This window comes from Lepisma saccharinum, unplaced genomic scaffold (genome assembly GCF_977018435.1).
Source record: "Lepisma saccharinum unplaced genomic scaffold, izLepSacc3.1 HAP1_SCAFFOLD_446, whole genome shotgun sequence".
Taxonomy (NCBI): domain Eukaryota; kingdom Metazoa; phylum Arthropoda; class Insecta; order Zygentoma; family Lepismatidae; genus Lepisma; species Lepisma saccharinum.
Window position 1 is genome coordinate 20,366 of NW_028143143.1, and position 144,179 is coordinate 164,544.

The 144,179-nt window shown below is 38.1% G+C and overlaps 1 protein-coding gene across 1 annotated transcript; it reads left to right on the forward strand.

The window, feature by feature from the left end:
• The first annotated feature begins 1,459 nt into the window (after positions 1–1,459).
• On the forward strand, positions 1,460–105,701 carry LOC145982836 (uncharacterized). The gene is made up of 13 exons (XM_083116199.1): positions 1,460–1,565; positions 22,705–24,669; positions 32,762–33,577; positions 76,639–76,861; positions 77,638–77,833; positions 79,228–79,359; positions 80,634–80,798; positions 82,411–82,650; positions 84,664–84,801; positions 85,648–85,776; positions 94,849–95,006; positions 102,212–102,371; positions 105,555–105,701. The coding sequence occupies exons 1-13, from the start codon at positions 1,526–1,528 to the stop codon at positions 105,606–105,608; spliced, it is 4,416 nt and encodes a 1,471-aa protein (XP_082972325.1). The 5' UTR covers positions 1,460–1,525; the 3' UTR covers positions 105,609–105,701.
• Positions 105,702–144,179: the final 38,478 nt, after the last annotated feature.

Consider the following 144,179-nt stretch of genomic DNA (forward strand, 5'->3'; position numbering starts at 1 on the left):
AGGGATCCCGGGTTCGATATCCGGTGGAGGCACATGGCATAGTGTTTCGGATCCAGTCCCGATTAGCCTTCCTGTGCATAAAATTGACTTAAATCATCAAATCAATCAATCAATAATGTACTGAATTGTCAAGGTCTCCTCCATATAGTGCACCCTGGGTTGAATTTTTGAAGGCTGCAAAAGTCTGGCGCCTGAATTCAGTCAGGATAATACACTATCTACCAAAAAGTAATTGGGCACCTATGATGGTGGTTAATTTAGTATCTAATTTGAATCATTTAGTATCATTTAGTGGGACCACTGGTGGTTGTTCGTGGCACAATGAACTTGCAGGCATACTGTACAATACTAGACAATGAAATGCTCCCAACCTTGTGGCGTTTTTACGGAATGGACCCCTGTTACTACCAGGATGACAATGTTAGGTGGCATGTTTCGGAGGCTACTATGCAGTGGTATGCCGACAACAATGTTCACCGATTGGTCTGGCTTGCACAGAGTCCTCATCTCAAACCCATAGAACACCTTTGGGAGGCATTGGGCAGGCGGGTGAGGTCTCGGGAGATGCGGCCAAATTCCATTGTCCAACTGAGTGAGATCTTGCAAGAGGAATGGCGACACATTCCAATGGACGTCCTCCACAAACTAGTCGAGAGCATGCTTGACAGAGTGGCTGCTGTTATAGCAGCAAGAGGTGTCTCCACGAGGTTCTAACAGGGTTCGCACCACCAGACAACCATTTTGTACACGTGCCCAATTACTTTTTGGTAGATAGTGTACTTTGTGGTGCTCGTGTGGATGTCGTCCGTATGTGTTTGTCTCTTCATCCATCTAATCTATTATCATTCATCCCTATCGTCGCTATTCGCCAAAAGTGGCAGAAAAGAGACGTAAAATAAACTAAAATCATATTACATTTGACATTTTCACCTGGTATGCAGTTCTTCAGAAGTCAATTTCAGAATTTTTTTCCCGGAAGGGTGTCAAAAATCCTATATCTTAAGTATATTTTTCGGGGCTCAAATAAAAAAAATCATTAAGATCGATTATTATTATTATAAGTAATCTACTTTGAGAAAAAATGTGCATTTAAGTTGTTGTCTTTTGTATTGTAGTGATTATTGTACTCAACCCAGTTACTTTAGGGAATGAGAAGTAACGACGTCTGTACACGGGCCTCGTTAACGGGAGACAGGCAGACTTGTCCCCTTATTAACCTAGAAGAAGAATCAAGAAACTCTGACACTGCACCACAGCGGCAATATGTCCAAACTTTCTAGATAACCCTCGTACTATTCATATGTAAAAAATATTGGGGTATTATAAAGTTTCCACCTTAATCAATGGTAACGATGCTTGCGCGCCGAGTATTCTATACCAGCTTATGAAATAAGACGTGTCTCTCAGCAGATGAAAAAAAATAATATTCACCTGTTTTCCTTGCTCTTTACAGTGTAACCTTGCCGCCAGTGGTTCAACCTCGTCCACGTGAGATGAATCGTCGTCCAATAAGAGCAGAGCACAGATGAAAACCTCAGCGCCACCTATTGAGGTCATCTTCCTCGGTGAGTACTTCGCTACACAACACATCTCGCGTGCCAAAGCTAACGACAATGTTGCCACACGAAGAGAAATTTTCCCGCGGTGCTGGGAAATTCTGGTAAAATTTTACGTGAGCGGGAAAAAAATCCTGAAAAATTATCAAATTTGCAGGGAAATTAAATGCATATCTCCTTTCATTCATCTTGTAAAGTGTTCTACCCCCCCAAAAAAAAAACGTAAATAAAAATTTAAATTTAGTTTGGAAGAACAATCAGTACCTTCATATTGTTTAAGCTTTAATATTTTTATTAAAGGTTGTTATTTTACAATAACACAAATAAAGAATTTGAATTTGATTTTGAACTTATATAGACGTAAGTATTAAGTGTTTTCATGACAATTTTTCATGTTTCGCATATTTTTTTCGCAAAGTTTACAGTTTGATATCATTAATCTTGTTTTTCTGTTATTACCACTTCATATTTTTACTCATTTAATCAATTCTAAGCCACAGTGAAATAGCCTTAACGCATCCTCATGCCCACCGAAATAGCCTACGCACACACACGTAAAAAAGAAAGAAAAGGAAAGCTAGAATGCATGTTACTTCTCTCTTCATAAACTTTTGTCTTCTTGTTTAATATCTAAGAAACTAAAAGTTAAAATATACAAAACAGTAATTTTGCCTGTAGTATTATATGGGTGTGAAACTTGGTCCCTTACATTGAAAGAGGAACATAAATTGAGAGTATTTGAAAATAAGATCCTTAGGAAAATATTTGGACTTAAAATGGATGAGGAGACAGGTGAGTGGAGAAGGTTACATAATTTAGAACTACATAATTTGTATTCATGTCCAGATATTATTAGAATAATTAAATCAAGAAGACTTAGGTGGGCAGGCCATGTGGCACGAATGGGAGAGGAAAGAGGAGTTTACGGGATTCTTGTTGGGAAACCTGATGGTAAGAGACCTGTAGGAAGGCTAAGACGAAGATGGAGGGACAACGTTGAGATGGACCTAAGGGAAATCGGTAGGGATGGAAAAGAGTATATAGATCTTGCTCAAGATAGGGATAGATGGAAGGCCTGTGTTGCTGCAGCCATGAACCTTCGGGTTTAAGAAGGCTAGAGAGTTAGTTAATCAATTCTAATATTTTTGTGGATTTGTTTCCTATGGGTCATACTTTATGATGTTTTGTCATAGTGATCTAAATTTTTCTAAGATAAATGGAAAATTCCCACACGAGAAAGGAAAATTGTGATCTATGGATGTGGAAACACTGATTCATTGAGCTTTTGCATCCAACTTCAGTCGCGGTAGGGATACTTCGGATGGGCTAAACTGTTCTTATGTGGGACAAGGTTACATGGTAGAGGACCGGAAGATAAAAAACGCATCCTGAGCTTTCATCAGTCTCATTTTTCTTCCCTTGGGTGTGATGTATTCACATTAATCACAGCGTTGAGCTTCCGTCGCCACCAGGTTGGCGAAAGGGAGGGCTCTAACCCACAGTGAAATAGCCTTAACGCATCCTCATGCCCACCGAAATAGCCTACGCGCACACACGTAAGAAAGAAAGAAAAAGAAAGCTAGACGAATAGGAGAAAGAGATAGAGAGAGAAAGAGCGAGAGAGAAACGGAAGATTAAAATAAACGAAGTAAGAGAGAAAAAGGGAAAAAGAGAGAGGTAGAAAGATTAAAAAGGAATAAATCGAGACGCTAAACAGAGAAACCACCGAGGCTGATGCCACCTGAAAATATTTCGTCCACCCTTGAACCTCCCATCCTCTGTTGATGCTACTGTTCTAGCATTGTCCGTTCTTGGTACAGTCATGGGTAAATTATCATTGCCATGAACTTATTGAAAAAAGCACTGAATTCCTGCAACTTAAACCCTCTTCTGAAAAACAGCTTTGCTTATAGAACTGTTTATTATTATTAATTGCAATAACCTGGCGTGTTTACCAAATATATAGTTTATAGGAATTTGCGTGTGCTTTTGAATGGTTTATTAAAAGCGGAAATTAGCTCTTGACTCGGCAGCAAGATAACGTAACGTGTTAATCGCTGTTTTAGTTCTTTATAATTCTGAAATCTGTGTTGTTTCAAGGAATGGAATTGTGCTGATGTTGTTTCAATTCATCACTCTCACAATACGGAAAACAGAATGAATGATCATGGATATGGATAATTCCATTACTTTTAGTGTTGTCATCTGTATATTTACGTCGCTTTTACATCGATCAACGTTAATCGCGACGATGAGGATGAAAGGGAGAGTTGTTGAAATAAACAAACGAACAAATCCAATAGAACGTTAGGTGTAGTTGTTTTGGATCTGCTGTACGAAATCATGTTTATATGTAAATTAGTCTGAACCACAGAGAAGGAAAATAAAGAGGGAGGAGAATCGAGAACCTTTGTGCTACGGAAGCTGGAATTCTTCTAATAGAGTGATTTTCGTTGGGTCCTGAAACACAATATATACGCCCCTGTTAAGTACCCATCAATACAATAAAACAGTGAGATGGAATGTGCTTTTTCTTTCTCCGACTGCACTGTCAACAGGTTTTCCCCCCTTAATGAGAGCGCCTGCGCACGCCTATGAAGCGAAGTGGGTGTGGTTAATTTTGGAGGGTTCACTCTCCTAAACTATTCGTCGCATGAAGATGGTGCTTGGTGCCTGTCACAAGCTTGAGTCCCTCTGCAACCCTGGCCGAATTATAGCACCCGAAATGGACTAGGTTCAAAATTTGAAGATGTTTTTGGTACAATTTTGAGCAGAAGTGATAAATTGTCAACGTGAATTTTGCATCAGCCTTCCAATTAGGCAACCTACACTGCACAAAGAATTGGCGTGTTCCGTACCACCCAAGAATGGCCTCCTCGATAGCATATCAGCATACAATGTGACCTTGTAACGAAGCTTTATTTTAAAGTTTTTGCCTTAAGTTCACTGTATGCACAGATAGGCTAATCGGGACTGGATCTACGGTTCAGGGTGCGACCTGAACCAATATGTGTCTTCACCGGGTATCGAACCTTGGACTCCTTGATTACGTTAACACTGCCGCCCTTTGTAGTCAAATGATCCCCTGTTCGAGTCCTACCGGTATCTGAGCATAAAGCTGACCTTAATTATAAAAAAAAAAAAAATGTCTGCGCAAGATCTATGTCGGGGTGGATAAAAGCAATAAGAAAGTACTCTTGCAAACTGCGAAATGAAATACTTTGATATAATTTACGCTGTATTTCACACACACAAAAGCTTCATTATTTGGTTTCATCACTTGTCTATGAATGAGTTACGTTATTTATTTTATCTCATCCAATATAATTTATACGGCCTATAATTATATGATTTAATTGAATTTATTTTACGTCGCTTTTCTTCCATTTTGGCCAATCACGACGATGGGAATGAATGGTCAGAAGATGAGATGGATTAACGGACAATCTCAAATACTCATGGACAAGACACAACACACGCAACATTCTGGCTGTGGACACAGGCGCCAGAACCTCGTCAGCCGGCAAGAAATGCAGCCAAAGATGAACTTCGTGAAAGTGAGGTTGACTTTGTGTGGGGAAGATTTCAGAATTGTTTAAAACATTGTTGCACATTCACGTGATATTTCATGTAGTATGCATTAAAAAACGACATGAGTTATCGTTCAATTAGGTGCATCACATTTATAGTCCGAAGATACAATGATGGATATTCAATGTATTGACATAGAAGCAGAGTATTAAAGAATTTCCTGAAAGACTGCCATGTTCATATCAACACATTTTAAAATTGTAGTGATTTTTATGTAAGGAATTTCAAGAAATGCATAAAATTCCTTGAAAGAACAAAACTAAAGAGCTTATTCGGAACTTGTTTGGAAGTTAATGAAGTGGAAACCTTCTTGCGCCATGCGTACCTTAGTTTTGATTGCGAGTTAAAGACATCAGACGTCAGAAAGAAGATTACTCCAAATTTATACTTCAGTACGGAGGGCTTCCTTGGCGGAGCGGTCAGTGCAACGCGCTACCAGTTCAGAGGCCTCAGGTTCAAGTCCTGGTCAAGCATGCATCATTGTATTTTTTCCATCAACCATTTCGTCCTCATCGTAGCAATTAACTCAAGAAGTAGAAAAGAGATGTAAAATAACCAAAACAGAAATACAAATACAGTAAAATCTCGTTAATCCGGACCCCGATAAGCCGGACTTCGCTTAATCCGGACAGGCAAAAGGAAAATAAAAAAACATAATGCAAGGTTTAGGTGCGTCGGGCAAATTATCATATTATGAGTATCGTGTGTGTACGTACTGCATTGTATTGCTTTACATTTTACTGTACTGTATGGTGAATTTAGGCGTATGCCCTTTAAATACACCATAATAAACGTGTTCTGTTGCTATAAACGGAGTTTTAATGCACTTTCTACTGTTCTTTTAGGTTATTTCAGATAATCTGGACTTTCTTTAAACCGGTCAACTTATCCCCCCATTAGTCCGGATTAACGAGGTTTTACTGTATAGTTAAAAAGGGTGTGAACATGAGGCCAATAACCTCTTTCGGAAAATAAAAACACTACAAGATTCCAAATTCGCGTGACCAGTACGACAATACTGAATTTGCTGCCCCTTCCAGACAATGTCTTGAGAATTAACAAAAGCCTGATGCCTACAAAAGGACTAATTGCACACCACAATGAATTCCACGGCGGAATTGTTGCGGTGAAAGTCTGAGTATGACTTAACAGTCGCCGTCCTTGTGTAACGTGTCCCGCCCATGCACTGGGTACATGTCATCGATCGCCATGCCCCGTCCTCGCGGGCAAGGTTAGGGTAGGCTGGCCACCGAGGCCGGATCTTGCATTGATCTGTGCCTGTGCACTGTGGAGGTTACGCCTGCTTAATTGGGAACGAAGGAATCTAAATATAACAAGCTCATGCGATTCATAACGTACAGTCAGTGGCAATAAGAATGAGATACCTAGATCCTGAAGTTGGTAGAAGTTTCCATCAAAAATTTGCTATTAATATCCACATATCGCCGTAAAGTTAGGCAACACACACAACGCCTTGCAGAGAAACGAGCATTTCAGGATCTAGGTGTCCCATTTTTATTGCCGCTGACTGTACTTTTTTCACCCCGTGTAGCATGACCATAGACAGAAAAAAAAAACTGTCCGGGGGATTTCACCCATAAGATTTTAGTGTTATTTCATGTTATTTATTATTGCAATTCGGTGTTATTTTTCGCGGTTGTCAAAATTCGGTGCTATTTTTACATGCGTTTTTACTGTATCTTCTATGCATAAGATTTTCACATTGTTTTAGTTCTGGAAAATTGAGTCAAAGTTTAGTCTTAATGACAAAAATCAGGCTTACCTTTGTGAGAAATGACCATATTTCTTCATATTTTTGCATTTGGCAAACTATTTTATCTCATCGGCCACTAAATATACAATAATACTAAACCACCAAACTGCAATAAATGACAATCTCTTTTGAACAGAACTTTCACCAGCTAGTCTATAGAAATAACAGAATTCAACGGCGTTTCACAGCTCTTTGTTATTAGACCAGTCAATAAGGGGGTCCAATAAGGAAAAAAATCGGGGAAAGCTGGAACAAATTTTATCTTTCTAAGAGGATTCTGAACGACATATTAATTTTGCACCCCTGTACCACCCCGGATTTGGTCGCCATCTTTGTTAAATGGCGCCCAAAATCAGTTTTTTTTACAATTATCTCGCTTGGAAAGCATTTTACGGCAAAGAAGGTTATGATAAAAAATAATCTACATAAAATTCTCTACAAAAAAATTATGTGCATTTTTCTTGTAGGATGCTTCGTTTGGGTGCTAGATGAGCGAGAAATTTTACGTTCTTTTTCCGTCCCGTTTTGCAAGGGCGGAACTCACGGAAGCACCTTTTACGTGATGTTTTGCAGTATATCTCTTCTATAAAAATAAATATATCTTCTATAAAACTGGACTTATTACATTTGTTTTTTGTTTAAGAATGTAATTTATGGTTCAATTGCTTTTATCATTGCATGCAGTACTTTATAGAAAATAGTTAATGTCACCTGTGTGCGGGAGATAATACGTCTGAAAGTCAAGATATCTATTAAAGGAACATGTCGACTTTATCCAATAGGGTTATTTAAGAATAAAACGCCAATCTAATCAAAAAGTCTCGGATTCGATACCAGGTGGAGGTACATTACACAGTGGTTTGGAGTCCATTTTAAACTGTAGGTCCAATCTTGATTAGCCTATTCGTGCATAAAGTAGACTTAAAACAACAATTCAAACCGCAATAACACAATCAGAAAAGTTTTGGTCTCTGATCTGGTCAGATATTACGATTGGTACGCTCCATGAAGAGTTGTGGTGGATGGCATAGAAGTGACTGACTCAATGCTAAGTGGATTTTTGGCATGCCTAATCAAGGGATAAGCAAAGGCTTTCAGTTCTTTTGCCAGTGATTCTCATCTCACCCACCATACCCTGATTTTGATGTTATAAAGTCAACAATTACAGGGAACAAGAAAACTAATCCTTCCGCTGCTCATGATGTTGGAATGTCTTCAATGTTGAGTATTTGGCAAATGACAAGTTTGAACGAAATAAGGGAGATAATCACTGGATCAGTCACTTCTGAAGTGAAAATCAGAGATGTATTGTATCCAGTTCATCCAGAGTTTGTATTTAAAATAATATTTTACTCAAAAATCACAAGACCTATTCAGAGTACAAACTTATTCCGTACCCGTTGTAGCTGATGAGTTAGGGATGTGGAAAACAAAAAATTCTTCTCTTTATGATCCTCTTTGTATCACTCTTTGAAAGTATCACAGAATGTGTCAACAGGCAAAGAAGTATCAGTGCCACAGCTTCTTTGCATTATAACCTGTAAACGCCTTCAAGTCTCCACAAGGGGCCTTGTAGCTGTAGGAAAATTGGGCTAAAGTGTTCAGTGATATGTAAGCATTGCAAAGATTAACTTGTTCAAAACCTGATACTGTTCTATACTCTGTCCAGGGAATCTCTGGAGCAAGACCGCGCAATTCTGTTCCGTCTCACGCGTCCATTGGTCGAGTATTCTCAAGTTACTACCTGCACAAGAGACCTGTATTCATTCGCTCTCTCCGGGGGGATTTCCGGGACAGAATGTAGAACAGGAAGGGAGCTTTCAGACGGAAGCAGCACTGGTCTCTTGGAAGCTAATTTTAAGAAATAAATGCAACTTTTCGATTTGAAACTACACGACAAGCTGCACGTGTCGCTCCAACTGGACCATGTTCTCAATAGCATGCATCTTAGAATTTTGATATTCGCACATACACGGTGAATGTTTCCCTTTAGACTAAAGGGGGTGCGTGTCATCACTTCGGTTTGAAATCCTTGTGTAGATTGTGGCCTGTAGCTTTCGCCTCGATCTGAAAGCTCAGGATAACTGTGATGATCTTGTTCATATGTATGTATTTACAATAATTCTTGCTGGTAGAAGGCAAGGGATGGCTTGGTTTCTAACAGTAGCAGAAATTTAAATATTGCAGAATTATTGTTTAATTAACATACATATATTACCACTTGAAATCACATTTTCAAGAAAAGTTGTTAGAACATTTCGAATAAAAAAAAAGTAAAAAAAAAAGATAAAGTGCTCCCTTGTGCTTTGCACCACGCCATAAAGACGTATAAGGGGTGTGGAGTTAGGGCTCCACACTTTATTGAGCACGGGCGAAGTTGAGGGTCATGTGATCAGCACCATGCTCCTGGCCGCCTTAACACCCCCAGAGTATCCTCCAGGTACCCACTTTATACGACGCTGGATGGGCGCCGGAACTGCTTGAACAGGTGGAAAAATTTCCGTTCTCCCCCGCCGAGAACGAAACCGGGTCTCCCGCATGATAGTCAGATGCCCAAACGACTTTTTTCTTTATTTAAAAATACCCCTACGCAATAGTGTTTCCCGTCATTCACCATTTTCTCAACTTTTACACATATCACTTTTTACTAATATTCTCGGTTTTTCTCATTACGGACATGCACAAACGTCCAGCCGGGATTCGAACCCGAGATCCCTGGCTTTGCGCAACTCAAATTTTATATTTATTTTAAGGGTTCACAACATAATAATTTTTTACATTTAAACAGAATTTAGAACATGCTTGCAACACTTACCTTTGTTTATTAATTCTACATTTTGTAATTTTGAATTGAAATCTATTACTGACAATAAATTATTCCAGTTTATTAGGACACGTAATGGTATTTTAATATCAGGTTCAGGTCAATTTATTGTTATTCAGAATTTGAATAATAATTTGAACACGCACAGATCAATTCAGCTTAACGAAGGGGAATCTCTATTTTTTAATTATCAGGATTTTTCGCAGATTATTGTGGATCAACAAATTTTACACACAAGAATTTTAGCTTTCGAACAAGTCAAAATGCAGGAAATTGAGTTATTACCTAATATTCCCAAGAATTTATCTGATTTCACTATTCCCCAATGGACTCCGCTTGAACTTGCTTTAAAACAACTTAATCAATCAATTAGTAAGAGCATTTCATTTAAAGAATTAGTTCTAAACCCTTTGCCCATGTCTATATTAGTATTTATTATTTGGAATTTATTACTAACATCAGCATTAGGATATTATTTGTATAAGCATCATCAGCTTTCTAAACAGGTTAATTTAGAGCAGAGCAGTAATAATTAATAGGTTAAGGCAACACATTAATCATGGACACTAATATTTTAATTACGGTTGGATATTTCATTTAAATTTTCCTTATTTATTTTCAAAGAGTTATGGCAATTATTTTATCAATTTATTTTAATCATATTTTATTTTGATGAGGCAAGTTAATTTAATTTTAAAGAAAAGGCAATGGAAATGAGTTGGGTTGGTGTACATGCATACTTGAATTATATATACCCATCCTATTGCAATTTCCTTTCTTTGTCATAATTTTTCCTTTTAACCTAACCTGTCTATACGGAGTACCATGGACAAGCAATGCCTACACCATCCATGGGCATTTTTCATGACGGACATCCGCAGGCAGTCTACTATTACCAGGCAGAAAGATTGATTACCATTCTGCGAGGGAGACATGCAGACATTTTAAGTACTATTTCAAGAAGAGACTCGTCACCACCAATTTGAGGGAGACATGCAGACATTTCCAATTATTATTCTACGGAGACTACCTTTTCCAGGAAGGATGTAGTCAACCATACATTTCCCAGGATAGCAGACTATACATTATCAACAACACCTAGTGATGGAGCTAGATAAAATTCCCCTCCACACTGTTTGCAGTTCAAACGACAACTTTTCCCCATCTCCCAAGTTCTACGGGTAATTTACCACATTTTATATATTGCCCAATGCAGTTAAGACGACAAGCAATCCAGAGAGAAGAAGAGGAAGCAGAGAAAACATACATTCTACAAACAGCAGTTCTGGTCACAAACAATAATTACAGAATTGTGCTACAGTGTTTTTACACATACACATGCGAGCTCCTATCATGTGTATCTATTTGGTTATTTAACATGCATTATGGGAAACAATACTTTTCCATAGCCCTTATATACATTTTTCAGTTTTGTGTCATGCATAAGAACTAGTTTTATATGCATGCAAGTGTACATCATACTACAAGGAAGCGACACGCACCAGTGGTGTCAATTGACCAGTGCGAGCATCAAGTAGTGCATAATTTTTTTAAGATGAAATTTTGCACTTTGAATAAATAAACAGACATGCAAGCAATAAATAACATAATTACAGCACTTTCGAACATTTTAGAAAGCATGCTTTAGTGACAATATTTTATGCATATGTTTATAGCATGCAGTTATTATTGTGATATATTTTTTCTTTCTTCTCACCAATATGGAATGTTAAAAGCGACACATTTGTTCGCAGAACTTTTTTTTATATTTATAACTCAAGCACATAGTTTTGTCACTTGCAAGATTAATAATTTTTGTGTGCAGTCATACAAAGGTAATCACCAAGCCAGATATATGTATACAGTGTACAGTTTAATGTAGAAAAGAAAATTGAACGCTATAATTAAGTTTTACCAGCGACAGTTTTCAGTGTAACTCACTATATGCATTTGAATATTGTATAATAATACATTGGAATGTGCAACACAGCCATGCAAGTTTATATATTTGGCGATGTTAGGAGTGCAGTGCTACGTAGTTCGTAAAACATACGCATTTTGATATGATCAGGTTTTTACACGGACAAAACAGTGAGAAGTGACAATGTTTTACATGCTTACTTACGTGTACTTACTTGTGCACCTTTTTTAGGTTTTTATCTATTTGAAGAGTCTATATTGAGTGGCAATATAAACAAACATTGTGAATTTCGTTCCATCTTGCAAGACGCTCCAGCCCAAAAGCCAGCCGTTGGCCTCGCGGGAGACACAGAGTCTTTACCGCGTGGCGAGGCATCACAGACTCTTGACTCGGAGCAAATGGATGAGCAATTATACATAATAAACAGTACGTACGCACAAAATGTGGTACATTAAGAGTTTTTTTCGTTTAACGACACGAACTTTTGTGATTTCTAGTCCTATAATAGTATATATTATTGTTTTTTACATCGTATAAACATACGAATTTGTTAGTATTAAGGGTATTATTCATTATAAAGTTTAGGGAATAAATTTTTTTTTTTTTTTCCTTCAGGATGCAGTAAACAAGAGTTCTGTTATGGTGGATTTCGTTTGTATATTTGGGTTTTTTAAGAAAATATATGGAATTGGCGAACCTGAGTCATGTCAAGCTTTGCGAATTTTAAATTTTCAAAGGAGAAAATTTTTCCTAGAAGGCGCGAACGTATCAATCCCTAAGATTGTATGTTTATTTTTATTAAAGTCTCTCTGAACGCTTCATGTTGACCAGGGCATTCACTTGTTGTTTTTCTCAGCTGTCTCAAGCCTCTTAGGCATGTTTACAATGCATTGTGTTGTGCCATGCAAACCTCCTGAGCATTCAGGAAACAGGTAACACTTCTGGGTTTGGTGTCAGCGGTTTGCATGGTAGCAATTATGATAATAAACACGATTCGGCGATTCGGCATCGAGGAAGAGCTCGATGGCCAGGGAATATAGAGGTGAGACAAGCTGGGAAGGGACTGGACTTTGGGAATTGAGTTGGTAGAGAGAGGAGGTCAGCAAGGCAGGAGGTCGATAGTGGAAGCACGCTTTGGTCAACAATTAGAGAGAAGCATACAGAGGACTTCGCTATTTTCATTCAGCTCAGAGACTTCAGTTAGACAGGTAATTATCCTACACCCAGCCATGATACAGGTTCAACGGTTCACAAAATCCAACGAGTGACCATTGTCTTTTCAGTAGTTTAATTCCTTTGTGTAATTTGTACCTTTCGCATGCCAAGCAATAACTCGTCATGTCAATGACGAGTGGTCTCATCAAGAGGATGAATGATGAGTAGTTTACATCACCCCATCAGTTAACTGGTTCAGATCCCCTCATTCTATAGAATGACACGATATTACCACTTGAAATCACATTTTCAAGAAAAGTTGTTAGAACATTTCGAATAAAAAAAAAGTAAAAAAAAAAGATAAAGTGCTCCCTTGTGCTTTGCACCACGCCATAAAGACGTATAAGGGGTGTGGAGTTAGGGCTCCACACTTTATTGAGCACGGGCGAAGTTGAGGGTCATGTGATCAGCACCATGCTCCTGGCCGCCTTAACACCCCCAGAGTATCCTCCAGGTACCCACTTTATACGACGCTGGATGGGCGCCGGAACTGCTTGAACAGGTGGAAAAATTTCCGTTCTCCCCCGCCGAGAACGAAACCGGGTCTCCCGCATGATAGTCAGATGCCCAAACGACTTTTTTCTTTATTTAAAAATACCCCTACGCAATAGTGTTTCCCGTCATTCACCATTTTCTCAACTTTTACACATATCACTTTTTACTAATATTCTCGGTTTTTCTCATTACGGACATGCACAAACGTCCAGCCGGGATTCGAACCCGAGATCCCTGGCATTTCAGCGATCTGTGCTAACCACTCCGCCACAGATGTCGACAGGACTAAGCTACCGCGGCTCATACATTTGGAATAGGTATTTTAATAAGAAATAAGCCCTCAAGTTACCTTCCAAAAATTTTCCTTGTTTCACTCTTGCAAAATCTAGCGGAAAAAAAGAAGTAAAATTTCTCGCTCCTCTAACGTCCTAACGGTGATTCCTAGAAGAAAAATGCACAGAACCTTTTTTGTAGAGAATGTCATTTAGATGATTTTCTGTCATAACCTCTTTTGCTATAAAGTGCTTTCCAATCGAGATATTTGCAAAAAAACTGATTTTGGGCGCCATTTTACAAAGATGACGACCAAATCCTGGGTAGTACAGGGGTGCAAAATTAATATATCATTAAGAACCCTTTTAGGAAGATAATAAAGTTTGCTCCAGCTTTCCCTGCTTTTTTTCCTTATTGGACCCCAAAATCATCCTTTGTTGATTGGCCTATATCCCCAGTTTATATTGCATATGTCGCTGCGTTTTTCGTGTTAAAGTACAAAATTCGGTGTTATTCTGAAGAAAAAAAATGGCATAAATTCCTGATTCCGAAACACCGACAATTTGCCTCCTTTGCCCAATTTCTTTTTAAACACTTTATTGTGCTTCCCTGAACTTTTCGGTGTTATAGTTAAAACGAAAACTTCGCATCCCTACCAATATGTGACTGCATTCTTACATTCCTACAGCCACTATACACACAAGTATGTGTTTTGTGGGACCGAATACAGGTTTGCTTTTAGCAGTGGCGGCGATTGGGTTCCAAATCGGGGGATGGGGCAACGACAGTTTACTTTCTCTTTATACATAAGGTTTAGCATGGTGCGGATGCAAAATTAGCTAAAGGTCGGGGGGCAACGACTACTTTTAGCTGTAGAGATTTAACCAAGAAGGCTCCGTGGTGGAATGGTTATAACAGATTGCTTCGACGACAGAGATTCCGAATTGGAATCCCAGGCTGGGTATGGTGTTATTTGTGAGTGTCCCTTCATCAATTTTATCATATTATCATTCATACTAATCTTCGCAATTAGCCAAAAGTGGCTGAAAAGCGAAGTAAAATCAACCAAATTAATCAATCATCCAACCAAGGAGGAATGGTACAGTCAATGGTAAAGGTAATAGTAGGCAAATAGTCCATCACTATTTCCATTACTCTTTATTCAACACCCTGTGTTGTTTTAAGGAATGATTTTTTGTTGATACCTAGCAGATGTTGTCCTCTACCTATTGGCGTTTTTACTTCAATTCATGATCATCACATCGTGGAAAACTGACTGAATGAAAATGTGATGGACAATTTGCCTACTATTTCTTTCGCCGTTGGGTGTACAGTACCTAACATTCCAATTTTGCTTCCACAAAATAATCATTTTATCATTTTTTAATTATTTTTTTTTTTCGCGGAGAAGGGCATTTCCCTTAGTGCGTCACTCCGTCACAAATTGTTCCTTCTCGGTGTTTATGCTTTGATTCACAAGGCAGGAAGTTGAATGACGCCAATCTGACTCACTCACATTTGTTGTTTACCTGAAACCACTCTTTACTTAGCAACTTGTTTGCTTGAAGGTCGAGAGCCTTCCGGATGACGTAGTGTAAACGCCGTCGCCTTGCAACCGAGCGTTCCCGGGTTCGATAACCGTTGGAGGCATTTTACGAAGTGATTCGGGCCCCAATATAAAGTCTAGGTCCAGTCCCGATTAACCCACCTGAGCATAAAGTGGACTTGAAACAATTTGTTGCTTTAAGATCAATATCGAACTCAGACCTTCCCAACAGCGTAGTGGTAACGACGTCGTCTTGAAATCAAAGGGAATCGGAGTCGATACCCAGTGTAGGTACATCACACACTGGTTCGGGTCTTTATCTGAGTGTAAAATGGACTTAGAAAAATTGGCAGAGTGTAAGGGGCGACTTTTTAATGAGGCACTCTTGGGCCTTCCCGATGGCGCAGTGGTAGCGTCGTCGTCCCTTTGTAAGGGGTCTCGGGTTCGATACTCGGTGGAGGCACATGTTGGTACGGATTCCACTTTAAAGTGTAGGTACAGTCCCGATGTTCTGTGCGTAAAGTAGACTTATAACAAAAACACACGAAGAAAACTCACATCAATTCAAGCTCAATGATAGTTACAAGGGTCAGCTTTTTTCCCCCTCTGTGTCAGCCATGGGCGTAAATATAGTTCACGTAAGGGGGGCGGGGGTTCAACTTTTGGTATGATTAGGGTTACTATATTTCATAAGTGAAAATCCGGGATACTTCTGAGCAGAAGCTTGTTGGGGAGTGTGTGTGTGCGGGGAGGGGGGGCGGGGGGTGCTGGACCCGACAAAGTTGTGTGTATGTATACCGCGTTTGTTAGAATCTGTCCCGTTTCCCGCGTTAGCGATCGCTCAACAGTTTCGGTGCCAATGAGAAATGAGGAAAAAATCGTCTGCTGGGCAGCGAGGAGCGAATGGAAGCCAGAAGAGAGGCGCTTACGTAGACGCTGTTGAGACGTTGCATATTTTAATTGGCTGCCTGGCTTTGACTTTCCCCAGCACAGAGAAAAGCCAGCGACCAGCTAGCGCGGGAATCGGGACAGGTTGTAACAAATGCAGTATAGAGTGGGATCCATGAGTATTACCGTGCAAATTGTCCATCACTATGTTCGTCCACTTTATTTGACCCAATATGAGCTTCAGGAATTAAAAGAAAACTCAAAGCAAGCTGTTGACAACTTCTACAGCAGCATACATAAAATTCCATCGCTTAAAAAGACATAGGATGTAAGAGAAATATTAAAAAATAGTCATGGATAATTTACACGGTAATACTCGTGGATCCAACTGTACATATCCATTGTCATATTCTTTCGACATTTTTAATCTCGCAATTCGTTTTCGGTGCCATAATGAACTAACCTGCTATCTCACAATGCCGAAACTTTATTTGAGAACTGCGAACGGAACAGTTCTTACACCCCAGCTTACTATGCAAGGAAGAGATTTGCAACTGAAATTCAGTACTGCTAACAGACGGCGGTGCTATCGTGAAGTCAAAAATCTTTTCAGCATCTTCTTGTAACTTGATGACTCTTGTATCATCTATTCGGGACACCAGGACATATTATATCATTTCGGGATTGTCCCGGAAAATCCGGGACGTATAATGGTCCTAACAATGATCAAGCTATCAAAATCCAATCTATCAACCAGGTCATCCAACATTTTGACACACTGTTCCAATAAATGAGGGATAGCCATTTTTGGAATAAGTTGTAATTTTGCAATGTGTTGACTGTGTTCAGAGAAACGTGAGTTCAGATCTACTACAAAATGGTCCAAAAAGGAGCAACAAAGGTTTGCCTTGTATTATTCTTTTGGGCTCTCAGCTGGTGTATTATTCCCTCAGATTTGACGGCTGGGTGTTCTAGGGGTCTTCATTTCTTCACCATAGTCTCTAAGTAGTTTCTCTGCTTTGGAATAAATTTCATTAAGTTCTCAGAACTCTTTCTTAGTTTTCTTTTAAATATATCTATTATAATACTGACATGTTCACAGTACTTGAACAGCTCACCTTTTGACGTGCGCAACATAATCTTGCAATGCATGATAACAATTTGGTTAGAACAAGTGGGGGATATTTCAAAGTTCCCACAGGTTACACAGTGAAGAAACTGAAGAGCTTGCTGAAATATTTCTCTTCTGCTAGTAAATTGTAAAGTCTGTAAACTTGATTTTTTTTGATTTGATTTAGTTTATTTTACTTCGCGTTTTGTGCCTCTTGGCTAATTTGCGAAGATGGGGATGAGTGATGAAATGATGAAATTGATGAATGGACATTCACAAACAACCAAGCCCGACCGGGATTCGAACCCGGGACCCTTGGCGTCGCAGCGCGATGTGCTAACCACTCGGCCACAGGGTCGGGCGTAAAGTCTGTAAACGTACTACAATTAGTGAATACAATTCCACAAGTCACGCTACTTAGTGTTGATATTTTTCTGTCCATATTGTGTCAAATAACTTGAGAATGTTACGGTGTTTCCCTGATTTTCTTGCACTCCCTATTTAAAAATCAAATTCCTTTAAGAAGACTCGAGGGGAGAAAATAACTGATTTGACAGTCCCAATGCAGTTTCTTATACAGAAATTCCGAAACTATCAGCAAATTGCAGATATTTGGTCTGCATACCCATCTGGTGTGTGGGATTACATAATTTCCTTCCCATTCATATCCCGTCCTATACGTCTCTAATTTAGGAGAATAAAATAAGTGCGAAGAAATTTTTATGCACAAGCTGATAGAACAGGTAATCTGGTAATTTTACTGGACCAAAGGAAGGGGGATGGGTTGGGACCGTTGAACACCCCCCCTTAAATACGCCCATGGTGTCAGCTATTTATTATGTAGTGATATGACCAAAAATATTACTTTTCCTTTCAAAAGATTCTCGGTCATAATCAGATAGGTTACACGTTGCGTTCTTGAAGTACACACGAACTGTATTAAATGTTTGTGTAACCAGATTTTTTTGTGTGAGTGTGTAACCAGAGGAAATACATTTTTGTGCAACCAGAGGAAATATTTTTTTTCTGTAACCAGAAAATTTAGTGCGGGTACTATTTTTAATTTTCGTCTTTTGCAATGGAAATCTCTTCAACATTGATAGAGAAGGGGTCCTAGGTTTGAACACTGGTCAGACAATGGTGTATCATTGTGTTTGTCCCATCATTAATTTTTCCAGTTTATTCTTCATCTTCATGTTTATCACAAATAGCAGAAAATTGATTTAAAATAACAATGGCCGTTTTGTATTTCTGCGTTCGAACGGGAACGAAACCAGCAAGTGTGCATTACCGCACCCCTCTGACTCGCCCTGACCGAAGAAAGAAGAAAATAAACTCCTTTTTTTTAATATGTATGTATGTATGTATGTATGTATGTATGTATGTATGTATGTATGTATGTATGTATGTATGTATGTATGTATGTATGTATGTATGTATGTATGTATGTATGTATGTATGTATGTATGTATGTATGTATGTATGTATGTATGTATGTATGTATGTATGTATGTATGTATGTATGTATGTATGTATGTATGTATGTATGTATGTATGTATGTATGTATGTATGTATGTATGTATGTATGTATGTATGTATGTATGTATGTATGTATGTATGTATGTATGTATGTATGTATGTATGTATGTATGTATGTATGTATGTATGTATGTATGTATGTATGTATGTATGTATGTATGTATGTATGTATGTATGTATGTATGTATGTATGTATGTATGTATGTATGTATGTATGTATGTATGTATGTATGTATGTATGTATGTATGTATGTATGTATGTATGTATGTATGTATGTATGTATGTATGTATGTATGTATGTATGTATGTATGTATGTATGTATGTATGTATGTATGTATGTATGTATGTATGTATGTATGTATGTATGTATGTATGTATGTATGTATGTATGTATGTATGTATGTATGTATGTATGTATGTATGTATGTATGTATGTATGTATGTATGTATGTATGTATGTATGTATGTATGTATGTATGTATGTATGTATGTATGTATGTATGTATGTATGTATGTATGTATGTATGTATGTATGTATGTATGTATGTATGTATGTATGTATGTATGTATGTATGTATGTATGTATGTATGTATGTGTGTGTGTGTGTGTGTGTGTGTGTGTGTGTGTGTGTGTGTGTGTCTGTCTGTATATCTCGCACTTTTTCACTTAAAACATAAATGTATGCATCCAAAGATTTACATGCTCTAAGCGCTCTTGCTGTGTAGGAAAAATTAAATATGTAGGCTACAAATATCGCCAGTGCAACGACGATCAGCAAATGGATCTCATCCTGGAATAATGCCGTATTACTTCCTAGTTGCTCATCCAATTGATATGTAAAGGCCTCTACTTTTCCCTGATATCTCTTCTCGTCGTCAAGTGCTTTTATATGATCCATTTCATCCGATATACAAAACGAGAAGAAAGGCCACAAATACGCGCTTCAATTACCCAGCCGCCGTGAACCGGAAGTTGTTGTGCTACAGTCCCACAATCGATTGTGCCGTTCGATATATTTTTGTTTACTCGTGGATAGCCCCTATAGACCGGAGGTAGACCGTCCATGTAGCGCGCCCCGCCGGCTCAGTACCGCCGTGTGTTGGCTAATGATCATAGATAAAATAACCAATGACGTAGTGATAAATCATTGTTCACCTTTTGTTTATCTGTAATACCAGAAATACACGAAGACACCCGGAATGACACGAGAGCGCATTCGAAGGTACAACGAAGGGGAAAGGTTATCTAGAAACGTCCGGACTTCTGGCATGGAAGTACCACAAGCCGCTTTCGCACGTTTCGGCGCGGCTTGCTGATTGCTTGCACCATTTTATTTCATTGAAAGCAACAATGGAAATTTCTTCTCAGCACAAGATTAAAAAAATATTTATTGCAAATATTTTTTATATAAATAGATAAAAATTAATATATTTTTAAATGAGATTTATGTATTTTATGCAGTTGGACAATTAAAATATTCGATTAGTTACAGATAACTTACCAAAGAAACAGATAGATCTGGGATTGGAATGTGAAAGCTACTGTATAGTATTCCCGCAAGTAGAAATACTGCTGACAACTCGCGAACTAATTGACCGCCATTTGTTTACTCATCTCGCGGTCACCGTAACGAAAATGTTCTCCTTCTCCTTTGTGGTGGCCGAGTGCCCCCGTGTTGCCATATTTATAACCTCTCTTATTCCCTTGTCAAGGAATTTATGAATGTTAAATATAATATCTGTGCCTTCGCTGTGTACGGTTTTGCTCTTCACGATGACACGAACGCTTGGAAGCGAATGAAGGCGATGACGATGTGTTGAAGAACGCCGCAGATTCTGGCAACGCAGGGGCAGGATTACGTGGCAAGCAGCTGATTGCATTTCTTCCGTCGCTCGCTGTGGGGTGAACATTCGCTAGAGGGTTTTTCTCTTGTTGGTAGAGATGTACAGTCAAATGCTAAGATTATACTGAGCAAATTGACCAGCACTATGCTTCTTAACTTTGTCTTACGCAATACGAGGTTCAATAAAATCGAGAAGAAAGCAACGAAACAGTTGACAGTCTTTGCATCAGTATCACTGCAGGTGAATTCCTTTTTAACACTAACTAACTCTCTAGCCGAAGGTTTATGGCTGCAGCAATATTAGCCTTCCATCTGTCCCTATCCTGGGCAAGATCAATCCAATCTTTTCCATCCTTACCGATTTCCTTTAAGTCCATCTCAACGTTATCCCTCCATCTTCGTCTTGGCCATTCTGCAGGTCTCTCACCATTAAGTTTTCCAACAAGAGTCGTGAAAACTCTTCTCTCCTCTCCCATTCGTGAGGAATTACTCTTAATTTATGTTCCTCTTTTAATGTAGTGGACCAAGTTTTGTATCCATAAAATATTACAGGCAAAATTACTGTTTCGTATTTTTAACTTTTAGTTTCTTAAAAAACACGTAGAATGTAAAAGAAAAACGAACTAAGAAAGCGTCTGGTATTATCAATACATTCTAACAAGCTTTTTTTCACAAACAAAACACATGATGTTTAGCTGATGTTGATAATGAGGTAAGAGCTATACATAAATTATGATGTTTGTAAAGTGCATCATGTCTCACGTGGAATTAAGAAGGAAAGTGGCTTGGCAATGGCTTTTCTGCTTTTTGTAAAGAGAATATTCTAGAGCCAGTTGTAAAAACCCACAAAAACTGGTCAGAGACGAGATCGGCTGCTGCAAGCTTTGCATGCCTCAAGTTGCTTTAACAAAAGAAGAGCTGGTTTAAATGTGAGCCTAGTTGCTGTAGATCAGTTGGAACGTATGAAGGAATTTCATGTCACTCGTTTGACTGTCTACTCTTTTTTGGTCGGCAAGGAGGAAAATACACTCGTTTGGTTTTATTATTATTATTATTATTATTGTAACAGATATATATTTCTTAGTCTATAATGAGTTAAGTAAAACTAAAGTGAATGTAAAAGAACAGTGGAATTTTAATGAAATTGATGTAAGTTGTTGGAAATACAGTTGTAAAAAGAAGAATCGTTGGATATGCATATCGAAATGTTGTGCTGTGAATTGATAGTTCATTTTTTGTTCATGATGGATTTCTTTTGGACAAATAACATTATATAGATTTCTTATGTTCCAGTGTGTATCACGTTGGTGTCCAACATAGATGACCTTACCCATAGTAATTGTCATTCACTTCCAGCTATTTCTTCTTACAGTGCAGAAAGGCAATCGTGCATATCGTGGAGTTCTTCCAAGTGATCTCGATTCTGTTCATGCCCAATAAATTTACAAAGGGAGTATAAGATCCCCCAAAGGGGTGATTATGGTATCTTTTTTTGTTTACTTCCATATTAAGACCTAAATTTATGTGAATAAGAAGGGAAAATAGGCTGACCACCACAAAAAACTTGGACACCAAATTGCCAGCTTCTTTAACGAGGCTCTGAGCACCTGGACTCAGTTTCTATTTAGCTTCAATTTTTGCAGTATAGTCAACATGACATAACTTTTTCTGGCTGTTCCATATTTGTACATGTTTTCACGCATCTAATATTCTTTCTTTTTTTGGGGGATGATTAATTGATAAAACCAAGTGCACGAGCGTCTAAAGCGGGGACAAAGGGGGATGTGCTCTCCCCACCAATAATTTCAACACCCTTGCCCAAGTTTGCTTATTCATATTTTCCCCTTAGAAGTCCTAGGTTTGAAACGGATAAGGCGTGGATATTTCATTGGGCATGTTTCCTCCCGTATTTAATAAATTTGTTATTTATCCCTGTGGTCGCTATTAACCTAGGAAAAAAGGCCTAAATACAAAGTCAAATGCATATGTGATATCAAAATAATTTTTTGAATGACTATTAATACCTAGGGTCATCATATTGGTATCTGGTTGAAATATTTAATTGTGATTTCTTTGCAATAAGAAAGTGCAATTATTTATTGTGAATCTTCCTTTTATTTCCAGGTGTCCTCTATGTTCTCCTGCTCTCGGTGGTGTCGGCCCACGAGCGGACAATTCGTAGGATCACCGCAGCTGACCTCCTGGCAGTTAGGAACTTCGAAGAGGCGAAATCTAGACCGACGAGATCCGGGCACCCACGCGGAAGTTCGAACTCAACCCTTTACAAAGTTCCTACGACGCTAGATAATAGCGTCGTCTTGCCGACAGACGTCAGCCGCGCGGAGTCACCTGCGAAGCCGCGAGATGGCACTCGCAGGCGCGCTTTCACGACGCGGCCGCCAGATGTCGTTACTTACCATCCGCGGTGGAACGTAAACGTAAGTAGTACGGCAGGCGCGACGACAGATGGCTCTGCACCTCAGCGAGGGGTGAAAACTTTGCAGGAATCTGGATACAGGACGAACGAAGTAGAATACACGGGGAACAGATATGCGGCAAATGTCGTCGATCAGTTGGAGAATAATATACAACAGGGTGTTTCGTCACGCTACGGAAATCGCGTGGAGGCTGCTCATTTGGGACCGACTACCGAGTTTCAAGTTGGGCAGTTTCAGCCCAATGTCCAGTCCGCTGGGTCGCGAATACGCGGGGTCACGGCCGCCCAGATAAAAAAGCAGGGGAGAAACTCGACCAGTTCATCTGCGGTTCAGCCGGAGCAGAAGAATGAGACCCAAACATCAGAAGAATCGAATCACATCCCGCCGTTCCCGTACGATGAACATCTACAGCGCTTCGACGACGACTTTGACCGGATATCGTCCGTGATCAGCAGAGATATCCAAGCCAGCAGGTCCAAAGCCATGGAGGAAATGTGGAAGACGCATTCCATGGTACGGGAGCGGGTCACGTCCACGGATAGGCTACCGTCCGAGTCATACATCGACGAGCACGAGATGGACGTGCCAAATGTTTATGTCGAACCCAGCTTCGCGGCTGCCGAAATTGGAACCATGGCGTCTCCCGGCTTCAAGAGCACGACTCGCTCCGAAGATACTTACAGATGGATGGCTGACTGGACCCCATCCGATTGGCCAAGGTTCACGACGCCAGTGTTCGCAACAATGCCATCGCATCCGTCATTGTCCGTCAACTATAAGGATTTCAAAACAATGCTCTACGCCAACAAGTCGGATCCAACTTCTTCCAAAATGGACATGTATATGGCTGCAGGAACCGTGGTGGACTTATCAACATCGTACATAAGCGTTGAGAGAATAACCCCCAACAGTACCGTTGACAGCAGTTCAAGCACAGACATTGTTAAAATAGTTCCCACTCCTGTTCTGCAGACCGCAAGATACTCCATAGAGAAGAGGGACGATCATGAGAAGAATGAAGTCAAAGTTAATGTAGAGCTGGTACCCTCGCAATCCCAAGACATAGCTATGACGAGTCTAAGAACTGTGGTCGTGTCGCCAACTGCGTCGATGCCGGATCAGAACTCCATGGCTGTGGAGGCGATGAGCATTACGGCGGCATTTCGTAGACCAGCTTGGGTTCCCGTACCGTCATCGGCAACGGAGACAGAAGAAGGTCGAGTTCACGCCAAAACAACGCCGTGGATCGCTAGAAGAACTTCGAACAGAAGTCGATCCACGACTCCCGCTCCTACGAAAAGGATATCTACGACGCAGGGTACGTTCACGACCGACGGTTTCAAACCGATCAGGAGGCAAACCGTAAGGTACGGTCAAAGATACGGTCAACCGACGGATCCAAAGCGGAATTACACGACGTGGGATGCGTGGGAAGCGACCAGATACACTAGACGTCCGCCGATGTCCACCACGGTGACTAATAAATCGAGACGGCCCGTGAATCGCCTGAAATTTCCCTCCACGACCATGATACCCACAACTGAAGCGACAACCAACGAGCCTCAACACAGGCAGGGTCCGAAAGACGACCAGTACATGACCACTCCAGCACCTCCACCCACAACTGGCACTCCTGTACCTAGGAGAAAAGGTAAGTTCACATTTCCACACCATTTTCATACATTTGCTGAATATTTTTTTTCTGCTATAGATTCCAAACATTAGATGTCAGGATTTGTTCTGCTAACGTATTTGCCTCCACAATTCTCCACATTGTCAATTTTTATTTGTTAACCAATTGCAGAAAATACAGAATATATCCTTTACTACTACTTGTTATATCTTCTTGAATCTTCCTGTTTATATTTTACGTATAATGAATGTATGTTTTGGGGTACATACATCTTATACATCTTATTTAGCCTTCTTCTAGTTATAAATAAGATACTTCTGCAAGGTGCATTATTCTCATATAGTAACAGATCAATCTGATCATGAATATCCCTTTCATTTATTTGAAATTCCACATGGCATATTCTTTGCGAACTTTTGCCAAAACATACTTTTACTTCCAAGGTGATAATTTTCTGTTGATTTTTACAGGGAGAATTGTACGCTCAGAATTAGTTATTGCTTCATTGTGCAAAATGTGGCTAAAAAATAATTTACAAAAATGTTCAATTGATGAAATATAAAAAAAAAAAATATTGTCGAAAGAGGTATATATATATATTTCTAATTTCTATAATTTACACTTGCACAGATGTAACCATACGAACTGAAATCATTCGACATAAGGGCAGAACATGTCCCACAGAAATATCAGAAAGTTTCATTATAAATGCATAATTCAGTTTTTGCAAAATGGAGTTTTTTAGGGGATAATTTTCCTTTCCAGCACGAGCTTTAAGGCATAAAAATGTTACCACAAACAAATTTTCTTTGTATATCATGTGTGTTTCGATTAATAGAAGAAACCACTAACAATCACACAGTAATATGGATTTTAAATAACAAATAGTTGAACGGACTTTGTAACGAAAATTTGTCCGTCTTTTAAGTACACGCTTGGCCGCCAGAGGTCAGCGGTTATGCTGTGTGATTCCTGACTTCACTCATCTTGCGTGGAAATGACCTACATTTTCTCCTTCAAACAGCATGACAGTTAAGAGCATTTGTCTGCAACAGGACACTTTAATAAAACCCTAAGATATGTTTTGAACATACAGTTGTTTTGGAGACAAAATGGCGGCATGGATGGAAGCATAGAGTCAAGTGCCTCAATCTACGCCTCCCACAATTCTACTCTTACCACGTCACTTATCAGTGCCATGATACCCAAGTTCCGTAACATCTTTAATGGACAACGAGAGCAGATTGTTACATTTTTGTATGTCAAGGCAGAGACATCATAAACTTTATTGCAATTTCTGTGCTCGTCATATTTTGCTTATTCAATGTTGTTAAACCTACTTCTCCTTTATTAGTGTGAAAGTTTGCTTTTCCGAAAACTTTAGACTGAATTCTCATGAGATCCTCTACTATATTAATCATCCTCATGTTATTGTTTTATTGCACTTACGTTAATTACGTACTAATGCAAGGAAGGTGGGTTTTAATTCAGCGGAAATACTGGATTGCATAATACAAAGAATACGATTAACAGTTTCATAGATCGGAGACACATGAAAATCGGATATTTTGTGTTTCGCATGGTTCGTACTTACCAATTGTGTATTGCGGAACATAGTTCAAGGTGCCATTATGCTTTTTACACGAAGAGAAACAAATTTTTCACATTCTGAGTGCTTTTTTTTATTCCTTTCTTTGCTTCCGTAACACACGTTATGGCGGGCACATCTTGACTCACGTTGTGGGTATGCAGTGTTTCAAACTTCTTCACCGAAAAATACCTACGGTTGTGTTCGTCACCGGTAGAAATTATACATTATACACGGGTAGCTGACGGATAGCCCCATAAACCATACACGGATAGCCCCAGGAACCATTATGCGTGGTAACTGACCGATAGCCCCACGAAACATTCACAGATAGCTCCACGAACCATTCACGAATAGCCCCACGAACCATTTCCGATAAGGTTAGGTTAGGTTAGGTTTGGTTACGTTAGGCAAGGATAGTAAAAAAAAAGGGGGAGTTGAAACACTGACGGGCTTACGTAAACAGCTTCCGGTTGTCGTAGGGCAAGCAAATGAAAGCAATGGCAATTGTGCGTCGGTGAGATATTTCTCTTTAAAAAAAAAACATGATTTCTCGGTCAAATATATTCCACGATGAAAGAAAAAACCTCGACGAACGTTGTAAACCTTGGAAAAACTCATTTCCGTAAGTAGTTTCTTGTGTAAAATTGAAGAAATGTGTCTCCGATGTATGAAACTGTTACCAGAATACTAGTATTTAAATTTTAAGACACGCTAAAAAGAAAACTAGATAGAACAAAACATTTTCTTAACTTAATTTCCAAGTATGTTCTTTATATCAGAACTAAATAACGTAAGGGGGCCATGGGGCGACATCAGCGTCGGCAGTTGGGAGGCACGAATTTCAGTTGGGTACCTGCCCTCACCTCACAGAGAGTCAATTCTAATGTACACTTGCACTGTTTTACATGAACAACATATAGTACTGTAAACAGAAAACAAGCTAACTTCCATGCTTTAGAGATTAGGATATTATTTTGCATAAATAGTGTCCAGAAATGAAATAGATTATTGTATTTCGTTTTCATGATTGCTTCCTTTTCGACGGTAAACTGAACGATCAGATATGAGGAGAAAAGTGAAAAAACAAAGAAAAAAACACCTATTCTCTCAAGGGGACTCGGGTTCGGTCATATTTTGAAGCATATTGCACGGTGATTGGGATCCAAATTTAAACTGTAGTTCCGTTTCCGATTTGCCTATCATGAGCATAAAGTGGGCTTAAATCAAACTTTAAAAATATATTCTAGAGACTGTTAAACTTGGTGATCAGACAGAACATTTGAGCCTTCAAAAATATTAGGTGTAATATTATATCGAGAAAAAAACTAGTCCTCCTTGTCGATCCGCGCCTGTGCGATATCCGTCTTTGGATAAAATATCAATTATGATCGATTGATTTGATCTATTTCGCTTTTCTGTCACTTTTGGCTAATCGCGAAGATGAGGACGAATAGTGATAAGGTGAATTGATGAAAGGACAAGCACAAACACACAAGGATAGCACACAACACAAGACCCACGGTGGATTATACTGGGTGTACGTTCAGACACCAGAGCCTCACTTGTCTGCAAAATGCAGTCCAGGATGTTCTACGTGGAAGGGAGGTTGACATTTGGGTGTCTTTGTAAAGGGTCACTTCTTACACCCCAAATACCAATTATGATGATGATATAGTAACATCATGTTCTGTATAAGTGAGGGAGAAGTTTACATTTCATTGTAATTTTGGGAAGAAATACTATTGGACTAGAATTTGAAATAAGTCATATCCACCACAAAAGGGGCAGGGCGGGTGGGGACGAACCAACCTTGGACCCTGTCCCTGTTCTCGTGTGACATCCTATGAGGCTATGTTGCAAGATTCATGTTAATGAGTTTAATTTGCCACTAATGATTTGCCATTAAAGATCTGCATATCAGTTAATTGTTTCGCTCTCTAGGTATGGCAGAACAAGTGTAATTAGAAGTAGCCGAACCTATACTTAATTTTACTAAAAATGTGGAAAAAATAAAACGGGGCAGAAATTAATTGCAGTGCAGTATTCGAAGCGTTAGTGTGTCACCTACTTAACAGAAAATTTGCAGAATATAATAAAGAACGTGGACTTGTATAAATTGAGTCGTTGAAGCGTTCACCATATGATACTGCCTGTTCATTCCATTTTTAGAACGAACTTTCTGCTACTGCGTCCATGGATGGTCTTTTATTCGGCAAGAATGACTAGGAAAAGGGATGACCGACCAGCTGCATACATTTGAACATTGATTATAATTATCTCAAATATAGACCCATCGTAAGCGATGGCATGAGACGAGTCCAAGTTCGTTTTCAGTTCGTTCCAGGTAGACTAATTGGCACTGGAATCACCATTTAAAGTGGGATCCGAACCATTATGTGAGCCCGTCTGTGATGCATTCCGAGACCACTCGATACAAGGTGATAAGACGAACTTTTCCATTCCTCCCACTTTTGGCTAATAGCGACGATCAGGACGAATTCACTTAGATAAAATTGATGAAGGGACACGCATTTATTCTCAGGCCACCACTCGAGCCATTGAGGTGACACATTTGTGAACGAATGCCTCAATTGACAATGGCTTAATCAATTTTTAGTTTTGTCTGCATCACTACATGGCCACTGTGTTTTACTTAAGGCAGTCAGTACATGGCGAGAAACTGAATACCGGCTGGGTATTGGCATATTAATTTGTGTCCAATTATGACAGTTCGTATGCCACGTGAAGCTGTTTGAGATGTTCTATAATCCGATGCAAAATACAGATGGATCTTTTTCTATTTAACACCAAAATATACTCAATAATTTGTGATAAGTTACCTTGTATGTTTGAGTTGTCTCCAATTTCAATTGTTATAGGGCCCACATATTTTACATCCGGGGGTCGAAGCCCGTCTCTACACCCAGTGGCGCGGCGAGTCTTAGATCCCAGAGCAGACAGTTCTATTTCTGTTTTGGTTATCTTGATTGATTGGTATTGTAAGTCCACTTTATGCACAGCAAGGCTAATCGGGACTGGACCTACAGTTTAAAGTGGGATCCGAACCACTATGTGCCGCCACCGGGTATCGAACACGGGATCCCTTGATTACAAGGCGACGATGATACAACTGCGCCATCGGGGAGATCCTTTTGGTTATTTTACGTCGCTTTACCTCTTGGCTATTTTTGACGATGAGGATGACACGGTGATGATACCATGTCCTGTCCATGGTTCGAACCCGGGACCTCTGGCTTTGCAGTGCATGAGGCTGATCACTCCACCACGAAAGTCCGCACTATAGACAGTTCTATCACCAGCCCATAGGAAAGTTGAGTGGCGCGGACATTTTTCCGTATGAAAAACTGTTAAAGCACGTGGAAGTATGTAGTCAATTATACAGAATGACGTTAACAAATAATTACTATTCTTCAGACAGTTTGTTATTGTGTTATCATGCAAGCATTTGTCTAAAAATCGAATTTCTAAATCAACGGCATCGATATTCATTTGAATAATTAGTATCGGCCTCGAGAATCCTCCTCCCCCTTAAGATAAATTCATTTTTTAATGTACTCTTCAACAAGAATCGAACAATGAATTATTGGTTGGTGTGTGGATTGGGGGCTCCTCGATGACGTAGTGGTAACGTCGTCGCCTTTCGATGCCCCATGGAGGCACATTGCACAGTGGTTCGGATCCCACTTCAAACTGTAGGTCCAGTCCCGATTAGCCTATATGTGTATAAAGTGGACTTAAAACAACAATTCTTTCTGATTGGTGAGTGTGTGTGTGTGTCAACCAAAGGCGCATTACGAGATGTGAGTCCAGCCCCTCGATATGAGACGTTTTCTTTCTTTTTTTTTTAATATTATAAGCAAACAAATTCACGGTATTTGTAAAATTCAAGAACCTACATAATGTGTTACAGAACCATCGAACTTTATTCTTAGTTATTGTACTAATTATTTAGTAAGTACACGGGAAAGACTAAATTGTTTGCACCGACAAAACACGATTAGTTATATCTTTTTCGTAACCATAAACGAAACACTTGGTAGCTTTTACTAAATTTTGTAACTTTCACAAAAATGTTTGGCAACACTAAAGAAATGTGCATACTTACTAAAAAGATTTCGTTATGGTGAAAAATCATTTGTTTGTCGCCTAATTTAACAAAGGTTTGGTTACCAGAATTTTTTTTTAGTTATACTAAACTAACTTTTTTCTATGTGTATGAACGTTGAATAGTTCTTACCGCTGACAAGGGAGATAAATATAAATACAGAAATATTACTGTAAACTCTGAACTATAAATATAAAACTTGGAAACTGAAAAACTTGCGAAATATCAACTTGAAGAGGAGCACATAATCTTGATTAACCATTTTAAAATCTTTGAAATCAACAATTGATCGATTGCTCAAAAAATATTAAAGACACCTAGACTTCGGTGATTGAAAGATCTTAAGAGTATGTAACGGAATGAGTGGTCTTCCCAAGGAGGGTTGAACCCCCCTCTGGCCCAGCATTCCTAAAAAAAAAATATTACGTCAAAGGCAGGAAAAGATGGCAAAATGAGGACTGACTACTTAAAAAGGGATACGTAACACCCCCTTTCGAAAATCCTGGGTACGCCACTGAACGAAATATAAAGGATCGTGATCTGAATGTGCGTCTTCTACAGGAGTCTGTCAATAGAACGTGGACAATTGATGTCGAGGAATGAAAGAAGAAATACATATGCAATTTCGTTGACAGCAGTAACGAAGTGTGGTTTCGCTGGAAGGGAAATTTGGTTACTTGGTTGTTAGGATGTTGATTATCTTTAAGAACCAGAACGATTCGAGAGCATAATGAGAAAGGGACGTGGTGATCAATTGGCAGGGCAACGCAGGGCCACGTGAAAGCAGAGTAGATAATATCGCGGCTTACCTTGCCCCTCTGGCGTAGTAGTTTAAACAGTCCAGGGATCTCTGGTATGAATCTCAACCAATCAATTTTATCGTATCATCATCACCCATACTCATTGTTGCTGTTAGTCAAAAAATTCCAAGCTACGTAAAATTTATCAATTCATCAATGGGTACCTGGGGATGGCCGTACGACGAAAAGGCTGTCGAGTCATGGTGCTGATTGCATCACCTTCACCTCCACTCGGGCTTGGGCTGTAAGAATAAACTTGCAACCTTTCTGTTTTCTCCCTTTCTTGCATTCATTTGTTTTTGATAATTTTCAGCGTTCTTGTCGGAAACAGCCTTGGAAAGACATCTGACCCCTGTTTTCGATTGGGGGTGTAAGGGGGGACCCTTTCTGCAGACACCCAAATGTCAACCTCCCGTCCACTTGTTACACCCTGGACTGCGTTTAGGAGACTAACAAGGCTATTGCGCCTGGACCTACGGCCAGGATAATCCACTGTGGGATTTGTGATTTGTGCTGTCCATGTGTGTTTGCGATTGTCCCTTTATCTTATCACCTTTCATTCTCATCTTCTCAATTAGTCAAAAGTGGTAGAAACGACAAGAAAAATAAATCATTCCTTCATTGTTTTCGCTTTAAACAGAAGCAACAAGACTATCTCGTGAAGATCCTCGGTCGCAAGATTATTTCAACGTATCCGGCCACTCGGAGACATGTGAATTGCACCATCACCAGTATCGCTAGGATGCATAACCTACAGGATAAATAGCCCTCGACATTTTTTACATCTGGAATTATTGATATCTCAGCCCTCACCTTATACTCCAAGCAGTGGCGTGGAGTGACATCTTTCGTTGGGGTAACAGATCCAGAAAAATTAAGAATACCAAGAAATCATCGTTTCTACATGCTACATCAAACTAAAATAGATAACACTTCACCTGAATACTGTTTCCTTAAGTTCTATATTCCCTCAAGATGGTCTTCAATCTCTTAACTGTTTGAAGGGAAAAGTTGAATATCCTGGCGCAGTTGTTAATTTATTCGAATTTCGAAAATCTCACGTGGAAGATCTTATCTTGCTCTGAACTCGGACAAAAAGCATTTCGCCCCTAGAATGTATTAAATCGCAATTTTTGGATTGATTGAATTTAAAATTTTGAGTGCGTCAGCACTTAGGCTATCTTGCACCCGTCATATGATACGAGGTCCAGCACCTTACCTTATATAAATTATAACTATTAACACAACTGTAATGTCGGGGACTAAAATATTCTGACTTCAGTTAAAAGCTGAGGCTCTAAAGGGACACTCAGCACAAACAAGGACAACACACACACAGTCCTACGAAGATTATACTGGCCGTAGGTTCAGACGCCGGTCTCTCGTTGGTCTGCAAAATGCAGCCATGGGTGTACTACGTGGAAATGAGATTAACAATTGGGTGTTCTATGTGGAAGGATCACACCTTGATAATTGGAATCTAACTCACTGTTTGTTGCCTTTGTTCCTGCCGATTGCAGAAATCTAGCTATATCATAGAACGAACTGGATCCTTTCGTTCCTTTTATTAAACTTACGACTTTTTTCTTTCAGAAACCACGACAGAGGAGAACTTCACGCCTCAAATTGCCAGATTAGAAAACGCAATCCCGCTTCAACCGTCTTTCATCCACGAGGTCACCCGAACGAAGACTTCAACCCAGAAACCCACGCTCCGAACGAGCACCAACGAGCCGCGAGAAGAAAACGACACCACGAAAGTGTCTCCGAATTCCGCCATGCAAGAAAACAAGGTGTACACCGTTCAGGTGCTGCCGGATCAAACGTGGCTGCCTTCGCCGACCGTCAGCATCGCGAGCGCTTCTGTCCAACCTCCCACGACCGCCGTGCTGACGGAGCCCTCTGTGAGCACGACCAGCATTAACGAAGAACCGTCCACCACCACCGAAGAGATTAGTACCCGTCCGCAAGATGTCTCTAGTGAGGCTCCCATCACGGAGGCTGCAGTGTCCGATCCTGATAATGCACTGGACGGAGTGACGACGGAATCCGAGGAGCGCGAATCCGTAAGCACCACGGGAGCGACTTCCCTGGCCACAACAACAACAACCACAACTTCAACAATACCCGTAACAACCAGACAATCGGTGCCAACGACAAGCAATAGCCTGACGACAACTGCGGAAACGACAAGTGCCGAATCATCCACAGTGTCATCATTGTCATCTACAACCCCTGCTGCACCGACAACCACCAATCCCCCTACCACCACGATTCGCGAAGTGACAGAAAAGGCGATGGTGGACGGCGATAGCTCGACGAAATCGAAATTGGAACCAACAGTCGAAAGTATCACAACAGAAGCCTCGATGAACACCACAACACGCCACTTCGTTACTTTTAAAACCAGTAAGTACCCACTGAGAAAGTGTTACATTGCATGACTATCTCTTGAAATGTGCATGTGATTTGTGCATGGTAGTATTTTCTTAGACATTCAAAGCGCTTGATTTTCTAATTATTCTACATGGAGTTAGCGTAAAGAAAAAGGTGTAGCACTATTAAACACTATTGGCTCTGTAGGAAGTTGTATCCTCTATCGTTATGCAAACTGCAATACGTACGCAATTTGAATTGTTCGTGCCTGTCAGTGGTGGAATAAGAATCTTCCCTCTTTGGAGCAGATGAACTGTTGTTAGTTGTCACCCACTATAGCGTCACTCAAGATTCATTGTTATACATCTCCGAAATGATAACCTAATTTTTACGCGATCGCTATTCGCTTTTATGTTAATATGTGAAATACTGTTATAAACTCCGACAAGCTAGAGCAACTGCATTCGCACTGCGTATATATCCAGAATGTTCAATGAGAAAAGGGGAGGGGGTTGTAGGCCCGTTTTATGGAATTGTAAATGTAAAATATTGGTCTTGAAGAAAATAAAGAAATAGATGTCGCGGAAAATTGGGAGTTGTTGAATATGTGGATAAATTACACCTACTGTACTGCACAAAAATAATAATTTTCACTTGCGTATTATTGGTCATCGTACAAAGAAGCCTGATATTATTAGCCATCGTATAGAGAAGCCTATTTGCGACGGAATATCATTGTATCCTTCTAAGTATACATTTGTTTTATCGTGTTTGAAAGTTAATTTGAGGATTTTGATCACAAAAATGCGAAATACGATGTACAGTACGTTCCAAGTCTCTCTCCTGGAGATTTGGTTTTAGAATTTTTCAAGTAATTTATTCACATGAACATGAAATTTAACCTCTTATTAACAATAAATTTTCATCAATTCTGACATTTGAATTACGAGTGGTGTGTTTTTCTTAACGCCAGTTTTAAACTCTTCGATACAATCAGGTTAGTCACACCGCGGAACCCGGTGCGATTCCTCTTTGTATTGGTTATGTAAGAAAGAAACAGAAGAATAGATTCCTAGATAGCTGAGCTTATGTCCCCTCCTCCATGTGTCATTCCTGGATCCGCCACTGTTGGGAGAAGTGATTTATTCACACGCTTCAACACCCCCAAACTTTCCTCATTACCTCTAAATTTTTCATACAGGCCCATTTTATGATCATTTCGGATGTAAATGTACCCTTACCCCACGTAAATACACCTTACACCCCCGAAATCAAAATTCTGGATAAAACTTTGGTAAACTGCGTACCGTACGCGACCAGATGACCACAGATATTATTCCCAAACTTTTGATTTCAATTTACACCATGGACATAATTTGCAGTTTTAACCTGTTTCTTAACCGTTTGCACAAGTTATCAACCCAAACAAGGAAAACCTTTATTTCTTCGGTCATGAAGCACATTTTTAATGGAGGAAAATTGTCGGGAAGTTGCCATCTTGATTAGACAATGTAAAAATAACCAGGAATGCACCGGTAGGGATATGGAAAGGAGGCATTGCACAATAGGTGTACTGGGATAGGGAGCAGTGTAATGGACTTCCCCTTGAGAGAGGGGAGTGGTTGCATTAAGTCAGATTTATTTTTATTTATTTTATTTTATTTGCTTTATTTTACTTCGCTTTTTGTGCCACTTTTGGCTAATTTGCGAAGATGGGGATGAGTGATGATATGAAGAAATTGATGAATGGACACTCACAAACATCCACGCCCAGGTCGGGATTCGAACCCGGGACCCCTGGTGTCGTAGCGCGATGTACTAACCACTCCGTCACGGGGGCATTAAGTTGGGGAAATGTTCTGTGTTCGTTATAGGGTACGAACTCGCAGCTTGGATTTCAACGACCGGCCATCTTGACACATCTTTTCCGCGGGTTTCCTGAGCAGCTGCAGGCGAATGAGGAGATGGTATATTTAAAAGAGGCCACAGACGATTCATCTACTTCCCTGTTTTTAGTAGTTTCTCCTCCGCACCACTGATAATCTAATGGTATAAATACTAAAACTCCATCCTCAACGCCTCTTTAAGGGCCAAGGATTGCCAGGCGACTTTTCGTTGGGTTGACGCGTGGTCGGTATATGCAATCCTGTCGCCGTTTCTTTCTGGCTTTCTAGACAAGATAGCTCCCCCATTTGTCCTCACGATGCTGCGTCAACACCGAAATTTTACTGCTTATAGAGAGAATCGAACCCAGGACCGCTCACACTAAAGGCCAGAACACTAACCGTTCGGCCACGGCTACGTTAACCAAATCAACTAGTCAGCTAACAGAGACATTCATAGGTAAAGGTGAAGCTATCCCCTGCATTTAGCTACATGCCGAGATGGCACATGGGGGGGATTTGGAGCACTGTCTCACATATTCACGATCTCTGACATTTGTGGGTCTAATGTGATCAACATCACGCCCCGGTCCCTTTTCCTTTACCACCCATGTAGCAATTTATTAGAGGCTGGATAAACCACAGAGTTCTTCCATGCAGGAACATGACTGGAAGAAATCCCACCTGAATTTACCTACCTCGGGTATAGAACCCGGATGTTCCTGTGGTAGCTTGACACCTTATCGACTGGACCACCGTGTCTCAACATGTAAATTGATGGTCTTCATGGGCAAGATAGATAGATAGAGAGAGAATGATTGATTTGATTTATTTTACTTCGCTTTCCTACAACTTTTGGCTAATCGTGAAAACGATTGATTGAATTGATTGATCGAATTGTTGTTTTGAAGTCCACTTTATGCACAGAAAGGCTAGTCGGAACTAGACATACAGTTTAAAGTGAGATCCGAACCACTATGTGTCTCCACCGGTTATCGAACCCGGGACCCCTTGACTACAAGGAGACGACGTGAAAATGAAGATGAGTGATGAACTGATGAAGAAACACTTGCAAAGAACACCCATGCCAGGACCGGAATTCGAAACCGGGATCCTTTGCGTGATTGTGAATGAGGGAGGGAGAGAGGGAGGTTAAGAGAGCGAGAGATCTCTCTCACTTCTCCTCTTTCTATTTTCTCTCTCTCTCTTGCTCCCCCCCCCCCCGAGATTTCTGGAAAGAGTTAATGTAATTCGAATGGTGAAATTATAGAGATATTTTACAACAAAAAATATTGTTTTCTGTGACTTACAGGTTGAAAGTTACAACCATTATTATTATTATTATTTGAAATAGGGTTACATTTAAGCTTACAGTGATTATTTAACTACAGAAAACAGCTTTTTCTCCTACATGAATTAATGTTAAGTATACAGTTATGCAAATTGTATATACGTAGATATACAGAATGTGGAAATTACAAATGTATATAATTTTAAAAAAACATAAGTAGTAGTAGTAGTAGTAATAGTAATAATAATAATAACAACAACAACAATAAAAAACAATAATAATAATAATAATAATAATATTAGTACAGAGCATTCCCTGACATTCGCAACGAGACTCGGCGGCAAGCGGCCCGGAGTCAGCGCTTGTCTTCCCCGGCGAACGGGTCCGCGATAGTCGCACGCTACAGTTTATTTTTATCGCTCTCCCTGCCTTCGCTCTCTTTCCCTTGCTGTTGACGTTGCAGACTGACGCCAGTATAATCCTCCCTCGGAAGTTGTGTTGTGTCGTGTCCGTGTGTTGGAAGATTGTGGATTAATATGGTACCACAAAATTTTACATTACAACATAGGATTTATCTTGTCGAGTGTTACTTCGGAAAGAGGAATTGTGGAGAAGTGCGACGACGTTTTGCAACGAAATTTCCTGGTGTTCCCGTTCCACATAGGACCACTATATTAAACCTCGTAAAAAAGTTTAGAGTAACAGGGTCAGTTTTGAATAAAAGTGGAAAGAAAAATGGGGAAATCTAAAAAATAAAGTATACAAAGACAATTCGCACACCATCCGTGAGTTAAAAGAGAGTATTGTACGAGAAATCGGGAGAATTACAGTAGACGAACTTGCACGTATAAATGCCAATGTCCTTCGGAGATGCCAGGAATCTGTTGCAGCAGATGGACATCATTTTCAACACCTTCTGTAGTCAATGTTAGTACACAATATGAAAACTGTAATTTTAATAGCCAACTCTAGCGACTGTCGCGGACCCGTTCACCGGGAAAGACAAGCGCTGATGCCGGGCAGCTTGCCGCCGTGTCTCGTAGCGAATGTCAGGGAATGCTCTGGTAGTAGTAGTAGTAATAATAGGTTTCTGTGACCCTGCCCCCTTTGAGAAAAAATCCTACGGGCGCCCTTGGCTGGTATGATATTATTTACCAGCCTAGGATGCTCAGCTTAACGCGCAACAAAGCCAGGGGTCCTAGCTTCGAACACTGGGTAAAGCATGAACGTATCATTTGACAGAAAAATAAATAAATGGCACTGGCAACTACGAATCTGTATCGCGAAGTTGCATACCTGCAGGACAGAATGAATGTAGTGTTTCGGCAACTTGTATCGTTGAAACTAGCTTGTAAACAGACTCTCCAGTCTAGAAAGCTATTAAAAATGGTGGTAGGATTCAGTGGACTCATCACGTGAACCAATGAAAATCCGTCTGGGAGGCCTTGCCTTTGAGCTGTTGTGGAACGTAGTTTAGTTTCATTTTGTTAAAAAAAGAAAACCTTCCATACTTCACGTTGTTTCTCCGTATTATGTATGTGAATTACAGGGAATCATTGAACCCTCTCACTCGGGAGGAACGAATTATTGCCCACGTTGCGTGGGTTCGGTTCCGCTCACGTTCATTTACGTTGGCCGAAGAACGATGATCGAAAGCATCCATTTTTGGAACACACACACTATGAATCTCGGGTTTCACAGCTCATTCGAAATCGCACGTTTAGGTTGAAATGGAAGGTTAAAGCTCTTTTATAAACACGCATGCACTTGGTGTAGGAGGTGAAAGGGAGTTCAAAGAACATGCAAGAACTGCTTCCTACTCTTTAGCTTGTCGAAAGCTGAATCATACATAAAGTAGGATACACCTATGTGAATCATGATCGTATGTAGCCAGGATAATACGCACAGTGTCTTATTACAATCCTTATAGCCGGCTCGGTGACCCCAATTTTCGATCTCGTCACACAAGTTCCTGGGTTCGAGTTTCGGCTTGGATATGGATCCATTTCATCATCGAGATTAGCCGGGAGTGGTAGAAAGAGTATAATTTATATTGTCTATTTCTATCGCCTTCTCTCTTTATTCTGTAATTCATTATACATATCTTCTTCCTCTGTGCGCTCTACTATAAATATAGGGACGTAGTTTGGAGGGGAACGGGGTCAAATAAGATTTTTCTATCAAATCAAAAAATTAACAACACGTATGCACATGTATGTATAGAGCTTGGTAATTTTAAATTGTTAATTGAATAATTAATAGTTGTAATTTGATTTTTAATAACCCCCATTTTGAATATTTTTTTTCTATTCAAATCCTCGTCAACAAGCTTATTTTACCTACTTCTAATCTCATATGTTTTACGTTTTCCTTTGTACTGTTCATTCCCATCATTACTTTCTCACACTCTGTGTCCACTTGTTTCAAGCAAGAACTTTGAGGGAAAAAATATTGACTGATGGACCTACTAAATAATAAGCTAATGCAACATAAATTCTACCAGTCGCATTCTCTTTCTTGCCCTGAGACAGTAAACAAATCAACATGTCAGTATGATATAAACTACTAACAATACACAGATAACGTTTAATGGATTTAAAAATTTCACGTAAATTAATAGAAATCAGTATAAAATATATCCATTTGTGTTTCTATCGAAAAAGATAGAAATTAACGAAATTTAGTGAACTGAAAGAACTGTGAAATTAAGAACGTATCGTTCACGCAGTGACTTCAATTAGCTCATTCGTTTGTGCGAGTTAACAATGGACCTATCGATTGCCAAACACTATTGTCGATATAAAGATTTTCATGGATTGCAAAATACAGCAGTTCTTGATAGATCCATTGTCTTGTCAGTGGGATGCAACAGTTGACCGTAATATTCGACATTATAAGGAGCCGTATTTCAGAAACATCTGGACTTAGGAATACGAAATTGTATTGGAGATAAAAAAAGGCATCAGATCAGATCAGAGATGTCCAATCCTCAGCCTCTGCCTCCAGGAGCCTTGCGAGGCTGAGGCCGTGTGAGGCCGAGTTGTGGAGTCCGGAGGCTGAGGCCGTGTGAGGCTGGAGACCGAGTTGGAGTTCGGAGGCTGAGGCCGTGTGAGGCCGGATGCCGAGATGGAGTTCGGAGGCTGAGGCCGACCTTCAACTCGGAGGCCGGGCCTCGCGAGGCCGAAGTCAAATGGCCATCTCTGGTTCAGATATAAAAATAGGGACATGCAGTTTAAGTTGTGGTTCTAACACTACGTTTATCAACGAGGCATCACTATGCACCCCCTGGTCTAGTTTGCTATTATAGGTCTTTTCAACTCTTACGACGGGCGCCCTACATGCTGGCAAGGGAAGTTGTGAGCGGGGAAGCAACCAATTCAGCACGATAAGAAACGCAGCAGCCTGTAGAACGAGATGGGGGCAGCACCCCCTTCCCTCGATGTCGCAACTCTCGGCGGCACCGCTGTTGTCTGGTTGGTCTGCAGCGTATTCACAGCTCCCCACTTCCCTTGCAAGCATGAGGGCCGCCCGCCGTAAGAGTAGAAAATAACTATATGATGGAAGTTACCGAAAAACAGGAATAGGCTAAATCATATTTTGATAGCTGTAGCTATATTTTGTGTGTAGTCTATATTTTGTGCAATTTTAAGGCAAGCTGGGGTAATAAGGGAATATAGCACCAATAAACCCTCTGCTAGATATCTCGTGGATGCAGTCTATATCAGAATCGAACCCGGAACCCTTTGGTATTTGGTGACCGTGATACCCACTGTGCCATCGCCGAAGCTCGAGTCTCTTTTTGCCTTAAGTACAGAATGTTGATTGATTGATTTGGTTTATTTTACTTCTCTTTTTCTGCCACTTTTGGCTAATCGCGAAGATGTAGATGAGTGATGATATGATGAAGTTGATGAAGGGGCACTCAGAAATAACACACATGCCCATGCCAGGCTTTGAACCTGGGACCCTTGGCTTCGTATCATACTGTGCTAACCACTCCGCCACGGGGGCCGTATTTGAAGAATGATTACGTTGGATAACAAATTTTATTGGCTTGAATTGAATTGTTGTTTTAAGTCCACTTTATGCACAGTAAGGCTAATGGGGACTGAACCTACACACAGGGCCGGATTAAGACGAAATTGGGCCTGATGCTTGAAATCTTCGGTGAACAATAAACACAACGACGTTATAGTTACGTCACAGCGCAAAGAATAATAGTAACTGTATAATAAGTAACGCTGTGTATAGGCGTCCAAAATTGGGGCTCCAGGTTAATATAACAAAAGAAAACTGTTCAGCTTTCGGAAAATTCTTGTCTGTTTTCATTTGGGCCTATTTCAGGAATGGGCCTAATGCTGCAGCATCAATAGCAGCCACCTTAATCCGGCTCTGCGGCTACACTGTGCCATGTGCCTCCACCGGGTATCGAACCCGGGACACCTTGATTACAAGGCAGCGACGTTATCACTACGCCATCGGTTAGGCCCTAAAATTCATTGGCGTTCCTAATGGAATGTATTGAAGTCAATCTTAGTTGGGGGTGCAAAACTGAATATTTGATGGCACAGCATATAACAGAGCTCTCATCTTTGATGCGTGTGGTTCGATCGCCGCTGGGAGCTCCAAAATGTCGTGGCTGACCAACGTCATGTGGACAAATGGAGAACTGCTTGAAAGCAAGAACTCCGGTCTCGAAAGCAGAGAACAGTGGTGATAGGGCCCGATGCGCCACCCAATGAAAACCGCGTAACCCTCAAAAGTCTGTTGCACCATAGAATTTAGTTTTAGTTGTGATAGATGTAACATCATAATAAGGCACTAACTTCGCATTCCAATGCGACCCGTTATTTACAAATTTGATGACAGCGTACTGTTTATATTATATACAAACACACGTATTCATATTCAGTACAATCTTAATAAATATGCATTATGTTTATGAATGGCGTGACTCAATTTAACAGAAGGCATTGATGTACAGTCACAGGCAATAAAAATGGGACACTTAGGTTCTGAAATGTTCGCTTCAATGCAATGCCTTAAGTGTACGGCGGTAACGATTTTTTTACTATTAAAAATCCACTCGGTGTTCTTTGTGAGTGTCCCTACATCCTATCATCACTCATCCTCATCTTCCCGATTAGCAAGAAGTAGCAGACAACCAAAGTAAAATAAACCAAACCAATCACATTTACTCATTATTTTTGGGCAAGTTTTGTTAGCGTACTTGAAATTTCTTCTTCTTTTCTTCTTTTTTTAAATACTTTGCTTTGAAAATTACGGATAAAATGAGCCGTACATGGGTTCTGATGTGCACTATGATATAGTTCTTCTCTTCGACCCACTTTTACAGTTTTTCCGGGTTCGATACCCGGTGTAGTTCGTATCCCACTTTAAAGTATGGGTTCAGTACCGATTAACCTTTCTGTGAATAAAGTGGACTCAAGAAACAAAGTCAAACTTTCACAGTTTTTCAAAGCGTCCTTTTCCAGTGATGTTCCCAGCATGGAATTTTCATAGGAAAGCGATATTTTTGTTCCCGAAATCAAAGGAATCGGAAAAGAGAAAAACATCTAAACATGTTCAAGAGACCGAGAAATTAGATGCCATGCATAAATGCACTGAACAAGTGTTTATTCCTGACTCACGTTTGCTTTTGTTTTTCCGCTCTTAGTGAAGTCTAAACACCAGAAATGACGTCATTCGCTTCACTTTGAAACCAGCTGCCCGTAAATGTTCAGTCATTTATCCATTTTTCATTTTTCTTTTTACAACATACCCTATAAAAATTCATACCGAGTGGATAACTACCTGATTATAGAGGTAGATTATTGTTTATTGTTATTGGAAATTAAATCTATTGGTGGCAAATGTGCTCCTGTGTATCGAAGTTGCATGTAAATAATAATAACCCGTGACGCAACAGCCCGTGAGGGCCAAGGCCTCTCTCCCACCTGCCGAGGTGGGAGATCATCCAACTAGTTACGGGATGACGTGTGGTCAGCACGACGAACCCCCAGTCGTTGTTGTAAGTTTTCATGACCGGGTTATACTATTCATTCTAGCTCCCCAATTCCTCACGATGGTGGGTGGCCACCGGTCCCATACACTGGCCGAAATCAAGAGAAAAGTTGTTACGCTTCCCCGAGGAGACTCGAACCTGAGCGCGTTCAGTAGCCGGGGCCCAAAGCATGACGCTTTAGACCTGTGCGGGGCATCGAGGGCGCATGTACTCAGGATAAACTTCAGCTTTACGCGTGTTGTTAGCGTCGAAACGAAGCGCAAATCATAAAAGCGTTAAGAAAAGTTGTTTGCCTTAATGACCAATGACGTATTTCGAGAGAGTCCAGGGTTCGGATCCCTAGATTGACTTGCTAAGTAGACTATTAAAGTAAAATAATCGATATGTATGTATATATATATATATATATGTATGTATGTTTAGCATTTGTTGTTTAATCGATGGTTATTTATTTCTGTCGAACTTTCACGAAAGCAAGGATTAAATTTGTATATTTATAGTTTGTGCTTTTATGGCGATTCTCAGCAACATACACAATATACACAACCATACATTTTTGAATCCTTGTTCCTAGGTTCAAAACTTGCAGTACCTGAAGTTCTGTGGATGCTAGTTTAGGCAATAGACACGTACTTCTTCAAATTATAGCTTAACGCCCATTTCCTTTTAGAGATATATAAAGGTTTATTCATATTATATTTACATAAGTTAATTCTTGGCCGTTATTCGCAAAATCTACATTTCGGTGTACCCTGTCCCCCCTTCCCGAAGAGAGTGTGTGAACTCGTGTAGCCACTGGCTCCACGAGTAAAAAAAAAATGACCCTTCAGTACCAAAAAAAAAGGTGGCTGAAGGTATGTGTACCTGTGTACCCGGTTTCCCACATGAAATGAACTATTGAAATAATGTGAAAAGAGCAAGTGTGTGTATTAAAAGAAAGAAAGTTAACATCCCCGTCGGTTTACATAGTAAGGAAAGAAAGCTCGCCCAGCCGCTCCCCTTAGAGAAGAAGATACCTCTTACATCGCTGTCAGTGTTGCCAACAGCACGAGAGGAAAACGGGCTAAATCGCACCCAAAATGGAGCTAAAATTCACATCCAAGGGGCTAGATTTACAAAGGTGCGGCTGCGCACTGAAAAAAAACCTGGTTCTTAATTCTTGGGTGTTTTGGTGCAAAATTTCTGAAACTCAAGAACAACAACTAATCAACTGTCAAGATGAGGGGCATACGCTCAACCAAATTAAATTTTCTTAACTTAAATAATTTATTTCCCCCTTAAATTGTGGTGCAGTAGATTACACAGAAGCATTACACATTTTAGGCATATTCCTCCTTCATATATATGCACACGTACACTCACCCCCACACACACACGGCCTCACGCATGAACTAGTCTCTGGGTGAGCATCACTGTTACGAACGATTCGTCGATTCCGCACCTCACTTCTGTGAACTTTCAAGGACCAGATGCAATGCAACTGAACGAAGATTCGCATTTTCTGGAATCGACGTTATACGTAATTTGCCTCGGGCTACACAACATATCAAAACCAGAAACAAGGGGATAAAGTGACAATGTGCACTTGCTACCTGCTCCCCAGGAGGGGTCGCAGGACGAGCTTGCAGGTGCAGAGGAGGGTCGGTTAAGTGAATTTTTCTTTGCAGTTTACTGAAATACCAAAAAAACATTTCATCACTGAAAGGGCTAGATTTGTAGCAAGATTTCTCTCTGTAGGGCTAAAAAGCCCCTTGGGGCTTTTGCTGAATTTTGGGGCTGAGTACGTACTCAAAAGGGCCAGTTCTGGCCCCAAAAGGGCCAACTTGGCAACACTGAATTCGCTGTACTCAGCCAAACATCTGAGAGCCACTGCTCCCTGCGCTTCCTATTTATAGGCCCCGCTAATGACTTAACCCGTTACTGGAAACTTACCGCTGGTCGGTTGTCCAGCGACACATCTACCTACCCCAACGGCCAAGAACTCAAACGCACAGGAATACATAGATACACAATTTATAACATAAAAAAGGATCCAGTAATGATCGCATCATTACTAATTGGAATCATACGGGTTTGAATTGACAGAACCTCAGAAGATGCATGCACTTTGCTACTTATAATTATATGCCCCTCCCAACTGTCAGGTTGTTGTATATATTATTGTGCCTAATGTTTTTGAAGACTCAAATGTTCTGTCTTTTTTCACCAAGTTTAATAGGCTCTAGAATATTTTTTAAAAGTTTAATTGAAGTCAACTTTATGTTCAGATAGGCTAATCTGAACTGGGCCTACAGTTTAAATTTTCATCCGAACCACTGTGCAATGTACCTCAAAAGGGACTCGAACCCGAAACCTCTTGAGAGAATAGGTCCAGTACCAATTAGCCTTACTGTGCACGAAGTGGACTTAAAACACCAACCAAACCAATTCGCCCCTGCCAACTGTAACTTCTGGACCCGCCACTGATACAGCCAGCTCGCGAATCGTCTGCTTCCCACAAGGGCGAAGTTCACTCGCGTATATGTTGCCTAATCTCCCACAAAACGACCGCGAATCGTTTTGGAAAACAACCTGACGGGAATCTGTGCGTGTCACGAAATCTTCCAAGCGGTGGCAAACAAGACGCGTCGACACGCGACGCACTACGCTTTGTGCGTTTGTGTGTCAAGTACCTCCCACCCGGTTACTGTGTCCTTTGTTATGGTTTCTAGACTTTTGTCTTGGAAGGAAGATATTAACTGCTTCTGCTTATGGCGCGACCTGCTTAACTGACCTTACATTTTGCTCCTCGCCCTGAACGATGATAAGCGAAACATGCTCCACGCAAAAGTTGTAGAAACGCAGTGGCGACGCTACGACAGGGGCCCGGATATTCGGCAGATCCCATTGTAATCAAATTAAGACAAGTCAAGGATTATTAGGTCCAAGCAGAGAAAACTTCCTTGAACACGCAACACTATCAAAACTCCTCTTGCCCTCCAATCAGCGCCGCTTGTTTGGCAAATTTGAACTAACTTATAGCATGGTACATAATTGTCAAAGGCAAAACTCGCTGAAGCTGTGCTACTTTCGTGTGCCTAGCACAAGACTCAATACATGCTGTAGCAATGGGGGTTATTCCTGAGTAAACAAAAAATAATCGATCAGACAATTCGATTATAGATGGCGGGGAAAGAACATCCGGTTTGGGGAATTTCCCAATGTAAACAAGTGGAATACAGATCGTCACCAAGCTTATTTTCTTATAAAAGATCGGATAGAAAATGGATCACTTGAAATTTTTGAATAATATAGGCTCTGTCCGAAAGGTACAAAGTACATACTTCAATCATGGTCTTAACGGAAGTGACGTCACGTAGTACAGTTCGAAAGCGTCAAGTTCACGAGGTATCGAGACCACAGGACATAGCACATGAACTTGGAGGCTTGGGCTCTGTCCGAAAGGTACAAAGTACAAACTTGAAGTATGGTCTTGGCGGAAGTGACGTCACCTAGTACAGTTCGAAAGGGCCAAGAACAGAAGTACGGAAGTACACAGCGTGCAGTACAGATGGTTGGTGACTAGGTCACGTGGTTTCCATACTCGTTGTTCATTTGTTTAAAATCACGGAGGTAGAAAGCGAGCAGCACAGGTAGATATACGTTATTGGCCAGCAAGTTGTTTGTTATAGTTCTTCTAATGTGTGGAAATGTATGTATACGAGCATTTGAAAATGCTATGTGATTTCTATTGTGAAAAACAAGTGTTTAAACGGCGAGGAAAACAACGAGTACTGAGTTTTATCTACTGGTCGTATTTGGCGCTGCAGTCGAAGTGCAATTCGAAAGACAGCACTTCCAGTCCACGACTTGAAGACCGCACTGCAAGACCATACTCGGAGGATGCTCGCTTCAAGTACGGTCTTGCACCTTTCGGACACAGCCTTGGTCACGTGACAAGTGGACTTGTTGTTCATTTGTTTGAAATCGCGGAGGTAGAAAGCCAGCAAGTTGTTTGTTGCAGTACTTCTAAGGTGTGGAAATGTATGTATTAGAACATTTACAAATGCTATGTGAAATCTGTGGTGAAAAACAAGGGTTTAAAACGTGGAAAACCAACGTGTCCTCAGTTATATCTACTGATCGTATTTGGCGCTGCAGTCGAAGTGCAGTTCGAAAGATCTTCACTTCCAGTCCACGACTTCAAGACCGCATTGCGAGACCATTCTCGAAGTATGCTCGCTTTATGTACGGTCTTGCACCTTTCGGACACGGCCATAGAGAAACAAAGGTACCTAGAAAAGATTGGCAATTTCCCGGATCCATTGGATGGAGATTTACGGAAAAATAGTTGCCTTTTCCAAGACAATGTTGATCTTCTACCAACAGTTTCGTGTTAAGACTTCTGCAGGTTGAAATAAAGCTTACGGCCTATATTATAAACATTCAAATTCTTCAATTTTACAACAGTAAAATGTATAATTTTCGACATTGTGTACTCAAACACAGCCCCTTTAATTTTATCATATGGCTTAGAGAGAACGTCGTCAGAAATTTTTGTGGGCGGTAAAGGCCAGTAATAAAAGTAGAATAGTAGAAATAATAATTACAACTGTTATAAATGTTATACAATAAATAATTACCAAATTAATGAAAACAAATTTTATTCGAAATTTGTTATTATAATTTATTTATTAATGCTATTCGAGTGCATATCCAGCACAACAGTTACAATACTGAAATGCACAGTTATTGTATTTTATTATTAACTTTTGCAAGTGTCGTTCAAGAAAATATTTTAGAAGTTAGTACAAGTTTTACTAATAAAGTTTACATTGATTACATTAAATTATAAAATTATAATTTTTGTAATTCTGGATGATTAAAAACAGTTTCAATTTTTAAATATAGTCAACACATGTGCGTTAGACAATTATTATTTTCGAAACACGTAAAATATTTTCATTTGAATTGCTCCGGTGATGTAGTGTCGACTATAGAGCCTATTTCCTCGTGTTCGTGTCCAGTCTTTTCGCTTTACTGCCCGAATCCACTGATTTTTTCCGTATCGGATGTGTCTGAAAACTATGTGTAGATACCCGAGAAAAAAATATTTGTTCCCAACCTCGTGTTGTAACCAAAAGCCACACAATGATTGCCGCCTTTTGTTAAGACACTGCCTTTACACCTTTGAACTGCATGTTATTCTATTGAATACCGGAAGTAAAGTTCCCGCCCGCGCCAAGGAAGCACAGAAATGTAAACATCCGGTGAATAGCCCCCATAGGCACATGGGGTGTATGGGGTGAACCTTTCTAAAGACACACAATGTCAACCTCTCTTCCACGTAGTGCACCCTGGACTGCATTTTGTAGGGTAACAGCCCGTGTGGAGCTCGTGTTGTATACTAGTCATGCATGCAGAGACCTGGGTGGATATACGTGATAAATCCCATCAAAATGCTGTTTGCGATTGTCCTTTCAACTGTTCCAATATATCACCTTTCATCCTCATCTTCGCGATTAGCCAGAAGTGGTAGACAAGCGAAATAAAATAACCAAGTCAAGTAAATCTACCAACAGGCAGAAACGACGACAGAAACATTTTAGAAAGAGTGGGGGGGGGGGAGTTCACACATAAAAAATTCAGAAGCATTGAAAGTTGATTCAGAATATTACATGCTACTAGTGGTCTCATTTATATATGGGGAGAAAGAGAATATTTTGCGGACCTTTGTGGCGGAGTGGTTAGCACAATGCGACCGGGTTCTAAAGTGGCAGAAAAGCGAAGTAAAATAAACCAAATCAATCGAAATATTTTTTTCCAGGACAGTCACTTTTTTGTGTGGCCTGGCTTACTCTAGCCCAGCCATGTCAAACTCAAATCGTAAGTAGGGCCGCAGAATGGCAATGAAAAAACTCCCCGGACCGCACACCTCGAACCCCTTTTACCTGTTTGTTTCAAGTATAAATTGGTTACAATTATGCAAACATTTTGACAAGAAACCCGTAATTAAGCATTTCTATTTTCGTTTCCCACTGATTTGACACCTTTTCTTTTTTTACAAACTAATTTCTCAATGTCCGCATTATACTTTTGTGGACAGAAAACTCTTAATGCAAACAACAAATTATTGTGTCATTCTTTAACTTATTTTTAGCCATTTTTGGCTAATCGCAACGATGAGGTTGAGTGATGATCTGATTAAATTGATGAAGGAACATTCACAAAGAACAGCTATGCCCAGGGATCGCTGGTGTCGAGCAAGCTGTGCTAATTATTCCGCCACGGAGGCCGGATGTCAGTCATTTTTTATCGTTGGGCAGTTTTATTAATCTTCATAATGGATAACAGCTGTTCACTAAGTTAAGTGCTGCCAAACGTTGCTAAAATTCCAGCAGCAAAATGGCTCATTCGAGGACTGCTCTGGGAGATGAGACCGATAGGAACACCTACCTCGTGCTATTTCTCTTTGAACACTGAGTCACATTGTAAGTCAATAAATTCCATCTGAAGATTGGCACATGCACAAAAGAAATGGGGAAACTTCACAAGAAAATTTCCCTTCGCACTCTTTTAAGTTTTGAAACCAGTTTTCTAAATCATAAAGTAGAATTTTTACTTTCGACCAATATTGGCTTAAAACAGGTTCACAGATTGACCGTTGGTATTCCAGAGAAGTTGGGAAATGCCTTTGCAAAATGGCCTCCACGGCCTTGAAAATATCTCCTCATGTACGAAGTTGTGTCACAGAGCGGATTCACGTCAAGCAGTTCTTCGGTCACATTGAGATGAAAATTTTATTCACGAATGAATACAGGTAACTGAGCTACCCCACAGACGTTCGTTCTTTCATCTATTACGAGCGAAAAGGCAACAAAACCAGCAACCTTTTGCTTTCAATTGTTCGTTGATATACCTTGCTAAGTCATCAAACTTCAACTGTATTTCTGATTCTTGATATTTTACATTGTATTGGTTTTTGTTATTTAGCGTCGCTGTTCTGCCACTTCTGGCAAATGGCGACGATGAGGATGAGTAATATAATGGAACTGATGAAGGGACCCTTGCCGTATAAGCACGGTGATAAACACTCCGCCACGGAAGTCGGCAAAGAAATAATACGAATGAATTTACTTTACTTTGTCAGGACACAAAATTTCCACGTATTTCAGTATTTACTTCACAACGAAAATGAGCAATTTCCTATTTCACTTGAAAAATGTTATATTACTCTTTTATAGTATTTTTCTTACTACATCAGGGCTTAGGCAGTGACATGGTTATCTGAAACTTTTGCCAGAAACTTACTTTTCCTCAAGGCAACCAACCCCTTTACAACCAAAAAGCGGGACGACTTCATATGTATAGGTGGTCCTACATGCATGAAATGTACGTAGGGCCCGCGGGCCGTGAGATTGACATGACTTCTCTAGCATCGCCATTGCAACAGGCCAAGAGTAGAAATTCATAAACGCTCTCTTATCTATAGACTTTTCACCTATTACAACTGCCTCTCTGCAACTTATGGATGTCTTTTCTGTCATCCATCAGAACACGTCAATATGAAAAAAATCCGATTTTGGATTTATATGTTGTTGTTATTATTTGTTTCGATTTAAGATTTCAATGTAAAATGCCCATACTGTATGCTGTATATGGATTTAAAAAAAATACCAATGAATCTCTAAATGTGCGACTCGTATATCTGTCTTTCTCGCTGTGTTTTTGTCTCTGCATGTCAGCCTGAGATGAACCTCCAATGAGCAACATAAAACATTTTAAACATTGCCCTTGACCAATGTCTGTCTTCCGTCTTGGCCGTACCATTGCGATTTTGTGTCCTCAACACGTGCTGAGGTTATAGAGTGTGCTTTTATCTCTGCATGCACGTATTCGACTCAATGGTGTACCATATACTTTCACTCAGTGGAGAAGCTATTACAACAAAGAACCGTGGCGCCATCCCATGAATTATGAATAGCCTATATTTTGTCAAGGACTGGGCACAGAGAGAAATGAACAAGATTGCATAGCATTTAGATTGTTTGTGTGTATCATATTTTTAACTGTGCGTACCTCGTAGATTGTTTAGGCTTATGAATAATAATAAATTATATTAAAAGAAGTAATACGTTTTATCTACACTTCTACACGTTGATGAACAATTTTTTCACCTCACGCTAACATATTAACTTGAGATAAATCATCACGACTAATTATTTCGTGAGTATAAGACGTAGCATAGAAATTGCAGAAGGATCCGGTATTGTAAATTCTTGCCTTAATGAATAATAGGGGTGTGCGGGACAGAATTTATTTTGTCGGGACGGGAATTTTTTTCAATCCCGACATTCGGGATGGGAAAAATTTGCTATTTCCCGACCAAGTCGGGAAATTTTCGGGATGGGAAATGCTCGAAATTTACCGAAGCTCTGGAAATCTCGAATTCTACAAGTCATTTTCACTTTAAGTGATTGTTTTTGCATTTCTAGAATAAAAACTTACAATTTCCGATAAGTTCCAGAAACTTACAATGTAGAAAACGTCGAGAATTAACGATTTTTGAAAGTGACCATTCGGTATTTCCCGACTGCTCGGGATCACGAAAAGTTGGGAAGTCATTTTACCGAAGTCGGGATCGGGATGGGAAATTTTTTTCCCGATCCCGGTCCTGACTTTTCGGGATACTGCACACCCCTAATGAATAACGTTGAGTCGTTTACTGTTGTTATTTGAAGTCATACATACATGCTGCTGCTGTGAAGAGATAGATGTTGGTTGGTGATGCTTTATTTCCTGCAGTCTTGAACAATTCTGGTCCTTTTTTTTTTTATCACTTAACATTGAAAATATTCTCTTTCCGTTTCCGCGTTAGAATGTGGCAATGTTAGCACTATTTTCGCGAGAGTGGAAATGTTTTCAAAAAATACTGGAAATACTGGAAACAGGAAAAAAAGAAAATGAAAATTATAGTGAAAAAAGTGTAGGAGTAGGTAAGTAACACTTTTTTCACCATAATTTTCATTTTCTTTTTTTCCTGTTTCCAGTATTTCCATGTCATAGACCATCACAAAACACACCTTTTGTTGCCTTCAAACATCAACAGTGTTGCCACTGTACCTCATAATTTTTTTAAAACACCCATTTGGACCGGTACGCCTTTACGAGGCATTTCAGGATTGGCTATACGCGAAAACGATCGGTTTTCTTCTCTGAACTATAGATGGCGAAATAGTCCAGCTACCCAAGGTGGAAATTGACATCCACATTTCCGTACGAATGTTTGACATGCAGTTTTCAATGCTCTGTGGAAAAATAAATTTACACTTTCACTTACATTTGGCAACACTGCATGAACAACACTGCACCCCGTTTGTTGTTTCTATGTTTAAAAATATCTACTTGGACAGGGCTAACATTTGGTGTATGACTTATGTATGTACAGGTTTCGGTTACAAAGCAACGCCACTCTTAATTCCCAGTTGCGCCGTTCGTGGGACACCCTGTATTTTATACCTAGCTACTCAATTGCTTCTCTTCACCTCAAAGTGCATATCACTCATTAAAATGATATGTATCTATAAAGCCCTGTGGATATTTGCTTTTTGAGACAAGTTTTAATTTTTAAAAGCTTTGCAAGTTTATCAATTACCAATTGTTTTTTATTGTTTTTTAGCCGGCCCCCGTGGCGAAGTGGTTAGCACATCGTGCTACAACGCCAGGGGTCCCGGGTTCGAATCCCGGCCTGGGCATGGATGTTCGTGAGTGTCCATTCATCAAATTCATGATTTCATCATTAGCCAAAAGTGGCACAAAAACGAAGTAAAATAAAGCAACTCGATCAATCAGTCAACCAACTGTTTGTTTTTCTCTAATGACAGACACACACTAAGCATGAATTGCTGATTGGAGAGGACGAATTGCTGATGGAAGGTCACGATAAACGGTAGCGTGCTTCAAATTAGACGAAATAAAAGTTGCAGGCCTTCCAATTTGAGTAATATTTCTCCTCTGTTTTTAACATAAACTGTCCACAAATCTAACAAAATAAGTCACTATTCTTCACACAGTGTCTAGGCATTATGTACGAAAGCAATACCTGATTGTACCTAGTGTATTTCACTAATATTACAGTTCGTTTTATGTACACAAGTATAGCGTGAACGTACTTCATACAACAATATTTTTCAACACAAAATGTCAATATGTATTTCTCAAGACACAGTGGCATAAAAAACACTTCTGCCGCATGTGGAAAAATGTTCAGAGTTGCCAACACATACTTGTAAAACAAAATGTTCCTATCCTTACCACAATTTCCTGACCAGTAAAACAAATGACTCATTTCTCAGAAACTGTGAGTGATGTATGCAAGTGTGGGCCATATCTGTTTCTATATTGTAGTAAGTATTCACCTATCACAAACACGAAATCCAGGAAGCAAAACCTTTTTTTGCACAGTGTTATTTCATGAGTGTCACACACATACTTTATCATTCACTCAATCTAAAATAATATATGAATTTTTCATCAATGCTTTTTTTATATGTACATTCTTACAACAACATTTTTTAGCAATACCAACCAATTGTACAGTCAATGGCAAGAGTGTCATGAATAACACACGTCCAAAGGGGGAGCCAAATACACCTGCCAAGTGGATTTTCCCCTCCTATGTACATTACATTTATATTTTTGTGAACAAAAGTAATACAGAAACATTGTGAACACCCCAGGAAACAATGTAATTTATTTTCAGTTTTTTGTAAAAATGTTCACAGTTCAAAAAATTGAAAAACAACGCCTGACAGCCCACCTCGGGTAAGCTAGGGAAAAACATGCATTTTTCTCACAAGTATGTCGTTACGAGAGGTACGTATCAACATATGTTCGACAATTCAATACATAATAATTTTGTATAATCGGACATAGAAAATCAGAAAAACACTTAATTAACTCTGTTAATTTATTATTAAAAAGTTTGTACGTATACCTCTGTTTTGTGGTATTTAATCTTCTCAAAAGATGGCAAGGGTTATCAGTTACTTATTATAAAACTATTATTGTACAGTGTCTCTCAAAAGTTTTAGGACAACGACATTTTAAACTAGGCAACCCAATTTACACAAGGTGTTGGTGGGTTGCGTGTAGAGTTAGGCTCAATTTCAGGGTTGCCACATGCACAATAAATATTTATAAAATACGCGAAACAAATAAAAACAAGTATTAGTGTATAAAAAGTATTAAAAATATCAATATTATATCGCAAGTGACAAAATTCTTTCTGAAAGAAAAATAATAGGTTTTCTAGCATTTCATCGCTGATGAGTCTACAGAAAGGAGAAGAGGTGAGAGAAAACGAGAGGTGACAAATGACAGGAGAAAGAGAAAGCGAGAGGAGAAGAGGAAAAGTAGAGGAGAGAAGAAAGAGAGGATAGACGAGGAGAGGAGATGTAGTGAGGAGAATGGAAAAATATTCTAGGAGAGATGAGGAAAATGGAGGAAAGAAGAGAAAAGAGAAGGAAAACGAGATGAGAGAAGAGTGGAGAGTAGAGTAAAGGAGAGAAAAAGAAAAGAACGAAAAGAAGAGGAGAAAAGTGCGTGGAGTCGGAAATCTAAGACAGGAAAGGAGATACGAGGAGTGGAGATGAGTGGGATGGAGATAAGATGCGAGAAAAGTAGGGAAGGCGATATGAGATAAAAGCAGAGCAGAAGGAGGGGGAGAAGAAGGAGAAGAGAAGAACAGAAGGGACTGAAGAGAAGAGGTAGTTGCAGAAAATATCGTCTCAGCGTCAAGAATTGATGCATTGGTCAAATTATCGACATGAAACATTCAATAACATTTTGAAATGTATTGGAGAATGTATTAAATCGGTGCGAAATGCCTTTTGACTTAGTTCAGAGCAAGGTAAAATCTTTCATGTAAGATCTTTGATTTTACCTGCGATTATAACACTAAAAACATGAATGTAATTTTAATATTTATAAGAATTATCCAATTTTTGTCCAATTCTCGGTTCGTTGAAATGGAGATTTTGTAATTCAATATTTCCCCTCCCCCATCGTTAATTCCAAACTGAATCATTCCGTCTCACAAGGGGTGAACAATGAACACAATGGGATAGGTCTAAAACTTACGAAAACTTTCTGCCACCGGAAGGGTTTGAACCTACGACCATCAGATTGACAGTCCTGAACGTTAAACACTACACTACAAGCTTTCGCTCCTGAAAGTAAGTAGAAGGAGCTGACCAATGTGAAATGTAGATGCAACTCTCCTCCTACATGTAATGTGCAAACAATACTTGTTTGTAACAAAGAAAACGAAGGTAGTACGACTCGGAGAAAATATTTAATGGAGAATTGCACATGATGAGAACTTTTCATTCGATATTTGCGGAGGTATCCTTGCATTGAACTCGAGTGGGAAAAGGGGTAAAATTAGTATGTCCTGAATTAACACAAATATAAATAGTTATTTCATTAATATTTGTCAATGTCTTTGAAACAGTACACAATTATCGTTAAAGTATTATAATTCACGATCTTATACATGAAAATATCCCTATGAACGTGTGTCAATTCATTTATTTGTTAATTTTTTTAGAAATTCCATTTGCAGAACAATGTAGCTACTATACACTACTATTACAATTAATGTTACCATGCTCTTGTTTGTAATAAAAGGAGAATTAAAAAAAGAACACCTCCTAAGGAGGATCGAACCTGGACCACAATCAATGCTTTCAAGAACTCTAACCACTACATCACGCCCTTACTTTCGATTGAAACAACAATTTTTAAGTATTCTATCTCTCCAATATTGTAAATAAAGTTGGGTATACATGTGGTTGAACTTTTACTTCAATTTTGGATTGCTTTCTTGTAGTATAGCAGATATCTTCGAGAAATAATTTTCGAAGTGATGAAGAAAAACGAGAATATTGGTAGTTGTGAAAATGCGAGTTATTTCTTCTAACTTATTATTGTGATTATACATTATTAATGAAAAATGTCTAGAGGCTTGAACATTACAGGACGATGTTCTTTTCCTGTGATACTGCAACAGACGAAATGCTTGTTTACTGACGCAAGTCTGGTGTTCAGAACAGTCTTCTGAAATGTATTTGCTGTTGCGTAAGGTAACACGAAATAATTACACCGTTTTCGAACTACCAAATCTGCGCAACGTTAGACGTAAACAGGCGGAAAATTTTATTCCTCACACTTGACAGTATTAGTCAAGAGAGACTCGTGGGACACTGTGTTAAGGTGCTGGAGTAAATCCTTCTTATTTTTCTTCCTCGAAGGACAACAATTTTTATAGTAGAGCAACAGTAGTTCCGCTCTTTCTTATTTCTTTTAAATTCTTCCACATTCCTTTCATTGGGTTAAATATAAATAAAAGTATTGTTTGCATTTCTGTCATTGACGTAGACCAGGCCAGTACGCAGGATTTATTTGAGGGAGTGGCCAGACCCTAATGTGTGTGTGTGTGTGTGTGTGTGTGTGTGTGTGTGTGTGTGTGTGTGTGTGTGTGTGTGTGTGTGTGTGTGTGTGTGTGTGTGTGTGTGTGTGTGTGTGTGTATAGATAAGAGAGAGAGAGATACAGATATTACAAAATAGTTCAAATAGTGCGAGCGCGATTCAAAAGTCATGATAATTCTATGTTTAGAAAATAATAATAATAATTACCCATAGCTCTACAGCCCGATGAGGGGGGCCTTGGCTTACCTACCGACTGCTGGTCTCCCTCCCACACTGTTCCTCCGTCACCTGTTGTAGCGTGGAGATCTTAGACCAGTATTGGGGTGACGGGGGATCAGCCCGACGAGCCCCCAGCCGTTGCAGGTCTTCTCGATCGGGTTACGCTCACTCACTCGGAGCTTCCCAATTTGTTTAGAAAATAATATATTTATAAATTAAATGTTGCGTACTAGGAATTATTATTACAATAAAAAACATGTCTAATTGTGAGTTAAGAAAACAACAATAACAAAGAGACATTCTCGCATCTCACGATTGCAGTTCGAAAAAGTCGGGTCAGGGATTGAAAGTAGCGCACTGTCCTGACTAAATCGGTGATTCGGACGTCTGCTAGCCTTGCATTATAAAACTAAAACCATCCAATATGCAGCCTGAAGACTTTTGCGCAAGAAACAGATTCATTTATGAAAGAACAAAATTGAAATGTTTACACATTTCTAAAATCGACGATGTTATTTTCGTAGGTATTGATAGAGGTTCACATTTAAATATTTCAGGGTTCGAGGGGGGCATGGCCCCCATGCCCCCCTGGATACTGGCCTGACGTTAGTGACGTAGACAGTGGGAGAGAAATTTTGGAGAATCTTTGTATTAAATTTATTATTTACATCCACCTTATGCTCAGATAGGTTTATTGACAATCGTAAACTTTTCGTTTAATAGATAATATTTGGTTTTAAACGACGGGAGAACATTGGTCTAATTTTCTTTCTTGCTCTTTTGTGAGAATATATACTTCTACAATAGCAATGGCGTTCGGAAACGGTGAAAAAAAATGACTTGGTTTTCAAAGGCAGACAACCTTGGTAGCGTAGCTTGCTCGTGTTCAAGTGACTCACTCACGCTATTCAAGGCCGCTTCTTATCGCAAAACATTGTCCTTCGATGCACCCAGCAAGTTACGAGTGACCAGAGTCGAATTTTAAAGAGAATCTGAAGAATGACAGATTTCATCAGAGGCGGCTAGGTGGACACTAGCTCAACATGCAATAGTTTAAGTGATAATTTCTGACAACCAAGAAACCTTATTGAATAAGTATTGGGATAGTAATACACGTACCCGCTCCTTTTTAACAATGTAAGCTCGAAGACAATCTGTATTCCATTTGTTTGTATTGGCAACTTGGTCAACCTGAGGTTATTATAAGGAACTATTTCCTAGATGTTCATGTAACCGTTATAAAATTAAAAATAAAATATATTCACAAGCTTAGATATACTAACAACGAAGAAATAAATTCAGAGTTAATTTTCAAATGCATGTGTATAGGGTAATTCTAGAAGTACAGAGCTATATCAGAGTATTCAACTTCTTTTTGCAGGATAACGTTTACAATATTGACGCGACAGAATAATTAAGAACTGTTTCTCCAAGAGAAGCAAAAGGCGTAGTGTATTGGTTAGAGTTCTTGAAAGCATTGATTGTGGTCCAGGTTCGATCCTCCTTAGGAGGTGTTCTTTTTTTAATTCTCCTTTTATTACAAACAAGAGCATGGTAACATTAATTGTAATAGTAGTGTATAGTAGCTACATTGTTCTGCAAATGGAATTTCTAAAAAAATTAACAAATAAATGAATTGACACACGTTCATAGGGATATTTTCATGTATAAGATCGTGAATTATAATACTTTAACGATAATTGTGTACTGTTTCAAAGACATTGACAAATATTAATGAAATAACTATTTATATTTGTGTTAATTCAGGACATACTAATTTTACCCCTTTTCCCACTCGAGTTCAATGCAAGGATACCTCCGCAAATATCGAATGAAAAGTTCTCATCATGTGCAATTCTCCATTAAATATTTTCTCCGAGTCGTACTACCTTCGTTTTCTTTGTTACAAACAAGTATTGTTTGCACATTACATGTAGGAGGAGAGTTGCATCTACATTTCACATTGGTCAGCTCCTTCTACTTACTTTCAGGAGCGAAAGCTTGTAGTGTAGTGTTTAACGTTCAGGACTGTCAATCTGATGGTCGTAGGTTCAAACCCTTCCGGTGGCAGAAAGTTTTCGTAAGTTTTAGACCTATCCCATTGTGTTCATTGTTCACCCCTTGTGAGACGGAATGATTCAGTTTGGAATTAACGATGGGGGAGGGGAAATATTGAATTACAAAATCTCCATTTCAACGAACCGAGAATTGGACAAAAATTGGATAATTCTTATAAATATTAAAATTACATTCATGTTTTTAGTGTTATAATCGCAGGTAAAATCAAAGATCTTACATGAAAGATTTTACCTTGCTCTGAACTAAGTCAAAAGGCATTTCGCACCGATTTAATACATTCTCCAATACATTTCAAAATGTTATTGAATGTTTCATGTCGATAATTTGACCAATGCATCAATTCTTGACGCTGAGACGATATTTTCTGCAACTACCTCTTCTCTTCAGTCCCTTCTGTTCTTCTCTTCTCCTTCTTCTCCCCCTCCTTCTGCTCTGCTTTTATCTCATATCGCCTTCCCTACTTTTCTCGCATCTTATCTCCATCCCACTCATCTCCACTCCTCGTATCTCCTTTCCTGTCTTAGATTTCCGACTCCACGCACTTTTCTCCTCTTCTTTTCGTTCTTTTCTTTTTCTCTCCTTTACTCTACTCTCCACTCTTCTCTCATCTCGTTTTCCTTCTCTTTTCTCTTCTTTCCTCCATTTTCCTCATCTCTCCTAGAATATTTTTCCATTCTCCTCACTACATCTCCTCTCCTCGTCTATCCTCTCTTTCTTCTCTCCTCTACTTTTCCTCTTCTCCTCTCGCTTTCTCTTTCTCCTGTCATTTGTCACCTCTCGTTTTCTCTCACCTCTTCTCCTTTCTGTAGACTCATCAGCGATGAAATGCTAGAAAACCTATTATTTTTCTTTCAGAAAGAATTTTGTCACTTGCGATATAATATTGATATTTTTAATACTTTTTATACACTAATACTTGTTTTTATTTGTTTCGCGTATTTTATAAATATTTATTGTGCATGTGGCAACCCTGAAATTGAGCCTAACTCTACACGCAACCCACCAACACCTTGTGTAAATTGGGTTGCCTAGTTTAAAATGTCGTTGTCCTAAAACTTTTGAGAGACACTGTACTATAAACATATACGAAACATAATATTTCATAAGAGTTTATTCCAGTCAGAGAAAACATGTAACATGCTGGAAAGTAAACCTCAAAACATTACAATTTACGTCAAAAGAAGAGGTTAAATGAAGCTACATCCTTGGTAAGAATTATAAAATTAGACTTAAAGATAAATGAACACAGTAGCTACGTTAATTTTGTGATCTAGAATAAGATATATACCCAGTTAAACAGTATACAATTTTGAAAATAAATATTTCAATAAAGTTTAAGTTGCATTAATGCTCAGATAGGCAAATCGGTATACGAACCACTTTAAAATGTATCTCCAAAGGAATTCGAACCCTCTAACCTACGATTACAAAGAGATAGTGTAGCTACTCCGCTATTGGAAAACAAATAACATTTCAATAAAACCTACCTCCACAGTGGTGCAGTGTTAACGTTGCCCCCTTGTAATCAAACGATCCGGTGTTCGATACCCAGTAGAGGTTCAGAGTGGTTCGGATTTCCCTTTAAACTGTAGGTCCAGTCCCGATTAGCATATCTGTGCAAAAAGTGAACATAAAACAACAACTTAACCAGATTTCAATGAAATAGTCAGTTGTTAGAGAATTTATATCAACAAATTAGAAAAAATGCAGTTCAACCAATTCCATATTACTCAATATTCTGAATATTAGTAAAAACAAAAATGAATAATATATTTCAACATTCAATTCATTGAGAAAACTAAATCTCATACATATCAACTTTTAATTATCGATTTAAATATCAATTAAAAAAAAAATCACACCATAATCAAATTTCAGGGAGTTTATTTCTGCAGAACAAAAGCTAATACATTTAGAACAATTTTATTCGTGAAAAACTATGTCCAATTTCACTCTAATGCAAGTAACTTGTGGAATACATTCTCCTAAAAAAACGAAGAAATGTATTCATTTGTATGGTGTTGAAGAAAAATTTATGCCCCGTTCTTGAAGGCTCCATCTTCATCTTCCCCAGAAGAAGATATACCCAATTGCGGTGGGCGTCTTCTTGATCTTCGCCAGAATAAGATATATACCCAATTGCGGTGGGCGTCTTCTTGATCTTCGCCAGAATAAGATATATATACCCAGTTGCGGTGGGCGTCTTCTTGACCTTCGCCGGAATAAGATATATACCCAGTTGCGTTGGGCGTCTTCTTGACCTTCGCCAGAATAAGATATATACCCAATGCGGTGGGCGTCTACTTGATCTTCGCCAGAATAAGATATATGCCCAATTGCCGTGGGCATCTTATTGATCTTCGCCAGAATAAGATATATACCCAGATGCGGTGGGCGTCATCTTGATCTTCGCCAGAATAAGATATATGCCCAATTGCGGTGGGCGTCTTCTTGATCTTCGCCTGAATAAGATATATACCCAGTTTGCGGTGGTCGTCTTCTTGATCTTCGCCAGAATAAGATATATACCCAATTGCGGTGGGCGTCTACTTGATCTTCGCCAGAATAAGATATATACCCAATTACGGTGGGCGTCTTCTTGATCTTCGCCAGAATAAGATATATACCCAATTGCGGTGGGCGTCTACTTGACCTTCGCCAGAATAAGATATATACCCAGTTGCGGTGGGCATCTTATTGATCTTCGCCAGAATAATATATATACCCAGATGCGGTGGGCGTCATCTTGATCTTCGCCAGAATAAGATATATATATATACCAAATTGCGGTGGGCGTCTTCTTCATCTTCGCCAGAATAAGACATATACCCAATTGCGGTGGGCGTCTTCTTCATCTTCGCCAGAATAAGATATATACCCAGTTGCGGTGGGCGTCTACTTGATCTTCGCCAGAATACGATATATACCCAATTGCGGTGGGCGTCTTCTTGATCTTCGCCAGAATAAGATATATATACCCATTTGCGGTGGGCGTCTTCTTGACCTTCGCCAGAATAAGATATATACCCAGTTTCGGTGGGCGTATTTTTGATCCTCGCCAGAATAAGATATATACCCAATTGCTGTGGGCGTCTTCTTGACCTTCGCCAGAATAAGATATATACCCAATTGCGGTGGGCGTCTTCTTGATCTTCGCCAGAATAAGATGTATACCCAATTGCGGTGGGCGTCTTCTTGACCTTCGCCAGAATAAGATATATACCCAGTTGCGGTGGGCATCTTCTTGATCTTCGCCAGTATAAGATATATACCAAATTGCGGTGGGCGTCATCTTGATCTTCGCCAGAATAAGATATATACCCAATTGCGGTGGGCGTCTTCTTGATCTTCGCCAGAATAAAATATATACCCAGTTGCGGTGGGCGTCTTCTTGATCCTCGCCAGAATAAGATATATACCCAGTTGCGGTGGGCATCTTCTTAATCTTCGCCAGAATAAGATATATACCCATTTGCGGTGGGCGTCTACTTGATCTTCGCCAGAAGAAGATATATACACCCAGTTGTGGATTTCGCCAGGGAAAGTTACATTCATGGTTCACCAACCTTAAAGAAATTGCATATGATGTTGTAGAATAAGTTGTTTGTTTGGTTGTTTACAATGTGATTTGTTCTATCTATAATTACATAAACCTTTTTTATATATATACGAGGATATACGTATTACCATATTAAATTGTAGCATTGTGTCTTCAAACTTGTCTGTGTTGTTTTTAATTTATACTCTTAAAAGGAATTGCTGGAATGTCATTTCAAATTTATTTGTTGTTGAAAATATATAATGATTTTCCTTTCATTTCTTCGAGTTGAACATATTAATCGAAGGTGTATCTTCGCAACAAACATGCCACATATCTGCAAGAAAACTAAAGACGGTGATTACTTTTCACTACACTGAGTGTAGGATAATTTAAAATAGGACTGGAAATTACTCACATGCCATGTTGTTGTTGATGAAGTTATCAACTGTGTTGGGGCCTCCCCGATGGCGAAGTGTTAGTAGCGTCGTCGCCTTGTAATCAAGGGGTCCCGGGTTCGATACCCGGTGGAGGCACATAGTGGTTCGGATCCAACTTTAGACTGTAGGTTCAGTCCCGATTAGCCTTACTGTGCGTAAAGTGGACTTAAAGCACAAAATCAATCAAATCAACTGTGTTGGTGTAATATTTATCGCTATCCAGTCAACTATTAAAATCGGGTTGTGCGACACTCAACAGAATTAATATTTCTTACTCTGTGATCATTGCTAAAATGTGGTGTCTTTTTACAATATTATTGTGTCTTTTTACAAAACAGAAGTATCTATGGTGGATTTGAATCCTACAAAAATCGCATTCGAGTGTACATTTTGTGTAAATATATTCATATCATAACTATGGCAGGGAAATGGAACTCCTTATTTACAATCCTGGCATCGCGTTGTTCAGTAATCGTAACGTTATGCATACAAACATAAAGTTATTTTTAAATAGAATATGTTGCATGCTTTATTAGATTGATTTGGTTTATTTTACTTCGCTTTTCTGTAACTGTTGGCTAATCGCTAAGATGAGGATGAGCGATGATATGAAAGAACGCACTTGCTCTAGGTGGGATTCGAACCCTGCAAGCCTTGTTTGTATATTATGATGCTAGGATAACGTGCGCTTATACAATTCGAAAAAACAACCAAATAAAACCTTTTCTGTCCTTGAGTATTATAAGTAGTATTGTTAACCTTAGTATGAATCAAATGTGTAATAACTGTAGTGCAACCTCAATGTGATATATGGAATGACCAGTTAATATCAAGGGGTGTAAGGAGCGACTTCTCAAGAAACTCAACCACCTCTGTTCCACGCGGTGCAGCACACCCTCTACGCATTGTTGCAGACTAACAATGATCTGACGCCTGAACCCACAGCCAGTGTAATCCTCTGCCGAGCTTATGTCCTGTCCATGTGTGTTTATGCGATTGTTTATTTATTTATTTATTGTGTTTGCGATTGTCCTTTTATCAATTTCATCTTATCATCACTAATCTTCTTAATTAGCCGAAAGTGGTAGAAAATCGAAGTAAAGAAACCAAAATCAATCTCATATCAACAACTAACATTCGTCACATGCTGTTGATTTGGTTTGTAACGTCGTATTTCGTCAATACTCAAGTGAGGTGTGATATTCTTAGTATCGATATTGTAATGCCACAAACTACAGTTTACAAACGAAGATGCGTAATTATAATACAATGTTAATAATGCGTGTGTGGTACTACTTTACTATACCTGAGACACCTGTCAATGATTTATTTCACACTTTTTTACATTGCTAACGTACTATTCTGCATTCGGGAACATTTATTTAGGTGAAATAATGAATTTCTAACGAAAATAATGCATATTTCTTACATTTACGAGTACTTACTGTTCTTCCTTATTTCCACACAATATTGCGATAGCTTACCTGTTCATCGCGCGTTGTGCCAGTGTTTTGTCGATTTGGAGTGTGCATGCAGTGTTGTATCCTTGTTCACCGAAAAATACCTAAATTCAAAAAAAAAATTAAAAACACTTCACGATATTTTTTCACGAAAAAAGTTCAATTTTCGACATAAAGAGTAATTATTAAACCATTGACGTTAGCCCCAAAAACCATCCACGTTTAGCTCCAAAAACCATTGACGTTAGACCAAAAATTCACGATAGCTCCACGAACCATCACGGGGACGAGGTATGCCTACTAGGTTAGGTTAGGCCTGTTGGGTTAGGTTCCATTAGCACTCCCTTCATTCAATTTAGCATATACGGACAACGGCACATCATATTATAGCGAAAAGACGGCGTGGGTTGAAACACTGACTACGGTGTTTACGTCATTAAACACATGGATCATTGTGCTCTCATGCAGAAAGCAAATGGCGGCAGCAGCAATAGCGCGTCGGAAATAGATTTACGTAGAAAACCACATGCATTCGCATTAAAATGGATCAAAACTACATTCCCGAACATCAACAACGCTACAGAAAATGATTTGCATAAGTACTTTCTCCTGTAAATGTGAATAAATCTGTCTCAGGTATAGTAAAGTGTTACCGCGTGGGTTACATTCTAGGCTATATTCACGCAAGAAGACAACGTTGACAACAGTGGCGTGCCCAAGGAGAGGTGAGGGTCATAACCCCCCTCCCCTTTGGGCCCAGTATTAAAAAAAAAGAACGTCAAAGACAGGAAAAGATGACAAAATGAGATTGACTACTAAAAATTGAACACGTAGGCCTAACGCCTCCTTTCGAAATTCCTGGGCAATATGTGCAAACACGTGACCCATCTTTACTTTCCTCGTCTTCAGACACCACAGTTGATCTTCGAAAACACTAAAATAAATGCTCTAATAGCAAGTTCAATTCATAACTATAGGAAACATAACAATGATGAACAAAGTGTTACAACGAATTATTATATTGTTTGCACGGGCATTGTTATGTTAGATTTTCTGAGATAGGGGGTGGCGCTTTTATTTAAAGTATTATAATTTTTATATATCTAATATAATGGACTAAAAATACCGTGAATCATAGGCGGAGTTCTGTCAGCCCACTTGGGAAGGGGGGAGCTAACGGGGGATAATATTATTCATGCTTTTATCGATTACGAAAATCATCACGGACATTCTCCTTGGGGGATAGGTGATCTCACATCATTACATCCTAATGAAATGGAATTTGTGTTGGTGTCGAATTGATTTGATGTCAGTCTGCCTGTTTATTTACCAAAAGAATTGGAAGCAACTGTTTCTTTTTCGATGATCATAAATTTGAGTTGTATGCGGCATAAATATGCTTTTAAAAACTGAATAAATAAAATTACAATAATTAGTGTAACTAACCGTTAATTAACTTTCGTCGCGTATTGAAGTCATTAAGACAACTTTTCTTAATAATGTTTTTCTACTTGATGCCACGTTTCGACGCTACGAACTCTCGAGAAAACGGAATTTGGTCCTGAATATACAACGTTTACGGGTGTCCGGAATGAGACTGACTGTTCTTAAACGTGTGTGGTTTTAATATGGTTAGAGATAGGGAAGAAAGGAAACATGCATTTTGAAGGAAAACTCAAAATGTTTTATTGGTATGACTTACAAGTCATTGTAACTCAGTATAACTCCACATGAGCTCCATTTGTGACTCGGAGAATATCCAGCCTGAATTCAATCTTTCTCCACGTATTCTGTAACATCTGAGGTGTGACAGAAGCAATCGTATTCCGAATACGGGTCATCAGTTCATCAAGGTTACGAACCTTTTCACCGGAATACACAATGTCTTTCACATACCCCAACAGGAAAAAGTACAGAGGGGTAAGATCAGGGGAGCGTGGTGGCCACCTAATTGGCCCATCACGGCCTATCCAACGTTCCGGAAATTCCGTACCAAGATACTCCCTCACTTGTAGGCTCCAATGTGGCGGCAGGGACGGCGATAGGGGTGGGCACGGGTGGGCAAACGCCCACCCAAAAAATCCTGTGCCCACCCGATTGCCCACCCAATCAAATTCTCTGAGTACATATGCTTCAGATATGTGAATGTTTCAATAAATAAGTGAATTCTGGTGTTCGTTACATGTATATTTTACTAATGAATATTATCTACACTAGAAATATTCACTTATCATCATCCCACAAAAAGCTGTCTTAACTTTGTCTTAACGCGTAGAAAGCAAAAAGAATGACTAGAGAACTTGAAACAAAAAAATGCCATCAATTGAATACTTCTATGATTAGAAGCAACTAGTAGGTTTAGGAGGTGCAAAATTATGCAGGGTATGGTCAAGATGAGATCAGGATTTAGGGTGACTTTGAGGGCTGCTCCTCTGGGCCTTCACTGGGGAAAACTACTTGGAAAAGTACTGCATAAAGAAAAAAAAGGAGGTACTGCAGATGTGATGAAAAATGTAGAAATACGTATAACTAACCACCTCATGTAGCCTAGCGAAAAGTTATAACAAACTGTGGAGGGGATTGGGGTGGGGTCTTTGTGTTGTAAGCTCCGGGCCTTCACATATATAAATCCCGGCCTGCGCATGATTAAAATAATCTATAAATAAACAAATAAAAACCCATCTTAGTGTTGCTTCCTCCAGCAACACAATAAACTATTTCGACTTTTTAATTAGGTCTACATTGAAATTCCAGAAGTGTCTCTTTCTTTATGTCATTACAATTTTTATGCCATCTTCAAATATCTACGTGGTATACAAACAACAATTTATTTATTTATTTAATTAAAGTTTCAGATACAGTACTGAAAGACCATTTTATACTGAAACTGTAGCAACAAGAAGAAAATAAAAACGATAATAAAAATAAAAATAACAACAACAAAAAAGACAATACAAGATGGCAGACGAAAAAAAGAAATTGTTACACGTACATTCTTAGCGATTGTCGGAACCTGTGTTCTGACAAGAAAATATCGGTATTTACAGGCAGGTTATTATATAATATTCGTTCTACCAATAAATACTAATAAGAAGTAATCACAATAATCACTACAATACCGAGGTGTATAAATTTTGATGTAACAGTTATGTGGGTTTGGAAAAAGCTACAGAATTATTGAATTTATAATAGCCTAACAGTTACTTAATCATGGGTTGATTCTTGTGATTAACTTACGTAGAATTAAAAGAAGAAAGAAGTTGGTAGAAAAGCTTTGTTTTGAGGGCGTCAGAGAACTAATCAATCACAATGCGAATGATTTAAACTTTAGAAGCATCAGAGGTTCAGCAGAAAAGGTCAACAGAATATGTAGATGGAGATGAAGTAAAGAAAAAAGATGTCACGAAGTATCCATTAGAAAATTTTGTTTGTTTTTAAATCCACTTTTATATACTCAGATAGGCTAATCGGGACTAAACCTACAGTTTAAAGTGGAGTCCGAACCAGTGCCCATTGTGCTTCTACCAGGGGAGGTGGCAGTAGAAGCCAGAACCTCTTCATTATAAGGCGACAACGTTATCCCATTGGACTGGAGGAAAAATATACAGAAAGAACTCACAGGAAACATGTCATTTTATCACTACATTTAAGAGGGTGTATTGCCAGAGACAAATATTTGAGACTTTCGGAAAACAACGTTATTGTTCACTGAGTTAGCTGCCTTGATCCAAGAATGAAACAATGTGAAACTGAAACTACCACCTCAACTTTCGAAGGAGTATGAACTAATGAAACTCCACTTTTGCTGATTCGACTGATTTGTTCTATGTGAAGTCACTTTTCTGCTAATTTGGCTAATGGCAACGATGAGGTTCAATGATGATTAGGTGAAAGTGACGAAGGGCGAAAACAAATACACGCAGACACTGAAAATACAACCCCCACAAATTATTATTTTGACTGTGGTTCCAGGTGCCTGAGATTCGTTGACCTGCACGATGAAAGTTTCCAGGGTATACTGGGCAGGATAGAGGTTGACATTTGAGCGCTTACGAAAAGGTCGCGCCATACAACACAAGTCATCTGTGAAAAAGAGATGAATTACCGGGTATGGTGATCAATTTCGATGAATTCCTTGTGTCCAATGGATATTATAACTAAATATTCAAGCTCATTCATTTGAATTATGCAGAAAACAAATCTTCACTGTTGTTGGTGTTTACATACATTCTGTCACCATTCTTAAATGCATATATAATGTACACATAATGTGTCTTGTATCGAAAGAAGAAACAAGATATTTCGTTTCGTAAAGGACGTTAATAGTGGTGGCAAATAAAAGAGGGTAGTTGAAACTTGCGTAACTGTAAAAGTCGAATTTAGTGTAACTTGCTTTCCGAACCTAAAACGCTAAAATTACATTTGAGTTCTTGAGTTTTTGTTTTGAGTAATGGGGACTGGAACTGCATTTTAAAGTGGAATCCGAATCACTATGTGTCTCCACCGGTTAAGCTAAAATTACGTTTCAAATATTTTTGCTACTATAGGCGGCTTCCCTCCGTGTAGAGCGAACCCCTGACCCTCTCCTAGGGACGGCGATGGTTTCACATTTATAAACTTCTTGCAACCTAGTAACTTTCACTGCCTTTTGCATTTGTAAATAATTTCTTCCATAAGTTTCATAACTTTCGCATGAATTAAACAGTACAACCACAGAGAGAGAGAGAGAGAGAGAGAGAGAGAGAGAGAGAGAGAGAGAGAGAGAGAGAGAGAGATAAGTTAATAAATTAACTTATCTGTGGTACAAGCCTGCTGTTATTTGTACGTTCACTACATGAAGTAGTAGACTATGTGGAACATTTCTTCTTACCTTGAATGAATAACACAATATATCCATTACACAAAGCGAACTACAAGGTGAGCAGTTCAAAGCATGGCCAGTAAGATACAATACAAGAAAACGGGACCTAGGGAGGGGTGTAGGGAGATTAAATCAAGCAAGACTGACACAGGATAGACAGACGAAATATTAGGAGAAACCCCTGAGCAGCAACAGTTGTTTGAGGAGTCGAGACAGGCTCATAGCCAGAGGGAGGGCTAAGGAGGGTGAAGCACCCTACTGAAATCCTAGAAATATCTAATTTAAATAGTGTATAGTGGAAATTAGTTTTAACTCCTTAGCAGGATTAAACATTTTCTGTAATAAGTTGTAATATAATTAGAAATTCATCTTCAGGGCTTCTAACCTCCCACCTTCTTCGTTTTTAAATGACGGCTTCTGATTGAGGATGAGCCCCCTTCCCCTTGGAAATAAAATCCTGGCTATGGGCCAGGACCAAGACCTGTCAAGTGTTTTTTCAATAGGTGACTGCGTCGATTTTCGTCGCCACCTTTTTCTAGTGTGGAGTGATTAGAGAGAATTCAGATGAGAAATTTAATTATAAGAATTTTTGAAAATATTATACGCACGTGCATGTGTGTGTGTGAAAGAGATAGAGAAGGGAGGGACACAAGCAGAGGATAAATAAGAAAATGTACACCAGCAAAAAGAAATACAAACGAAGTTAGGGAAGGAGGGGGGGAGAGAGAGAATGCATGTTAGTGAAAATAATTTATGCTTTGTATCTGCCCACCCTAATTTATCAATATATGGATCCTGCCCACCCGGTCAAAATTATCTGGCGCCGCCCCTGCTCAAATTGCTTTGAAAATGTGCTACGTAATGAAAATAAATAGATACTTGAAATGTGGCAAAAATATAGAAATATAATACATACAATGTTATATATTTATTTATTACTTTTCGGTGATATTTTGCCATAATGTCCTTCCTTAGCCTAGGTAAATATTATGCAGAATGAACTAAGAATTTGATTTATAACCGGGTTCTTGTTTTTTTAAAATTTTGCTTATACCTATGACATTATCCATACTTACGTCTAACGCTCAGCTGTATTGGGCACTCGGAATGTACACGTGATGTAGTGACACCTTTATCCAGGTCGGATTAATTTTAGTTATGTATTAGTTTTAATGTGCGAATTAATTAATGTTTAAACGATGTTTTTCATTTTATTGCAATAGCTTTTACTATTCAATCTTTTCAGTAAGGGGTTTCAGTCAGTGGCCGCAGTGGTTCAGTCGGTAGTCGGAGTGGTTAGCACAGCGCGCTGCAATGCCAGGGGTTCCGGGTTCGAGTCCCGGGTAAGGCATGGGTATTTGTGTTTGTCCAAAAACGTGAAAAACTGAGAATACTGTAAAAATTGAAAAGTGTAAAAAGTGTGAATGACGGGGGATACTACCGCGTAGAGGTATTCCTTAAAAAAAAAAAAGTCGGTAACGCGTCTGACCACCACGCTAAAGATCCCGGGTTCGATCCCCGGCCGGTTCAAATCCAGGAACTTTTCTAACGTTGGAAGCGGCCCCGGCGCCCACCCAGCGTCGAAAACCTGGGGTGTAAAGGCGGTCAGGTGCGTGATGCTGATCACATCACCCCTACTCACGACTGGATCAAGAAAGTGTGGGGTGTTACCCCCACACCCCCTATACGCCTTCATGACGTGGTGCTAAGCACAGGGGAGCACTTTACCTTTTTTTTTTAGCGGTAAGGGGTTCACCCCTGTATTATGTGAGGGACTCGATTAACCATTTAGCAATAAATAAATAACAGTCTTCGTGTGAAACAAGGTGGCGAACACACTATGTTTGCATTTCTCAGTTCGTCGATTTCATCAACATGTACGTGGATGTCACGATTCACGATTATTGGTACTGCAAAACACGAAATACGTTGGGGACATTTTAGAATGAAGAGTCTTGAATTTCAGTCCTCATTTGTTGGAAATTCTTTGTCTTGGACAGTTTGAAAATGCTCTAAATACTTCTTACAGCCATAGGTGTGCGCACGGGGGTGCCTACCTGAAATGTCTTCTTAAAAAATAAAGAAATATGTTGAAATACCATTAAAATAATGAAAATAATATCTGTGGTAAAAAGTAAGGAATTTCGTTTCATTTGAGAGGCCCCGCTCTCTTCCTTCCTCTCTACAAAACAATGTGATATTCCTTTACTATAGTAATCAGTAATCACGTAGTAAAGAAATTATTTTTACCTTTATAAATCGCAGAGTCCTTCACATATCGGCCCGTACTTATTATTTTCCTGAGGACCGACTTGTTTGTTAATGCAGCCTTCCAACATTTCCAATAAGACTTTCATGTTCAAAGACTTTCATGAATGCTCTCTTTCCATTCTCTTTCAATGACAAGCGTATCAATTTTCAGATTTTTGCTTGCATCTGAATTCTACGGTTTAAAATTATATAAACAAGGCATTAACTATCGAGTGACCATTTACAGCAATATGAAGTAATGTGCATTATAAAACATGTAGAACTGAACCTACAGATGTATTTCATGAGAGTGATTCAGCTGATAGTACGTACCTGTAGAAATATAGCCTTGTATTTATCATTTTCAATCGTTTACTTTCATTACTTAAAATATCGACACAGTGATAGTAAAACCTGTGCTAAATTGATAACAAATGCTCATTCTATAATGTTAAAATTTCAATAGTTTCTGTGAAAAGGAACGTGAAGTTACGACAATTAGGCTCGCCTTGTCCAGATAGGTAATTGAAACTTCCCTTAAGGTACCCCAAAATAAATTTTTCTGCGCATACCTATGCTTACAACATCGCAAGTTTAATTATTATTTTGTATTATGCCAGATTATGGTGGCCGCGGTGGCTCAGTCGGTAACGCGTCCTGGGTTCGATCCCTGGCCGGTTCAAATCCGGGAACTTTTCTAACGTTAGAAGGGGCTCCGGCGCCCACCCAGCGTCGAATAATATGGGTACCTGGGGGGTAAAGGCAGTCAGGGGCGTGATGCTGATCACATCACCCCCACTCACAATCGGATCAAGAAAGTGTGGGCGTTACCCCCACACCCCCTATACGCCTTCATGGCGTGGTGCTAAGCACAGGGGAGCACTTTACTTTACTTACTTTTATACCAGATAAGACTCCCAAGTTGTTGCTTTCAATTCAAGTCCTTGCTACGCGGTCCTGGAAGTTTCGTCAGAGAGATCGTTTGGTGAGTTGGGTTGCATACATACAGGTTAGATTTTCAGTGTTCATAGATCAGATACTAAGCACTTTCAAGGTTATGTGTATGAGAAAAATTTCCTTGTTTTCTTTTATATCTACCAGCATCCAACCGTTGTTGAAGTTGTTTTAGGACACCCTGTATATGTTGGAGGGGGATGGGCATAAGTCCATGTAAAACTCATATAAGATCTTATGTGCCCACCCTTATTTATGAATATACAGCTTCTGTCCACCCGGTTGAAAATTTCTGGCGCCGCCCCTGTGTGGCGGGGCACCATCCAATTGGAAAATCACTTGAGGTTGCAAATGTTGTAATTGGTGAAGTTTTGAAGCATGTCTAGGAACACATTTCCTATTATGGTTTGCTCAATGAAAAAGAAGGGGCCTATAACTTCATTAAGTGTTAAAGCGCACCAAACATTCAATTTTGGACTGTCTCTGGAATGTTCCACATACTCATGCGGATTCTCAGATCCCCATATCCTAACATTGTGTCTGGTAACAGCCAGACAAGTGAAAAGTTGCTTCATCTGAGAAAACAATGTTCGATAGAAAATTATGGTCATTATCAATCTTGTGTAGAATTTCATTGGCAAATTCTAATCTTCTTGGCTTGTCGTTAGGCTTAATTTCTTGCAACAAACGTAATCGTTTATGTACCACATAGTGCACAGTTGACCTTGGAATTCCCAGCTGCATGCTCGCTGCGCGAATTGACTTCCTCGGCTACATATGAAACACTCTCTTATTGACTCCACCCGTTCGTCTGACAGACGTGATATACCACCACTGCAGGCACGTATCCAGGAATTCCTTTCGGTGCGGGGGGGGGCTGAACATCATATTTTTAAGGGGTATAGATAGAACCTCACAATTGTATGTTTAAGGCCTGTGGTGGCGATTGGGTTCCAAAACGGGGGGGGGGGGGGGTGCAAGGAAAGTTTACTTTCTCTTGGTAGACAACAAGGCCTAGGATTAAGAGGCAAAAAAATGGGGAGCAACTATCCCCTAAATAGTTGCCACTGTTTAAGGCTGCCATTTTAATCAGAATGTGAAATCGGAACGTTTTTTTACCACTCGACTCCCCTGTTTCCGTGCATTAACATTGTGTGCCAGAACCATCTGAGTGTGTGTGTTTGTCCATTTCTTCTCATCAGGCATCAACACATCTATGGTGTCTGAGTGTTTTTAAGAAGCCGTTACACATGCACGGGATGGACAATCCCCTCGACAAGGCAAGATTCAAACTGTGGGCTGTGAGGTGGACGCAGACAGTTCTCGAATATTTCTCTGATTCGAGCCTGAACACCACTACTGTGTCTTGTCCTTCCATGTTTGCAGCTCTTATAAAAGCCGAAACCCACTAAATTGTTCATATTCAGGCCTCTGAAAACCCTTTCGTTCCCAACACATCTAATGCTTCGTCTTCCAATATGATCAAATGCTTACTTATTTATTTCTAGTGACGTGCCCAAGGGAGGATTGGTGGGGTCATAACTTCATTTGATCCAGTATTCCTTAAAAAAGGAACGTGAAAGACAGGAAAAAATGGCAAAATGAGGACTGACTACCAAAAATAGTATTCGTAACCCATCTCCCTACCGATAATCCTGGGCACGCCATTCTTTATCTCGGACACATTTTTTTTAAAATCAACTCACCAGAAGTCTTTATCATTTCGTATTCGAGACTTAGGTAAAGTGCGTTCTTCCTGCAGGTTTTTGGATATTATCCTTTAGGGTGTTTTCGCCTGCCTTCGCACCTAACCTTAACAAAGCCCTAATTTTCCATCCTTGTGACTTGGATCTTCAAGACTTAAGTAGATTTCAGACCGAAGGGATACGCGATACATGACGTATGGAATGAGCCAATCAAGAAAAACGTTTCACACCGTAGCGACACAAAAAGCCTCACAAACCAAAGTTCGACTTGTGAAATCCTCATGCAACACAGTGTGAAATCTCCCTTTGTAGGACACTGTCATCGTCACCTCGAAGCGGTAGCTCGTATTGACCACCGAAGAAAAATGTATGCTCAACCGGTAGGAATGCCCCTCAGTTTTCTTCTTTCTCCTTTATTTTCTGTGCTTGTTAATAAAACTGGTAACATCTTACAATTTGACATACACAGAACATGTACTATGTAGCCTATACATTTTAGCGCAAACTCAGTCGAAGTCAATGGTGGCTCAGTTGGTAGAGCCCTGATTCGGGTCCTGGTAGAGCCTGCAATTTCCGTTAAAATAACTACATATGCAACATCTTCTTGTTTTCTCTTCTCGACATTCATAAAATTTTCGGCTGTCCCTGGGAATCACATAATCCATTCATCAATCCAATCGATGTGTTACTCTGACCAGTTTCATTTATCTTTTTTTTTTTTTTTGTCTAATACTTTTTCTATTCGTGTCCTTTACAAAATCACAAACTTTATGATTCACCTCCAATCAGCACTGGGTTCCCCCACCAACAATCTTATCCTAAAAAATCCCATGACCAAAAATTTCCGGGAGGGTGAATTATTCTTGAAACAACAGAGATAAGCAATTAGTATTGACTTCAAATATACTTTACTAAGGATAATATTGACATGTAGCTAGGCTGGTGTGTTTTGATGGGCCTAGCTCCACACCTGACATTTGCTATTTTCCAGACTTCTTCCGTATTTTAACTCATCTCTCCTAAGTACACCTGGTTCACCCCCACTGAGCAAGCACCTATTCACTGTGGAAGTTTCCAATCCATTCCATAAGCACATACTTATGTAATAACATGCATGAAGTTAATTAGCTAGTTACATAAAGCTTGTTATATAGTTTTGTAAATGAGGATTGTGCCAATGAAGTGCAAAACTTTTCATTACTTAGGAACAACGTGTGCAAATTGTTTATGAAAACCATGACAGTAATTCTTCCATTTCATATATAGAAGCTAATCAGAACACTCTTGCATGTTGTTTGTGTGAATCTAAGTCAAGAAGATCATCTTTAAAGGAAACATTTCTAGCCCTGAACTCATCCAGTTGTTATAGCTTAACTTATTTATTTTTATTTATTTTGAACAGAACAGTGTTCCACATTTTCTGCTTTGATATTTAAGGTTACATGATTTTAATGGTGAGAGACATTCACGAAATTAGATATATATATATATATAAGCAAGTTTCCATATTTTGTCATAACTAATGGGAAAGCAAAGCATTTCAGTGCTAAAGAAAATGTACACAACAATAGATAATAGATGCTGGAACAATTAATTATAATAACAAGAATATAATACAAGTTAAATCGAAGTGAGGGATATAAAATTCCAGGCCATTGTGTCCTATTTGCATACAGAGCTTCAAAGAATACAACAACTATGTATTAACTTTGCACCTAATATTTCAGACCTGAAATCACAATGTACAAAACAAAATATAAAAAAAATACTAATACAATGCATAAAATAGAGAAATAACAGAAACAAAGTAACACCAAAGAACAGATTTTATAACTTCAGACTACAATGTTCAGCTTGGGCCATAAGGTAGCATGGTTCACACTGCCCCTCCCCATCTCGCGGGAGTATGGTGCACAGGAGTCGCGGGTCTGCACAGGCTTTTTGTTCCTGTGGTTCCACTGAAGTCTTAATTAAATTCTGAACTACAGGAAATTAAAGTAAAATTACTTCTGGATTTTACTAAAAACAGAATTATATAACTTGCACATTCTTCTCATGGACACCATTTCAGCCTTGTTAGTTCTTCTGTATGGGAATCACTGGTATATATAACAACAGTTGAAATGATGTTTTCACAAGAAGGAAAAATGAGTGAGTGATTTGGTTTATTTTACTTTGCTTTTGTGCCTTTTTTGGCAAATTGCAAAGATGAGGATGAGTGATGACATGATGAAATTGAGGAAGGGACACTCACAAAGAACACCCATGCCCAGGCCGGGATTTGAACCTGAAATCTCTGGCATGCATTGTAGCCTGCTGTGCTCTGATAACGATAAACTGACCATTTCAAAGACTCAAACCAGCGACTTCCTGAATAAATGTTTCAAAAGATGCAGGTGATAGCCTATATAAATCCACAAGATATTCTTTCTGGAAGCCTGTTGTTAACCATCTTTCAAATAACTGAGATTATCCCAATTCTTTGGTGTCGCTTATTAAAATAATGAATCAATATGAAAGAATGAACACAAAAGGTACCACTGGGAAATTTGTTTCCAAAAATAAATTGTGAAATTTCAGTTCCAGAACGATAGGCAAGTATTCCAGATTCTGAAAAATTATGATTGTCTACAATGCTCTGTAAACCATTTGTTGTTGTCTGCAATAGGTGTGCAATTAGTATGATTTTTTTTTAAAAAAAATGGTATAGGAGCATTTTTAACGGATCTAAATTTTAAGAATTTGCAATATCGTTGTAGTTCTGAAGAAAAGCAGATTTTATGAGCATATCATTGCTTAAACAGTCCAAAGTCTATTCTAGTTTTAAATTGTCTGCTTCCTTCATATCATGCATCAAAATTAGTGAGTAATCTCTTTGCATATAGTAGTAGTATTACAGAATATCTTCCTCATTACAGCTCCACAATGGCTACCTTCGACAGAACTGGGAACGTCACCACCTATCAGGACAACAGAAGCAACTGTCGAGACCACAGAAGGCAAAGGGGATGATCCTTTACTCTCCCCCACTTTCAAGGCTTACTTGCAACTCATGCTCGAGTCTTCGTGGAAAGATGTTTGCGAGAACTTGGCAGGATTCAGAGTAGCCATGGCACAGATATTGGAACGTATGACACATGGGTAATTATATTTTGAACTTTGTAGTTAGTCAATACCAGCATTAGATAAGTAAGATGTAAGATTAGTAAGGAATGATTCTTTTTCATGACTTTTATATGTATTTCTTAAAGCAGGTGTATTTTGTGAAGGTGAAGATAGATATTATTCAATCTTCTTTTGGTTCTCTTCTTGTTTCACCCTAAATTTTATCACCTCAGTTATTTGTATCACGAAAGAAATATGTAAACTTTAAACTATGAAAGAAATCTCAGGCGCAATAGCCCTTCAATTTGATTTTTGTTATTTAGCATCGCTTTTCTGTCACTTTTGGCTAATCATAACAATGAGAATGAGTCATGTCATGATAAAATTGATGAAGGGACACTCAAACAACACCCATAAAGAGGCTGGGATTCGAACCTGTGACCCCTGGTGTCATAGCACACTATGCTATACTTTGCCATGGAAGTTGGCAACAGCCTTTTGAGAGCCACGTTTTTTCATTGGGTGATGCAAGGTCAGTTCATTGAGTCCCGTCGCCACACTAGCTTTCATGGATCTAGCTAAAGTTTTAGCAATGGAAAGCAGCACAGAAATATATAAAACGGTTAAGGAAAGTAGATAAAATTCCAAAGTCATAACCTGCAGATACTGCAGTTAAATAGAAAAAAAATGCATTTTAAGTTTGTAAAATAATTTATTGTAGTAATCTTTTATCACAATAAAAAATATTTTCCACAATAGTCCTGTGAACTGAAATTTGATATTGACGTAAAAATGTTTCTTAATTTTTCCAGGGTTGTGCTACCAAGACGTATAGTGCTGTTAAATATGGAATCCGCCTGCACTGAACGACCAGAAAATAATGAAGGTTTGATCCCTGTCAGCTTCTATGTAGAAGATGAATATGGAAATTTTGATCGCCAGTTAACAGAGACGTTTGCACTACACTGGTCTCAGGTTGAACCTATTGATATTGTTTATCAGAAAGAGGTAAGATGTTTCTCTTAATGCTATGTTCATGACTGAAGTGTTTGTGGTGATTTAGCAGCATTGTTACCAAAAAAAGTGTGTACCCTTCAATTTTCTTCCAAAAGTAATGCATTACTATTACAAAGTTATGGCTGATTTTTATTTATTAAAATAGCACCAAACAGTTTGTCCCATCCATATATTTCATTTGATATACTCGTATTAGAAATTTGACCTTTTTGGGTCACACCACCTATGTATTTCTGTCAGACCTATGGCTTATTGATTTAGCAAGGATGCCTATTATTAACATTCCAGTCAGTTAAACTTTTTTAAAGCTTTTTTGCTTCTTGGCTGGTCTACTAAGTTGTGTTGAAAATATTAGGAAAAAAGTCTGTTTTATGCAGGGTTGTTATAGGTCCAGGAATTTTAAATAAATTGACTTCCAGTCCAAGAGAGAAATTCAGCAAGTGTAAGGTTCTGGACCGTAAAGAACCTTTTTATCTGTAAAGTATTCAATTTGGTCCAGGAATCATTTTTGTGCCTGAATTTAAATACAGTGCAGGAGCCTTTTTTCTGGTTAAATTTAAATATGGTCCAAGAACCTTTTTTCAGACTCAATTTGAATACGGTCCAGGAACATTTTTTCTGGGTAAGTTTAAATACAGTCCAGGAACCTTTTTTCCTGATCAATTTAAAAACGATCCAGGAACTGCAACTTGGATCGAATTTAATTGTGCAAGAAAAAAGGTTCCCGTCCAGTTATGGAACCCAATAGAACCCATTAGAATGTATGGATTTCTGGATCCTTAACTATCCCAGGGTTGTTAATTTCCAGGAATTGGAAATAAATTCAAATGCCATCCAAAAGAGAAAATAAGCAAGTGTAAATGGGTTCTAGGCCGTAAAGAACTTTTTTATGTATAAAGTATTTCAATTCGATCCAGGAACCTTTTTTCAGGATGAACTTAAATAAGGTCCAGGAACCCTTTTTCTAGATGAATTTAAATAAGGTCCAGGAACCTTTTTTCAATGAAACAATATGCAACTTTGATCGAATTTAAATTGTGCGAGACAAAAAGGTTGAGGTTCTCCAGTGGAACCCAATAGAACCCATTACAATTTATGGGTTCCTTTAACAATCATGGTTTTATGTATTCTGGCTATACCTTTTTTTTTTTATATATACATAGATTGAACACATTTTATCTACACTATACAAGTATATATATATAATTAGAGAATATCTAACTATTATTAACAGGATCATCTTTCAAAGTTTTTAATGATCAAAATTCAGATGGATGAGCTTTGGAAACTCAACAATAACCAATATATTAATAGTTGTGAATATTTAAAATTATTATTAAAATGCCCATTCCAAGGAATTTTAAAAATGTTGTCTTTTTTTTCAGATTAAACAAGTGAACCTTGTGTATTTGAATGATCCTGAAATGCAAGCAACAACAGAAAATGGAGGAATCATAGCAGCCATTACAATATCATGTATTGCAGCAGCTTGTTTGCTTCTGTTGGGTGTTTTACTAGTAAGTATTTGTAATTGTAATTGGAGAATATTGCTCACACACATAAAATTCAATTCTATGGTTTTGCAGTGGTGGAGTGATAGTACAACTAATGATACATGGGAAAACCTTAACCAGAGTTTAATAAATGACTCAAGATGAATGCATTTGGAGATCAGATAATTTTTTCCAGGAAGGAGCAAGCAAACAAGAATTTGGAATTAATTTCTCATGATGAACTTGTACCAGTTTTGCGATAAATGCAAAAACTCGGATTGAAATGAAACTACATGTGAAATATTAGTCCTCCTGCTGCTGATCACATTACAATATGCATCAATAAAATGTCATGCATAATGCATGATGATGATTAAGGCTAGGATTTTCATGACTTAGGATATTTATTTTGGTAAGGGTGATGTGTTCCCTAAATATGTAGAAATTGATATTATGAAGAAACTAATTAAATTAAAGTGCTTCTTAAGGGCATATTTTGGCATATTTAGCCATTTCTGCTTGATAGAGCATATTTTGATGGATTTTCGGTCATATTCAGCATATTTTCGAAGTGGATTCGTTCTTACTCCCAGGTTTACTCTACCCTTTTTTTGGACTCCATCAAAATCTTTTTCATTTTCATTTGAAAATTTACAGAAAGTATTCATTGTGCATTACCCATAAAGTGAACTAAAAATAGTATGTATGTGAAAATATCTCAGCATTTAGATATTGATGTTTGAAACAGTCCAGTTATAAGGGCATATTTTTCAAAATATAGTGCATATTTTGCACAATTTTAGGTCATAAGAGCATATTTTATTTTGCATATTTTGGTGATTTTTAGGTCATAAAATCCTAGCCCTAGTGATGATAATTGTATTTTCTTCATTTCTATTCTTTTACTGGAGCTTGTTGAAGTACAGCCAGAGTGAACACATCTCAGAATGAATAATCCATAATATTAACAAAAACTTCCTCAAAAATATTTGTTTTAATTAAGATATCTTGTGAAATATCTTAAAATTTGTGAAATAGGGTAACACAAATTCCTTACCTGGGGACTCCTTCAAGATTTTTTTGTGTCATGTGATTGTTCTTTAATTTGCAGTGACAACAGAGAACTAAAATGATGAACAAATTCTCACAAACAAATCTAGTGCAAATAATTAAGAATTTCTTGCATTGTTAGTTACATGATGTTTCCATGCAGTTAGTGTGTGTGATTTATAATTACCTTGCCTTGGTTACTGTATAGCAGTCTATGAATCTTAATAAAATAAACCCTATCTTTTCAGGTAGTAATGAAGAAGCGTCAGAAGGGTTTTACATATGGACGCCGATGCACACCAGTGTCACTGGATGCTTATAGTCTGGACAGTGTGTCTGTCTACAATAGTGTGAGGAGAAAAGGAGTGCGTGCTTCGAAAAGATCATATGGAAATCCTGCATTTGACGACCCAGTAAGTATTGCATGGAAATATTATAATTTATATTTTGATAAACATACTACTTTCACACACATGCTACTTAAATACAATATGTAACATTCTTATTCGTACACACGAATTTTCAAAGAAAATGCTTTAATATCTGAAAGGAAATACACTCTTTTGAAATTGTTTCTTTACAATTCAATAACTAATATCATTAGGAACATAAAATCTTACCCAAATTCTGTATAACCAATGACGATAATAAATTAAATGAAACTGAAAGAGAAACATGCCATTTTTTGTACAACTTTTCTATTTGTATACTTAATAATATAAAACAAAAAAGTATATTCAGGGCAAATTGACTGACAGTTCTAATACTTTGATGAGAGTTCCTTTAACTTTAATTACTGCTTGACACCTGTTCTTCATAGAATTAACCAGTTTCCGACATGTTTCAGAGCTTATTTTATTCCACTCGGCTTGCACAAGAGTTTTCAACTCTTGTTTGGACTTGACTCCTGCTTTATGGACTCGCCTCTTCAAAATTGCCCATAAATGCTCAATGGGATTTAAGTCTGGACTTTGAGCTGGTGTTTGTAGTAGTTTGGGCACATTCCATATTAGCCAATTCATGTTAACTCACGCCTTATGCTTACTGCCATTGTCTTGTTGGAATCTGTAGATAGGGGGCATGTCCATTTTTGGGCACTCGGCTTTACATTGTTCTTCAATATGTCCAAATAGACATATGCATCCATGATACCATCAATAAACTGGATGGTACCAACACCTTTGGATGACATATAGCCCAAAATCATTAATGACCCACCACCATGTTTAACTGTTGGAACTGTGTTAATGTGATCATTGTCTTTATTTGATTTTCTTCAGACTCTATTTATCCCATCTGACCCGTATATATTAATGCTCACCTTGCCCATTTCGAACATGCTGATAGATAGACGATAGTCCTACAACAATACCTATGCCAGCATTCTGCTTGACGGGGAGCACACCTGCATGTTCAAACTTGTTACAAAGTTGCAAACTGCATGAAATCGCCCGAATAGCGGTGGCACTGTATGCAAGGAAGATTGAAACTCTTCCTGTACGAATAACAATGTTGCATGAAACAGCGTGTTTTTCTCTTTTCACGCAAATTATATGCTCTGTTTATACACTTTGAACATACATTTTTATTGACATTTGATGGTGAAACCTTCATTAACATTAATTTCCAGGTACATATGAATATGATTATATTTACTAGTAGATATGACATTTTTTCCTTGGAAATTCTATGTGTACAAATAACAATGCTACATACTGTAAGTCATTTGTCCATTTCAAACTCGAATTAGGTGAAGCTTAATCCTCCTTTCAGGTGGGGTGCACTGTAAATGAACTGTACAGTGATAGCTGTGTCACATGGTAATCAGGAATTTTTGGTTCGATCTCTTGTGGAATTACAGTGGTCAGAACCCACTTAAAACTGTAAGTTCAGTTCCAAGTAGCCTATCTGAGCATAACATGGACATCACACTCTAAAAGAGTAAGCATGGCTTTATGCATGCTTCTTGTGCATGAAATAAGTTTTTGATTCTGGTATGACTCTTGTGATTGTTTATTGTTTCAGAATGCGCCTTCTCATCCTATGAACTTTGCTGGGCTTGCAAACTTCAGCTCTGACCGTGATGCTTTGGATGAGGAGTTCAAGATGATTCCACAGTGCATGCCGAAGATGGATGAGCTGCCAGATGGTGCAGAGACGAAGAATCGCTATGCTAATGTAATTCCTCTGCCAGAAACACGAGTTCATCTCTCACAGATGGATGGAGATCCTTTGTCAGAGTACATCAATGCTAATTATATCAAGGTATGATTCATATGTAATTTTTGGTTGTTGTTAAGAAACAAACACTTATAATCAGTATTTACATTTGAGACTATTTGTTCTGCTGCAAATTAAGACATATTTATGTTATAATAATTTTAATTTATTTACTGAATTAGAAATTATGTAATGATGAATTCCATATTTGTCAAACACTTGACTGTATTCCATTTATATCCAGTGTCTTGAAGCATTTATTCCCTAGTCAGCTTGGTGGCTGAGCATTTTAAGTTGTTTTACCAGCTATCTGGTCACCAAAGTTCCCAGGTTTGAGTCCTGGCATGGCTGTTCATGGTAACTGTCTCTTCATCATTTTCATCTAATCATCACTCATCCTCATGGTTGCAATTAGCCAAAAGTGGCAGAAATATAATGGAAAATAACAAAAAATACAAATTGTACATATCTTCCCTACATTTGTGGAGATTTGCATAAACATATTGAGCACAACATCAAAGTCATGTTTAATAAAATAAGTGTCCAAATTGTATGTTTAATTTCTTCTTAGGAATTTTGTTTGGTTAATGCTAGCATATTCTCAAAATATGCTCCATAGCATCACTGGTGTACGCAAGATTTTTCTCGGGAGGGTCTGAAATTGTATACACAATAAGAACTTTCCACTCTCAAAAATGGCAATTTTTAAGGCGAGTATGCATTTAGCACTCTGATTTTTCCCCCAAGTTCTTCACTGCTTTTGTTTGAAAATGTTCATTTTTTCACAATTTCGAAGAAGTATTGAGCCCCTTCAGCCCCCCTCTGCATACGCAGTGCATAACATCAAGTAAGCAAAAGGCAAGGAACCTTGTATAAGTTGTACTTCAAAGTTGTCTTGATTAGCAGATCTGCATAAAATACAAATTCTCAGAAAATGACATGGAATATAACCTTGGGACCCTATAGCACAAGGCAATATTTTAACTAACAGACTAATACATGAGTGGGTTATGGGGAAGAAGGGGAGGCTGATTAACGCTCCACAATAATGAGACTCCTAAATGTACTATGGAGGTAACAGTTAACAGAAGGTTATTTCTATTTCTGTTGCTTTGTCTCTTTTCTACCTATTAATTTTGATGAAGATGAATATATTGATGGAAGAGATAGTGGGATAAAAACACATCCATGCTTACCTCAGGATTCAAACTTAAGACAAGTGTAAGTGGCTATTGATGTCTAGATGTCCAGATGTCTTGAACTGACAGTTAACCTTCATTAATCCTAACAACCCGAAGCTACGAAAGCTTGTCCCCCCATCGTAACAGAAGGTAGTTATAGTGTGCCACTCAGCTAGTAGGGAGCCCTTCACGTAGTTAAACATATGTATTTCTGGTCAGTGTTGCTGCCTCGATGCCAGAGTGAATTGGGTGGTGAACTCATGATTTCTAGAGGGTCCAGGTTCAAATCCTAGCCTGGGTATTGCTTTTTCTCTATGAAATATCTTAAATTTCATGTAAGCAGCATTCATTCTCATCATCGCAGAGTCAAAAGCAGCAGAAAAGCACCTCAAAATAAAATAAATCTTTTTAATAGTGTTCACATTACTACATATATATAATTTTGAATTTTATTAGCTAACATACTTTCAAATATAAAAATGGAAAAGATAGGGCATATACATTATTTGAGTTTAAGTATGAGAAAGTATTGAAGATATGTGCATTTCATTATTTTTTTCTTCTCTTTGGGCAAACTGACTACCATTCATAATTTCCATCTGTGTAACATTTAAAAAGAAGAAAATTCCTCATGCCCAATGTATTTTGCATTACTTAATATTCATGTAAGTCATGTCATTTCACTAGTCGTTAATCTCTTCGCTGCAGTAATCAGGAAAAAAAAACGACACCATGTTAACAAAAGTAAAGCATTCAGTTTTGTGAAACTTTCAATTTTGAGCCCTGCAGAGTGCATCTCAAAATAACTTAGTATTGTTTAACTTAACATTGATTTAGGTTATTTCTGTAATCTAAATAGGTGTTTTCATCTTTTTAGGGGCCAAAGCATGAACCTAAATTCTATATTGCCTGCCAAGCACCAATGAAGAGTACAATTACAGATTTTTGGAGAATGGTTTGGGAGCAACAAAGCAAAGTCGTCTTCATGCTTACCGATCTTGTGGAAAATGGAGTGGTAAGTAACATAAATAACTATGCAAGTGAAATTTCATAATTTTGTTTTTCTTGTATAATACAAAGAAGAATACAATATGGCATTCTCTCTTGTGGTGCATCTGAATCTGGCACCACATAATAAGCACTGACCTCAAGATTGTTTACATATATACATAATATATGTATATATAAAGAAGAAACACTCAGCAGACACAAGAAAAATTCAAATTTTCATGGCCGCAAGCCACAACTTCAGGTGTAGAAAGGAAGTAAGCAAGGAGAATGAAATGACAGTGTGACCTGCAAGGTTGCCAGGTTCAGGAAAGAAGTTGTAGACAGTTCTAAAAAAAAGTGCTTCTCTAGCTACAGTTGTCCAAGACTATGAGTGGTGTGGGTGCTATATATACATATATATATTATGTAATTCAACATAGTATTAACACTAAGGGATTGATATAGTATATAACATATAAAACACAAATATATATATATATTTTAGAAAATTGTCAGAAAGTATATATCATGCTATTCATGAAGATAGCTTTGTTTTAGAGAATTCAATTTATTTATTTAAACTGTTTACTTTGTACTAAAATGTTTCATGAGTAAAACTGCATCATACCAATGCAAAATTAATATTACCTTACCCTTAAAATACATAAAACAAACTTTCAAACAGTGATTCTTATGCAGTATGAAACTTTCCTCATTATGTACTAACTCACAGAGCTACCAAGAATGAATTAGTCTTCATCAAACATTTTTAAGAAAACTTTTTAATAAGGGGCATTTCCAGTTGCACATTTCACTTGAATTAAAGAATTATTGTTCATTGTTATCTTATTAGTTCTTTCTCTCTTTCTAGGAAAAATGTGCAGATTATTTACCCCCATCAGAAGTCCTTGACTGCCACAGACTGTTTGGTGACTTCCAGGTTACACTCAAGAAGAGAGAAGTTAGAGAAAAGTACATTATTTCCAGTTTGCAGTTAAAGGTAAGAAGAACAGCTGGAAAAAATTGAATTTTAATTAGGGCCGAGCCAATACCGAGGCAGTGGTATTGGTATCGGAAAGTATCGATTAGAATTCATGTACCAATACCAGCTGATACTTTTCTAGTATTTTGGTCTTTCAATTGGTTGGCTAAAAAGCTGTGCAACACTTTTGTGGAATCTAATTATCCTGGAAATTATGCAAATTTATTTTGCATCAATTTTGCATGAAATACTGGTTTTTGGGATTACATAACATCAATTTTCATATTCTGATGCACTTCTTGAATATTCTACAGCAAATTTATTGGTACATTGATGCATATAATTTGAGAAGAATATCTACACACTCATATTGATCAATATTTTGAAAAACTTTTATTTATTGCAAGTTTCAAGTATCAGTATCGGTGAGAATCGGTAAGAGTATCATCTTCAATATCAGCTTAAAGTGGTATGTCTCAGGTCTAATTTTAAATATTCCTCTAAAATGACGAGAAGTTTAAATGCAAGGCAGCTTTCAGACTGAAGCAACACACACGAGGCAACAAGTGATAAGTGACATGGGCATCTCCATCCTATAGAAAAATTATTCACTGCTCGTGCACTCAGTGGCGAAGCATCCTATGAGGGCAGGAGGCCGGGCCTACCCACGCCATTACTCTTTTAAAGGTGTATTTACTTATTTCGTCAAAACACATGTAATGCAATGGAAAAGTTTGGAATTTTCATTTATGATAATTACAAAAAAATTCTAACCCTGTCCAGTATACGAACTTTCCACGGAGTGAGGCACATTTGCTCGGGCCTCTTCTCTTCATATTCCATCGTACGGTCGTATATGCGGGAAGCCTAATCTTACGAGTACTGTACGTATGCTTATAGCATGCTCCTTAGGCCGGCCTCGCGGTGTTACCCACTAGGACGAACAGAATATCAGCAACACTGCATTTCCGCCAGGATTGGAAATTTGTGGTGTACCAGCATTTTTTGTAAACATTAGCCTGTGTTCGTGCAGAGATATTTCTATTTCATTGTACATTCTCTATATTTTGTACGAAACTTAGGTTTTCCTTCCTTCCATCGACAAGTGTAAGTGAAATTGAAAATTACGGAGTACTGTAGTTCTGACTTCATTTTCTAGTCAGTGTTCTGATGGTCTTGTTGATTCACCCAACACCGTAGCGTAAACAGAAAGTCTAAAGAACTTATATTTGTAAAGTAAGTCTTCATATAAAATTATGTAAATTAAAATGCTAGCTATGCCTTATATTTACAAAGTAGTTTTACTTTCACTGGAAATAGAATAATTTATTTTTATCGTGAATGGGGATTCCCTCTTTTGTTCCCTGTCTGTGAAAACTTGCCTCCTGCTCAGGACGCTACAAGGGAGCGTGGCTCGGAGCGCAAGGTTCATGTAGGTAGAGCTTTGTTTGTGATTCGTGTCGTGTGCAGCGATCAGATTTATGCAAGAAGTGCTGGACTGAAATGCAAGAACAATCGAGTTCTTAATTGAGTGAAGATGTAATCATCGGTAAGGTATTGGTCTTTCATGTTTCCTTCTTATAACAATCATTTCTGAAATGTTTTCAACTATATTTTCCTTTTCAAGTAGCAGTGGCAAGTGACAGCAAAATTTTAAAAAAATTAAAAGTTGTTGTATTTAATGCGTTAACACTGTCGCCGAATAGATATTACAAGCAGACATTTTTTTTATGCAGCCGACACAAGCGAAGAGGTAGGCAGTTTTGTTTACCCTGAAGGGATAAGAGAAGTGGGTGGTCAATGAGAGTACAATGCAAGGGAAGACTTTTTTGGATTTAGGACAAAGAGTGTTATGGGGTTATTGCCCGGGCCATGTCTGTTTCAGGTCTGGAGGAACAGGCCAGTGTTGTCACATTGGATTGGCAGAAAAGAGCTCAATTGTGCCTAAAAATTGGGATTCTATTCTCTCAAGCAACTACATTTATTATAACCTGTTTATATGTTACATAGTAACCTGTCGTGTTGCCGGGTCCCAAACAAGGATCCTATGTTCTATTATCACGTAAAGGTGTCTACTAACACAAGGGGTAGAACAAACTAGGATGTGAAGTATACACACTGAATGAGAGAGGTCACCTTTACTTATGTTTTTTCTTGAAAGACCCGTAGAGGTCATCCTAACACGTTACGAAGCCAGGTGACCTAATTGTGGTCATGTCAATGTCTCCTGATCATCTTTAATTCATTCTCCATACATTCTCATCATCACGATTAGCATAGAGCAGAACAAATGAGGCGAAAATATTCAAAATTTAAATTATGTTTACTTGCACATACAGGTGTGTGTCAGAAATTCATTTACCTAGAAAGCCAAGACTGGAATTAACTACAACCATTCCTTTAGTTAGACAACAGATAACAATGGTGTTTTCCTCGGTGCGAGGAAGTCTTGCTAAAAAACTTATTTGGCAGCTGTAGAACGTGCCAAACTGACAGTCGCTGAAAGTGAAGAATTCTGTCGTCTGCTCACGGCACAAACGTCAGACTGACCCGAAAATTATGGCGGGGTTCTAGCCCTTTTCACCTCAATTGCAAAATAAATTTAGAAAAAAGTGATGAAGAATTGACAACAGGGCTCGAGCACTATTCGTTGGATTTTCGCGATGTCCCGTGATTGTTAGTTCTTTCTGGAGGTGTGTGCATAAATCAGGGGTTGAAAAAAATACAAACAAATAAAAAAACAACCGAAATGAACAAAATCTAGATCGATGACATCTGGTGGGCAGGAGGAGAACATCTAAGACATAATTATCGTACTGATGGCCGGTAACAACACTTTTGAAAACGTCACGCCACTGGCAAGTAAAGAAGCGGTCTGGAGAGACATTGAACCACTCTCCATGACATAGCCCCCCTCACTTTCTTTTTACGGATTTAAGCAACTAATGGAAATTATCGCACTTTTGTGCCTACCCTGCTAGGAACTCTACGCTTCGCCACTGTGTGCACTACCAACAGATCAAGGGAGCTCAACACATCCTATTGAGAAAATGACACAGCCCAAGTGACATGCAAGCAATAAGTGACATGTGTAGCTTGTTGTATCACTTCGGTATGAAACATTACATTTATTTCTTCAGTATGAAACATTACATTTATTTCTGAAGGTTAATTTCCAAGTGACAAGTGTTTCTTGTTACCTATCACATGTTGCTTGTCAGTTTATTCTGAAAGCTTCCTAAAATGTGTATTTTATTACTACATAAAGTGAAAATTGACCACATATTGTAAAATATTATTTGCAAATAGTATCAAATGAGGGGAAGCCAGCCTCCATAGTGATGTGGTTATAATAACTTCCTTCAAATCGGCGATCCTGGTAATTTTGCAAAGGTTTTCATAACAATGAATTACAGATTTTAACAATGTAAAAGTCTCCACTTATGTGTGATATGTAAGTCCTCTAAAAGTTCTGTTTTAGTTCCTTTCCCAGAGCCTGATTCAGGGGTGCCCAGAAATCACATTAAGTAAAAATGTAATAAAAAAGGCTAAAAGGTTTAAAAAAATGGGAATTAAAAACTTCACTTGCACCATTATCATCTACAGTCTTGCAAGTACGCATGTCATTACCAACTATGTGGCACTAGCCTTGCTTATTGTTGCATACCCAATTTCTCCCACTGGGGTCATTCCACATCAAATAATCCAGGCCATGTCACCCACCATCCCCGATTTTGATGAAATTTGGTATGCTTATAGAACTTTTGATACTGATTTAAAAAATGACAGCTTTTTTTAAATTGGTCAAGGGGATCAGAAGTTACGTGCTTTTAAGATCTCCATGTACGCCACATGCGGCTCCACTTTGAATGACACGCATTAGGTTATAAATGATCGTATCTTCCCTCAGGTTTGCCGTAGAAACTTCAAGTTTGTTTTCTTTTGTTCAGAATAGTATAAGCTTTCATTTAAATAATGTTTCAGATGAATGCATCAATAAACATGTATTTTTATATATAGTTTTATGTATTTTTTTAGAAAAATAAATGACAAAGAGCAAATTTCATGCAATGCCCCCCCCCCTCTTCAATTTCCCCTCAATTTTATATGTAGGTAGCTCAGAGTGTGTACTAATGCCTGGTGGAAAAATTGGGATGGGCGGTTCAGAGACAGGGTGATAAAAAAATCATTTGCATAAAATGACATTAAAAGTAAATCTTATTAAAAATGCTTATGTATTTAGCACAAAGCCTGAAGTACAATATGTTTCAAGCTACAATATTCAAAATTTGTGTTCACTATGTGTGAACGTAAGCATAGGCGTAACCTGGCGGGGGCAAAGGGAAGCACTTGCCCTCTCCCAAATTTATAGATTTATTTTAAATTTGCAAGTAATAATTACAGTGGAACCCCGATTTAAGTTCCTCGATTTTACATTTTCCTTCATTTTGCATTCAATCTTGGTGGTCCCAACATAGCAAATTGTTTAGAAATTCTCCAAGATCTTACATTTTCCCGCGTATTTAGTTTTTTCAGCTTGAAATCCTGGATAACGTAAAATCGAGGTTCCACTGTATCTAAGTTAGTTTCAAGTGTCTTCAATTTTTTTTAATTATATATATTATATTATTATATAATTATATATATAATCATTATTAACATTCCCAAGTTTAGCAAATTTATCTTCGAGAACATTCTTTTTGTGCATTTTATCTCAATATGGAAGTTCTTTTTTGGCTACTCTTCATGGGGATACGTAATATGAAGTAAGAATTAATACTACACATTTGTGCTGATTGAAGTTATTTCAAATGGAGCTTTCTCGCCACATACCACAGAAAATATCCTTGTGACGGGATGGTTGGAACAGTAAAAATACTCGTATGGATTTCTATAGTATAAAGCAACAAGTACGGCAATTATGTACCAATTCCGTACAAATAGGATTCAAGGCATAAATTTCTTAGTAATTATCTAGGATGAAATGACAACAACCCACAGTACAATGTGTCAGTGATTGCAAAGTACTGCAACAGTACCAGGAAGTATGCACTATTTTGAACTTACAGGTTCTGGAAGTTACTTTTTACAAGTAACTGAGTTACAGTCACTCATTTAAAAAGTTACTCAGTTATTGTTACTGGTACTTTGAAAGTAACTGAGTTTCTTTTACAGTTACTGTAACAGTAACATACTGTTAATGATCATTGATTTGTGTAAAGGTACACACAATCAATGATCCTGAAGACTTCCATGTTTTACTTATGTTTCTAGTACATAATATGTATTCATATATTTACGTTATTACTGCTAATAAATGATGGAAAACACAGTCAGCTTTGCTTGAACGATTATAATTTAAAAAAATCATTTGTATGCTGACCACGGTATTTTGAATATGGTGTCATTGATTGATTCCCCTTCCACCTATTTCTTTCTCCTCCATTCCAAGTTCAACAAGATCCAAAGATCCACTCCCTCGACAATGACTTTTTCCTAGCTGGACAACTACATTCCAAACGAACGCAGCAGTCTACCAAAAACAATGGAGTTTTCACATACAATTAGAAATGAATTACAGTAAAGCGTGGATGTTCTAAATTTAGCATGCAACAAAGCATAGCTTCCTTGCCAGCAATTCCAAGAAAATCCTTTCACGTAGCATCCGGAGAAGGTACATATTTCATTTTTATAGTCTGGAACAGAATTGTCCAATTTAGCTATTTCCCTACTGCAAAAAGTAACTCTGTTACCATTGTTAACGTTACAGGTACTTATTTTTAAAAGTAGCTAGTTACAGTTAGAAATTCTAAATAAAATGTAACTGTTACTTGTAACTTTGTAACTACTTACTTCGAAACACTAGTTATTTAACAGTCAGAGCAAAAATAGTAATTGTTGATGTAATATGTTTTGTATAACTGTATGGTTTGACTTTTGTGAAGAAGTGGCATTCCGAATTCCAACTGTAAACAGTTATATAGTAGCATGTGTGTGCATGACTCAAACTTGTTTGTAGGATTGCTTCAAAAGTCGACATGAAAATGGAGATGCAGCTATTAAATTCTTGCATCCACTTGGTCAATCAACTTCCTACTACTGGCCAAAAAGTATGCTGTGTCCAGTGAACATCAACAACACAAATGGAAGGACATATGTACTTAGTGATAAGTCAAATACTTTAGTGTGTTTGAAATGGTCAAAATATCCATCTAAAATGTAAACGACACAATTTATAGTACATGAAATTTTGGCAATGCATTGAGTACAATTTTTAGGTACTATCTTAATGGGTGTCACTTGGAAACTATCTTTGGGTTAAGATAATCACAAAGTTTTCCATCGCATAAAAATAGTGTCCAGGATTATTTGATAAATACATTTGAAAAATCACAATTATTACTCTTTATTCGTCTTCCTGGAGGATCACAAAATATATTTAACTTGCAAATTTAAAATAGATCTATAAATTTGGGAGAGGGCAAGTGCTTCCCTTTGCCCCCGCCAGGTTACGCCTATGCTTACGTTCACACATGGTGAACATAAATTTTGAATATTGTAGCTTGAAACATATTGTACTTCAGGCTTTGTGCTAAATACATAAGCATTTTTAATAAGATTTACTTTTAATGTCATTTTATGCAAATGATTTTTTTATCACCCTGTCTCTGAACCGCCCATCCCAATTTTTCCATCAGGCATTAGTACACACTCTGAGCTACCTACATATAAAATTGAGGGGAAATTGAAGAGGGGGGGGGGCATTGCATGAAATTTGCTCTTTGTCATTTATTTTTCTAAAAAAATACATAAAACTATATATAAAAATACATGTTTATTGATGCATTCATCTGAAACATTATTTAAATGAAAGCTTATACTATTCTGAACAAAAGAAAACAAACTTGAAGTTTCTACGGCAAACCTGAGGGAAGATACGATCGTTTACAACCTAATGCGTGTCATTCAAAGTGGAGCCGCATGTGGCATACACGGAGATTTTAAAAAGCACGTAACTTCTGATCCCCTTGACCAATTTTAAAAAAGAAATGTCAATTTTGTAATCAGCAACAAAAGTTCTATAAGCATACCAAATTTCATCAAAATCGGGGATGGTGGGTGACATTTTTAACAAATTCTGGATGATTTGAGATTGAATGACCCACTGGCAATTCTCTCCCCCCCCCCCCCCAAAGAGAACTTAATGTTGGCAGGAAAAGCGAAAAATTTATATGGGGGTAATTATCTGATTCTTTATTAAGTTGATCTATTTCTCTTCAACATCACCACCATATTTGTTATTTTTTCTACTCAGTTTTCATAATGTCCTTGGTTTGATTGATTCATTGATTTGCTTTATTTTACTTCGCTTTTTGTGCCACTTTTGGCTATTTTTGCGAAGATGGGGATGAGTGATGATGTGATGAAATTGATGAATGAACACTCACAAACATCCATGCCCAGGCTGTGATCCGAACCCAGGATCCCTGGCATCGTAGTGCGATATGCTAACCACTCTGCCATGGGGGCCGGCACAATGTCCTTTGTTTTAAGCACTTTTGTTTAGGACTTTTTTTCTGTACTGATATTATATTCTAATTTAGTGATTTGTAGATGATATATTCTGACTCAGGCCAGTTCTAGGATTCCTTTCCTTTATGTATGTTCATGCCCACTAACCCTCTCCTTGAAACTCCTTCCCATTTTTTCTATGCAGCTTCTTTCTCATGAGTTACATTTAATTTCATACATGCCGGGGTAATCATTTAAATACACGTTTTCCATATGTTTATGTTTGAGATAAAATTATACTAGGAGGTGCTTAAAAACTGCTGTTATCCCATAATCACAAAATTTTCTTCTTATTTTTTCAATATATGGTCTATTGTAAACCACACTTTGCATCATTTGTCTTTTCATCCAAATCAGGGTTTTTGTTTGCTAATGTAGTTTAATATGATTTCTGGACACTTGGCAATGGACCCAAAATGTCAGAACTTTTATAAGACTTATAAATCATTCATAAATAGAGCCTTTGAAACCAGCATAAGGATTCATCCTTCTTCACAGTTGTCCTTATATCCATTTCAATAATTCATCACATCAATTAACCTAAACAGGAAGGCAAGTGATTCAAAACAGCTGAAATACCTAAAGAAGAGAAATACTAGAAAAGCATACTGCATAAAAGTTCATGACAAAATTAAATTATTTGTATTCATTCACTTGTAAGTAATTTCAACACTAGAAATGCAAATAAAAGGAATGCCATGAAGCTTGAATTATTACTTAAATATGGCATTTATAGTGTAAACTGAAACTGTTATTGTCAATACATAGGATAACAGGAGCACATTGGAAAAATAATACTGACAATATCATTATGTAAGATGTAAGGTAACAAGAAACTAGGAGATTTTGATAAATTTATTCATTATTTATTGAGAAAATTTCAGATGCAGTACAAAATAGCCAAATTCGCAAAAACTAAATCAAGATTGCAAGATTTAACATTTTTAGCAGCATTATCTTTTGATAAATATTGATATGAAAGTTGTTTTTATTCTTGTGATATTCCCCAGAAGCATGAGATTAAATTAGAACAATATGTCAGCAAGAATAAAACCCACTTCAATACTGTATTATTTTGTAAATATTCACACTTGTTGAGATGTCATCATATTTGATGGGAAACCTGTAGAAACAAGGTTGATTTGTGAATTTCAAGTCTTGGCTTATCAGTGTAAAGGAGGTTTCTACTGAATGCTGTGCTCATGGACAACCATGATAACAGGTTTATTTCTGAGAAAAATGAACATCAAAAAAAAGGAATTGAAATAATTAAACAAAATGCATCTTTAATAATAACGAATGTGGAAATCTTTATTTTTCATGATACATAATGAAGTTTACAAGTACTTATTGCAAATATAATGAGATTACTTTCTATTTGTCTATTGCGTTTTTGAATTTTTTTCTGTGAATCACATGCATGTATATTGGAAAGTAATGCATAAAGACCATTGGAAAGAGTGTTTTTAATCATGTCAAGGGATTGTTTGCTTACAATAATTCTTCTTTCTCTCGCAGAATATGGAAGCAAATTTATGGAGAGAGGTGACTCACTTCTGGTATCTCAAGTGGCCAGCGCAGGGAGTACCTGATGAATGCAGTTCAGTTATAGCTTTCCTTATAGAAGCAAGACCCTATGTTAAAAACAATCCTGGACCTACGATAGTACATTGCAGGTAATACACTTAAAGGGCAGTTGGCTAAATTTAGATGCCACAGTTAAAAATCCACCACTTCTTGAGGTGCATTTCATTTTTCTGGACAAATCCATTAACTTCAGTTTATATATTAAAAATAATATAATACACGCCTTCTTAGCCAGTCTCTATATATTATCTCCACTTGTGTTATCGGGAGAAAACATTAAAAAATAATTTAATATTCTGGCTTTAAGAACTCTTGTGCCATATCAAAATATGTCACTGCATCAGTGAATGTAAAATATAGTAACTTCAGCTTTGATTCTGAGTGTTATAGCTTCTACATTAATTTGTCTCCTTAATTGCTATCTATAACCAAGTAACTGGGTATTTTGCATTGGGAAAATTTATTTTACGCAACTAGGGTATATGAATTATATCTTTATATTCATAAAATAAAAAGACAAATGGAAGAATTTTGCATTACAGGTTATATAAATGTTGGATCTTTAGAAAACATAGAATCGATTATAAATATAAGTACTGCATGTGATTGGTTGTTTTGATGTGAATGATGTTTTCACATGACCTTCCTGATTGTGCACATCAATGACACATGGACAACCATCCCTAACCACCTTCCTAGACCAACTCAACCACTTCAGTTCCATAAAGTTTGCCTGAACCCACTTCACTAATCAAATCACCTTCCTAGATATGGATATGCACATTAAGGAAGATTATTTGAAAATATCCATTCACATCAAACCCATGAATCACATTTACACTTACAATTCTCACCTATTCCACACCAAGAAAGTGTAAGGTGTTTTTGTCAATAAACATATAAAGTGTATAAACGAGAGATCAAGAGTTAATATACTACATAGGTTGTAGTCTGTGCAAAGCTGCACTATCGATGTTCTACTGTTTTGGTTCTCGAATATTTTTTTTGTAGCACTTGTGTTCGTCCGAGTGAGAAGCACAATAAAATTTCTCGGAATAAACTGTACGTGTTCTATTATTACACCAACATAGGTTATGGGCCCAGAACGCCCAGAACGCCCAGAACGCCCAGAACGCCCAGAACACGTCTAATGCAGTTGTAATAAGGAAAAACGAGGAAGTGCGGCTGTTCATGTTTGAATACGGACTGTGAAAATGGAGTCGGTGAAATCGACTATACAGAAGTTAAATAACAGGAACTATCAAACGTGGAAGTACAAATTGGAGTTACTACTTCTAAAGGAAGAATTGTTGGATGTAGTGACGGGTGTGCAGCCAAAAGAACCGGACGAGGAATGGAAGAAAAAAGACGGAAAAGCTAGGGCCACCATTGGACTTTTGCTGGAAGATGATCAACTCGTTCATGTAAGAAAGCAGGAAACAGCGAAAGGATATTGGGATTCTTTGAAACGGTATCATGAAAAATCAAGTCTCACAACTAAAGTGTATTTATTGAAGAAATTGTGCCGCTTACAGCTTAGTGAAAATGGCGACATGGAGCAGCACATTAATGCAATGTTGGATATTGTGGATCAACTTGCAGCTTTTGGTGAAAATTTAGCGGAACATTTGCAAGTAGCAATGTTGTTGTGTAGCCTGCCGGGCAGTTACGAGACGCTAATTACTGCACTGGAGACGAGACCGGAAGAAGACCTAACTTTAGAAATGGTGAAAGGGAAGCTCATACATGAATATAAGAGAAGAAAGGAAGCCAAAACTGACAGTGGTGTTTATTCAGAAAGTGCTCTTAAAGTGAAATCCGATAATGTGAAAAGTGTCTGTTTTTTTTGTAAAAAGCCAGGTCACTTTAAACGTGATTGTTTTAAGTACAAGGCACATAAAAGGAAAATTGTGTATAAAGCAAACCAGGTGAGTAATGTTGAAGAAAGTGAAAAAAGAGATGATGAAAGTGGTTCTGATTGTGACAATGTTCATTTTTGTGTGTTTTGAAGCAAGTGAAAAAGGTACAGGTAGAGACAAATGGTACATTGATTCAGCAGCCACATGTCATATGACCAGTGACAAGGAATTTTTTGCCACATTTAATCCAAGTATAACAAATGAAATATACCTAGCAGATGGAAGTTGTTTGAAATCACAAGGAATGGGTGAAGGTGTAATACAATGTATACATGATAAAGGTATACAGAATGTATTAGTAAAATCTGTGTTGTATGTACCTGAGTTGCATGGTAGTTTACTATCAGTGAAATGTCTTACTGAAAAAGGTTTAAATGTTGAATTTCACAATAACACATGTATCATTAGTAAAGATGGAAAAACTGTTGCATCAGCAGATCTGACAAATAATTTATATAAGTTGAATACTATTTCAAATGTAGAATCTGTAAATCAATTGCACAAGGTAAGTCATGAAAATGACAGGAAATGTATTCATCTTTGGCATCGTAGGTTAGGACACAGAGATGCAACAATTGTTAAAAATCTTGGTAAAGGAAATTTAGTTAAAGGTGTTGATATTGATGCATGTAATGTAACTAAAGTTTGTGAGGAATGTATTCAAGGTAAAATTTCTCGTAAATCATTTCCAAAATTGAAAACTGAAAAATCAAAGGAATTATTAGATATAGTGCATTCAGATGTGTGTGGTCCGATGGACATTGAAACTCCTAGTGGGAACAAATATATACTTACATTTATAGATGATTTTAGTAGGTTTACTATGGTATATCTAATGAAGAAAAAGAGTGAAGTTGAAGATAAGTTACAGGAATTTGTACAGTATGTAAAAAACAAATTTAAAAGAAAACCTAAAGTAATCAGGACTGATAATGGAGGAGAGTATATGTCATTACAATTGAAAGATTTCTTCAAAAGGGAAGGAATAGAACATCAAACTACAGTACCATATACCCCACAACAGAACGGCGTTGCGGAAAGAAAAAACAGAAGCTTAGTTGAAATGGCTCGTTGCATGATAATTGATGCTGGCATGCACAAGAAGTACTGGGGTGAAGCTATAAATACAGCAAATTACTTACAGAACAGGTTACCCACAAAGATATTGGAGACTACTCCATATGAAAAATGGTACGGAAAGCAACCATACATGGGTCATGTGAAAGTGTTTGGCAGTGTTGGATATGCTATGATTCTAAGTCATCGACACAAGATGGACGTTAAAGGAAAGAAACTTGTCTTAGTTGGATATGAAGGATATAAAGGATATAGGTTACTAGATATGACATCTGATAAGATTTACATAAGCAGAGACTGTAAATTTATTGAAAACTCAAGTCATGTAATTTCAACTTTGAAACCTATCCAAAAATCTGAATCTAATCATAATACTGATTGTGAATTATCCGTGGACATTCTTGGAGAGGAACCAGAAATGCATTCACATTTTGGTAAAAAGGAAGTGAAGAGTGATTCAGAACTAATTTGTGATTCAAAAACTGATGAACATACAGATATCAAAGTAAAGAAAAGGACACCAGATGTTATCAGAAAATCTACTCGTACAACAAAAGGACAATTACCAGCTAGATATCTACAAAAGGTCATTGTGGAAAGAAAGTTACCAACATCTTTTGAAGAGGCAGTTACAGGACCTGATAATAATAAATGGGAGACGGCAATGAATGAAGAAATGAACTCATTAAAAGAAAATAAAACTTGGGAACTAGTTCAACCAGTAAATGGAAGAAATGTAATTGGTAGTAAATGGGTGTATACCATTAAAGAAGATGCACAAGGAAAAGTTACTCGTTACAAAGCCAGACTAGTTGCTCAAGGATATTCACAAATCTATGGTGATGATTACGATCAAGTGTTTGCACCAGTTGGAAAACAAGCAACATTCAGAGTTCTTTTAACAGTTGCAGGACAAATGAATATGGCAGTCAAGCATTTTGATGTAAAGACAGCATTTTTGTATGGTGATTTAGATGAAGAAATATACATGAAACAACCTGAGGGATATCATCAACCTGGAAAAGAAGAATATGTATGCAGATTGAAGAAAAACATATATGGGTTAAAACAAGCCGCAAGATCATGGTATAATAAAATTGATGAATTTTTGGTTAACAATAATTTCAAAAGAGGTGAGGCAGATCCGTGTCTTTATACAAAATCAGTTGATGGGAATATGATCTATATTCTAATGTATGTAGATGATCTTGTGATTGCATGTACAAATGTTGATTTAATTAATGATGTAGCAATGTTAATGTCAAAGAAATTTCAGATTAATTGTCTTGGTGATATTAATTGTTATCTGGGAATTCAAGTTGAGAGAAGTAAGGATGGAATTTTTGCTCTTCATCAAAGTAATTACATAGCAAAGTTAATCAAACAATTTGGATTGGAAGATGCAAAGTCATCAAAAATTCCAATGGATCCTGGATACATTAAATATGCAGAAACTTCTGAACCATTACCAAGTAATGAGCAATACAGACAAGCTATTGGAGCATTATTGTACATAAGTATAAATACTAGACCAGACATATCGGCAAGTGTGTCAATTTTGAGTCAGAAGGTCAGTTGTCCTACTAAAGCTGATTGGATTGAAGTTAAAAGAATTTTTCGTTATTTAAAGGGAACTCAATCATATAAGTTAAAATTAGGAAACAAATTTGAATTTGAAAATGATTATTTGTTAGGTTACGCAGATGCTGATTGGGCTGGGGATGTGTCAACTAGAAAATCAAACAGTGGTTATGTATTTATGTATAAGGGAGGTATGATAAGCTGGGCTTGTAGAAAACAATCTTATGTTTCATTATCTTCCACTGAAGCTGAGTATGTGGCAATTGCAGAAGCATGTAAGGAAGCAAAATGGATAAAATATGTGTTAAATGATATGGATAAAAAATGTGATTATCCAATTATCATAAATGAAGATAATCAAAGTTGTATTAAACTAATTAAAAATGAAAGGGTTAGTTTAAGAACTAAACATATTGATGTAAAATATCATTTTGTTCGTGATCTGTATTATAAAGGTGAAGTAACATTTAAGTACTGTGCTTCAGACGACATGATTGCAGATACATTAACAAAACCACAAACAGGTATAAAGTTAAGAAGGAATTGTAACTTAATGAATATGATGAGTGAGTAATTATGATGATACACACTTTATTATTAATTGAAAAAAAAGGGGGGTTATATGTAAGGTGTTTTTGTCAATAAACATATAGGGGTGTAAGGGGTGATTTTCCACGTAGTACACCCAACTGTCAACCTCACTTCCATGTTAGTACACCCTGGACTAAAGACTAACGAGGCTCTGGCGACTGGCCCCATGACCAGTATAATTTTGTTTGTGTTGTCCTGTGTTTTGTCCTTATTTGTGCTGAGTGTTCTTTGCAGCCTCAGCTTTTAACGAAAGTCAGAATATTTTAATATTTTATGATTTTAATTAAGCAACGTTAGAGTTGTTATGTGTAAAGATAAGGGGCTGGCCTCCGTATAGTGAGATGGGTGCAAAATAGCTCTAGTGCTGACGCACCCAAAATTTTAAATTCAAATCAAATCAAATCAATAAACATATAAAGTGTATAAACGAGAGATCAAGAGTTAATATACTACATAGGTTGTAGTCTGTGCAAAGCTGCACTATCGATGTTCTACTGTTTTGGTTCTCGAATATTTTTTTTGTAGCACTTGTGTTCGTCCGAGTGAGAAGCACAATAAAATTTCTCGGAATAAACTGTACGTGTTCTATTATTACACCAACAGAAAGTAGTTTCATTCTTCCTGGCCTTCAGAGTACAACACCTCAACATTTCACTCACTTCTCAAATGAACTACAATCTCCTGCCACAAATATCCTGCACTGCTGTGTACAATTCAACAACCCTGACACCAAAACCCTGCCCTTGTCTCCCAATACCACCCTCACCCAAGAAATATCGAACACACCCTATGATCCCTCCTCCTCAATGTTCAGTGATCCCAACAGCTTTCCAGACAAGCTCCTGGTCCACAAAATTTCTTCACCCCACAACAAATACAACCCCCTCCTCCTCAAAAATGCAACTGCCCAAGGTGCAGACCTGTTCAATTCTCATCACCTCCCCTGCTCTCCAGATTCACATTGCCACAGGCAAATGAACCCTCTACCCAAAAGGAACCTGCCACACCGCAAACCTCATCTACATCCTCATCTGCAACATCTGTGGTGGCTTTTACTTGGAGTCCTCAACTTGATCAACAACCACCGTTCCTCCACCCAAAACCTGGCATTCACTATTATCGTCTGTACCAAGAGTCACAGTACACCTTTCAATGACTGCTTCTCGGCAGCTATCATCCACCATTTACACCAATCCACTAACACGTCAGTACAAAAAGGAATACGCATCAGCCAGGAGTGTATCCACACACCCTAGGCCTGAACGAGGGCACACATTAACTATCAAAACCAAATTCTACCCCCCCCCCCTATTCTTGTTCCCAAGCCTCCCCCTTCTCACACCTCTACTGTTCCCAAATTTCAACAAGCCTGGTGAAGGTACCATGTTTTTCTGTACCAAATTTATCTTTACTTGAACCTGGTAACCTTGCAGGTCCAACATGGACTACAGTTTCTTCTATCTTTTATCTACATATGAAGTTGTGGCCCAGAGTCGCAAAAATTTATGCTTTTCCAATTTCTGATGAGTGTTTCCCATTTCGTTCTCATTTGTTATTTAGCCCTTCCGGCCTTCTTTTCGTTTCATCCACTAGGTATATGTATGTGTGTGTGTTTTACTGGATGCTATATTTTCTTGCTCTATATATATTTTGCCTTTTTAACCCCATGGAAACAATGTTATAAAATTTTCCAAGATTATAAGTTTTGCCACATTCAAGTTCTTTAATCAGTCACAGACCCCAGGTTCCATTGTAATTTTCACAAATAACATCAAACAGTTTTCTTATGTTTATTCTTTTAATAGTGAACATTATAGATATGATATACATGTTGGATCATCACTGTTTAGAATCTTTATGTATGCTCAACATAAAATTATGCTGATAATGTTGTCTTTAATTCACTGAGTGACTTGGATCAAAGCAACCGAAAATCAAAGTTTGTAACTTATGTGCCTTTTCTTGAACACCTTACAATTATGTGAAATGTACAAGGGAGCGGGAAGGAGATGAAATAAGCAAGAAATATTTCTGTGTAGTGCAAAATATAATTTTGAGAAAGGAATTAAATATTTTGTATGGCAGCCCTAATATGCACTGTTCTCATTTATGAATTATATTTCCAGTCCTGGAACCGGACGAACAGGAACAGTTCTAGCTTGTGACATCTGCATCCGAGAGTTCGAGCACACTCGCATGGTAGACATCCCACGCTGCGTGTATAGGCTGAGGAGGGATCGTGCTGGAGCAGTGCAGACTCGAGACCAATATTACTTCATTTATCAGGTAAGGTGTTAAACAGGTATGCTTGTAGGTAATTCAGTAATAGTGCTAGCTCCTCTCTCACACACACACACATACAGATTTTGATGTGGAGAAGTAGAAAACAAGGCCAATGGGTTTAGGATATGCTCACTTTAAGTGCTGGATATTTCTAGTTCCAGCTGTTCTATGCAGTCTAGAGCAGTTCCAACCTCCTTGAAACAACAGCCCAATGTATTATTTTTTATAAAATCTATGCCCTGATCCCAGTTTTACTCCCAGTCAAGCCGGGCAGGTAGAACCTGAACACCTATCAGTCGAAGTGAGCAGACCAGGTAGGTCATTTGCTGCTAGGCTCTTCTTCTTCTTTCTTCTTCCTCCTTCCTTCCTTCTGGGATGGCTTCTAGTCTTCTTGGGCGGTGAAAATTTTAACTACATGTAGGCATTGCTAACTCATTTGTTTACATATTGCAAACTCCGTACTGAGAATTATCAACGTTTGACATTGAGAAATCACTATTGGGAAAATCACTAGATTCACGTGTCATAATAAACTAAAACTGTGTGCATTCAGACAATACAATTAATAATGAGCCACGCAGGACTCTGCAATTCTAAACAAAGAGTTGAACAGTGTAAATGACAATAATTGATAACGTTTACAGAATACAGCGACCACTCAGGATCTAATAATAAGTGAAGCTAATAAACATAGAGGTGGATCCGTTAACGTTTACAGAATACATTTAAACTAAAAGTGTACGCCTCGCAGGGACATTCTGCTTAACTCTTTTATCCGAATTAAAAAGAATATAGCGACCACGCAAGGTCTAATAATAAGTGAATGGCGACCACGCAGGGTCGTTACATGGTTTGGATCCCACTTTAAACTATAGGTCCAGTCCCGATTAACCTTACTGTGCATAAAGTGGACTTAAAACAACAAATAAATCAAAATCAAATCAAATCAAATTTCATTATGAGAATTGCAACTTGCAAAACTCAAAAATTATTGTTTTAAAGCTTATCTGTAGGAATTATAACAATTATAATTTTCTTTCAATAGAAATGTAATTGGTAATCATCCATACTCATATACATGTGTACGAAGAGAAATATTATTTTCTGCTAGCAGTGTCTTCGTCTTCTTTCGTTTTGACTCATCTGCATTATCTAAAGGTTTAAGCAAACTTAAAAACCTTATATATATCCATATTTTCGTTATTTCTTCATCCTCTTCTACAATGTTTCCACTTTCAACCCTTAGCTTACAACTGTCTCCTTTTTCTCTTCTCCTCTCTGTCACTAATCCATACAATACTTTCTTGTTCTCATCTACATCTTCTTCTAGCACTTTGGTCCACTCTTCCATCCACTTTCTTCTTTCCTCCTTTACTACTGTTCTTGCCTCTTTCTTCTTTTCTACTCTTTTCAGGCATTTTGTGATTTACATTTAAACCATTTTCTAAATGTATCATTTTTGTTTTTCACTGCCTCTCTAGTTCTTTCATTCCACCATGGTGTTTCTTTCTCCTTTCTTTTCTTGCTTGTCCTTCCACATACCTTTTTGGCTGCCTCTACTAATTCTGTTTTAAATTTTATCTATTCTGTTTATGCTCCTTTCGGTTCATCTCTTGGCTCTTTTGTTTGCAATATTTCTTGATATTTCTCTTTTATCATCTTATCCATCAATTTCCACACTCTTATACTTCTCTCTTGTTCGTCCTTTCTATTTTTTATTTTCCACCTCCTCACATCTCCTACTACAGTGGTCAGTCACCGTTTTAAGTTCTCACTGGGTATTACATTAATGTTGTTCATTTTTCTTCTTTACTTCCTTGTTTAACAATATATAATCTATTACAGACTTTTGTTCATTATTCCAACTGTATCTTGTGATTTTATGGCTGTCATATTTCTTCTTAAACCAGCTTTTACCTACTAATAGTCCATTTCTCATACAAAAGTCCAGTAGCCTCCTTCCTCTTCTCCTCCTCATTCCTCTGTCCCTATCCATCTGCTCCAAGTACTTCCATATACCCTTTCCTGTCTCTCCCCACTTGTGATTTAAAAATAACCCATCACAATTTGCCATTCCTATCTTACATGTTCTTTCAAGTCTTCTTCAAATTCTTCTTTCTCCTCCCTTGTACATCCTGTTTGTGGGGCATACACTTGAATTATTTTTATTACTATCCCTCTTACATTCATTTTTAGTTTTATTATTCTGTCATTTACCCTCTCTACTTCCTCACTTATTCCACTTCTGACCACAAATCCAACCCCACTTCTCCTGCCCTCTTCAGTACCTGTCCAGTACAGTTTATACTTTCTCCTCAATTTCATTTCTCCTCTTCCTTTCCATTTCGTTTCCCTCATTCCAAGAATGTCAATTCCTCTTCTCTCCATTAGATCTATAATTTCTTCAGTCCTTCCTGTCAGTGTTCCAATATTCAATGTCCATATTCGTAGCCCACGTTGTATCCAATTTTCAGTCTGGCTTGCTTCTTCCGTTTCTCGAAATTTTTATGTTTTCGGCTAATTGGCCCTGTCACAGCCTACACCTGGGTAGTGGGGCTGCAACCTGTGGTTCCCAGGTACACCCTTGTTTTCTTAAAGTTCCAACTTGAAGCATGTAGTCCTGACCAAATGAGTCATGCTGGGAAACAGATGTTTTTCGGTAAGTTGCCTAAAGGACAGCTAAAAAAAATGCAGTTGATAATGCATTCAGAAAGCAAAGGTAGTGTTTTTCTGTATTCCTTGTAAACAATTTCACCATGGTCAACATCCTTTCATACAATGAAACCACAGATTACAATGCATCATGTGTGTAACTACATGTTGTAGACCACCTAAAATTATATATTTCCTCTATCTCCATTTTTGGAAGAACATTTGTAAATTAATTATAACTTCACTGGTATGCATAGCTATGGATCTATGGTGAACAAACATTAATTTTACTTTAGAATAATTGTCATGTTATTTACACAATTGAAATATATAATGCTCCATCAATCCACTGTAATAAAAACTTTATGTTCTATATTCAAACATTAAAATTTAGATTGATATGGACAAAAATCTAGCTATTAACATTTAAAGTTTGGACAATGATGAAATTGCACAAAAATTATATATATTTTGTTTCTTTTGATGATGTTTGTATGTAAATACACAAAACTATCTTCAGACTTTATTTTGCAGGTCCTAAATCTATATGCTGCAAAGCTGACAGGTGGTGTAATGGATTCGTTATGACAATGAAAGAACTGTGGAAGTTTGCAACCAATCTATTGAATATAATCACCATGTTCTTAACTGTGGCAGAAGTTTTTCCACAATATAATATAAGCACGCAGGATAAATAAAACCAATATTTTAACATATCATGTATCTAACAAGGCCTATGATAAGGAAAAGACTTCAAAAGAATACAGATTTTAGTGTTTAATTTACACCGTATTTTTTAAGTGTGGAAAACTTTTACTGCTGCAGAAGGTAAGAACAGGAATATAAGGCACATGCTACATATGAACAAATTACATCAGCAATGAACACTGAAAAATTGATCTAGTTGCTTTGACAATCGATAGCCACTTCTGGTTGCTGACTTAAGCTAGTAAGCTAGTACTGTACTCACTCATTGTCCGTCCACCCAACAATACATTCTTGCTAATTGGTGTGGTACAAATGTTCTGCAACACAAGAGATAACAGATAAGAAATTATTTTTGTATGTTTGTATTAGTGATATTGTACAGAACACAAAGACAAGGTAAAAGATAAATAAGCAGAGACATTTTAATGTATTTCATAATAACGACACAGGCTTATTAATGTTTGTGCATAAGTTTTATTTATTGACTTGTACTTAAGAAACAATCATGTTTTCAGTTTTGCCTCTCTAAAATCTGAAGAGGGAGACTTATTTTTCAGAGATCAATTTCAGAACAAGTACAAAAGAAATTTACAAGGATTTTATAAACAATATTTTTACAACATATGTGGAGAATTTGCTCGATACTATACTTTCTCAAGAACAATATATATTTTCTGTAAAATGTAAATAATATAAGCAGAGTGAAAATGAAGTTCATGCATATTCAGTGAAGAGGACCCATTCTTGCCAATTGAGAATAGAAGAATCATTGTCAAGTGAGAACTGTTAAGTGTGTTAATAAGACTGGCCTGTGATTGTAGCAGTGTAGCTAGCTCTCTAACTATAGAAGTCTAATTGAACAAATATCTACTTTTTATCACTAGGTTCAAGGACATATGCAACACTCTTTGGTGAAATTTATGTAATGTTTCAGTTTACGTTGTCAGTAAACGCTAATCTCAAGTCATTCTATAATGCAAACCAAGGAAGTGGATTGCAAAAAAATCATTGTTCCTACATGTAGGCTATTTATTTGTGTTAAACTGTGTATTCATAACATTATTTTTGTGATGAGAATAAGAAAATCACAAAATTAGCACTATCATGGATTTAGAACATGAACATGAAATGTTTGGTACTCTTTATCCTTTTTGATGGAAGTCCTTTATGAGGTTTTATACAACGACCTGTGAATGTCCTGTTTGTGTGTTTGAAATGTTTGTATGTTATGTGTATTATCTTGAAAGTTGAATGAATGCCATGTATAATGAACTTGAAGAAAATAAATCTTTATTAGTTCCAGATTTATATTTTACTTTTTTGAAATACAGTTGCACACTATTGCTTGGGCTTCTATCACTTAAAGTAGATGTGCTTTAGCAAATGTTTTGAAAAGTTATATGTGTTTCTGTGAAGGCTGCTATCCCACTCAATGGAAGAAAGCAAATATCATTCCTATTTTTAAATCTGGCAATATGAACGATACTACATGTTACAGGCCAATTTCTCTCCTGTCCACACTTGCTATTGTCTGTGAAAAAAATCTAAAAAAAAAAGACTTCTGAAACTCACATCTCCTTACATTAACCCAGCACAACACTGCTTTCTTCCAAATTCTCCATGCCTTACCAATCTGTCTTCTATGCAATCATATGCCATAAACGCCATTACTGGGGAGATAAATTTATGGTAAATAAACGCTGAGGAGAGCGGTAAATAAAATGTTAGATCAGCGGTATATAACAGCGGTGGGGAAAAAAAAAAAATTGGCACACACTTTTCCATCATGAGAGGAAACAACATACAAAAGAGCTATAAATTGATAAACTACTTCATTTTTATATACTGTACACATACACAAGTACTTAGATTTCAACTGTAATTGCCAGTAGCAGTGATTGGGTGGGGCAAGGATAGTTTACTTTTCTTGCTAGACAAGGCTTAGTATTTAGAGGCCACAGTGCAGGGGCAAAGAAAGTGGGGACCCTGCACCCTCCCACCCGAATCGCCACCACTGGTAATTGCACTGAAAAAAAGAGAAGAATTTCACTTAACCACAGTTCTAAGTCTCGCTGTGCATATATATATTTTTACTCACTCTTCCACATTCACCTGTGAGTGGAAGAAATATTTGTGATTCATAAGAAAGTTGTTTGCATAGACTTCCAATACAAAAGGTAAAACCCTACTTCGTTTTCAGGGGGAAAGTGAACTGCCCCAGCGATGCCAGTTTGCAGGTGCTGTCTGCTCAGCTGCTGACCTATATATATATATATATAAAAAAAAGGTGTGGGACGGGTCTCCCTTTTCGCACAACGTGTGGACAATCTTGCGTTCTGACGTCTGACGAGAAATGCCTACATTGTTAGGATTGCTTCTTTTAGCATAAATACACTGTAAATGTATTATTTATGCTAAGGGAACTAAACCTAACAACTTAGGCATTTAGCCTAAAAGTAAAAGTATTCTTCAGTGACGTCAGAATGCAATGTTGTCCTTACGTTGTGCGATAAGGGAGACCTGCGTGAAACTGGAAGTCCCAAGGTTTGTTTACGTTTTGGACTATTGGGGGTGTGATTCATTCTCCGAGCGAGAGCGAGACAAACATTCTTATCTTGATGTGCAGGAACAGACTAATCTTATCGCTGGTACAGCTAGCAAGTTCAATGAAACTGGAAGTTTAGTAGACATTCGGGGGAAGAAAGGAATGCAGCTTGACAGGGAGCGAAGTTTTCGAACTGATATTATGTGCATGGGAAATCCAAATTTGCAGCATCTTCCTGATGTGATCGAAGATAAAACGTTCTTCAGCTGCAAGTGGTAGGAAACTTTAGGCAAACGTTTCATTACAAATTGACAGTTTGCACACAACCTCGATTGCTGGTTTTTGCATGTTTTCTACTTAATTTGATGATATTTCATGGTTATTTCACGAAAAAGCATTCATTTCGTGGAAAAGCACACATTTCGCATTACTTCGTGAATAAAACTCATGCATATTTCATCATTGGGGATGTAGTTACATGCAGAATGTTCAAAATTGCATCTTTTTTTTCACATTTCGTGATTTCGCACATCGTGAAAATTCAATCTCCCTAGCCCTTACTAATCGTAATCATTTGGATGTGTACTGTGATCTGTGCAAAACTTTTGATTCAGTGGATCACCATTATCTAATGCATAAATTAGCTAACAGATTTAACATCACTGGAAACATTAAAATTAGTGAAAGACTATCTAAGAAGTAGACAACAATGCATTATACTTCTTGGAACTCATTCTAATTGACTTCCTGTTATATCTGGTATGCTGCAAGGAAGCGTTCTTGGCCCTCTATTATTTGTATTTTACCTGGATAATCTCGCAGACCTCTTTAATTTCCCCATCTCAAGCACAATTCTAATGTTCACCAATGATTGCAAGATTATGAGAGAAATAAAACAGCCATCAGACATGCAAATTCTACAAAGTGACATAAACAGATTCTCTGAATGGTGTAAGCAATGGAAACCCTTTAAAATGCTCTTGCATAACAATTTCATTGAAACAAAACATTCTTGAACAGGCTCGTATCCAGGGGAGGGGCTATGGAACCATGCTTTCCCCCTTGAGCTATGAAATATTTAAATGTGAACCTATAAAAAGCTACGAAAATAACATCCACAATTTTTCAAATTTGTAGAACATTTCGATTTTGTCTTTACATAAATGAATGGGTTTGTAGTGGAAACAGTAAGTTTGAGATGTTTTTGGTTAACTCGCATTTAGACATGTTCTTTATTATAATAATAATTCCTAATACGTATCATTATTTTCGAAACTTAGAATTATCATGACTGTTCAATGGTACTGGTATAAGAAAATTAAAGGAAATTTAAAAATGTTGTTAATTTTCGGAACACAGTGCTATTCGAATACTTCTGAACTGAATGTAAACAATAAACACTAAGCTGTACACAGTGTGACAACCTTTGTCAGTAAGTGACTATGTTGCTGATTGTTGGATCAGGAGGGGACAGGAGGGGAGGAGGGTGGAGATGTATCAGAGAGTTGATTTTTTTCTGAAACTTTGGCTCAAAATGCTGGAACTACAATTGTGAATTTAGCTCTAGCTGTAACATTGGTGGTCACATCTAATAGCTACTCCAACAGCTTTTCGCCAACTAGCGTGGGTGCGTAGCAGAGTGGTTAAGCAATGTGCTACTACATGTACGTGAAGAGTCCCAGGTTGACATTCATTTTCTTAGCTGTACTGCTGTGTTTATTCAAATTTTGGCAGTCTTAACTACACATAAATTAGATAATGAATGCTTATTGGTACATCTATATTCTGATACCATCTTTTTACCTATTCACATAATAATACTACAGTATTAATTAATTTGCGCATAATGAATCAGTGGTGGAGTTTGATCTTTCCAACAGTGTAAGCCTTGCAAGATGAAGGCTATTTCCCGTTGTGCTTATTTTTGGGCTGCATGGTCAGTGATTTATCTACATACATTGACCCCCTCCCCACCCCTTATGCTAAATCTCGCACAAGTTTAAAAAGTTGTTTGCCACTGTTCGTGGTGACATGGTGGTTGAATTTTCTCAAACATTTCATGTATAACGTCGAACCCTTCACATTGGTTGAAATTCGAATTTATATTTATGTTTGTTATAAATTAATATTAATAATATGTAAATCCCAGAACGAGTAGTAGTAGTGTAAAATACAATAATACTGGGGCGATAAATGATGAGCCCCCCTCAGGCAGATTTGGCTACACTTAAAACAAACTCAAGATGTGCATATGAGCTTATTGCTCAAGTGTGGTACTCTGTCTAATCCACGATTTTTGTAAAAATGCCCTCGGGAATTTCCCGTGAAATGATGAGCCCCCTCAAATTGATTTGCCTACACTTACAAAAGCTACATCTGTGAGATTGTTGTCCATAAGCTTGTTAAAAATATGCCCCTCTTGATATTTTTTTTACTACACTTAAAACTAGGCCAAAGAGCCACCCACATACACCCACACCCACCCACATACACCCACCCACACCCACACATATTTACTTCCGGTCCACTTCCGGTCCACTTCCGGCCCATTTCCGGTCACTTCCGGTCATTTCCAGTCACTTCCGGTCCATTTCCGGTCCACCTTCCGGTCATTTTCGGTCCACTTCCGCTTCACTTCCGGTCCACTTCCGGTCCACTTGTGGCTTATTTCTGGTTTATTTCTATTGAATCATGTTGTGCAACAAATTATTACCCAATATTATGCAATAAATTATTAGGCATGTGTTGTTTTCTGATTGGTTGGTTATGACATAATGTGATGATGTGTTATATTCTGATTGGCTTATTGTTTCAGATGTTTTCAATGCGGTCCGTGCTTAGGCTATATAAAGAGATTTTGCATTGCATATCAGCCAGTATTGTGAGAGTTGTTGAAGAGTAAGGGTATGTTGTTGCAGTGCTCCTCATATTTTTTTAAACACAAAAATATTGCAAATTTATATAAATTGAATTACAAATCTATTTGATTTAATATACAGAATTTTTTATTATTCATATCAAACATATTTGTAATATATTGAACAAAAGGTTTATATCTGCCCCAGTTTGTTATACATGACACATGGTGTTAGGTTATTGTTTTTCCAGGACATGCCTGTGTAGACATGCATTTGTGCTAGGGCAGTGCTTCTGTACTTATTCTACCTTTGTGCATGTAGGCTATCAGCTTTACAACCTGTCATAGGTTTATTAAGTATAGAGTTTTGATTTGAACCCCAAGAAATTTTATATAAATACCAAAGCCAAAAATATTAACACACACACACTAAATATACAAAGCACACTGCTGAACCCAACTGATATTTTTTATTAAGCATAGAATTTTGATTTGAATCCCAAGAAATTTTATATAATAAACCAACAACAAAAATGCCAAATCAAAAATATTGTAATCAATGCAATAAGAATATATCCAGTCCCAATTGGGCTAGGCACCAAAAGAATTGTGATCCAGAAAAATGCAGAACACCCACAAAAATATGCCCTAAATGCCATAGAAAATATAGCATGGAATACTTCACATATAAACATATAGATACTTGTTCTGCACAGTCATCAACATTGCCCCCACAACCATCTATATCTGGTCTGAAAAGGAAGCATGAAACACCTGTTAATGCTAGAGCAGCAAAGCAGCCACGCTATGAACCCATCCATAGCAGTTTTGCTGGCCAACTTAGGGATTACCGGTTTGTATCAGAGCAAAAATGTGGTATTAAGAATTTTTTGAACAGTATAAATCCTGATGTGCAGGCAATTCTAAATGCACAAAATGGCTCTTATAAGCTGTCCCTCAAATTGTTTACACAATATAAGAAACCAAATGGCACAAAATTTACACAGCCCCACATAACAGAAACTGTAGCTGTTTATTCAAATGCAAATTTAGACAAAATAATAAGCAGTTTGATAGATCAATTGAATATTAAACACTCTGAATTTGCTGCAAAAGAGTCAGGATGGAGCCTATGCGGAACTCCACACAAGTTATATATTAATATTTCTGAATTCAGCCCATTACAAGGTTCCACATATGTGTCTTTACCTGACAATATCAAAAACAAAAAAGCCGTGGTTAACATAGAAAATAATGATGAGAAATGTTTTCTGTGGTGTATTTTAGCTGCTTTGTATCCAGTTTTAAATAATCCAGAGAGAATAAGTTATTATAAACAGCATGAACATGATTTTGATGAAGCAATGGAGGGCTTAAAATATCCAATGTCAGTTCAGAATATTGATAAATTTGAAAAAAAAAAGGCCAGGGATATCAATGGTAAACAATTATCTATTAATGTATTTATTTGTTCTACTGGCCGTGGCAATTGCTTGATAGCACCTCTCAGAATCAGTACACTTGATGATGATTCTGCTGTTCCGATTGATCTGCTCTTAATTGAAGGGGATGACACACACCATTACACTCTGATACACAGTCTTGAAGCTTTAGTTAGAACACAACTAGACAAATTTAATAGAATATTCAAGTTGTGCCAAAGATGTTTAACTGAAGTGAATACAGAAATTGCTAAAAACAAGTTAATTGAGCATCTGAAATACTGTGGCAACCATAAACCTGTTCATATGGTGATGCCTAATCCAAGTGAAAATGCCAAATTCAAAAAATTTGAAGCCTTGTTGGAACACCCAGCATATATAGTTTGTGATTTTGAATCAAACCTCAAACCCCTTGCATTCTGCAGTCCAGATCCTGATGAATCTTCAATTACATCATACCAGTTACATGAACCTTCTAGTTTTTATTATGTGATTGTACAGGATGGTGTTGTTAGTGAAGAATATTTATACATGGGAGCAGATGCCATCAAAGAATTTGCACATAGAATAGAAAATGAGTGCCATAACATAGCATCTAATGTCTCATTAAAATCAAAACCTATGTTGCCTTTAACAGAGGATCAGATTGAAGATTTCAACAATGCAGAAAAATGCCCGGTATGTGATTCTGAATTATCAGATACAAATATCAAGGTACATCACCATTCTCATACAGATGGTAAATTCTTAATGGCCCTGTGTAATAGCTGTAATATTAAGATCCAGAGACCAAAATTTGTCCCTATATTTTGCCATGGTGCATCTAATTATGATTTTCATCATTTGATCAGGTACGAGGGGTTTGACAAGCAGAATTTAAATATTTTAGCAGAAAATGATGAGAAATATATAGCTATTAGCAAGAAAATTGAAGTTAATGGTGTTTCTATTCACTTAAGATTTCTTGATTCCTACAGAATTCTGTCCGCTAGCCTGGCTACACTGGCCACTCAATTATCTGATGATCAATTCAAAATCACATGTGCTTTGTTTCCAAATCAGGACCTGAAATTAATTAGGCGGAAGGGTGTATATCCATATGACTATGTTTCAGATTTTTCTAAATTTGATGAGTGTTCTCTGCCACCAAAACAAGAGTTTTACAGCAAAATCAGAGCATCTGGAATCACTGATGATGATTATCACCATGCCCAGTTGATGTGGAACAATTTAAAATGCCAGACATTTGGTGATTATCACATGGCATATTTAAAACTTGATGTCACTCTCTTAGCTGATATATTTCAGGCATTTAGAAAATCTTCCATGGAAAATTATAAGCTGGATCCAATGTATTTCTACAGTGCTCCAGGCCTAGCATGGTCTGCAATGTTTTTAAACACTAAAATGCAATTGGATCTGATCCAAGATCAAGACATGTATCTGTTTATGGAACAATGTATAAGAGGAGGCATGGTGCAATGCTCTCAGAGATATGCCAGAGCAAATAACAAGTATATTCTCAATTATGATCCAGCACTGCCATCAAATTATATACTGTATGTGGATGCAAACAGCCTGTATGGTTATGCTATGATGGATAAACTGCCATATGCAGGGCTTGAGTGGGTTGAAGATTTCAATATTGAAGATCTTAAGGATTTTGATGACAGTGACTATGGCCTGTTCTTAGAGGTTGATCTAACAATTCCTGATGATTTACACAACACATTTTCTGATCTGCCCCCAATTCCTGAGGTTAAGTGTTCACCTGGCTCTAAACAGAAGAAGCTAACGATGACTCTAGAGCCAAAACAGGGTTATGTCATATATTATAAAAACCTCCAGTTCCTGATGCATCATGGTGTTCAAGTAACCAAAGTTGGCAAAGTTTTGAGGTTCAGGCACTCAAGATGGTTGAAGCCATATATTGATACAAACACAGAGCTTCGAACATCTGCAATGAGCCAATTTGATAAGACCTTTTTTAAATTGATGGTCAATTCAGTGTATGGCAAAACCATAGAAAATGTCAGAAAACATACTGATGTTAAATTAATTACTGACCCCAGCTTAAGCAAAAAATTGATAGCAAAGCCTAATTTCAATTATAGAAGAATTTATGATGAAAATATGGCACTCTTCAACATGAAAAAAACAAAGATTAAGTTTGATAAGCCTATTTATGTAGGGGCTGTGATATTGGAATTGGCCAAATTACACATGTTAAAGCTCTATTATGATGTGCTCAAGCCTATTTATGGTGATTGTGTAAAATTGATGTACATGGACACAGATAGTTTTATTCTTGATATTCAGACAGAAGATGTCTATCAAGATATGACACAGCCTGCATTGCTTGAATATTTTGATACCAGTGAACATACAAAGAATCAACCCTACAACAAAAAGGTGCCTGGCAAGTTAAAAGATGAGACACTTGGTGATGTTATTGTGGCATTTGCTGGGCTAATGGCCAAGATGTACAGTTTTGAAACATGTAGTGGTGTTGTTGCCAAAAAAGCCAAGGGCATTGGCAGAGTAACTGTTGACAAAGAGCTCCAATTTGAAGATTATGAAGATTGTCTCAAATCACAGAGTTCAATCAGAACATCAGAATGCAGAATTCAGAGTAAAGATCACTTGTTGACTACAAATGTTGTAAGAAAAGTGGCTCTGGACCCACATGATGATAAGAGATGCATTTTATCATGTGGCATACATACTCTACCATGGGGTCATTGTAATTTGAAAAGTGGTAATCAATGCCCAATTACAGAGCATGATTTGAAATAAATAAACATGCCTATGAACTTATTTGGGTTCAAAAAACAGGCTATTATGGACCTGCCAACACCAGCACCCTCTTCTGATATAATATCTAAACTAAGTGGTTTGTTAATTATTCATCTGAACAGCATACTTACAGATGTTGATGATGAAACAGGTAAAACATTGTACATATTTAACAATAATTTAAATCATTACCAATTACCTGTAGGTTATCAATTACAATTTATTACAACCCCCGAGGGTAATGTCAAGGTTTCAATAGGGAGAAATATTTACAGGATAAAGCACTCAAACATGATTTCTGGCACTGTATATACTGTTTCTGCTGGTGACTGTTTATATATTGAGGTCCCGGGACACTATGACAAGCTTATACCTTTTTTTATAGAATTAAGAATTAGATATTCAATAATAAATAACCACTAAAACAAAATGCCTAATGATATATTTGGCCATACAAGGCATGAAGATCACAGTGATAAGATTCTGATGCTTGATGTCAGAGTCAAGAAATTAAGAAGTGATTTACAAGCTTTACAAACCACACTGAATGCCAGTCTTCAACTAGAAATTACAAATTTGCAATCACAATGCATGGACCCTCTCCTTAAAATTGATTCTGAACTCAAATTATTGCTTCAGAAATATACTGATTTGGCCACATTAGATAATTTTCAAAGTTTAGAAGAAGCTGTAGCAGCTCTTCAAGCCAAATTTAAGACCCAGGCCACCAACTCTGAGCAATTGAAACAACAATTGGAAGAGCAGATAAATAATGTCCAGACACAGCTCCAAACAATTGTCAAAAGCATAAAATCACAAGAAGATTTTGATCTAGTGATTTCCACTCTAAAGGAACAGATTCAATCACTGGAGATTCCTAATCTGGGCCCTCTAAACAATGCCATAGCCGAGGTTAAAGAAAAAATTGAGACACTTGAAAATTTTATGAACAATTTGCCATCTTCTGATGCTTTGAGTGCAATAACTTGGAGTGTTGCCAACATCAAGCTGCAACTTGAAACATATGAAGATTTTGGAAAAATTCAAAGTACCATAACCCATCTTGAGGGTACAATAGCAGCAGTGAAAAGTGATCTGACAAATGTACAAGAATCTCTAGAATCCCGCCTGCCTGGTATTGTAGATACCCTTGTCAGTGTCCAGCAACAGATCACAAAACTTGAAAACCTCAACACTGAATCTGAGCTATCTCATTTTCATCACTTGATCGATGATATCCAAACAAAGCTTGAAATTTTACAACAATCCACACCTACTCAGGCAGATATATCCCTGCTATGCGTGGTGTGGTTGATGCTTCTGAATGAAATGATGTGAAATTGGCACTTGAATCTTTGCAAAATACTGTATCAAATCTGCCTACATCACAGGAACTTAAAAATATAAAGAGGGCAGTGAATCGCATATTGAAATCAGAAGATATCAAGAATATCCAAACAGAGATCAAACAACTTACTCAGACAGTGGCCACTCTACCAACCAACCAACATATTAATGAACTGCATGCCCTGTTTGAGGATATCAGAAGACAAGTCCATGATCTTACTGCTCAAAATTCAAGATTGGCAGTTGTTGAAAATTTACAGCAAATTGTAGCTAATATCAAGCAACAGCTAGGAAGCATGGAATCCAACCAAGCAAATGCTGTCTGTTTTTGCCACCCAGCTACAAGAGATTGTGCAACAATAAAAGAAACTTGTTGTGGACATAAGAATTAAACCAGGGCACGATGAGATTGTTAGGATTATCAATGAGCATCTTGAATCTGTAACAAGTAGATTGCTTACAGCAGAAAAAGAAATAACTGGCATAATCGAGAATCCTAAACATACAGTAATTCTTGAATTGTACAGTATCCCCAACAAAGAATATGATTCACCATTTACACCAGGTGGCAAAATATATATGCTGTCCCCCGCACAATTTTATTACCAGTTTTTTGTTGGGGGCACACTTAGACCAATCAAGATCAAATATTGGCTTCAACCACAGGCACACCACTACCCTACCTTATCAATAACAAATGCTGATAACAAAGCAAAAATCACGAGTGTAGAGTTAGAGGATTTTACAGACCCCAATACATTAGAAACATCTTATGCTGAAGATGATGGCTCTCTGGAATTTGATATACAAATAGGGGACAAATTATATTTAGAAAATCCTGTAGTATCAGCTGCTGAACACCCTATAGTTGCAATATTCTTGTTTACATACTATGTCTAGACAAATTATTGTTGATGAATTACACAGACAAGCCAGACATAATTATAAGAGACTGCCAGTAGTTACAAAAGGCATAGATGATTTATGGCAGTGTGACTTGGTTGAGATGGCAAGTGGACAGCTGAAAAACTTAGACAAGATCAACAAAGGCTACAAGTATCTACTCACTGTCATAGATACATTTTCAAAATTTGCCTGGTCTGTGCCACTCAAATCCAAGACTGGAAAATGTGTTACAGAAGCCTTCAGGACAATCATCAATCAGAGTGGAAGATCACCGCGCTATTTGCAAACAGATAATGGCTAGAATTCTATAATTCTGTGTTCCAACAATTTATTAAAAGCCAGTCAATACAACATTACTCGAGTTACAGTGATCTCAAGGCCTCTATTGTTGAAAGATTCAACAAAACCCTAAAAAATCATATGTATAAACAATTTACACTGCAGGGTAATTATAAATGGCTTACAATGCTACCAGAACTTTTACATAAATATGACAACTCGGTCCATTCCACAATCAACATGAAACCCTCTGAGGTAACTTCATCTGATGAGCAAAAATTGATCAGCACTGTTTATTATCCTAGATACCAGCCAACAACAAAAAAGCTAAATACAAGATAGGTGATCAAGTAAGAATCAGCAAATATAAGCACTTATTCAAAAGAGGCTTTACAAGAAACTGGAGCACTGAATTATTTACAGTGGTTCAAGTTAAACCTGGGACCCGATACACATATATAATAAAAGATCACCGAGGAGAAATTCTCAAAGGCAGGTTTTATGAAGAAGAACTCAGCAAAACTAAGCAGCCTGACACATATCTCATAGAAAAAATCATCCGCAGAAAAGGCAACAAGATACTTGTGAAATGGCTAGGACTCCCAGAACACAGCTGGATCGAGGCAGACAAAGTGATACTATGAACACCTGGGATGTTATAAAGAGGCTCCCAGATCCTGAACAGCAGATTAAGAGAAATGGCAAGCTGCTGCCTGATAATATTAGATGTCTTATTGTTGGGCCATCGGCTTGTGGTAAAACTACACTAATGATTGATAATTTTTTATTGGCACCCAACTGGTTAGACTGAAAAAACAGGCACTTGTATGTCTTCTCTAAGAGCTTGGAACAATTAAAATATCAGCAGCTGATGAAGCTATATGATGGACTGGATATAGCCACTTTTGAACCAGATGTTAAGCCACTCCATGAATGTCTCGATAATTCTGTTGTTGTGTTTGATGACATTATACTGGATAATCAAAACAAGGTTAGAAATTTCTTTACACAGGGCCGACACAAAAACATAGATTGTTTGTACCTGGCACAGACTTTTTCTAAAATTCCGAAGCAGCTGATCCGAGACAACAGCAATTTTATATGTGTGTTTCATTAAGATCATACCAACCTCAAACACATACATGATGAATATGTAGGTGGTGACTTGAGCTACAATGATTTTTCCAAGTTTTGCAGTAGGTGCTGGAACGAGGATAGCTATGGGTTTGTCACAATTGATATGACAAGGAAACCCAATAGTGGCAAATACAGAAATAAAATCAACAATTTTCTAGACATTGAAACATATATAAATAACCATGAAAAGGCCAATTATTGATGATCTTAAATTAAGAGATTATCTTGTAAAAAGATTTAAGGGATGGAAATCAGAGAACCGAGGAATTTATGAAAAATACAAACAAACAGAACAGCCTGTAATTGATGCTATTAGTGAATTAGGTAAAAATATCAAAACTGTTACAGAGCAAAATCAAAATTTGATCACAGAGCTTGTACCTGTAGCTGCTAGGAACATATTAGATTATCCAATCACCCCACTTTCTACCGTGCGTTTATTTCGATCTGCAGCCGAGAGATCGGGAGAAGCGTGGCGGGCGGCGCTGACGGAGATGCCGACATTTGCGGCCTGTAATGCCCGCTTATTTTTATAGACATATGCAGACATTTATATAAATATTGCAAAACGATCACTAACCTGTGTTATAACACGCAAAAGTTCTTCTGTAATTCATCCAAGTTCTGCTCTTATATACACAAAAAAATTCTCTTTAGAAACGATGTTAAGAGCCACAGATAATAAAACATTTTAATCATAGTTTTGACCAGTAACGTCCTGCTTAAGTTTATATCCTTGAAAGAGTTTTGTGCCGATGGGGATCGTTTGGAGGTTTTGAATGTGCAACACTGTATCAAGATTACGCTGTAGAAGAAACCGTTAAAAGTCAATAGTGTTCGTGAGCTTCCTTGCAATCCGAAATCTCCGAGCTCGAGTTTTTTGTTCCTTCGCGACTAGATGAAGACAGAGTTGTAAATATAGTGGCGAGCAATGTAAACCAAGAGCGTGTTAATTTCGTACTGTGCGCAAGAGTGTTATTCTTGGTTACTTGCAGTTACTTGTTTGTGTTATTGTAGTGTGTATGTGTGACGTGTCAGTGAGACGATTGGAATGCCAGCCGCAAGATTCACGTTAGAACAAAGATTTTTTTATGTATGACACGTACCTACGTGAAAACAAACTCGTGTCGAGACGTGTGTAGGTAATTTGTACAGAAATTCCCATGCGTTTCAACTCCACACAGAGATACGGTTAGACATCTTGTCCTTAAATTACGAGAAACTGTATCGTTAAATTTTAAAACACCTAAGCAAAAACGACGGATTCTAACCGAAGCAAAACTCGATGATATTGGTGCAGCGTTAGAACGTTCTCCAAACAAACCTCTACGCCGTGTTTCACAAGAGGTGGGTGTGTCAAAATCATCGGCACATACAGTCACTAAGCTACTAAAATTAAAACCATACTCTTATAACACAGGTTAGTGCTCGTTTTGCAATATTTATATAAATGTCTGCATATGTCCATAAAAATAAGCGGGCATTACAGGCCGCAAATGTCGGCATCTCCGTCAGTGCCGCCCGCCACGCTTCTCCCGATCTCTCGGCTGCAGATCGAAATGGACGCACGGTAGTATTCATACACCTAGTCCTGTTGCTCCTCGAAGAATTGAAGCTACTCAGGATCCTATTGAATTGGGTCTTCTTGCTCAAAAATATTTAAGCACACCTAAAGACAACAAAGATGAGGTTTTTGGCTTATATGCTGACACAGAGCGTGATGGTAGCATCATACATAGAATTGGCAATTTCAGAGTAACATTTATGGGAGATGATCTAATTGTATATTCAGAATCTCATCTTGGAGAAAGAGGTGCTTTTGTTAAATATCCTGGCACACCTGGATTGTGGGAACTGATGACTCGGAAGAGACCTGGCAGCTATACAGATCAAGATTATGAGCATTACAAAGAAATATTAATAAAATCAGATGCTCTATACCAGAACAATGATCCCACACAAAAAAGAGTCAAGTCTAGCAGTGGAGCAAAATACAACAACTTAATCAAGCCCATATGGTCACAGATCAAGACTGGCAGTGGAATCAAACAATACAACACCCTGCCTAAAGAATTTGTGTGGGTTGATGATGTCAGGAAACTTGTAGATAGGTTGCTGGTGATAGCTGGGGAGGAAAATGCTGGCAACCACAATTTTTACAATGAAAAGGTTGGAATTATGGACATGATAAGCACAAAATTGTCTAATTTTATAGTGAATGACACTAAGGGCATTGGATATCTTATAAAAATTATTAATACTCTACCACCTAAATTTTGGAATATCTCTGAGGGTCGGGGGTTGGTTAATGATATTATAAACAAGCTTCCATTTGAATTACATATTCCAGGCTATCAGTATTGTGGTCCCGGTACAAAATTGGACCATAGATTAAACAGAGGTGATCCTGGTGTTAATCCCCTAGATGCTGCTTGTAGAGACCATGACATAGCATACAACACACATTCTGATCTTGACAAGAGACATGTTGCAGACAAGAAATTAGAAGAGGCTGCATTTGGTAGATTTGTAAGCAAAGATGCTTCTTTGAGTGAGAGAATAGCAGCATTGGGGACCACCATAGCTATGAACACCAAACAAAAACTGGGGTGGGGGTTGTGAATATGTATATAATAAACCTAGGATGAAGGCCAAGGGTGTTATGTATCAAATACCTTATGCAGGTCTTAAATCTCTTAAAACTATTGATAGTCTTTTAACCAAAAAGCAACGCAAGAAAAAAAGCTCTTGTCTTGCCAAGGGCCATGGTATGAAATTATTACTTAGTACCCCCCAATTAAAAAAATTACAGCAATCTAGAAAAAATCACATGTGGGTGGATTTATATTTACTATCCCGGCCATCTTAGCAGCACTTGGGGCTGTTGGGAGCTTGGCTGGGGGATCAGCTGCTATAGCAAAAACAGTAATAGATGCCAAGAAGAATACGGCAGAATTAGATGAATTGAAGCGCCATAATCTGGCCATGGAGAAACAGGGCAAAGGTGTTAAAACAGCCATGAATAAGTTTAAAAAAAACAAGAGCCGCTTACAAACCAAGATATTGAAGCTTTAATCAAGCCACTGGGCATCAGAAATTTTAGAGGTGTGTACATGTCTGATTCTTTACCAGAACAACCACTCAACAAAGAGTGTTGCATAGTCAATTTGGATAAGTACAAAAATCAGGGCACTCACTGGATCTGTTATCTTAAATATTTAAAAGATGAGGCATTTGTGTTTGATTCATTTGGAGGTATTCCACCTGAAAATTTAGTAAAATATCTAAAATCAACTAATCTTTATTACAATAATGCCCGTGTTCAAAATTTCAAAGATGTTAATTGTGGACACCTGTGTTTATCTGTTCTTAGATATCTGTCTCAAATAAATAAACCATCAATTGAAGATTTTCAAAAAACCCTGTGGTATCTGAAACATCATGGGAGTATTCCATCTCACCAGCCAAAATTCAATATTGAAACTTAGATTACATGATGATATAGTGTATCCCAAAACAATAGCTCTCAGAGCATTTTATGGCATGTACTTGATCCCTAATATTACACACCACAACAACACAATTGCAGTTGGTGATCAAAAAATTGTCATCACTCCAGGGCAATATAATCTATCTACTTTAAATGCTCAGTTACCCAGAGGTATAGTATTAACTCAAAATTCTGTCACTCACAGAGTAGAGATTGTATCTGCTACAGAAACTGTGGATCTGGGTACTATAGGAGAGCTGTTAGGCTTTGAGAACAACACAAAACTTGAACCAGCCATCAAACACACTGCTATTAATATACCTAAATTCTTAGCCATGAAACTCTGAATATTCACTGTAATGTGGCTGAGGGTATGATCACCAAATCAAATGGCATAGGCACTCACAAACAAACTGGCATCATTGCAACATTCAAACCTAACTCTGAATTTATGGAGCCCATCATCTACACTCCATCACCAACATTATATTTTCCTGTGTGCCATAATAGAATAGATTACATTGAGTTGATGGTCACTAATGAAAAAGAAGAATTAGTTGATTTTGCTGGAGCCACAACAACTGCTATCATAGAGATTAATATTTAAATAAAAATACATACAAGAAAAAAATGGAAAATATTGAGAGTTATGAGCTACAATCATTTCCCCCAAACAGGAGGACATTTGCAAATTTAAATCAACCCAACACAGAGATTGAGGTTGATCTTGATGTAGGGGATGGCTTTATACACCCTCACAGAGCAGATCTATACATCAAATTTGATGTTGTAAAGCTCGATGGTACAGATTATCCGGCAAATTCAAATGTAAGGCTGGTAGACAATTTTGTGCCACATCTGTTCTCTGAAATTGAGATCAGAAAACATGGTGTTGTTATAAACAGAGTGGATTACCCCGGCATTACCTCTACAGCTTTGGCCACATTAAAATTATCCAAAACCGAGGCTTCTTACTACAAAATAGGTGGATTTGAGGCTGGTGATAAAATATTATCCAAGAGCCACACAGTGCTGTTCCCTATGCGCCTGTTGCCAGGATTCTTCTCAGATTACAAAGATATTATGTGGAAGGGTGGTTTAAGAATTACATTTAGAAGAGCTGCCAATGATAATAATGCTTTGATGAGGTACAGTACAATAAACTCTACCGGGGCAGCTCTGCCTAATACCCTACCTGATGAAGGCAAGTGCATTATTCAGACTATGGAGCTAAGAATCCCGGTTGTTGAATATGAGGCCAGTTACGCTCTTAAATACAAAGCAGATATAATAAAAAATCCACAGGTACCTTTACAATTTTATACATATCAATGTGTACAGAAGCCTGCCACTGGTACCTATTATGAGTTTGATGCTACAAATTCATTCTCCAGTATACAATATGACATGCCGGATTTTGTGGTGGTACTGTTTCAGACTGGAAGACACAATAATCAGGAAAAAAATTCAAGTAAGTTTGATAGCTGCAACATCAAGAACATATATCTTAAAAATGGCAGAAATGAGGTGTTTCCTAGAGAAAATTATAATTTAAACATGTCCAAGGATGATTTTCTTAAATTATATGAAGCATTTACAGCATACAAAAGGGTCACTACTGGCAATACTGACATGTATTACACACCAGATGAATTCAAAGCACAGAGACCCATGTTTGTAATCAACACCTCAAAAAGGAAACAAGTTGTGGTTAATGACAGGACAAACATTAAAATTATCTGTGAATTCCATGATACACTCCCTGATGACACTATATGTAGTGTTATTCTTATAGGTGAAAAATCATATGTTTATGATGTAATAAATGAGAGAGTCACAGAGGAATTCTAGAAGGCCTCTGCATATTACATTGTCTTAGTATTAGATATATGAGTTGAGCCTGGTGTCCAATTAAACTTAAACCGGAAGTGGACCGAAAATGGACCGGAAATAAACCGGAAGTAAATATATGTGGGTGTGGGTGGGTGTGGGTGCATGTGGGTGGCTCTTTGGCCTAGTTTTAAGTGTAGCAAAAAAAATATCAAGAGGGGCATATTTTTAACAAGCTTATGGACAACAATCTCACAGATGTAGCTTTTGTAAGTGTAGGCAAATCAATTTGAGGGGGCTCATCATTTCACGGGAAATTCCCGAGGGCATTTTTACAAAAATCGTGGATTAGACAGAGTACCACACTTGAGCAATAAGCTCATATGCACATGTTGAGTTAGTTTTAAGTGTAGCCAAATCTGCCTGAGGGGGGCTCATTCATCATTTATCGCCCCAGTATTATTGTATTTTACACTACTAGTAGTAGTATGTAGCATAATTTCGGAGTTTAAACGACACCATGGTCATCCAGAAATGGCAAGGGGAGGAGGCCCTTCCTGGAAAATGAATGTCAAGCATAAAATAATATATTTCACACATATAATTTCATTTCAATCACATCAAATTATGTTAATTATTGTAAGGGTGTTGCAGGAAAATGTTAACTTCAAACTGAATTAGTGTCTTTTAATGAGGCAACTCTATTATAGGGAAATATACCTAGTTTACCCCCAGCCCTGGAGAAAATACTTCGCTTAATACTCCCTGGTGGAAGGAAATAGTGCAGACATCCACGAACAACACATTTTTCTAAACCCAAGATTTTCAACGCTGATGTCAGCCTCTGGTCATAGGTTTACTCACACAGGGTTTTGGCCCACTCTTCTCCATCCAGACACAGTAGGCACTGCTCGTTCACAGTCAGCAATTTGTAAGGCAAAATTCAGAAGGCTTACAGCTTTCCACAAGCAGAAGGAGGGAGTTCCCATATGCCTTCTGGTGCTGAAGTGTTGCAATCTAACAAACAGGATCTCGAACACTGGTGTCGACCGAAGTTGAACTTTGAAGTTGTTTACGAATGTTGTCATATATGTAATTATATACAGGGAGGTTATTTCAGTCGTTCACCGCCAGCGTGTCGGCCGTTCGGCGGACTCTTCATGCAACAGGTCCCGGCAAATTGCGTTCAGGAAGTCCGCAACAGAAACCGCTTGTTTTCTAATGTTTCCACTTTTCACAATTACAGTTACAATTACAATTGAAATAAGCACGTACCTTGTCGCAAGGATGCTGGAAAGGTGTCCTCCCACATACAAATATTTCTGGCACCTTATTTCTGACATCTAATCTTAGATTAGTCATCGCTACTTTATCGTCAGTTGTCAGAAAGGGAAGACAGCATCCCGGCGCATAAAGCGAACCGAAAGCGTAAAATGATATTTAAAAGTAATAATAATGATGATCACTAACCTCCTGTGTTATAAGAGATGTTGAAAATGACCTCCTTCAACAGCAATACAACGCGTTTCTTAGGTTCAAGAGATCTTGTCTCTCGTAATTCCCTGGCCACTTTTCTTTGCAAGAATTCGTTTTCACGTAATTATCGTACATAAAAACTCTCTGTTCAAGACTATATTTGTTTAACGACATAAGTTATGAATGAATAACAATTAACACACAATAAAGCACTGGCCATGAGTAGCACATTACAATAACACAGTATAAGCAACACGCGTACTGATAAACGCAAACAGAAGTGAACATGAACGTACACTTGACGTCTGGTAGCCGACAGTGTTGCTAACCATTTTTCGGCAATGTCCCTACAGACGTAGTCAAAATGTCCCTACAACTGACCAAATGTCCCTACGCCAAGTAAAAACAACACCTCATGAGCATGCAAAACAGAAGATAAAATATACACATTTACTTACCAAATCTTTCTGCTCGGTGCTTCCACAATTAATGAAGGAGCGAATTTCCAATACATGACCCCTCCCCGATTTTTGTAATATTTTGCATACTCACTAATTGAGGCCTCCTAATCACGAATTTGAAGTTAAAATTTGGGGGGTCACGTGTAGAAATTGCAAAATAAGTGAAATTGAGTGGTCCGCGATCGGCACGATTGCTCATTATTTACCGGAAGATTTTGTGTTTCCAATACTTAAAAAACGAAATATACATTCCTGATATTACTACGACCCCAAATTTTAACTATGTTTGCCTATCCTATCCTAACCTAACCTAACCGTACCTGAATGGTTCGTGGGGCTATCCGTCAATGGTTTGTGGGGCTACCCGTGCATGTTTTTTTCGAGCCCAAATTTTAACTATGTTTGCCTTGCCTAACCTAACCTTACCGGGAATGGTCAGTGGGGCTATTCCTGAATGGTTTTGCGGTAATTGTGATTACGAACCGATAAAAAATATTATTTTCGTAGCACTTTAACGGCAAACGTTCATCATCGAAGACGCCATTTTCGTATCCTGCAATTTTATGATTGATGTACTGTTGCCAAATTTACCTGTAATCAAATCAGTTCTTCTACATCGTGATTGTCGCTGTCACATGTAAGCACGTTCTTTGGGCAATATACTGAAATCCATAAGTTTATTAATTAGCCCACAGCCATCCTCCTGCACACTCCACCTAACAATCTGTACAACGTTAACAACTTTTTTACTGTTCTCTTCCGCCATTCTTACACGATCCATGCTCTCCAAGTATGAAATCAACAGTGTGGCAACGCTGTAGACAGCGTAACTAATTGTAATTTGTTCATATCAACAAATATGGCTACCATACTTGTATACGGAGAATCATTGCGAGAATTGAAATGCTTATTTTACAACTTCTACACGTTAATGAAAATGTTTTCCCCCTCACCCCAACATGTTAACTTGAGATAAATCATCACGAATAATTATTTCGTGAGTATAAGACGTAGCATAGAAATTACAGAAGGGTCCGGTATTGTAAATTCTTGCCTTAATGAATAATAGGGGTGTGCGGGACAGAATTTTTTGGGTCGGGACGGGATCGGGACGGTAATTTTTTTAAATCCCGACATTCGGGACTGAAAAATTTGCAATTTCCCGACCAAGTCGGAAAATTTTCGGGACGGGAAATGTTCGAAATTTCCCGAAGCACTGGAAATCTCGAATTTTACAAGTCATTTTCACTTTAAGTGATTGTTTTTGCATTTCTAGAATAAAAACTTACAATTTTCGATAAGTTCCAGAAACTTACAAGGTAGAAAACGTCGAGAATTAACGACTTTTTAAAGTAAAGAATCCCGCACACCCCTAATGAATAGCGTTGAGTCGTTTACTGTTGATTATGTTATTTGAAGTCATACATGTTGCTGCTGTGAAGAGATAGATGTTGGTTGGTGATATATGCTGTATTTCCTGCAGTCTTTAACAATTTTGGTCCCATTTTATTTCCCTTTTTTGTTTTTGTATCACTTAACATTGAAAATATTCTTTCCGTTTCCGCGTGAAAATATTCTTTCCGTTTCCGAGTTAGAATGCAGCAATGTTAGCACTATTTTCGCGAGAGTGGAAATGTTTTCAAAAAGGAACTTGCCTTGAAAGTTTTTGGTAACCGATAACATGTTCCAAAATTCTGATGGAGATTTGTTAGTTAGTTCTTTTTTCTCCTCCTTGCTAAAGTATCCAGATAAACTAATTCATAAAATGTCATTTACCAAGATTGAAAAAAGTACCTACGTTTTCCCTCATTTGGCAAAATCTGTCCCTACGTTCCTACGCGGGCGAAATTTAGTGAAAAGTCCCTATGCGTAGGGACATGTCCCTACGGTTGGCATCACTGCCGACACGTACAGTATGAAGCGCCCTCTCGCGGCTGACAACTCACCCAACCTCCGATAAGCTGCCGGCGCTGTCGCGACAACTGAGGATAAAGTAGCGATGACTAATCTAAGATTAGATGTCAGAAATAATGTGCCAGAAATATTTGTAATTGCGAGGACACCTTTTCCAGCATCCTTGCGACAAGGTACGTGATTATTTCAATTGTAATTGTAACTGTAATTGTGAAAAGTGGAAACATTAGAAAACAAGCGGTTTCTGTTGCGGACTTCCTGAACGCAATTTGCCGGGACCTGTTGCATGAAGAGTCCGCCGAACGGCCGTCACGCTGGCGGTGAACGACTGAAATAACCTCCCTGTACATTTTACTAGAACTAATAAAGTATAAGCCCGGCTGACATAGCTTACATGGACGCTCTGCATCTGGGACCTATAAATTATAAATTACATTGTCATTAATGTATTAATTTAAATATTATATTATTATTACAGTATTATTACAGTATATTGTTATATTATTATTATTGTTGATACACTTTGTTCAGAGCTCGCCAAATAAGTATATTTCTAAATACGTGCCTGGCGCCACAGAAAAAAATATATATACTAACCGACATCCCTCTAACAAAAGAAGCACAACATGGAGATCTACGATAATCACATATAAACCATCACAAAAAAAGGCAATGCCTATGCTAGGCCTACTGTACAGATTCACCAAAATCAATAACCCGAAAGCACTTTCCGTTTACTTCAAGCCCGACCCTGTGGCCAAGTGGTTAGCACATCGCGCTGCGACGCCTAGGGTCCCGGGTTCGAATCCCGGTCGGGCTTGGTTGTTTGTGAATGTCCATTCATTAATTTCATCATTTCATCACTCATCCCCATCTTCGCAAATTAGCCAAGAGGCACAAAACGTGAAGTAAATCAATCAATCAAATCAAACCATTTACTTCAAAACATTTGTGTCCCCCATTCTAGAATACTATTCACCAATTTGGAATATGACTGCCAATTCTCATACCTCGAAGATCGACAGTGTTCTCAGCTTTTTCCTCTTCATCATTCGTTACAGAGTGCCTGTGCCCTAATACATCTGCCTAAGAGAGATCTGCTTGTAAATCTGCATATTAATACTCCAGAAACTTGTAGATACGTTGCAGATATGAAATTTCTATACAAGATCATAAATGGAAACAAGAAGCAGCATCCCACTCCACGAACTCTCTCTCAGAGTCAGTGGCGCAGGAACGGGGGGTACAGGGGTACATTCTACCGCCCTAAATTTTTGAAGGGGGGTACTGTACCCCCTATAATCCGTAAATCTAATTGTACCCCCTGTACCCCTCTTAGATAATTTTACAGACGCAAGGTGCTACTGTTAAAATAACCTATTTTCAATTAGCTCAATAAAAAAAGTTTAAATTGTTTATAACTTATAAGCATTAACTTCCTTACCACAGAAATTCAAACTATTGTAAACTTATTCTACTACATTGTGCTTGCTATGATTTAGTTCATTGATCTGTGTTCTTGGAAACTTCTTTAAGGAGATGAAAATTGTTTAAAACGTGTGTGGAACAGTGGAATCAGGTAAAGTTTAGCCTACTCTCAGAAAATCACTCTCCAGGCGAATGCTCTTTTGCGTAAAGGGGGGGGGGTACCTTTTTCTTAAGAAACGGTCGCGTCTATTCGAAGATAAGATATAAATCTTAGTCAGAAGAGTATATGACTGACCTCCTTTTCTTTTGAATTTTTCAAATGGAATTTTCCGAAAGTAAATACTTACACAAACGAGACTAGACACGACTGACCAACTTGGGGGGGGGGGGGGGGGGCTACAATCTACTTCTGTACCTCACCCATAATTTTCATAACTTTGTAAAAGGGTATTCGGACAACTATACTTAAACGTATATACCTCGTATTAAGAGATTTGTTGAAAATACAGATGTTACTAAGACAAGAAAAATCTGTTTTCTCTCAAATTTCAAGACGAGAATGAAATAAATCTCTGCAAAATACTTGATGTAAAAGACGATCTCGTTGGAAACTCTGGTTATCATGTTTGAAGAAATTGCTTAAAATAAATTTAAAATGCTATGTCTTCCTCAGACATACCAAGTTTTTATCTAATTTATTTTTCAAATTAGCCGTGTATTTTATTTATTGTGATTGCAAAGTAAATCCAGTAGTGACAATTGCAAACCTGTGCTGCCCGTTTTAATCTACTCAGGATAAAATTCCGTATTTCGATGGTTCGCAGTGTCGAAACAAGATGTAAATCAGAAAAACGTTATTAACTATAGTTTTTGCTTTAATGAGATATTGTACGTTGTGAGAATGGTGACACAATGTACATGTTGCTTATACTAAACATTTCATGGGTCAGGACAAGATATCTCGCCTTGTAATTAAGGGGTCTCATATGCACAGTGCTTTGGATTCCACTTTAAACTGTAGATCCAGTCCCGATTAGCCTATCTGAGCATGAAGTGAATCTAGAAATATTTTTAATAACTTCTGATCCGAAACAAAAACGAGAAGGACCTCACCACACAGGAGACGAGATGAGGCTGTGACAATTCTCGACTCGTCTCATCGCGATATCATTCCTATGTGAAATGAAATGCTTCCTACACATTAAAACAGTGCGATTTGTGATTTTATCAGAGGGAGGAGGACTTATTTTTACCTATGTGTTAGGTATACTTAGAATTAGACACTAATTGCTTAAAATCTAATTTGATATCCAATGAAACACAAACACAACGCCATTTTAAGTTAAACCCTAAAGTCAAACTGTAAGAAAATCAGATGAATGTACAAGAGAAATGAGAATCACTGCACGTTCTATGGTTTGCCAGTTTGCTTGTCAAGGGCACTGTGATGCTTAGACTTGATCCAACTTCTTGCATTTTTTTTCTGCATGAAAACAAAAAAAGACTTTAGAAGGAATGTAGCACTTGCATGCTACAGCAGCTATTCAATCCGTGTGGGTAGGATGGAAACACAGTTCTTTTAAAATATCGCTAAGCCTCTATGGCATTTTAACAGTCATGTAATTTTATGTTTTTAACCCAAAACCTTTTTACCTAATCCTGGATTTTTTACTTGATGAGGTATTTTATGTGCTGATAAAGGAAACCTGAAGAAGTGGAGCGTAGCTCTACGAAACGTCGTTTTCAAGAAGTGTTTAAACAACTATACTCACTCATGTAAGTGTTTTATAATATATTTTTCTTTAAGGGGGTTCTAAAGCCATGCTAAAGCATAGACCCAAATTTCTAAGGGTAACCGTACAACTAATATAGATTCGGTAAGGAAGAAATTTTCCGATATAAAAGATTGTTTTATTCACTAGAACATGTGAACCTTATAATTCTGTTACGATTGAAGGGGTTTAAGTAAATAACAGAAAATATAAGGTCTCCGTCATGTTCAAACTGCTCCGTACAGATGGCGCTGAAGTGGTAGTTTTGTTAATACCGGTGCATTTTCTTTCTTTTATGACCAGTATGGAAGATTTCGTGGTGAAACAAAGATCACATGTTTTTCCCGCAAGCATCTGAAATACTATGTGAAAAAATGAAAACATTTCGTACCTTCAGAGAGTAGTGCCTATCATTAAAACTTTTGAAGTGGCGTTTCGTCGCAATATACTCCGTGGTGCAGATTTTAGCCAACACTGTTGCCGATATTTCACGTCGTGTTTTCTAACGATATGATCAATACAAGTGCGTCGAAATCGTGAAAGTTAAACCAAGTTACCAGAGAATAACGAATCCCAGTAAATGTTGGAAGAAGGAAACATCGGAAAAAACTGAAAGGTAAGTCTTATATTTAAATGCTTGTTGCTTAATCCATCAAAAGTAAAACGTTTGCAATATGCAAGAGTGATGCAGAATGTATGATTTATTTATATGTTGAGGAAATACCTTCCGATATAATTTCTGTGAGAATATCGCTTCAACTTCTCAACCTTTACAACACAGCACGCATTTTTCCTTACAAACGAAGTTCATAATTCTTTGCAATTGTAAAATCAGAAGAGAATGTTATATTAAATTAGGCATAATGCAGATATTACAGTTTTGTGATTATTACTAGAGCATGAAATAGCTTGATATAGATTATATTCTGGCATTAAATCGATATTGCACAAAATGCTCTACTATCGTTCTTGGGAGATTATTTTCGTATTTCACTGGTGCTATTCAAATGTACGTACATCGGAATTTGTATTACAAATCAGTCGTTCATTATAGTTTCATTTTGCCCTTGTACAAGGTTAGAACGAGTTGTTTCTGACCTGTTTTGAACAAGATTTTTCTCTTTTATGTTTTTGAAACTTGAACACAGTTCATAAAGCTCGCAAATGTTAAATGCAATAAGTAGGTTAAGCTGTTAGGTTGGATTGGAATAGATTTATTGTGAGATCCCCGAATTTTGTGCAAGTTCTGGACAACGTTCTATATCTTCTTTCACAGAATCAGGTCAGAAAACCGGTTTTGTAAGCTGTATAAAACATTTGGTTTTCTCGTTCTTTCATAATTTTGAACGCCTTGTAATGGTAGCGCAACATTTGCAATAAGTTCAAGCTTTATGTATTTAAAGTGTAAAAGTACACCCTAACAGCTAAAAGAGTAAAGTCCTAACAGTCTACCAAACAATAGTTTTCGTGTTTACTGAGAATTTACAAATTAGTATAGATTAGTAAATATTAGAAGTTCACATATCTTACAAGTGCAAGGCTAATTATTTATTTGTGGGTAAGATTGAGTGATTTTCAGAGAAATCATAATTTGTCCAGATTATGTTACGAATATTTGATTCAATAACCTACTGAAGTCAAAGTCCTATTCATAGGCGTGCGCACGGGGGGGGGGGGAGCTCACAGACGTTCGCAGATTTTTTCCACATAGGGACAAGCAAGATATTTTTCCGTGGGGCATATTACCCCGATAATAATGCTGCCCCCTCAAAAACACCACTTGAATTTGAAATTATCGCATACTTGCGTCCCTCCATTACATACGTAATAATTAATGTAAATTACTATGACTGAAATCAAATTATACGTGTGAAATATATACTTTTAGGTAGATATTCGTTTTCGAAGAGGGAGGTGTGGTAATCCTTGCCCCCCTTCTAGACGTTCCATGCCCCTACATTATTAAACTTTCAACTAGAAATTCAGTGTAGAGGAATCTTATGACTTATTAAACGATATTGGTTGCAGTGGCGCAGCCACAAGGGAGCAGAGGGGCATTGCCTTATCACAACCTTGGACGGAAATCAATTCTAGGAGGGCAAACATTGAATTAAGAGAAAGTAAAACTAGCAGAAATTAAGAGTAGCAGGACAATAGGATACTCAAAATGGAATTAGTTTTCACATCTTTCTATCATCATTTTTTCCAGACGGCCAGGAGCACTTGTAGGGTGGCACAGAGGGGCAATTGCCCCCTCGACTTCAAATTTTATATACAAACAAAAATATATTTCGTAAAATTTTCTTGCTCAGTTCGCTCTCAATATCTGCTTTTCTTACAGTCTTGTCAAGTTCATAGTCATAGCTAGGGGACGGCGGGAGTTGTCCCTGGACGCTGAACAATCTGAATGAGAAAAATTGTAAAAGAGAACGCCATGGCGTCCCGTGATTTTTTTTTGCGCCATATTAAATCAATACAGTTTTCACTTTGCAAAAATTTGGATCGTGAAATCTTCTTGCTCGCTTCGCTCGCATTTTATTTTCTGTAGTGCATTGTAAATTACCAGACACAGTGTAAGAACAATTAAGTACTTCAGACAGTAGCTCCTGTAATAGCTTGGTTTGGAGGAAAAGGAGCGCGCATATTTCAGAGACAATTTATAACATTTTTGTTATTGGTTTGTTATGGGGCGGATGAATTGATTGTGTAATGTATATAAATAATATGTCATACACACACACACACATATACCCATCAATGCAATAGAACTAAAACAGTGAGATAAAGTGGAAGTTTTTCTTTCCCGACTAAACTTTCAAGGCTTTTGCCCCCCCCCCAATCAGAAGGTCTGCGCACGCCTATGCTACCGTGAATCAAACCTTTTATAATTCTGTTATAAAAGGACCACTTCGATAACCATTATGGTGCAGTTTACTTACACAACATCTCCAAGTTGTTTTTATTTTATTATTAACTCAACTTGTCTGTGGTTGTAACAATGTAATGAAAATTATTTTTTTTCATCTTCGTTAAGTTCATAGTCTCATACACCATATTAACAATATTTTTATTTGCTTCTTTTGCAGATGAACATTTGAGAATCTATTTGATGTTCTACTTCTTCTTCTTGGTTATGTCCCTTATCACCTGAACTAGGGCGATCTTGGACAACGGTACTGAAGGGTTGGACAGACCATGTCTGACAACCCGCACTAAGAGATCTGTTACAAGTCCCTCATCTGCTTATTCCAAGATCCGTATCCATCCGCTCCCGGCGGACACGCTCCGGAGGTCTGCTTGCTTTTCGATGTTCACTCGGCCTTGAGGGTAGGCAATGTTGATCAATAAATGCGTGTTTACAACCTGGTGTTGTGTTTACGGAGGAATCCGTATAGAAACCACAGGACTGCAGGACTGGGGTTATGTAGTAAAGTCGAAATGGACAAAGGGAATGGTGTTCCTATTCTAGCCAGGCACTGATAAAGTGTGGTTCGTGCTTGCTCGCGTAACGGGCACTGGAAAAAGATATGATTGATAGTTTGGATATCGGCGCCGCAGCCGCACGAAGGATTGGGTGCTAACTGTAATCTCGCCAGGTGTTGTCGAGTTTGTACATGGCCTGTACGTAGGCGAAGTGCAAGTGTTATTACTTCTCTGGGCAAGTTCAGAGAACGGAACCAGGGGTTCCTGGTGCCGAGTTGTGCTACCCCTTTGTAGGTGGTGGTTTGGGCTAGTTCTTGAACAGACCAAGCATCCCAATTTGATTGGATTTTTTTTCGTACGCGTGGGAGTAGGTCGGTGTATGGCAATCGCAGTTGTATTACTTGCTCTGCCTCTCGAGCCCTTTTCGCGTAGGCGTCTACTCGATCTTGGAGGACGTTTAGGTCGCTATGTCCTTTGATAAATGTAAACGTCACCCTGCGGCCCTGGGAACAGATTTTTGAGACTTGTTGTAGTATTAAGAAAATGAAGACAGTCATTCGGAAAGACGCTGCTCCCGTACGTGCTAGAGTTTGGAGGACGCTGAGTGCGTCCGTCAGAATAAGAGTGTGTGGGTATCCCTTGGTGTGGGCGTAAATCAAGGCGCGAAATATGGCATAACTTTCCGCCGAAAATATGGACATATCGGATGGCAATCGATATTGATGGACGTCATCCGTCTCCACTGCATAGTAAGCGCAGCCCACTTCATTGCCGCTCTTGGATCCATCGGTGTAAATAAAATTCGCCGTGGGCCATCGTTCCCGATAGGAATGATGTGGTCCTCTATCTATATAATGAATTTCCGGGGGTGTGACTGGTGGCCCTGACAGCTGGTATAGCAAGGGTTGTGTGAATGTAAACGATTTGTGATAGGCCTCCCGATCTATGTCATAGCAATGCAGGAAGTAATATGAAGGATCGTCTGCTGTGAGAACCTGAGCGGTTTCCCATTGTCGCTGTATTGCAAATGCCTTGTTGAATGGGTGCACGTGATTTTCCCATGTTTTGAATAAGAATTGGGTGGTAAGCGATTGACGTCGGTGCATGAGTGAAACTTCGTGGCTTTCCAGATAGACGCTAATGTTGGGACTTGATTTCATTGTGCCGAGACAAATTCGTAACGATTGACGTTGCAAGGTATCCAATCGTTGTAGCTGCTTGACGTGTGCCCCGCCGTATGCGGCCGCTGCGTAATCAAAGAGCGACCGAAAACAATGTTTGTAGAATAAAAGCATCACATAGGGGTGACTCCCCCAGCGAGTAGTAGCAAGACATCTTAAAATGTTATTGATTTGGCGTCCTTTTTGTGCAAGGTAGTTGATATGTACGAGCCAATTTAATTTTCGATCAAACCGGACCCCCAAATATGTGCCGGTTTCTACGATTGGTATGTCCCCGATCTGTGTTATGGTGTTTGGATAACAAGATCGAGGTCGTAAGTTAAATAGAATGATATGAGATTTGGTACGAGAAATTGTCAAACCCAAGTTACGGAATTTATTGTCTAAGTTACGAAGGAGGTGTTGAGTGGCCAGTAAGCCCTGTGTGGCATCGGGAGTGGTTAAATAAAAGCAAAAATCATCGGCAAATTGAAGGATTTGGAATTGCCCTAGCATCGGTGTGTGTAATCGTTGCGTGTAAATATTAAAAAGTAATGGACTGAGTGGGGATCCCTGCGGTAACCCGTGACTTTGTAGTCGGGGGCCAGCCAGTCTGTCCTGAAACCAATAGACTGAATTGCGCGCATGATATAATTGCCATACAATGTGTGCGAGATTGGGGTGGATATGAAGTTGGGCGATGTGTGTGCAGAGGAGATCTATGGGTACGGAGTCGTAAGCTTTTTCAATATCTAAAAAAATACCGAAACAGTAATCGCGTGTTACCTGACTATTCTGTACGGCCACTGTTAGTGTTGTGATAGCGTCTTGGCTGCCCAATCCCAGCCTAAAGCCCATTTGAGTAGGGAGAAAGTATTTTCTTTTCTCTAAGTTCCAAGTAATTCTGGAATGTAGGGTTTTCTCGAATAATTTCGCTAGGACTGGTATAAGGACAATTGGTCTATAAGATTTAGCTTCATTCTTGGGTTTGTTGGGTTTGGGAATGGGAATGACGAGATGTTTTGTCCAGTCCACCGGGACCTGTTTGCCGCGGTATATATTGTTGTATATGTTGGCTATGATTTCCAGGCCAAAGTCAGGTATATTACGAAGTATTTCGTATGTAATTCCATCGTAGCCAGGAGCAGTATTTTTAACTGATTGAAGGAGGGATCGTAGTTCCGAAATTGTTACTGCGGGAAATTCTGGTGTGAAGTTGGCATCGGTGGGTGTGCGAGAAATAGGTCGCGAGGTCACGAAAGATGGTGTAATTATATCCATGAATTCCGCTTCCCACTCTCGTGTGAGATTGTTTTGTTTGACTATGTGAGGTTTGCGAAAGTTGTTAAATTTTCGCCAAATTGTTCCAATGGTTTCATGGCGATCGAGTGATTGACAGAAACGTTTCCACGCTTCCCGTTTCGCTTTCAAATATGTTTTTTGTGCTTGTGCTTGTAATCTTTTGAGCTCGATCCACTTGTCTTGTGTTGGGGCCCGACCGTAATTTTTCCACCGAAATTTTTTCAAACCTTTTATTTGTGCGCAAGTGCTGTTCGACCATCGAATATCGGGATATGTTTCGCGTTTGATGAATGATTGGCGCTGTCCACAGATATCTAGAGTGGTAGTTAGCGAGGTGATGAGTTGCGCATAAGATATTTCGGATTCGGAAAAATCATCGTCGTGGTGATATTGAGACTCGAACGTTGATGCGAATAAATCCAACTTAATTGTGGCTGTCCGCCATCTTTTCACCGGAACTTTGTTACGTTGTGGTACTGGATTATGCCGGAGGCTCTGAGTATTGAGCAGAAAGATTGGGTTATGATCACTGCCCCGAAGGTCAGGATCTTTATACCAGTAAAAGTGAGTAAATAATTCCTGGGAGGAAATGGTGAGATCGATGCTGGATGGCCGATTGCCATTTCTCGGGTAGTGCGTGGGCGTGTTGTCATTATATACTATAAAATCTTGTTGTTGAATCCAGGTTCGTACTGCGGTCCCGAGGCGATCCTCTTTGTCCCCTCCCCCCCATAAGGGTGAGTGGGCGTTGAAATCACCCATAAAGATGATAGGGCTCGGTAAGGCGTTCACAAGTTCTTGTAAATTGACTGGCGTGATACGTTGGGAATTATGGTGCGATGGGACATATATGGAGACTATTGTTATGTGTAAATGCCAGGCCCGGACGCGAACTGCGGAAATATCTACATGAAAGTCTTTAATTAACGTTAATCGAGGTGGAATTTGTACAGGTGCGTGAAATACGCTTTCGTGCACAAATATTACGGTACCGGTATTCGTATTGGGGGAACCATACATATTGTAGTGTCCAACCCAATAACTTTCTGAATGCGTTCCTTTTACTTCTTGAAGGCAAAGGATCTTTGGACGATGGTCCGTTATGAGATCCAGTAGTTCCAATTTTCGCGCGGAAAAGCTGTTTACATTCCATTGTAATATATTCATGTTGTCGATAGAGAAAAAGACCGAAAAAGATCTAAAGGTGAAAATTTGGTTGAAGACTATATGTGTTAGGAACACCTGGGTGTCAAAGGATAGGTAATCAGCCTGCTAGTATTGATAACAGATGGTTTGTGAGCGCTTGAATTCGCTGGATGAGCTTCGTTTGTTCTCGTATATTTGATATTTGTTGCACGGATGCCCATAAGGTCGGTATGAGTTCCAATAGTGATTTGTAGATCATTTGGTGGTCGGAGTGCTGAGCTTGCAGTGTTTCCGAAGGCGGCGATGAGACCGAGTCCGGGGGGTCCCTCCGGGTCGGGTGAGCGTTACGCCCAATGGGGGGAGAAGGGGTTAATTCTTCGTCCGATGTCGATGAACTAGATGTTGATCTTGCTTTTTCAACTGTGGGTCTTGGTGCTGTTACTTGTAGCTCTGCATGCTGCTCCATCGTGGTGGAATGGGGCACTTGAGGAGTAAGCTTTCCTGTCCAGCGGCGGGGATGAGTTTTGTTTTTTGGACGAACTGTCGCCACTGCCTGACGCTTGTCGGTCTGTCGACCGCTTGGGGTGGGAGGTTCGGAAGCAAAATGATTCTGTAATGTGTGAAAGGGGATATCCCATACGCCAAGTTGACGTGCTCCGTTCGATGGGGTCGGTATTGGTGTGGGGGGCAATTTGGGAAAGTCACGTTTGTTTAGTATGGGATTCAATATATCTTCCCGTGTTAAGGGCGGGTGGAAGTTGCCAAGAAGTTTGGCCTTTGCTTCATAGTAGGAAATATTTTCTTCCGCCATGCGAGTTTGAATTGTTTGTTCTCTTTGCCAGATATCACATTTCCGGTCATGTGCCCCATGGGGGCCCTTGCAATTGCTGCAATGAGGGGGGTTGGAGCATCCTTCCCCGTGTCGTTCTTGGCCACAATTTGCGCATTGGGGTTTGGACCTGCATTGGGCCTGGGAGTGATTATATCGGAAACAAGCAGAGCATTGTAAGACCGATCTGACGCGCGGTTTGACTCTTAATATTTCCCTGTTTATCAACACTTTTTCGGGCAAATGTTTGCCGTGGAAGGTGAGACAAATCAACTTTGTGTCCACGAGTTTAAAAGTTCCATCCCCTTGCGAGATTTTTTTCTTTAGGCGTTTGGCGCACGTAACCCGAAAGGGTGAATCGATGCCATCGAGGATGTCCTGTTCCGTCACGTCATGTTCGATTCCATACACTAGCCCTTCCCTTTGGATCAAGCTATGCGGTATTTTCGCGCGGACTCCAGATGTGTCTTCTAAGAATACCTTGAAATTTGTAAAAAGGTCAACAGATTTGACTAACAATGGCAACCCAATACCGTGGAAGTTTGTGGATATGCTTCTATGGAATCAAAATCGTCTGTGTGGATTGTTTGAACTATACACAATTTGCACATACATGGTTGGATGGTGATGGTTTACAAGATATGAAGAGTCCAAAATATACTCAAGAAATGATATTGCAAGACTTCTTAATATCTGGTTGCAAGTAGTCAGCAATTTGGAACGGTATATTTGAGAAACTGGAAATAATGGGAATGGTATAACTTGTTTGTCTTGTCTGTCAAGTTATAGCACACATTCCTTGAAATTTTTGCTAGTTCCAATTTTGAAGGGTATTTGCCCACAATCCTAGGATATTCATTGCTTTCTGAATGGAATGATGATTTCAAGACAGCAAGAAGCATACGCATCTATGAGAGAACCACATAATGTTGCAGGATGGACAAGAAGGAGAATGAAGTTACATTGAAAGAAAAATGTTAATGTGAATTTATACGTATATCCCGAATATATAGTTTTAGTAGTCCCTTCATGCAATGATTTTTGAATGATTTGAATTTTATTCTAATGGTAATTATTACCATATTGTATCTTAGAAAACTTCTCTCACAATTCTTATCTGAGTATCTTATCTAAGATATCGACAGTGTGTGGAAAGTTACTTTTCAAAAGTAATTCAAAGTTAATCACTTGAGAAATTAATTCAGTTATAATTACTGTAGCTTTAAAACGTATCTAATTTAGTTACTATTACAATTACTTTATTCTAGATTAGATATATCTTGTAAGACATGGTTCAGAACATGAAATGCAAGTGCACTATTAATTTCATCACAGATGACCACCAACAACTTAGCATTAAGTTCATATATAATTGAGGACTAAAAGTGGTAAACGTTGTAAGTGCCAAAAGCGAAAGTGTTGGGGAAATCTTATGTTCCGCACATCAGCCCGTAAGAACGTGCACACTAGTGACCTCTTTACACGCCCTTTGAACTACTTAGAGGGCTACCAGCCACATTTTACATTTACCACATTATAAAGCATGGCACATTTCACAGTTTAATGTGGAAAACGGTGTTTGAATTATTGTGGCACTTACAGCGTTTACCAATTTTAGTCTTCAATTATAACTGCTGGTGTCCGTGTTGGAGTGGTTAGAACAGCGCGTTACGACGCTAGGAGTCTCTGGTTCAAATCCCGGCATGGGTATGCTTTGTATGTGATCCTTCATAAGTTTCATCATTTATCACTCGTTCTCATCTTTGCGATTAGACAAAAATGGCAGAAAAGCGTAGTAAAATAAACTAAATCAATCAACCACATAATTATAACTAAGTTAATCTATTTTATATGTAAATGCAGAGGTAATAAAATCCACATCTTTTACTTAAAGATGAAAAAATAATATTTTATTGTATTTTTGTTGAGCAAACAATATATTATTCAGAATTACTGTTGAACTGTGGTATACCAATGAGAGTTGTTGGAGATTGTTGGAGCCTTATGTCGAAATTATTCTAATGAAAATACACTTGGAATAGATACATTCTGGTTCTTGGCAATAAATAAGATTGTTCTCATGGTCTCACGATTTCAATAATCACTAATTCATCCATTCTTTCAGGCGAGGATATGATTCAACAAATTGTAAAAATGGAACAGAAGAAAATTCCTTTCTATGCAAAAAAAAAAAGTAATTGTACACTTCTGTTCACATCAATTGGTACATACTTCAACTGTTCGACCCTATAAAGAGTGACACTTTATGTGAACAGGAGTGTACAACTAACTTCGAAGTTAGTTACTAGTTCGGTGGAAAAATAACTGAATTTCAGGTACTAATTTCATAAAGTAAGTAGTTTACAGTTAATGTTACTCGAAAATGTTCGTGATGAACTGTGAAACAGGACTTTGGACATTGTGCGGAGGCAACATGTGTAAAATTGTACTTAAGTATTTTGAAACGAACAAATAATCACTCTGCTGATCGTTTACCTTTATTCTCGGTTTTCAAATAAAGGCCTCCCCGATGGCGTAGTGGTAAAGTCGTCTCCTTGTAGCTACTCAAGAGGTTCGATACATGGTGCAGGCGCATTGCACAGTTGTTCGGATCCCACTTTAAACGGTAGGTCCAGTCCTGATTAGCCTTTCTGTGCGTAAATATGACTTAAACATCAATTGAAGTTTTTCAAATAAATAATTTTCTTAATGTATAGTAATTTGAGCTTTAATTTCCATTGTAACACTGTTAAGCCTTGTTTTCATGTCATTAAAATGTTGACGAAGGAAAGCTTTTATAGTATAAAAAAAATATACATAAAAATGTAACGTTTCCACCCTCTAACAGGATCTTCTTCAGACGAATATTCACAATTGACAATAAGCAAAGATTATTTGGTCGTATCGTCATCCTGAGAAAATGGAACACTTTTTTGTATCAATTGTAATTCTGCAAGAAAAATACATTAGGAAACTGAAATTTACGGCCTTGTGGAAAAATTAACATTAATACTTTTAAGCATTTTTCAACAATGTTTATCATTGAAAAAATTGAAAATGTGTTTTATCTTTAATTTCATTTTACTAATACCGGGTGCAGAAAATAATATCTTGCAAATGGCATTTCAACAATGAAAGCACGGTGCGTTGAATACGTTCTACCAAAGAATATTTTGAACGGTCGCTCCATACACAAGAAAAGAACTTCGCTGGAGCAAGCGAACGAAAGCAAGTCTCTGCGCAAGTAGTGACGCGAGACGGCTCTACCAATGAACACGTGAGAGGGAACGGGATTGCGCGGAACGGCGGAAAGCTGCTGTAGTTACCAGCTTTCGCTGCATCGTGTGCTGCTTCGCTCTGCCCACTCGATCCCCTTCTCTGCTGCTATGTGCAGCCTTGCTGCAGCAGAGATAGTTGGGACAGAGTATAAAGTCTCCAATCAAAAGTAGAAAGTACTGTCATACAAAATGAAGTGTATAGTCAACGCAGGCACGTATCCAGAAATTCCTTTCGGGGCGAGGGGAGACAATATATTTTTAAGTGGTATAGATAGAACCTCACAGGTGCATATTTAAGGCCAGTGGTGTCATTTTGGTGGCAAAGCGGGGAGGGGGGGGGGCAAGGAAAGTTTACTTTCTCTTGGTAGATAAGGCCTAGCATTAAGAGGTCATGGTGCGGAGGCAAAAAAATTGGGAGCAACTGTCCCCTAAATAGTAGCCACTGTTTAAGGCTGCCATTTTTATCACGTGTTTGTCCGTTTCTTCTCATCAGGCATCAAAACATCTTTGGTGTCTTTGAGTGTCTTCACGAAGCTGTTACACAATGGATGGACAATCCACTCGACGATGCGAGATTCAAACTGTGGGCTGTGAACTGGATGCACACAGTTCTCGAATATTTCTCCCTGATTCGAGCCTGAACACCACTAATGTGTCTTGTCTTTCCATGTATGCAGCTCTTATAAAAAATGAAACCCACCAAATTGTTCATATTCAGGCCTAAGCACTCGCAAGTGTTCGAAATTGTCCGTCACAGCTTCCGCAGTCTTGTCATATATCGGCACGAAACAAAGGAAGTCTTCTCGAACACAGCTGGATCGAGAAACAATTAATGCACAGTGAAAACCCTTCCGTTCCCAACACATCTAATGTTTCCACTTCCAATACGATAAAATGCTCACTCATTTATCTCCAGTGGCGTGATGGGGGTCATAACCCTCCATTGGTCCAGTATTTCTAAAAAAAAAAAATGAACGTCAAAGGCAGAGAAATATGGCAAAATGAAGACTGACTACCGAGAAAAAGTATACGTACCCCCCCCCCCCCCACAACCCTTCAAAAATCCTGGGTATGCCAGTAGAGCAACCGCACGACATGCCAGAGACCATGGATCGGGTCCTGGCAAAGCCTGAAAATTCCGCTAAAATATCTACATATCCAACATCTTCCTGCTTTCTCTTCTCGACATTCATATAATTTTCGGCTGTCCCATTGTAGTGGTTAAGTTTTTGAGTGTGGGTCGAACCCAGTTGGCTTAAATAAAAGTCATTTTTATCCCATGAAAGTCTCGGACTGCAAACACGAAATTTGGCCCGAGCACAAATAAAATTACAGTTGATCTGTGAAACTTATTTATGTCTTAATAAACCGCCCCAATATCCGGTACTCGTGAAATGTTCACTTTAGACCTTCGATCTCTTCGGCTCATGCCCCGAACTAGCACTACACTGAGGCTCCTAGAGTTCCACAGACGTCAATATTTTCAACTTTGGACACGAACCAGAAGTAGACTTCGGTAGTTTACGGGAAATTGTCTCACTAGTCCTCTTCATTTTCGAATTACTAACAGATTCTGTTGTACTGATCAACCGGGAAATTGAAGCCGGGTATTTACGTCTTCATTATATTCTAG

Coding starts and splice junctions, on each gene's coding strand:
- LOC145982836 (XM_083116199.1), top strand. CDS start 1,526: ATGAAAACCTCAGCGCCACCTATTGAGGTCATCTTCCTCG. Junction 24,670..32,761: donor TCCTGTACCTAGGAGAAAAG/GTAAGTTCACAT, acceptor TTTTTCTTTCAG/AAACCACGACAGAGGAGAAC. Junction 76,862..77,637: donor TTGGAACGTATGACACATGG/GTAATTATATTT, acceptor TAATTTTTCCAG/GGTTGTGCTACCAAGACGTA.